General features: G+C 35.4%; 3 protein-coding genes across 12 annotated transcripts; all 3 read left to right on the top strand.

The window, feature by feature from the left end:
• The first annotated feature begins 6,662 nt into the window (after positions 1–6,662).
• rapgef4a (Rap guanine nucleotide exchange factor 4a) lies at positions 6,663–37,221 on the top strand. Of its 7 annotated transcripts, XM_041056446.1 has the most exons (31): positions 6,663–6,745; positions 9,934–10,076; positions 10,209–10,297; positions 10,889–11,035; positions 21,461–21,533; positions 24,103–24,164; positions 25,341–25,391; positions 25,505–25,611; positions 26,234–26,355; positions 26,462–26,645; positions 26,742–26,826; positions 27,359–27,419; positions 27,556–27,632; positions 27,743–27,889; positions 28,767–28,882; positions 30,032–30,117; positions 30,507–30,585; positions 30,701–30,851; positions 32,143–32,231; positions 32,349–32,379; positions 32,488–32,566; positions 33,340–33,486; positions 33,883–33,980; positions 34,398–34,523; positions 34,698–34,876; positions 34,980–35,070; positions 35,153–35,203; positions 35,427–35,514; positions 35,654–35,718; positions 35,827–35,881; positions 36,054–37,221. In XM_041056446.1, the coding sequence occupies exons 1-31, from the start codon at positions 6,678–6,680 to the stop codon at positions 36,179–36,181; spliced, it is 3,075 nt and encodes a 1,024-aa protein (XP_040912380.1). In that variant the 5' UTR covers positions 6,663–6,677; the 3' UTR covers positions 36,182–37,221. The 7 variants fall into 7 exon arrangements, with proteins under 7 accessions (XP_040912380.1, XP_040912381.1, XP_040912383.1 ...); XM_041056452.1 differs by lacking the exons at positions 6,663–6,745; positions 9,934–10,076; positions 10,209–10,297; positions 10,889–11,035 and adding exons at positions 12,320–12,352; positions 23,245–23,343 and having other exon boundaries at positions 36,054–37,220; XM_041056447.1 differs by lacking the exons at positions 6,663–6,745; positions 9,934–10,076; positions 10,209–10,297; positions 10,889–11,035 and adding an exon at positions 12,249–12,352 and having other exon boundaries at positions 36,054–37,220.
• Positions 37,222–37,513: 292 nt separating this feature from the next.
• Positions 37,514–59,177, top strand: zak (sterile alpha motif and leucine zipper containing kinase AZK). Of its 4 annotated transcripts, none has more exons than XM_041056458.1 (20): positions 37,514–37,677; positions 39,331–39,520; positions 40,461–40,548; positions 43,142–43,243; positions 44,384–44,449; positions 44,574–44,602; positions 45,266–45,403; positions 46,913–46,999; positions 47,672–47,746; positions 47,845–47,951; positions 50,462–50,597; positions 54,452–54,496; positions 54,587–54,617; positions 54,738–54,877; positions 55,007–55,069; positions 55,161–55,250; positions 57,187–57,303; positions 57,461–57,535; positions 57,718–57,868; positions 58,026–59,177. In XM_041056458.1, exons 2-20 carry the CDS (start codon positions 39,362–39,364, stop codon positions 58,745–58,747), a joined length of 2,421 nt encoding a protein of 806 aa, XP_040912392.1. In that variant the 5' UTR covers positions 37,514–37,677; positions 39,331–39,361; the 3' UTR covers positions 58,748–59,177. The 4 variants fall into 4 exon arrangements, with proteins under 4 accessions (XP_040912392.1, XP_040912395.1, XP_040912394.1 ...); XM_041056460.1 differs by lacking the exon at positions 37,514–37,677 and adding an exon at positions 41,239–41,270 and having other exon boundaries at positions 39,488–39,520; XM_041056459.1 differs by lacking the exons at positions 37,514–37,677; positions 39,331–39,520 and adding an exon at positions 42,815–43,021.
• Positions 59,178–60,025: 848 nt separating this feature from the next.
• cdca7a (cell division cycle associated 7a) lies at positions 60,026–64,437 on the top strand. Its single transcript, XM_041056496.1, has 10 exons — positions 60,026–60,109; positions 61,070–61,213; positions 61,314–61,436; positions 61,550–61,753; positions 61,877–61,954; positions 62,956–63,147; positions 63,235–63,363; positions 63,459–63,608; positions 63,688–63,824; positions 63,927–64,437. The coding sequence occupies exons 1-10, from the start codon at positions 60,089–60,091 to the stop codon at positions 63,958–63,960; spliced, it is 1,212 nt and encodes a 403-aa protein (XP_040912430.1). The 5' UTR covers positions 60,026–60,088; the 3' UTR covers positions 63,961–64,437.
• The last annotated feature ends 46,476 nt before the right edge of the window (positions 64,438–110,913 follow it).

The following is a 110,913-nucleotide window of genomic DNA, read 5'->3' as shown; positions in this document are numbered from 1 at the left end:
GTGGGAAAGAGCTTCCTGTATATCAGAGCTCACCTAGACGTCTGCAAGGGCAGAAGTCCACACTGAGACTACAAAAACAACTCACCAAAGTTCATTTACAATACGCATGTTTTACAACCACGGCTGTAAAAAGGTTTGTAGTTGACAAGGAAGGGGGCCTTACAACCTTTCCACAAGTCTTTACAGTGTTTTCACTGTGTGATTGCTGTTAAAATATCTTAGAATTAAAAGGACACCACCGATTTTACTCATGAAGTCCAGTTTACTTGTTACAGTCTATTTCTCAGTCTGTAAAAAAAAAAAAAGTTAAAGTTGTATAATGTCTTTGGCCCTGAAGGGAGTCCTGGTGATGTCATCTCAGCTTGGGCTTGAGACTTAAAACAGAAAAGCTAAGTTATAAACTTGGAAGTGCAGGGTTTGAAAGAAACTGGCCTTGAGGAGGCAGAGGGGGTCTAATAAAAGATGCTATTGAGCTGCATCATGGAAATTGTAAGATTCACTGTTTTGTAGCATGTGGTTTTATATCTCAGACTCTGCTGCTTCGATTTTAGCCACTCTTGTTTAAAATCTGTCCCCCCAGCTTAATGGGAGTGCAATACCAAGTATTGTCCTAAAATACCCCTTTAGCCCTTTAGGACTTTTTTAATAGAAGGAGACTTGGCCAAGGCTGAATTACCAGCTGGGCAAAGTGGACAACTGCATTCAGGCCCCCAGATCCCCAGTTTTAAGCCCCAGGTTCACTGCATGCCAGTGGGTTAATTTAATTTATGGGACGTTTTCACTGAGGCATTGTCACAGTAAGGAAAGCACAGGTCTAAGATGATCAATTACTGAGTTCCATTTAGCTGCTTTAGTTTTAGTGTTTAGATAGTGTGCATGTTGGCTCACTGTCACATTATCACGACCTACTGGGACCTGTGTTTTTCAAGTCAAAATGTCTCCTGTGAAAAAAGCCAATTGTTCAGAAGAGGGGAAAGAATACAGCGAATTTCACAAGGCAAATATTTGACTCAATTTGACAAGAAATGACACCGGATTGGCAACCAATGCTTCAGAGCTCAATTCAGTAATAAAGCCTGGAGCAGGGCCGAGTCTATGGGAAGGTCCCATAGTCCCAGGTCTACATCCCTTTGCATCTAACAGGACTCAGAGTTCCTAGAAAACACATGCAGATGCTGGGAAGTAGCAACCAACAGTAAGACACGACAAGACAAGCTAAGTTTGGCTGTAGAGCACATATCATACTCAAAGGCATTTCAGCATTTTTATTAAATAAATAAATAAATAAACAAACACCAGATGGAGCATGAAACACTGCACTTCAAAGAATAATAAAAACATTCTGATGGAAATAAATGTGCAAGTGCAAGGCTGACAACTCTGAGTGCTCACCGCTCGGTCAAAGTGGAGAACATACACTTCAGACTTTAGTAGACTTTGCCTAGTTTCAAATCCAGTTTCATTTTCTCTGGAAGGATTTGCTCCAGCTCCGTGGTGCATAATAACTAAACAAGACAAATTCTTTGCATGATAGGAACACCTCACTAACGTTAATCCAAAATATGACAGGGGATGAGCCTCACTTCTGAAGTCATAGCAGATGTGTCACATGTGTCTTGGCTTTGACTACGGCTCAATATTCCTTCACATAACACACAGCGGGTCAGGTTTGTCTACTAAGAGTATTGTATATATGACCTGAATTAAAATAGGTCACCAGCAGATATTCTATATCCTCCATTTCATTCTCCACACATTTGCTCCTGCTGTGCATAGAGTCTTGGGACATTTTCTCATTTTTAATATTTACTTTATAATATGCTGACATGATATATTAAAGAGATTTCACAGAACAGTGAAAGATTCAGTACAGCACAATAAAAACTCTCTAAATATAATGCTTTTAGTGTTTACCTGCCATTCATATTTAAAACCAGGTCCCCACCACAGATAACAACACTGTGCAATTTCACTCTTCTGTTACAAAGCTGATCTGCTACGTTGCACCCGCTTGTTTGACTCAGAAAACAAAAAAAGAGAAAGAGAGATGCTGTTTTCATTGAGATCAGCCACAAAGATACTGAATGAGAGAGTAGTCAGATTTCCTTGGTGGCTGAGAACCTACATTGCAAAAATATCATCCAATCAAACTGACCTGGGAAACAGAAGCCAGATCAAGCGGGAGAAGATGTTCTTTGAACTCCACTTATATGGATATCAACTGAATATTTTAATATTTTTACAAGATGATGAATTTGCATCCCTTCCAAATTCAAGTTTTAACAACACATTTATCAGGTCATGCTTGGAGAAGACTAGATTTGATTTTTTTTTAAAGATTTTAAAAGTGTATGTTGTTGTTGATCGGCTTTTCATACATTTTGATATATCACATGCAGCTATGTATGCAACTAAATATGAGGAGCATTATGTAACAAAATGCAAAGAGCATAGTAATTATTGATAAATATGAGCCAGACTGCAGCAAGAGGCTTAAGCAGATGGTGATCTATTTATCAGCCTTTTTTTTTTTTTTTTTTTTTTTTGTGAGCATGGCCATTTTTTTTCAGTTGCCTGAAGTATAATCCCATCTACATTTTTAATTGTACAAAACATGAAATATTGAACCTGCAACTCTTCAATTCTTCAAGAGGATATTACTTTTTGCCCTCAATTATCAGAGTCTCTTAAAAGCTTATTGTGAAAACAGTGTTGCGTTCAGGGCTGTCTGAGCCTATTGTATCAAAGCTGTAAATTGGTCTTTTAAAACATTCAGAGAGATGTCTGGAAAAAGACCAGCGCTCAGGCATTTCCTCTGGAGTTATCTGCCCTCACATTCCATCTGAGATGAGGTTATCTGATATGTGAAGCTTTATGTGGCTTCTTATGACCACTCACATGTACATAGTTTATGCAAGCTCTTGTTTGTTTACACTGTGTATTATGGCATTCTATGCATTGTGCCGTATTCATTTGTTTTACGTTAGTCCAGCATTTATTTGGCTGGCGTGAGGTCTCAGACTGGGAGTCAAAAATCTCAGCAATGTCATTTATGGAGCACACTGTTTTAAACATCATTTTCTTTGACTGTGGAATTTAAGCTTTGCTCTTTTGAGTAAGATTCATGTCAACCAAAGCAAATGTTACATCTCAAAATTAAGATCTGACAAGAAGAAACAAATACATTTTAAATGAAGTTTGACCCTGGACATTCAGTATTTTATACGTTTGTGAGTTCAGAAGAGTTCAACATACCAGCATTAACAAATATCTCACCAAATGCTCATCAGCATTTCAACTCATGCTGTGTGTGCACATACGGGTTGCATGTGTCAGTGTGTTTACCATTTCTACCTCGCTGGATCAGCTCCTAGCAACTGTGGGTCTGAAAAGTCATATACACACAGTCAGTGGGCTTTCTCCCAGGAGTAACATGGCACGCTGCAACCAAGCCAGTGGTCCCTATAGCAACCCTTCCAACAACATCGAGTGAACAAGACAAACCAAATGGAAACAGGAGCAGGTGAAGATATCTGGTCCGAGTAGCCAGTGGAACCTTTGAGACAATGTCTCAAACTCAGTCCAGCCAGGCTCAACTCATAGCCTCTACACCTGCAGTTTTCTTTCTTGCTGAAATATGTGTGATGTTTAGATACTGCCGTCCACCAGGTTTTTGCTTTTCAGTGCACATAAATTCCATAGCTTTTTTAGCATACAGGATATTTTGCACATTTACTTATCGTAGATGAAAACATTAATTACACACTTTACACACGGACTACATTAAGATATGTGTGCTTTAATAATATCTGTGAGAGAGCACGAAGTTGCAGTGGTTTGTGACCTGGTAACTAAGTGAAGAGGACTAATAACAAAGTAGTGCAGTGTATGTTGACATCCTCACCAATTGTTATGTGTTGGTCTATTGCTGCTGTGAGTTGGTGGTATGAAGCCTTCCAGGAATGTGTGCTTTGTGTTGTGCAAGCCCCAGCCTGAACTCAGACTTGTATCTCACTCACTATTTACCTTAACCAGTTTGGGAGTTCGGGGGGGGGGGGGGGGGGGGGGGGGGGGCTGACACAGTATAAGATGGGAAAAAGACTTTCATCTCCAAAATGTGAGCCTGTTCATTCGTGACTATGGGAACAGAATGTTTCATATGGTTCACTAATTAAAAAAAATAAAAATCTACTAAGTTCAGTTAAGATATTTGGTTTAAAACCCTCAATATTATTATCAAGTGCAAAAGTACTCATGCAGACAGTAAAAATGCATAAATAGTCTGCAAACAAAAAAGAAGAAACCATACAGTGTTGTGGAATGTTTCAGGCTTTGATTACAGACCCAAACTTTTTTTCATACCCGAAATAGTGTTGAAAGTGTTGAATGGGGAGTTGAATCACATTCTGGCCTGATAGGACTCTTCCCACATTGTACATAGAGAATGCTGCCATCTAATGGCAGATTGAAGTATTGGATTTTAAACATTGGCTCCTAAAATGTGACACTGAGCTCAGTTGATAACTTGCACCCCCATCCTCCAACACCCCAAAATGTTGTAAAACAATAAAACAAAAAGTAAATTACATTAATAAAAAGAATCATTTTATCATTTATTTATGCACTATCCAAAAATGGAAACAGTAAGTTAAGAGCATGAGCTCATAGTTCCCCCACACAGAGTGACATGCCTTTTAATACAGGACTCACAGAGTAACAAAATATAAAGATTGGTTCATATCAATAATGCCTGTAAACACAGGAGAAAATGGGCCAATACTTTCAACTATCACAGATGAGAAAACTGTTGTCATGATGTGTATAATTATGAAAACACTCTTGATAAAAATAAAAAAAAAACACCCAAAAATGTTTGCAGTTTAAAGAGACAGAATTGAAAAAGTAACAAGACAAACATGCAAATAAAAAGCACAGACAGTTTTGTGGTGTTGCACCACTGGGATTCTATACCTCTGGCTTTGTCGCAGTTTGTAGCCATGGTAACTGAGAAAGACCAATGACCCTTTTCATTATGTGGCCTTTTATTACAAAGCATCATTTTCTCAGGGCCATAATAGAAAGTCTCCTACTTTGATAGAGACAAGCCGTCAGTCCCTGTGAGACGTGCTGCAGGAGTCAGTTGCAGACAGTTACACAAGAAGCAGTTTCATTATATGCATGGATTTATGCAGGTAGGTTGTGTTATTTGTTTTAGTCCCTGTGTACATATATGCACTTGTACATTCTTGATGAGGTATCATGTGAATTGCCATTATGATGATGTAGATGCTATTCTGTGGGCAACCTATAAGGTTACCAGCATGCCCTTTGTCTCTCCTTTGCGACAGTATGCTAATATCCTGTAGAGAAATCACTCATTGTGCTGACAGGCCACTTTATTCAGTGCACATGTCCCTTCCTCCTTGTCCTACAAGCAGCTGCCATTGCTTCATGGTCACTGTCTGCAGTCATGCACCAGCACATCTCAGCTTTGATTATTCTTCTTTGATGATTATTTCACAATGTTCTTACATATGACTCACTAATTGATTTCCTTTTTTTTTCATCCCCAGACCACTTTTTTCTTCTCCATTCTGGGTCTTGTTTGACATTTTACCTGATGGTAAAATGTGTCATGTCATGTTTAGTGCCACAGTTACGCCGGTTAATACAATATTTCTGCAACAATCACATTATTGCTCCAATGAGAGAATCATTTAAAAAAAATCTTTAAGTTTTAAAATGCATAACCTCACAGTCATGTTTTCAAGATCAGAGATCTGTGGGAGTGAGAAAGTTTTAGGTGGTGACAGAAGCAGAGTAAAAATATTAGCTGGTAGGAGCTGCTGCAGTATGTGGGCTACACTTCACACATTTGAGATGAATTGTTTTTAAAAAAAAATCAGTGTTATTATTTAAAACGTATGTTGCCTACAAGAGAGACACTTTTACATCAGGGTTTTACATTAAATAACACTTAATGTACATTTACTATAAAACATTTAATCTAACCATTTTCTTGAAACAGTGAGATTTACATTAAGTTGTCTGTTTCTTAGGTAAACATACTACAATCTAATGCCACAGCCCTAAAATGACCACCTCTCTAAAACAGTCACAAATGTAAACTGACCATCAAAACCCTCATGAAGGTAAAGTTTATTGCAGGACTGTTGTGTTAGACTGAATTTCTTCCAGCTAGATGTGCCTAAAAAGTGCCAACTGAGTGTATAGTGTGTGATAAATTGTTTTAACTGTGTAAAAAAAAAAAAAAAATCTGAAAATGACCCCCATGTAGTTGGCACCATACTACATAAAATCCCCTTTGAACAGTCTTTCTAACCTAAATATGTGATGTGATATGAGCTACACATGAACTTGAATAGGTCAGATTTTCTGACTTGTATCATTAGTTTTTACAGGCTTTACATTCATTACAGCTGATTATTATTATGATGATTATCATTATTATTATATCTGAGTGAATCCTACGATGCACGCCCTGTTGTTGCAGGGCAGGTGAGCAGCAGCTGCAGACACGCCTGTCAGCAGCGAGTGAGTGAAGGCAGATGAAGAGCTGCTGCTGCTGCTGGTCCAGCCCTCTCCTTCTCCCTCTTCTTCTCATTCTCCTCGTCCTCCTCTCACCGCCGCCGCCACCGCAGCAGCAGGATCACAAGATGGTAGCAGCGCACACTTCTTCACATTCGTCGGAATCTGCCGAGTGGATCATTTGTCTGGATAAGAGGTAATACATTTATTTATCTCGTCAATATCATCTTCTTAAGACCATGGTGTGAGCGACGATTAACGGGATATGGGCGATTTTCACCAGAGCGTGGGCGTTGAGCCTCCACAGCTGAATGAAAACATTGATGTCGACTCTGTAGTTTTAATTTCCCAACGGAATTGAGACTCACTGCTTCAGATCGTGAATTAGGGCGTTCATGAACGCCCCATGTGCTCAGATTATAGCGTTCATATCAGGACACCAGCATTTGACCGGCATTTTACCTTACTGCTGGCTAAGGGCTTAAAACAATATTAGTTGGCACAACTGTGGCTCTGGGAAAACTAAATGGCCAGAGAAATGTTGGAACAAAGCTTGATCAAGACTACTAACTTTAGACAGGCGTTTGATGTTGAATGTTTTATTCATTTTTTTTTTACACCACTGACTGCATTCATCACTTACAGAGCGTTTGCCTCCTAAATGTACCCTCCAGCTGTTTCAGTTTTTCAATTACTGTGATTATTATTAATATCCAGGACAAATACTGTGGTTGTTTTTACAAACAAAAAAAACAAAAAAACAAAAACAAAAACCTGTTCAGTTCACTAGGCGACATGCACAGTATGGATTAACAAAACAAATAAAATAACAAATAAAAGTTTCAAAAAGAAATGTAGAAAAAAAAATTTCCCTGGATCCTCCCTCCCTGCAATGAGCAGAAAATGATGCTGTGGATTGGATAATGCACTTACCCTAAGTTACCATTTTTATTTGGTACATTATGTGCAGTGTACTACAATTCATCATCAAACAGCCCTGCAGCTTTTGTGGACCCTGTCTGAGAGGTGTTTGTTAAACTCATTCTGGAGGTGGTAAAAAATAAATAGGGTGCATTGCTGTCTGTAGTCAAACAGTATCGTATCATTTCTGTGTTTCAGTGTCCTACAAGACTACTTATGTGACCAAAATTATTGTCAGTAAGCTATTAAAAATATTTTACATGCCAAGTGGATGGCTCATCATCATCGTCATTGTCATCATGAGGTATGCTATTTTGAGGTGTCTTACAACCTTGGCCTGTTCATTCAGGGCTGAGCTTCAGACTAAATTCTGTGACAAATCACTATGGAACACTTGGCCTGATAAAGTAGCTGAAACTATTGTATGCACACCTGCATACAATAGTCTGAAGAGGATAGATACACAGGATGAAGAGGGAGAGAACAAGGGGCGCATCACAAACAAAAGGTCCAAAGTACATCATCTATAAACAGCAAAGTGACGCAGTATGCCAGACATGTTTACACAGTAATATCCTCTGCCTGGTCACAGGTTCCTGGTTTGGCATTTGTGCTTCACCTTGTGATTCTGTTGGTAATTTTGAAATATGATGAAAAATATAATAAACGATGAACATACAAGTAGAAACACTCCATCTGAAAACTTAGTGGACTGTATTTCATTGATTGTCTGAGTTGAGTGTGTCACAAGGAGTGTTGGTGTCATTTGCTTAACTGTGTATATTCTTACAGTTTGATAAAGAGCTTGGCAGATGTGGAAATGTACAAAACCTCTACTGTATATCTCACAATGTAACTGGACTGTAAACTAGAACCTGTTGTCGTATTAGGTTCTTCATTGTTTGTTTTATACATAATGTAAGAAGCTTCCTCAGGATGAGAACACTGTGTCCTCACATGGACTCTATATCAGTACTTTTTGAAAGTTTTTGTTGTTGTTGTTGACTTGGTTGGTTTCCAGATAGACACCTTGGCTTCATATTTGAAACTCAGGCTCCCACACATCCCATCTCTCTCCTACCTCGTTGTCCTCACTTTGCAGTGTGTGTGTGAGATAAAGTACACAGTGCTGAAATAATGAAGAGTAGACTTTCCCCTCTAATTCAGAAATTATTTGGAAGCAGTAACATTACATGTGGTTGCATGGGTGAATATAAAGTCTTATCAGCTTTAACACTTTTATTCCGCTATGACAGAGCAGATGATACAGTACAATAAATTATTGTCAGAGCTACATTAAGCCAGAGGATTGTTGGCAGCGGTGAAGCAAAAGCTTGTTTCCCTTTTTGAATTATTGATACTGTTTGGTTTTTTAAGGATGGATATGGATTCAAAGGTGATGTAAGCTACAGTTCAGACACCCACATGTTACATCAGAGGTTCTGTGTTTAGCATAACGAATGTGGAGCAGTGCAATGAAAGAGACACAGGAGTTAAAAGGATAAAGCCACGCTGACACCTGTGGTGATGTGAATTTAATCAGTATTTTGCCCAAGGTGATAAACAGCAATGAACAGAAACAACTCTGTTTATCCACTTTCATATTAAACTTGAAACAATTCTGTGCTTATCTAAACAAACAAACAAAATCTTTTTGGATGATCCACTTGAAACAAGCAGTTAGGGAATTGTTTGTTGAGCAAAAGCCAACTATGTCAGTCTTCCCAATTTAAACAAAAGAACTAAAGGAACAAATTTATGACAAGGCTCTGTGTGACTTTTGATAGCAAAATATTAACTTTTATCACTGATTTTATCACTGATCCCTTTTTCAGTTAACTCCTAAACACTGAAACAAAGTTTTTAATTCAACCGTCAGTTGAAAAGATGTGTGAGGAGTCTTTAGCAATGGTGGCATGTTCATGCCATATCATAATTGTTAGGAGTTTCAGACTTCTAAATAGCTTAACATTATACAGTAACTTTTACCTAACTGAAAGCTCAGCTGTAGTGACTGACTTGGCACTTAAAATGGACACACGTCAGCCAAAGTCTGCCATTCAATATGATTAACCCAACTTCAATGGATTTGTTATATTTTCAATGCACAGTATTTTAATTCTCACACAACCAACTCTGTAATCATGCAACTGCTCTAATATGTAGCACTCACTTTTGTTGCTTATCTATCCTCATGAGAAGTGCCCCAGACTGTAATTGTGAAGTCTGACCTTCTGTCCAGGTTGCTGCTATTGTGCAAGTGTAAGATCAAGTTATAACATATAGAATAAAACTAAAGGATACTGCTGTGCAAGACTTAATTGGTGTCACATCCCCCCTGCAGAGCTTCAGATGCAGTTATGCTGCTTATGCTGACACAGGCTCTGCAGCACATTTAGGTGGCTAATGTGCATTTATTTTGGCAGTTACCTGTACATTTTCCTTTTCTTCTTGTTTTCCCAGACCAGCAGAGCGCTCTGGGGAAGATGTTGACATAATCCTTGCTCGTCTGAAAAATGTGAAGGCCTTCGAGAGATTCCACCCCAGGTTGCTGCAGCAGATTTGCCTGTGTGGATTCTATGAATGTTTGGAGAAAGGCATCACCTGTAGGTCTAAACACAAACTCTGACACTGTCACATATCTGAGCACAGTTCATTAAAAAGAATCACCAAGGATGCTGCTCTGACTCAGCTGTTTTCCTAAAACTTGTTAATTTTTTTGTGCTATGTCTTCTCAGTGTATCGCCAAGGAGACATTGGCACCAGCTGGTATGCCGTCCTCTCTGGTTCATTGGATGTTAAAGTATCGGAGACATCAAGTTATCAGGTACGACGTATGATTTCACCTGCATGATATGATACCAAAGTGTTAGGTAAAAGATGGTAAAACAAATGGGATTTAGAGGTGGAAATGGCTTTTCTGTTCTGTCTAGCCTACTAGCATATCACTTATCAGCATATCACATCTATTTTTTTTAAAAATAAATAATAGTTTGGTGTGCTAATTCTCTAAATTTGCACCATCTCCTTCCATCTTCCAGTGAAGATTTGTTTTGTGTTATATTGTATTGAGTGTGGGCTATAAAGAGCATTTTACTTGGGGAACATTAATGAATATTTTTTTAATACGGCAGCTTTGTGCACCTCAGTTTGTCTGGGTGCTGATTGGAGTAATTTCTTTGCAGATTAGAGTGCATGGGTCTATCTGCCACAAGTGTTCAGGTGATTGCCTCTAACCTCTGAGAGTGTTCTGATCAGTGCAGAGCACTGCTTTTCGAGTGCAGCGCACAAAAGCATTATTTTTAGAAGAATAAGGACATTACATTAGCATAGCACAGCATCCTTGTCTAGCTGGATGTTTTATTTATTCTAATGAAGGAAAGATCCATGTAGGGCACTATCTCTGTTTCTGCTAAAGGATGCTGTTACTATATGCACACTGGGGACTGGCACAGCGTTTGGAGAGTCCATCCTCGACAACACCCCCCGACATGCCACCATTGTTACACGGGAACTCAGTGAGCTCCTACGCATTGAACAGAGGGAGTTCAGGACTCTGTGGGAGGTGAGTACCTCTGTCTGCTTCAACTGTAGATGTATCAAACTACAAAAAATGTCTGCCTACATCGCAGCTGGTGACACATCTGAGAGATTAACTCAGGCAGCTGCTTAGATCAGGTGACCTGAAAAGGCTAAGAGCCCAACATTCATGTCACTGAAGTCTTTTCTTTAGTCTGTTTTATTTCTTTTTAGTCAGAGGACTGAGATTAGTGACTTTAAATAAAATATACACAGAAAATGCAAAAGATGCCTTTTACTACATTTTTTTTAAATGAACTAGCCTTGCCCCAGACATCTGAGTCTCTGCTGGAGCCTCCTTTTTTAATGATTCAAATTATGAAGAGAAAACAAAATTCTCCCAGAATTGAAATGAGACAGGAATCCTATCTGTAAATACCAGGCAACATTTTTACTATGTTTACATATTTAAAGTAAAAATACGACTCTTTTTCCATTGTTAAGGCATTGATTGCAGATCATTTTACATCTATCCTTCACTTTTCTAATCTACTGAGGAGGCTGTTTTAAACCAGGGAACAGCCACCTGTCTTGGCCTGTTCTTGTTGGAAATGAAATGCTGAATGTGAAAACTGTGACGAATTGAGCTAAGCACAAGCCAAAGCGTAGGTGGTGTATAGTCAAAGTGTCTTCTGGTTTAGTGGAGGTAGGACTGTGAATTTATTGTTTGCCCCCCCTGCAGGAATAATGTGAGCTGCCCACTTATTACACTGTAACCTTCTGCTCCCAAGTTTGTGTGTAAGCGGTCCAAAAATATTGGTTAAATTGGGCTGTAGGAGGTTTACAACTTATGACCACTAGATGGAAGTACAGATCCATTAAGACCGATGCATTATTCTCATAGCACAACATGATACTATGGAGATAGATCTTCCTGTGCCAGGACAAACATGAAATTTTAAATACATAATATTTGTAAGAGTATATATTGATTGTGATGAGATACTAGTGAAGCAGTGTTGTGGATGAACAGATTAAAGCAGGTTGGTCTTCAGTCTCAGTGCACCACTCACCTCACCATCTCCTGCTCCTGATGACTGGTAGGTGTCATGCTGTGTAAAAGCCCCTCTCCTCTCTCAGCTCCCCCTCTGTACTGGGCTGGTTTCCTGAGAGACACAACCCATTTCCTCTGGGACTGAGGGGCACAAGCGGGTTAAATTACAATTTGTGTGTCTGTGTCAGTGCACTGGCTAGCTGCAGTGGGACAGGACACTAACCCCGGGTGGACGTGTGTTGAAGATCACGTGGAAATACTACTAGGCTGCACATTTCACCTCTGCCCCGGGGCAGCCTCTTCAGTAAGGTTTGTTCCAGATGAGATTTTAAAGCTTCTGATTCTGGTACCCAGATTGTTGTGTGTTGTCCTCAGGTCTCTGTGGATTCGGTTATGTAATATAATGACACCCTGTGAAGTGACTGTGTTAAGATGTAGTTTGGTGCATAATGTTCTGCTGTGTAGGTCTGTATGTTGGTTTAGTCTTGTTTTTTTTTTTTAATTTGACGGCAATGGACAGATAATCTATCTATCTAATATCTATCTATTCCATTCATTAATTCACTTTCTACCGCTTAATTCTCCTGTCAGGGTCGCGGGGGAGCTGGAGCCTATCCCAGCTGCCTATGGGCGAGAGGCGGGGTACACCCTGTACTGGTCGCCAGTCAATCGCAGGGCTGACACACAAAGACAGACAACCACACACACGCACACACTCACGGGCAATTTAGAGTAGCCAATTAACCTATCCCAGGCTGTTTTTGGTCTTGTGGGAGGAAGCCGGAGTGCCCGGAGAGAACCCACGCAGGCACAGGGAGAACATGCAAACTCCACACAGAAGGGCCCAGACCGGGGTTCTAACCCTCTTGCTGTGAGGCGACAGTGCTAACCACTGCACCACCGTACCGCCCCTATCTATTCCAGATTTTAATTTTATTAATTTGTTGTTGTTGTTGTTTTATTAATTTTGATAAGGGAGAAGAATAGATTTTATCCGACCATGAAAACAAACCATGTCATACACAAGTTAGTATTCCAAGCAGAACATTTCTTTAAGTCAAGTCCTGAGGGGATCTTTAATGTTTGCTCTTTAAAAAAGTTTGCATCACTTCAGTCACTCATGCAGTTGGAGTTAACTTTCAGGAGATATTCACTCCATTTGCTCTCAGTAGTGTTTGCAGATGTACTTTTGCCAAAGAGCATGACAGCTGTTTACAGCGTTATCATCAATACATGGATCCTCTGTTGTTAGATGTGCTGAGCTGGCTTTGTCTCACAGGTCGGCCAAACCGTGACTGGAGGGCTGTTGAGTCAAAATTCACATTATCAGCGTGTTGACAGACGATCGTTACACTCACTCCCAATATTTCACAATCTGTTGTTCTTACAGCAGTTTTGCCAAATTATTCTGCCTGCCAATGGTGCTTATTTATTCCTCCCAGTTTTACCGCAATGCAGAAAAATTGCTGATGTTTTATCTTGTTACTGGTGGCATCAGACTTCAGACTGTTTGTGCCGGTTCTGATGTACTGGGGTGACAAACAGCATGACTTTCTGGTTGTTTAAATAAATGAAGTTCATCTACTTCACACAGGCTTTATTAAAGCTGAATTACTTTTTGTGATGCGTGAAAACATTAAACTGTGTGAGGTCAGTATTCTCATTGCTCACAACCCTGAAAACCAGAATGAGCTGATGTGGAAACAGATAGTAAAGGAGTGATATTGAGGGAAAGGTACCACTTACCGTGCTTTGCTGTAGAGTCAGCCTGAGGGAACAAACTTACACACCCCTTCCTCCTCCCACACAGAGAAAACTATGCCAGAGTGAGCACAACATTGCCCTAATGAACCGATAGATATTATTTTTTATTCATGGCTGTCCATGTCAATTATTCAGTATATATCTTTCCCCCATTTGTGCTCTTTCTCCTCAAGTAAATTTTAAGATATGGAGAGGTCAGTGTTTTTGTTCTTTACATAGAGCTAATGCATGTTTACACTTTCCTTTTCCTAATTTGTTTCAATATTTCTTTTGTGTGAATGTGGTAAATGATAGGTGCACATGAAAAGACTCTCTGCTTGTATGAGTGGTCCTTGGACATCACTCATGCATGCAACTTTAATATTTATTTTCTTATGCTGCTGACTCCTATAACCACTATGATAGGGGCTTTCATGCAGCTTTGCACATGACAGAAGCTGGACTCTGTCACTGGGACCGAGTGGCTATGTGCTTGTTTGTTTAACACAGCAGACTTGAGCCAAGCTCAGCACACACACATACATATACACAGGCACGCTGACTAAAGCTTAGATGGCCTGATCATCAATTCTCTCTTCACTTTGTTTCCTGCTTCCGATGGCCACTGTGATTGAAACAACACAATTGTAATTTGTGTTTTTAAGGTCATAAGGCGCCTCTGTTACAGTCACGTCAGCGTGCATGTGACCTGGACAGGAAGCTTTGCTATTGTATATCAGTTGTGACGAATTACACATCACAGGAGTGTACTACCTCAGGCATGTGTACTGCACATGCTTTGAGTAACACCACATTACAGATGCTTGTGGTTGTATGTATGTATACTGCTTGTGTGTTTCTTCTTGGAGCATATCCGTTGGGTGCTGAGATGAGAGCGTGGGAGGGGGTTTGGTGTGACAGTATCATCAGTCCATAGAAGCAGCCTGGTGGGCAGCCAGTGGAGAAAGCTGATGAACAGGAAGTGGCAGGGACGCAGCGTGCCCTCTGGTGTCTGAGGATTGGGTGGAGGAGGGGGCGGGGTGGTGGTGGGGAGAGGGGTTGGGAAAAAAATGAGGCCACATGATTTCTCTGGCTGTTCAACATCCAAGTACCACGCCACATCCAGAGCCAGAGTCCCTCCAAGTGTACAGCGGAAATGTGCATGGGAAGAACAGGAAGATTGTTTCAAAAACATTTGTTTTATTCCCCTTATCTCTGTTCACAGAGTTGTTACATCATCAAAAACCTGGGACCTGAATTGCAACCTCTAAAATACAACAGCACTCTGCAGCTGCCACTGCTTACTTATTATTATCAATCCATTTTTAGGTATGCTATGGTGTGGCCCTATGGATGGCAAGGTTGGTCCACCACTGACTTTAATAATCTCAGCAACTACTCAGTTGATTGCCCTGAAATTTTGCATCATGGTCCCCAGAGGATGAATCTCTCTGACCCTGATGATCCAATAACTTTTTCAGCACGAGGTTGACATTAAGGGTTCAGAGTAAAATTTTTCAGCAGGATGATTTACTGTGCCATGATTGCCCTGGGAATTTGATGCTGACATTCACAGTCTTGGTGAACTTTGGGGACTCAAAATTGCTGTCGTCAGATCAGAATTTCAATCTGTCCAGGACTTTTATTTATTTAACATTTTGGTTTTCTTTTAAAGTCAGTTTTTAAACTGCGTTCACTGGATTTATTTAAGGTTTTTGTCTGACTCACAAAAACAGCAACACATTTCTGTGGAGCAGAATAATGTAACTTGATTGAACCTGAATTTTCCAGTTAAGTCACATCATCAGTTTCAAATTTCAAACTAAATTTGTGAGAGATATGGGGAGAACATAAAGAAGATGGAGTATGCTCTCTCTCGAGTGCCTTGAGTTGCTACTGTAACTCATAAATATAAACTAAAACAAGGGTTTGAATAAATGACTTGAAGACCCCTCTATAAGACAAAGTAAGTAATAAAGGAGAAATCAAATTGATTTATATTATACTCTAATGGTGCAAAAATTCCCTAATCAGATAGACATATTATACATTTTAGAAACATTTGATAATGTGGTAAATTTGTGGGAAAATGCTCAGGGAGTTTGATGCAGCTGTCTTGTGTCTTTGATAAGTAACAAGGTCAAAGATAAGACGCCATCTGGTCTCTGTCCTTGAGAGGAAGGAGTTCAGTGATAGGAACAGGACACTGGATGGTACTGTCTGTACATTTTAGGGTTGGGCTGGGTGCAGAAAGGATAAGGGCTTAAGTTTAACTAAATTCTGCTGGTATGTCCACAGAGGAAACCGCCTCCCTGAAGAGTTGTAAGCTGATGAAAGCAGCGGGGAACATTTGTGGAATACATTTTTTACGTTTTACATCTGCTTATCGGTCTTCACATCCTGTGTGACTCTGCTTTGTGACGGTGGTCATACTGAAAATGAGTCACTACTCTAAGAGGGAGAGAGAGAGAGAGAGAGCGACCGAGCATGCTCTCCTGTGCACTGACTGGGGTTGAGTAATCACCTAGCAACTGCTGCACAGAAGAAGTCAGCAGCTGACTGGCACTCTGCTGGTCTGACACAGTGTGCTCGCTCCGCTCCTAGGGTGGTGTGCAGGTTGTGGTGACGGAGCTACGGGATCATGTCGGACCATGCTGCATATGACCCATGACTAGTGTGACACTCTGGGAGTCTTAGAATTGGACTTACATGCTTGGAGTGTTTGTTAACGCCTGGACTAAGAGGGTGTGGAGGATCTTCCAGTTATTAACAACAATAGTAGGCTGCATGGGACGCTGGTAGCATCTTTAGGTAATCTTTCTCAAACTTTTGAAAAGTGCAATGCATTTGATTCATGAGATATACTGTGTTAGATGTGGGACAAGTTGAAAAAAATTGCTGGATTAATATTCCTGCAGAATTGTTTTTGGCGATGTTGCAGAACCAGAGTGTCAGAATTTGCATTCGGAAGAGTAAAATTTAGCTTTTACATTTCAATTACAAACGTAAAAATTTAACTTCATGTTCTAACTGTCTCTGTTTGAGAGGAAATCTAATATTTAAGAAGTACAGTGAAACTCTTGGGAGGGTTTTTCCCAGTCGTTTCCCCAAGTGGCCTGAAGTGTGCCTCGAAGAGTTCAAAATAATCATTAGATGCTTTGAGAACAGTTTGCACTATGTTGCTTATGTAATATGGGGTGAATTATTCAAAATACAAGAGTGCATTCATGCACATTGTTGCTCACAATGCCATAATGTGCTCGAACATGGAAGTCTGAAGAGGAGCTTGAAGTGAAAATGCACTGAAGTGACTTGGTTAATATCTTCGCTGATCTGTTGCTATGACAGATTAAGACTGAACTTATCTATTACACATAAACACAGCAACCGTGTGAATCGCATAGAGACATGCACTCTGTGTTATCAGTTTTTTTCACTCCATGGTCAAAATCTTTACCTTTTTTTGTATAAAATAGAAATTTGTAGAGATAGAGATTTGTAGAAAATAGCACTTTCAATGTATAACTTTCCAGTTCAAAATTATTATGAAAAACATAATTAGTCAATTGTGGATCATGTTACCTGTAATTACAGAGCCTTACATGTGCTATATTTGTAAATATTGGTATTTTGTTTTTGCCAGAAAATGCTCCAGAGTCTGCTGGCCTCTTTAATTTATTTTTTGTAAGGCAGTTTGAGCATTTTTTAGATGGGGGGCATGACATTTTCTGGTTGAATCATCATCACTTAAAATGAGCAGCTGCCCTCTTGATCTGACCGCTTGATAAAAAGTCAAAGATACAAGAAAGGAGAGAAGTCAATCAAGGTTCTGAAGGAGAAAAGGAGGAAACATCCAATCATCAAGCTTAAACCGAAGTTAAGGCTGCAGTGAGAGATTATGCTTTGTAGAATACCCCTAAAGGTCTACTGCATCCATGCTTTACACATCTCATGCAGAAACATTTGCACCACTAATACAACAGTGGATGTTCTGTGCAGAGATGTCTCTTGACTGTCCATTTGTCAGTAAATGCTGATCTGTAGTAACAACTTAACAATCCTAAAAAGCTCCTAAACAAAAAAAATGATGTACTGGCCCGTCTTCCCTCTACAACTGGAGATAACAGATAAGGAAATATCTGTCAGTGTTATGGTTAGAAATGACAAACAATGGGGAAGTAGCTTCACAAATCACCCCCAGTGGCTGTTTTATTGTGACATGAAGTATTGTCATATATATTTAAATTTACATTTCTGGGAAGCCTGGAAAGCACATTTAGTTTTTGATGTCTTTATGAACAAGACTTATAAACTTAAAAAGTCAGGATGTCAACAGTGTCTTTTCATGCGTCACAGTTTGCCATTATTCCAGTATATGTGCTGTTTTATTCCCTCTAACTGACGCGTGAACTGATTTAATGCTCTAATAATTTTGTGGGATTTAACTGATAAAGGCCAATGTGTGAATAATAGGACTGATTCATTTAAAGGGATAGTTTTATATTTTGGGAAATGTGCTTATTTGCTTTCTTTCTTGAGTTGGATGAGAAGATTGATCCCACTCTACTGTCTGACAGTGGGATCAATCTTCTTAGCTAATTCTTTGTTAGTAACCCAGCTGGCATAAGTGTCAACATGCTGAACAGTTTTATAAAGTATTGAACAGTATTATAAAGAGCCCAGCAGTATTTTAATTTCTGGGTTTCAGGTACACATCTTTTCCCAATTCAATATAGATGAAGGTGGTATCCTAAGTGCCTGCTTTAAAACTCCCTGTTGCAACACATCTCCACCAGTCTTAATGTGTGTCTTGATATATCACAAAATTGCAGTGTCACAGAGCAAACTCAAGTAAAGGTTTATTTTATTGCATTTTGCAGGCATGAACTCCTGTAGTAAGAAATAATCATGATATTCCACTTTATTTTTATAGAACATTTCAAAACAACAAATATAAAGTGGCCCCCAAATGAAAACACTCACTAATGTCTTTAGACTGAGTAACTTTGACCAGCAATTATCATTAATCTCTGTTCTTTTTTTGATTAATAGATTGATCATGTGGCTTCATACGTCTTGTTTTGTCCAACCAAATATCTTCAATATACAATGATGTGAAAAAGAAAACTTCAGTGATTTAATCAATTATCAATTACCTGTTGATTTTCTGTCAATGAACTAATCAATTTTTCAGTTTACAGTTTTCAACTCTAGACAAAGATACAACAATAAATAAAAATCACACTTGAAAAGACAGCTGTCTACAATGAGCTGGAGGTTGTAGAACAGTTGCTCATGGAGACAGGTGTATTGTGTGTCTTCAGAGTCAGTGACATCATTACTCACAAAATAGAAACTGAGTGCTTTTTACACACCTGACAATGGTTCTAATCCTCCTCTAGAACAACACCCCCACCCTGTGTGCCGGATTCAACCCCTCAGGGAGCCCGGCTTTATTGGCTCAGAGGGGTTGAGTTCATTTGTCCATGTGCGGCTCAGTTTAAGTGCTCCTCCCTAATCCTAAATCCTTAAATTGTCGACAAATACAGCTTGGCTTGTTGAAGTGACTCTAAAGGGTTCATGTCTGCTGCATTTATCAACTTTGGATAATTAATTAGTCTCATGGTTGCTTGTGTACAAATACTCCCCCACAGTCGACCCATTTTCATAAGCTGAGTATAGTCTTTACATTAATCTAAATCTTTTAACGTCTCAGTAAGCAGGGAGTCAGTTCTCGTAGACACGTGGAAGTGTTTTTAAAAAAACTGAGGTCACCGAGATGTTTCTAAACGGCTTCTTAAACCCCAGAAGGGTTGCTAAAGTGATTAGCTGACTTCAGAGGGTACAATTGAATTTAAAACGTGACCTCTGAGAGTACATTACCATCCAGGAACAAATGGCTCGAGAGTTCTAGCTTTCATTCAGTCTCCTCTGACCAGAAGATAGGAGGGCAGAGAATTGGCTGGTCACTAAGTGGTCCTCTATCAGCTTTTTATTGACCCAGAATGCACAGTGTCTGTGGCACATAATCAGTTTTTGTTTGTCTTTTACCACAACATGATCTTGAACTATTGGCTTATTTGACAAATTGTTTAAAGATTGAGTTTGAAAATCAGGTAGAAAATGCAGTTTTAATAATTAGCTTGTATTAGAGTCAGATGTGGGGTGATGAGGTTTTAAACATGACAGAAAAGAGAGGGGGAAAAAAGAAAAACAAATATCACCCAACACTACACATTTTTTTCCCATCTAAATAGGACTGGCTGAGTTTATTTCCAATTACACAGTATTGCTGTAATCAGATTTACAGTGAAATATTAGGGCAGTGTAATATTTTTCCTACCATGAAACATTTCCCAAAATGTAAAATTTACGAAAATTGTTTATAATTAGCAGATGAAATTTCCTATAAACAGATTTCCATTAAAAAAAGCATCCAGCTGGTACAGAATAAATTGAATAGATTTTAGGTGATGATCATGATGTTGAATTTCCAGCATTAGACATTTTTTTTTCTTTTTCTTTTTTATATGAAGAACAGTTCCACATTGACAGAGGTTTGTACTGTCCCTTTGCGTTCTTCAACTTCCCAGCCTTGCCATGCGGCGCATAAGGCAACATTTCTTTATGGCTCATTGGTTACAGTTGAATTGACCTCCTTGTGCACCAGTGTCATGAACAAAAACATGACATTTATATGAGAGCATGGGCGCAGTATGATGTTCATTACATAACGTATGTGATGCTGCAGGGCACAGTGATGGTATAAGACAGATACAGTTGTACTGTTATGCTCTGTTTGCGCTGTGGCTCTCTGCAGCTCGCACAACATGAGGGAGTAAGTACTGCCTTGACAAATGGAAATATGTAATCTGCATGACAAGGTAAAAAATATAAATATAAAAAATATAAAACATTTTCAAACAAGGATTAAAAACTAAAATTGAGAATTAGAATTGTGGTTATATTTAATGCACACCAAATGTTTGTCCTTAATAACTGAGCTGTTTTACCTTTACATTTTCACAGTCTTCGCAATAAATCAATAACGGCTTGTCTTGTTCCCCCCTCCTTTGTGATTATTTCTCACTGAACCAGACTTAGATTTGCGTGTTAGGACTAATGAGGACGAAATATCAAAGACCCCAAACCCACAATGACTTTCTTCTTGTCCTCACGTCCTCACATCCCATAGGCAAATGATGACAGAAGGGTGTTTTTTTTCTTGTTGGAAGAGACAGAGAGAAATAACACACAAAGACTCCCAGTCAGAAATGAACCGTGGATGTTTCAGTTCCATATTATGTGTCTTTGCATCTTTTAAGGCAGAGATGTCCAAACTGTTCCACAAAGGGCCGTGTGGCTGCAGGTTTTTGTTCCAACCCAGCAGCAGCACACCAGACTTGACTCATTTAATCAACTGATCTCAGTCTTCACACAGTTGATTGGTCCAACTGTGTGCTCTTCATTGGTTGGAACAAAAACCTGCAGCCACACGGCCCTTTGTGGAACAGTTTGGACACCTCTGTTTTAAGGTAACAGACTTATCTGTACTATTATAGTAAACTGCTTATTGGTGGAGTCGATCTAGTACAGTAAGAATATCTAGATATTTTCTTGTCAGCTATTAATCGCTATGTCTGGCTTGTGCTTGTATTTTCTTTATTTTTGTAGAAATATCATCAGTGCATGGCTGGACTCCTCGCCCCACCCTATGGTGTGATGGAAAGTGGTTGCAGTGCTGACAGTAAGTAGTCCTGCACCACTGTTTACATTTCTGAGTGGTTTAGACTTACATTACATTTTAGTCATTGTTACCTGTGTTAAACTCCACATAGGACAGGCTGTGGTAGATTTGAAAAAATTAAAAATGTTTATGAACTTTGAATTATATTTGACTCCAGAATGATTTTCAACAAAATATTTGACTGTAAAATACAGAAGAGTTCCTTAAGTTTAAGTTTAGGCTCCAAGTTAGATTTACGTATTATTTTATATCATTACAACTCAAAAAAAAATTAAAGTTAGTAAGAGTTAAAGTACCTCAAATCTGTATGATGTGCCCATTAGATATTATTGCTTTACAAATAACCTTAGAGACATATTATGAAATTTTAAAATGAGTGAAATTTATTTTAAGGCTTATGTGCAGATACTATTCAGTGTAGTACAACATAGATTCTTCTTTTGTACAATATGTAATAATAGTTTTATCTGCCTAACTCCATCACTGTCTGACCCTTCTTTATCTTCTTGCATTGTGATAAAGGCTGAAACTTTTATTTATGCTTTTCTGTTGCAAGTTAACTCAATATTGACTTAGCTTTGCTTAAACAGAGCACTTAACTTGCTTCAAAGTCATGTACCATAAAAATGATGAACAGCAGTGTGCAGGGAGAGAATCCAGAGCCTGCTGGTTTACTGGCAGTGGGTTTTACAGTATAGTGTTAGCGATAGTGTTTATTTTTAAGGATAGTTCATAAATGATTAACACATTTTCAGAAAAATGTTTCTCTATTTTATGTTGCAAACAAAGTCAGCTTTTACACAAGTCACAGTCTGAATCCCCACTTATTGTAAACTTAGGATTTGATTAACTGATATTTGTGTTTTGGGCTGCTTTTAAAAGTGGATGTGTCTGCTTCAGAATTCATCACTGTCATGTGCTTTGGAGCGGTACAGTAACAGCAGCGCTCTGAGTATTTCTGCAACATACAGTACAGTACTTAGGGGATTTACAGTATGCACTCAATACATGAATACGCCAAAATAGAAGTCACACGAGCATCAAGCAGCTGGTGGCTGATGCACTTTGCTGTATAGTACATGCACAGCAGCTTAGTGGTTTTGTAACTGTAGCAGCTGAGTCAAATGAATTAAACATGTTTTAAATAGTTTTCTTAGTCACAAAAACACTAGGCTTTTACAGCACTTTTGTATTAACAGGTAGATGCTTTTAAAATCTGCATTGTTTCGTTCACTTCAGTCATGCACTCAGTACTACTCTACCTGAACAGCTTTTAAACTACACTTGTTTGTCACAAGTTATCAGCTGCAGTGAAACCACTTATCTTTCAGTTCTTGAAATATTCAGACCAAAAGGACTTTTCTTCACTTTTGATTTTTGTAAGACTAATGTTGGATTCACCTCTCACATTCTTACTGTACGCTACATCCCTACTAATGGCAGAATTGGTGTGACACTTGAATGAGTGGCATGATGTCACATGCAGCAGCATGACAGCTTCACAAATAAAATGATGGACAGCTGTGTTAACTTCTCAGTGCAACAAAAAACAAGCACAAATTCTATACAGATGCATGGCATATAAATAGAAATACATTCTAAGAGTGTGCAAGAAGATGACAATATTCCTTTACAAAAGTGTTCCAGCAGTTACAAATAAATCTTTTCCCCCAGCAAAAAGAATTCATACTATCCTTAGCACCACATATAGGTGCTTCTGTTATATAGGTTGCTTGCCAGTGCTTTTCTCAGAATGATCCGTGTGAGCATTTGCTGATCTGGCGCCCCTATTGGAACAACACAATTATTTGTAAGTGCCTTTGCTTTTAATGTTTTCCCTGAAGGATGTTGTTGGCCTAGTGGTCAGGTGGTCTCAATGCTAACACACATTATGCAACATTAAGTAAACAATAGAAAAATCTTATAGCAAAGAACCTTTGCAAAAATAACCTGGAATTACTCAGAGCATTGTCAACAAAGTTAAAGTGATATAGATTGTGTACTTTTGTTCCTTGATGTATAGCCACAAGTGTAACGTTACATTTCTAGCTGTGTTTAACTTTCTCTGTATTATGTGCATTCTGTATCTCTTTTGTGGTATCAGCATTCGGAGAAGCATGTCTAAGAATAGCTGAGTTTTTTTTTTTTTTTCCTGCAGATACAGTTGTGACTGAGCAGCCATGACTGATTAGGCTATTTGTCCTGGAGGGGAGCAGTACAGTACAAGCTTAAAGCTCCAAACACTGAGAAATAACCCCACCCCTCTAACAAACCCTCTACAGGACTGTCACATACATACATACAGGACACACACATATAAACACTGGTAGTATTTCTTTATTGGTTTCCTTTTTTTTTTATCTCTGTAGAGAAACACCCGTAACCCAGTGCTACAGGACAGCTTATTTGGTGGGATGAATTGCTCAGTACTGAATCTTGAGTTTTAAGACTGAGACTTTTTTTTTTTTAACATGTGGCCCTGCAGGGTTTCTCTCATACATTTTTCTGAGGGTAGATAGAGGAGGTTTACCCAGTATATTGTAACATATCTTCTGTTCTTCCCACCCAGGAATGCCTGACAAAGAGAACATAAGCAACAACTGTCTGTCTGTCTCCAAACATCAGAATAAGGTAAATAACACTGGACAACCTGAAACACATGAATTATTTAGTACAAGACTAACTTTATATCATGTAGCATTACCACTGGTTATGAAAGACGGAGAGGGACTGTGGGGTTGAGACAGTGCTGGTTTGTTGGCCTTGTTCCTGTTTAGCAGAGTGTGCAACTGTACAAAGTAAAAAGTTCGACAATGAGTTGAACCTCAGCTATAACTCATTTTGTCATTGCTTCCATTTTGCATGATGTAACAGTATTCTTTACTGTTACTGGCCTCTCCAGCAGAGGCTGGAAAAAAGTGTGGAATGTGAAGTTTGTTTAAAGTTGGTCTAAATATAAACAAGGTAAATGGAGTTCTTGTCTTCATCCAGAACAGTTCCTGTCCCACCTTTCTCCTGTTGTCGTTTCCTGGCCACTGGGTTGATAACGTGGCACTACAGTGGATTTATGGTGCCCTGTGCTTTGTTCCTACGTAGAGTTTAGTCCACAACATGGATACAAGATTGTTCTGTTTTGTAAAAAACTCTATAGCATTCCCGTTATGTAACAAACAAACACAGCTTTTATTTACTGTAATATATGTCAGTAACATCTATGAAAGCCTGGCTTCTTTGGCTACTGACTGGACTAATTTCCTTGTAAATAAATGATGAGGCTTTAAAGTCTTCACATAAATGCATGAGTTATCGCTGCCCTCAGATGCATGCAGAATGCATTTTAAATGTCACAACCCCACGGCCCACTCCAACCAACAAAACACTTACAGCACAATATCTGTGTGCCATTTAACCAACTGAATGCGTCAGTCAGGACTCCGGGAACACACTATTATTTTAACACAGAAGCAATATAGAAAGCCATAAGCTCAATTAAAATTGCCATCTAATAAACACATAATGTCAACTGTGAGTCACACAGGAGCAGTGAGGAAAAAATCCTGTGGCTCACAGTGAGAGGGAAAACTCCTGTTATTTAACTTGACTTGTCTGACATGTTGTTGTTTCCCTGGTGTCTTTTATTGGCAGTCACTGGACTGTTGTGTCTACAGCAACAAACCATTTACCCACAACTTTACCCAGTTTCTGTGATGTTGAGTTTTCTATCATCAGACGAGCCTCAGTTTCATTGTCATCCATGGTGTCTTTTATTTCAGTTCCACTTATTTTTTGTTTCATTTTATTTTGCAGAAGTCATTCATTGAAAGTCCAGCCAAACCCCACCCCAAATGCATTTCTCAGGTAGTAAACTCAATCACCTTCTGTATGTAGGGGGTCAGTCATTACCTGTTAATGTGGCAGGTGCTCAGTGGGACTCTACTGTGCTGTGATTTGACTTGAATTCTACCGTGCAGGTGCCCTCGGAGAAGATCTTGCATGCTGGGAAGATTCTCCGTAATGCCATCCTCTCCAGGGCGCCTCACATGATCCGAGACAGGAAGTACCATCTGAAAACATATAGGTTGGTTGACATTTTAATACATTTTATTACAAATAGTTTGTTCATTCACATGCATGAGGACAATCTAAAAATACCAACATAAAAAAAGGATGTGTGTGGGGTCCCTGACAATCGTATATGTCAGAGATGTCCAAATTGCTCCACAAAGGGCCGTGTGGCTGCAGGTTTTTGTTCCAACCAAGCAGCAGCACACCAGCCTTGACTCATCTAATGAACTGATCTCAGTCTTCAGACAGTTGACTGGGCAAACTGTGTGCTCTTGATTGGTTGGAACAAAAACCTGCAGCCACACGGCCCTTTGTGGAACAGTTTGGACACCTCGGGTATATGCCTTTGTTATATGATATGAGTTGTGTGCACGTATGTTTTTATAAAAATCAGTACCTTTATTATAAGCAGGCTTCATTGCTTACATTGAAAAGTTCTATTTGTCATTACGAGATCAAAATTGTGGTCAATGACATGATCTTTTAGTTTTTGTCATTATTTTGACTGAAGCAGTATGGTTACATTTTGTTTGTTTTGAGAATGTAAAACCTTAGTATTTATTCATTTTATTTAACTCATATTTATACAAGATTTATACAGAGGTGGCACATATGTGCACTTATGTGTTTCCCAGGCAGTGTTGTGTGGGGACAGAGTTGGTTGACTGGCAAATGCAGCAGAGCTCGTGCGTCCACTCTCGTATTCAGGCTGTGGGCATGTGGCAGGTGCTGCTGGAAGAAGGTGTTCTCAACCACGGTGAGACTCTGTGTGATTCCTGCGTCTGCGCACATGGACACTGCACATGTGAGGCAGTGATTTTAAATTGAGGCCCTGCTGACTGTGTTGTGTTGCTGTGACGCAGTGGACCAGGAGCTGAGCTTCCAGGACAAGTATCTCTTCTACCGTTTCCTGGACGATGAACAGGAAGATGCCCCTTTGCCCAGTGAGGAGGAGAGGCAGGAGAGCCAAGAGGAGCTGCAGGACACTCTGCTCCTCCTCTCGCAGATTGGACCTGACGCCCACATGAGGATGATTCTGAGGAAACAGTAGGGCTTTAAAGACATAATTTCTAAAGCAATATTACATAAAGTGAATCAGCGTGGTGCTGTTATGAGTTTGTTTACATATTTCCTGTTTTCCAGTCCATCTGAACGAACAGCAGATGATTTAGAGATAATTTATGAAGAGCTGCTCCATATAAAGGCCTTATCTCATCTATCCACCACTGTGAGTAGAAATTCTCTGTTTTAAGTGTCACCGTGTGAATACTGAAATTGTCTGTGTCTCCTGTGGTGATAAAAACCATGCTCAGCTCCTCAGATGTCTTTGTCATTTTTAAGAGCAGAGTGGTGACTGTGAAGGAAAAGATGCAAGCATGCAAACACACACTGCTGTCTATATGTAGGTATTTATCTCAGTCTGGATCATCACCTACAGTCCACAGTAAATGTTTGGATACGTGTTCTGTAGGTAAAATCATTGACTTGTGCTACTGCTGGGATTCACTCAAATGGAAAAACAGGTTTTGTTTAGCTGTATACTGCGTACATTTTTTTATGGACAATAACACAAATTCAGTTTCAGGAAAATCTATTTTACACCAGTGGCGTATTGACTAGTTCGAAGGTAAAACTTTGCACCTATATAAACAGTGTGTGTTTGTACTCTTTTTGATTGGTCCCTGTTGTGCCACTAAGTAAAAAGAATGTGTTAAAATTGATCTTTCTGCTTTATAAATCTCTTTACCCCTCTTGCACAGGTAAAGAGAGAACTGGCAGGAGTGCTCATCTTTGAGTCCCATGCAAAGGCAGGAACAGTGTGTAAGTATTTTGATAAAGAAATTGGTGGGATTCATAAATTCATGAATGCATTACAGAGTCAATATTTTTCCAGCAAATTCCAGATTAGGCTTGATTAGACAACTCTTTTTTTGATATGGTTTCTTTTCTCTCCCAGTGTTCAATCAAGGGGAGGAGGGCACATCATGGTACATTATTCTGAAGGGCTCAGTCAACGTTGTCATCTATGGAAAAGTAGGTTTTTCTTCAGATAAAATCACACAAATTGTGAAAACATCAAGATGATTATGTTGCTCTGAGCAGGGCATTGATTCGGTAAGTGATCAGTATGCTGGGCTCCTCAGGGTGTTGTGTGCACGCTTCATGAAGGAGATGACTTTGGGAAGCTGGCTCTTGTTAATGACGCCCCCCGCGCTGCTTCCATTGTCCTGCGAGAGGACAACTGTCATTTCCTCAGAGTAGACAAAGAGGACTTCAACAGGATTTTGAGAGTGAGTTTCTGTTTAACATCTATTGATGTTACTAGAGCAACAGTACAAAAAAAAAAAACAAAAACACGCTATTGCCCTCTGTTGGCTAAAACTCAGCAATGCAGCCATAAATTTACCCTTTGAGAGAGTACACCAGCCCTCTACACTCATTAGCTCAGTCATCCCACTAAATATGAAATATGTTGATAATGGCTTGTGTTACTTCAGGCTAAAGATAAAAGGCAGATCTGAGGTTAATTAGCTGTTGTAATGTGGAGAACTTCCATCTGGGAGCTCTGATGCCATCATTAATTTCTTGCATGAGATGGGATACAGCAGTTGTTTCTGCATTGTTACAGGGTGGGGGACAGAGGGCTCTGTACAGATTGTAAAGGAATCATACATCTGGTGACTGATAATGAATTAATGACTTGATAATGTGTGAGGAACTTTGTTTAAATCTCCTGTGGTTGTGTGCTGATGGTACACTGGACGAACCATCTGTGACCAGAGCCCAGTCTCATGCTACTGTCAGAGCAGTAGGAAAAATTACGGGTAGTTCTAGTTCAGAGAGCAGAGAGTCAAACCTGTGTGCAATTTTGAGATGATTGTGTGATGGTGTAAGCAGTGTGTTCAGTTTATGACATGCCATTTTGACTTAGCTGTGGAAGAGGCATAGTCACTTAACACAGTCAGATAGAACTTATACACAACCTTTCAGTGTCTTGTAAACATTGTCATAGCTGTTTCATTTTGTTTAACTGTCTTGATCAGATTGCATGTCTTCATCAGGGTTCGGGTTAGCAGGTCTGCACAGGTCTCAAATCTTTGCATTAATATACATAATTTGTATGTATTCACCGTGTGCGTGTGTGTGTGTCTGTGTGTGTTTGTGAAGGATGTGGAGGCCAACACGGTGCGTTTGAAGGAGCACGGTCAGGATGTTCTGGTGTTAGAGAAGAGTCTCAGCAGCAGTCGAACCTCCATCCAGGGAGCCTCATCCTCCCATTACAAGTAAATGTACCCACCACTGTACTGCATACATTAGTGTAAATCTGTAATGTCAGATACAGTCCTAGGCAACACTTTAACAACTGTTCAAGTCAGAAAACAAGGTATGATAAACTGCAGGTGAATGTATTAAGCATAATATTTGGAGATATCTTTGCAGTCTGATATAATGTAAAAGTGATATTCCACACACACAGGGTTAGCTTCTCTGTGGCACCCAGCCACAATATCCTATTTCTTCCTACTGAAGACTTCAATCTTTAAAGAAATGGGTCGCAAATATGCAGTGTAGTTTCATTGTTTAAAAAAAAGGGGGCTCAGTAGTTTCCTAAGACAGCTGAGCACTGTAGTTTTTACGTTACTCAGGCAAGATTAAAAATTGCACTTGTTGGATATGATTTTCAGATTGTTGGTTTTAGTCTTTTCCTTGGTTGTTTGTGGACAGTAAGAAAAAAAAACTAGAATCTCACCAGCCTTGTCCTTATAATCACTGGAAGTTCCTGGAGAATATTGAACTCCATCAGTCAGTGTGACCAGCAAATGAAAATGTTTCCTGATCGTACAGGCAGCACAAGCGCAGAGCAATCCTGTGTACTGCAGCCAACGAGTGTTATCTTAATAGAGGCATCTGTCACTGCACCGCAGTCGCTGTAATATAGAGAGACACATTAATGGTAATGATGGCCTAGCTCTTAGGGGAAAAGGAAGGCCTGGCAAGTCACAATTACTAGTTCAGGGTCGCCCTCTAATCAGCTCCGCTCCTCAGACATGAGAGTGTCAAGACTGTGTTCTCCCCCATGAGTGGGGAAGACACAACGTTGCTTGTGTAGCTCCCTCTTCTGATGCCGCTATCGAGTAATGAAAACAACCAAGGCTGGATTGTGTTGATTCTCCTTCAGAGAGAAGATGCCCCTACATTTTTTTTGTGTGTGTGTGTGTTTGGCTTCTCTGACAGCTCTTAGCCCAGACTCCCCTTAATCTTCAGCTGGCCAAGAACTCTGTGATTGTAAATAGGACTGTTGTCAAATGAAGCAATCACAGACACACGTTCAAGTAACACAAATCTGTCGAGGACCCTAGCCGTGTCATTAAGTATTAAGAGCCAGTGTTTCTTGATTAGTGAAGGGTGTGTTCTATTCTGTGCTGCTCCAGATACAAAGTAATGTCGGGGACGCCGGAGAAGATTTTGGAGCACCTCCTTGAAATGATGCGATTGGATTCTCAATTCACAGAGTCAGGTACTGCTCAGCGTAAAACATTCAGTATGGCAGATTAGTGCCATCTAATATAATCTATCAATATGGTGGTCATTTACTATGAAGGGTTTTCTTCCATGCAGTATATTTATTCTCTCCTCTACTCTCTCTGCCTCAGCGTCTCTCTCCTCTGTCCTCCGCCTGCTGCTCTGCACTGACCTGTTTGTTCTCATCTACAATTAGCCACACATCACAGAGCTGATCTAATTACTCTCGCTTGTGTGGATACATATGGTTTTCATTTGCCTGCAGAGGTGACAGAGAGAGGGCCATGTGGATGAAGGCCCGATGGCTCTGGACACTCTTTTATCTGCTCTTACTCTGGCATCACAGGTGTTTGACATGAGTGTCTCTTTCTTTTTTTGTCACAGACTCAGCCTTAGATGACTTTGTGCTCATGCACTGTGTCTTCATTCCAAACAGTCAACTATGTCCGGTGTTGATGGCCCAATATCCTTTCAACTCTGTGTTATGTAATGTTCTTTTCTGGTCCTGTGGAACTGGAAACAAAAGAACGGTCTGCTTTGCTGTAATTACATCGTTTTGCTCTTTAACTCCTGTGAACCTACCATGCCCAGGCCTTGCAGGGCTCTGAACAAGAGAAGCTGGATTACACACTTAACAACAAGCGCAGGGTGATCCGTCTGGTGATGCAGTGGGCAGCTGTACACGGAGATCACCTGCAGGAGGAGGACGTCTCGGTGGCCTTTCTAGAGGTCAGCCTATAGATATGAGTGCTATATAACCACCGTACACAACAATAGCAATAGCAATACAGTTTGATCATCACTTGAAGGTAAATCAGTGTTTCTATTGAAATCTTTTTGTGTTTTAGATTTTCTGTCACATATTGTTGTGTAGCAACGCACAAGGAATGTGCTTTATCTCTGTTATCTCTCTGAATAAAATGTAATAAGAATCAACATACTATCAGTAGCAAGTTAAAAAAAAAAAGCTCATTAGAAGGAACTGAGGAAGGAAGACCCCAATGGACCAATGACTATGCAGAAGTCTTCTTAATGGAAAAACTAACACATATCATGAGGCTACAAGATAAGGATCAAAATGGCGATTCTGGGATGAAACTGTAAATAAATCCATCAACATGCCTGTAAACATGATGAACTGTTACTGCTGTTCTTTAATGTGGAAGAGATTTTGCTAACAAATATTTATAAGCAAAAAGAAAAAACACACAAGTCAGAAGACAAACCCATGTTGAAATTGAAGTTAGTTTAATTTATTTGTTAAAAAAAATAAACAAGTATACTAAAGCATTTGATTTGGAGGTAGAGAACCAGCAAACTCAAAAAGTGTGGTTTGTGTCAATCTGAAGTGAATCTGAATATTCAAATTGACTTGTCCAGACTTGTCTTTTATCTAGAGTTTATTATGACACCATACTTTACAGCAGCGAAGGAACACTTGCGTCAGATGTGTCTTTTTATCTTTTTTAGTCAGTTACTAGAAATAAATGGACACCTGTAAGCCAATCAGAATCAAGAATTCTCCGTAACCGGGGTATAAAACAGATTTATCTCATGAAAATAAAAAGCAGAACCACAGGTGCAGCTATTATAGACGTGGGCTTCTCTGTGCTTTGGTTTGGACACTCAGAATATAATAGAAGACTTGCAATTATTTAATGTTTACATGTTTATTAAATGTTTTACTATTGTAAATCTAGTTTATACTTTTGGGCTCCTGAATGTATATATGGTGCCTGATATATTAATTAGTCATTTATACTGAATATTTTGAAGATGGGTCAGTCAGAGATTTGCTAGACAATAATAAAGGTAATACTGCAATCAACCAGTCTTGACGTTCAGTTACACACTTGAGCAAAGAAGAAAAAAACAAAGATAAATGCTTATATCCATTGTGATCCATGTTAGAGAGACAAAATGTTTCTGTGGAATTTTCCATCAATCCACTGCAGAAAATTAGTGTTACTTTTTGTTCTTTTATTACTTCTTCTGAAACTTCTGTAATTGTGTTTTGCAGGAGTTTCTCATGGCGGTATCTAATGATGCCAAAACGATTCAAGCCCTCAGGGATCAGGTGACAGAGCTGGAGAGAACTGTAAAGCGAATGTAAGTTAGTGGGGGGTGTTTGATCCCTTTGTATCCTGAATTACTGTGACTATTTTCCGTCCACATTATATTGGTAGATAATTTGTACTATGTAACTGTTTACATTTAATGTTGTAGCATTGAAGATGCCAGGGTTTCACAGAAAAAGGTATGACACTGACTTCTCTACTTTGAGACTAAAGATCACGTACAGATTCTAGTTTGTTATGCATGCTTGTGAACCTAAACTCAACTAACAACTGAAACTTTGTCGCAGCACAAAATCCTACTGCGGCAGTTCAGTATGGGAGATGAGAAGCCTCAGAAACGTCAGCCCATTAAGAGCATTGATGAAAGTGAGTAAAGGTCATGTCTCCACGTGGTTCAGTATAAGATACAAGGTGCACACAACAGTAAATGTGATGTTGCTACACAGGGCTATTGTGCGTCACTGTTACATTAGATTCACTATTGGAAATGTTTCTTTCTAACGTTGTCTTTACCTCAGCGTGGGTGGTGTTGTTACTCATGTCAAAGCAGCAGCAGAAAATACCACTGCTATGTAGTGGACAGGATATGTGACTGCGGATATTTTCAGCTCGAACTGTATTCCTTGACTCAGAGACTCAGACGTATGGATTGAGCGTTTTTTGCTTTTCCATTTGTCCTTCTAATCGGCTCCAGATGACAAACTGAATTAATGTGTACTGCTTGACACATTAGTGATTTATATATTTGAAAACTGGTCGCTCAGGCCTTGTGCTGATTACCACGCGAAGGTACAAAGACAGTTCTGTTGGCAGAAAGATTTGATGTGTGTATTCTTTGTGAGTAAGAGGAAATGAGTCATTGTTATTTTTACCTTTTTTTGCTTTCACATCAGACACGTGGTTATTTCTGTTAATGTGTATTGTTTGATTTAGGAAACAATGGGAAGAAACACATTTTATATAAATATGATTTGTTTTTTTTTCTTCTTCCCTGTCTTATGAATCACCCCAGGATCCCTCACATTTATCTTGTGACTCCTAGTTTACAACCCAGTGCATTAGTTCAAACAGTGTCGTTTTACTGCTCCTTCATTCCCCCTTGTCGACAATCCCATATTTTCTCTTCTTTATGTCTTCAGTTCTGTTCAAAGTCTACTGCTGTGACCATACCTACACCACAATCAGGGTCCCTGTTGCCACCTCGGTCAGGGAGGTCATCGGTGCAGTGGCCGACAAGCTGGGGTCAGCGGAGGACCTGCTCCTGGTCAGCCTCAGTTCGGCAGGAGGTGAGAGAAATGGCAGCTACGTGTTAGCCACAACGGAGAGCTAAAGCAGGGTGTTATACTAAATCATCCCTGGCTGATTAAGTGAGAAATGAGCTGCCTTTTGCAGTGACTTTGCTGACTGTGAATGGCTGTGACAGTAGGTGCTGAAGAATGGCTTTTAAAGCGGCTTAAGAAAAACCTGAGCTCAGTTTTTCTTTTAACATTCAGCATGAGGCTGTTGGTGCTGCTGGCTGCTCCTCACTGTAGTGATGTTTCGTTGTCTCTGCCAGAGAGCTCTAATGCAGTTCTTATTTGTCCACACATGACCTGCTCTTGCCTTGTCAGTGTCAACTAAACAAAAGCAGAGCAGAAGCTGCTCTCTTGCTGCTCTCATGATTATATGTTTTAATTTTACAGAGAAAGTGATCTTCAAGCCCAACGACATTTCAGTCTTCTCCACTCTCAGCATAAATGGACGGCTGTTTGCCTGCCGAAGGGACCAGTTGGATTCTTTGGTGTGTTAATGCCTCTCAGAAAACACACACGCTGCACATGACACTCTCATCATAAAGACTCTGATTCACGAGTACATTTACTGAAGCCCCACACCTGTAAATCTATAAATCACTGAAATCTGTTGCTCCTGACACTTTTTTTTCAGATCATATAAATTTGTGAAGTCTTCCAGGCCTTTAGCAACCACCTACCTTTTAAGCAAACCAGTGAAAGTGAACAGTTTTTCAAGTATTTCTGTGAAGTTCAATTGTAATATTTATTCTACATACATAAGCAGACCAGACCAACTGCTTCGGTTTAACATTTGCTATATTTTGGTCCATGAACATTTATGTTTCTGTTGACTTTATCATGTGTTTTGTTCATTCCTGATATGATTATCAGATATAAAATACAGTGTCTTTCCTGTTTTCTAGACCCCTTTACCAGAGCAGGAGGGTCCCTCCACAGGGTCACTGGCCAGCTTTGAGTTGATGAGCTCTAAGGATGTGGCTTACCACATGACCTCCTATGACTGGGAGCTTTTCCACTGTGTTCATGAGGTATAATTGATTCACTGTATGACTCACTGTATGTCTGCCATCCATAAGGTTGACAATTACATGTAACTGTGGACCTGTTTCATGGATAAAAGTTTTATTGGTTTGCTTTCATTCTGGTGATCTACTTTTTAATTCACAAGAAGATCAGTTTTGTTTTTCTTCTGTATCTTTCAGCTTGAACTCATCCACCACACGTTTGGGAGGCAAAATGTCAAGAAAACCACAGTGAACCTGGATCTGTTCCTGAGGAGGTTTAATGAAATTCAGTTTTGGGTGATCTCAGAGATGTGTCTGTGTTCTCAGCTCAGCAAGCGGGTGCAACTTCTTAAGAAGTTCATCAAGATTGCTGCCCAGTGAGTGGGCCTCGTTTCATTCCGTGTCATATTTCATTTTACTCTGAGGGCAGTTTTGTTTATTTGCTACTCTGTCTCACCTTTTTCGTGTTTTCTGTCAAAGCTGTAAGGAGTACAGGAATCTAAACACCTTCTTTGCTATTATTATGGGCCTGAGTAACCCAGCAGTGAGCAGGCTGAGTCAGACCTGGGAGGTGGGTATATGTCTACTGTGCCAGTTCAAAATGACTAATATCTTAATTGCAAGTTAACCTCCTCTGTCATTTGTGTTCACAGAAACTTCCCAGCAAATTCAAGAAGTTTTACAGTGAATTTGAAAACTTGATGGTAAGCAGAAACAACTCATTTTGTACCCTTGGTCATGCTTTTTCATTTCAAAATGTCTATCTTTGAGTAGTTTTGCTTTTAGTACGAGCAAATACTGAGTAGAAAATCATCAGGATTGCTGCCCTGTTAGCTGGTGAGTGTGGGTTTAGCAGCAGCCGGGACAGTGATGGATCCATTTAACACAGTGCCAGTAGATATCAGAACAGTGTGACTGTTTCCACAGGACCCGTCCAGGAACCACCGAGCGTACCGACTGACAGTTTCCAAGCTGGAGCCTCCCATTATTCCCTTCATGCCTCTGCTGATCAAAGGTCAAAGCCATTTATTTTATTTTTAATGTAGCATCATTCCTACCAGCACATTGTAGTTGTGTTGTTGTTGAATTGCTTAACTGATGCCCCCCTTTGTTCTAACTTTATCACTTACGGCACTTCATTATTTTTTTTCCAGACATGACATTCACTCATGAGGGCAACAAGACTTTTATTGACAACTTGGTCAATTTTGAAAAAATGGTGAGGCTCTGAAGATGCACATTGTTCTCTAACAATTGGTGTAAATCTTTAATTTATCAGTTAATGATATCTGATATCTATTGCTGATCATAGCTGTCTGTCTTTCAGCGAATGATAGCTAACACAGTGAAGATAGTGAGATACTGTCGGAGCCAGCCATTCAGTAAGTTCCAAAGGATCGTTTCTTAGTGGTGAAAACAGAAATGAATCATCAGTTGGCAGAAATATTTCATATATATATATATATTTTTTTTTTTTTTGAGAAAAAAGTTGAGCTTTTTTCTCACAATTTGTCATGTTTTCTCCAACACTATCCATATTTTCGCTTTAATCAGGTCCAGATTCACCTCTGGCCAGCAAGAACCACCCAGAAGTCTGGACTTACGTTCGTCAGCTCAATGTGATCGACAACCAAAGGACGCTAACTCAGCTGTCTCATGGACTTGAGCCTCGCAGGTCTTGAAACCACTCAGGGACAGAAATGTTACACTCCTATGCTGCTTCACTACATGACATGTTTTTACACTGGGATGAATTTACTCCAACACAGGCAATCACATGGAGGACCTAATGATGTATCACATAATGAGATATTGTTTCAGACGCCATTGCCTGACTTGTTAAGCCTTTTATTACAGTAATTTGTGATATTTTAACAACAGTAATTGTTGGCGGGTGAAGTACCTCTCATTTCACTGTGCTGCAGATATCACCATCATCTCCAACTCATAAAAAGAGGGACAATTGAAGGAATTAAAGATCTTTAGGGGATCTCATTCATCAGATTATATGGTAACATTTCAGATGTAAACACTATCTGATACAGATGCTTTAAAAACGCAAAGTCTCGACTATATTCGTGCTATTCAGCTGTTTCATAACTTTTGTATCAAACAATATTTATACATATATAAATTTGTGAGATTCTTATGTGCTGTAAATTGTGTACAAATATTTATTTTGACATCAGCATTCAGATTATGATTGTTTGACTTTTTATTCATATAAGCACATTTCTCTTGTCTGAATGTCTAAAAACCTTTTATGTGCTGTGAATATTAAATATTTTAAATGTATTTGTGTGGCACACACACACACACACACACAGCCATCCAGGCAAGTAATAATAATCCTGATAGTAAGATTAACAACCACTGATTTAGTATCTTTATTTAGTATCTTCAGTATCTTTTCAGTCACACCTATGATCTTGCCATGACTGAGTTCCAGGAAAACATGGGATGAAATGTAAAAGGTATACATTTCTGAAAATAAACGGGAACCCCAACTGACCAGTACTCATTTTGAATGAGTAAATGTGTATATTACTAAATTCTATATTGAAATGGAATGAAAAATGAAATTTAATTTTAAAGAGTAACAACGAGCAAATTGCACTCTTTTGGCGGAATGACCCATATAGTTTGGTAAAGCAAGCTTATTTTAACAGGAAGTCAATTTAAACAACTTAACCTATACAAAATGAATTAAATACTTCTAAAAGACAAATAACTGACATTCAATTTAAACTAAAACTTAATAAATAAACGTTGTATAAAAATAAAAACATCTTCCAGTTTCATTTTTAGGCTAAGATGACATTGGGGTCCACGACTGGTCCGCAGACCACATATTGAGCACCACCGTCCCAGGACATTTCGACAAAACAACAGCAGAGCACTACAAAGTGTTGTCCCACTTTTATCCAGCGGGCGGAGCTGTTGTCATCAGTATGGTGAGTGGAGAGCAGTCAGTCAGTCGGTGTTGGTCGCTGCTGTGGGAAGTTGTGCAACCAGTGAAATCTGCAGCGAGTGAGTCGAGAAATCAACAAACGTCACGAGCTTTCCCGGAAACTCACCCTTCTCCGATTTTCTTCCCTGAAAGTTTATCTTCTGCCTGGTGTGATCTGCACCGACCGGCGTTCTGCTCCGGAGCCTGAAACCCTCACACTTAATGTCGGTATGTATGTGTTTTACAATGTCGGAGAGTGAGTGTAAAAGTTAGACACAGTATTCACATGCTGGGAGCTGACAGCATCCGTATCATTCAGACTGCCTGTGCTGTGGATTAAACACTCATACCAGTTGTTTTTAAAATACAGTACACAACAGTGAATAGCTGTGTAGGTGTACTGCTGTTTACAGGCTGATGAGTGTGGTACATATAAAGCAGTGTGTGGGAATGGTTTCTAAGTGGAATTATAGCACGACCTGTCATAGTCATATCATTACATATAGTAATTCACATTACTTTCCACTGTAGTAGTAAACTGCGCCCTGGGCTTTTTCAGGTGTGGTTAAATGTTTGCAGAGCATCATTTCTTTTTGCAGTTTTACCCCAAGAGGCATGACACATATCTATCATGCACTGTAAAATCAATAATGAGTATTTAAGATTGTGTTAGCAACATCTGGATGTCTTTGATTTAATATAACCTTGCTGCTGTGGCTGTTAGGATGGGAAATAGAGGCTGGCAGGTCACCTTACTATCTGCTAGCTTTGTGTGATTTGTTTTTCATTTAGTTTTGATTACAGTAACTACCTGCAGTTTGACATATGGCTATCAGGCCGTTATTGTTGCGGTGCTCAGAGCAGTGTTTGCTATTAAGTGAGAAACTGGCAGGAATGAGTGCGGGAGTGCTACCATATCCCAGTAACCCTGGCTTCTTGAGTGGATGGACAATACTGGGGGGCTGGCCCACTGAGCAGATTGCTGTGAGGCTAAGTATAGCATGAATACAAGTAAATCAGCAGAGAGCAATGGCTCCCCTCTGTGACAATGGAGGCATTTCCCGCTGGAATGGATAGCAATCCCAATGAAGACCCAGGTAACAGCCTTTTAAAAGCTGTAATTGCTCAGCTGTAAATGGGAAACCTATGAACAATAACAGAGCCACAATTTCCTGTAATGAATTATTTCTTTACAAGATGCTTTTATGCTGTTACAGACACACAAAAGGATGTAATAATCAGTCTGCGTGGACTCCAGTTTGGGCGCATTATGCGCCTCCTAACCCTGGCTTACACAGATACTGCATATATGGCCTTTACACAGATAGGAAGAGGATTTTTTAAGTTGAACCGATAAAGAGAATATGAGGGGCTCTCTAGGTTTTTGTCTTGAAAGATTCAGAGACAGATTATTGCTTCAGTTTATTTTTTTAGTTGCTGTCTCTGCCTGTGGCCTTACTTGTACAGAACACAGTAGAGCGTGCTGGAATAGTCTTCTGACTTTGGCTGCTCGATCACAGCATACCAGGCATGCCGTCGTCCTTATACAAACAGAGTCTGGACCCTGAGCTCATTGCTTACTGGTACTGATGATGAGGACCTGTTTGGGAAAAGAGAAGGAGACAGAGGATGTTGAGTAAAATCAGAGCTAAAATCAGGAATATGACACTGACACTACATGCAGAATCAACCAATGGCACAGTGGCCTCTTTTGGGTCATGCTGGAGTCCGATCTAACCTGCAATCACACTCACAATTGGTGGGGTTCAGAGCGAAGCTGTTCTTTGAAGTGTGTTGCACCGGAGGAACAAGCTTGTTTTACCATAGAGGACTTTGTTGAATGAACCAGGCTTCCTTCCCTTCCTGTGATCCTCCCTGCAGAAGCTGAGTTGGTGCTGAGTGTCATTATGAGATGTCGTCTCCAAGTGCCTCCTTCGTGCAAGTCAAGTTCGATGACATTCTTTTCTATGAGAACTGTGGCGGCGGCAGCTTCGGAAGTGTGTACCGAGCCAGGTGGATCTCCCAGGACAAAGAGGTAGCAGTGAAAAAACTGCTCAAGATTGAAAACGAGGTAGGAGTCATAATTGCCTGGGCTTTTCATATACTTTTTAATTGTCAGTGTAGTAATCATTTTAATTGCTACCCCATTTAGCAGGATGTGTGGTGACTTCTGTACCTATCACTCATGGTCATTATACTCCCCCACTCTTGGAAACGTGCTGCAAAAGAAACATTATCGCAAAATGAAAGAATGTATTCGGCCCAATTGCAGAAGAGACTGTTCTTGAAATCACTTTGAAAGCTCGGCCTCATTGTCTTAAAGACAAAAAAAGAATTATCTTTGAAATCTTTTCAGTGAATTCCATTTACAGGCTCGTGATAGGATATTCAGAAAATCATTCATCATTTCTTTTATAAAATTGTAAAAGATCACAGATATCCATTCAACTTAACTCAAGTGTTGGAGAGATGATTGTTCAGTGAAAATAATAACGTAATCCTTTCACATTGAACCAATTGTTCCTTTAATTATAGTGTTTGACTACAATTAAATGAATTGGTTTTGTCAGGTTTCTGTTCATTCTTGGAATGGTGACACATAAGGCTTTCTGGGCCAGTATATTATAATAATATGTCTTTATATACACTCTTCTTTATTTTTTAACCATGATAGCTGCATGGCTCTTCAGTCCATCACTTTGGTCCAGACAGATATATCTCAACAACTATTTCATTGTATACAAACATTCAAGGTCCCCAGAAGAAAGGTCATACTCAGTTTGGTGATCCAATGACTTTTTCTCAGGAACCATTGGGTAGTTCACATTTGTGACATGCTAATTAGTAAATGCTAACACTTTACACTAAGATGGAGAACATGGTGAACATTGTAGCTCCTCCATATGTTAGCGCAAAGGCTGTAGACTCTTAGTCTTGTTTCTTCAGACACTTATATAATGATTTGCGTTCAGTATCCAGTCATATTTTCTCCTTGTCTGTTCATTGCTCAGGCTGAAATCCTCAGCGTCCTCAGCCACCGTAACATCATTCAGTTTTATGGCGCAATTGTTGAGGCTCCCAACTATGGAATCGTCACTGGTAAGTTTTTTTCAAATGATAAATCATTCATACTGACACGACGATGCATATGGTGCAGCAGTGTGTCTCAATAATAAGCGGTATACAACAGTGCTACTGGACTATATCATGTTAGAAAACGCAGCAGCTGAATCTGTTTGCACCAGCTGCACAGTTTACTCAACAGTGAATGCTGCAGAGGTTTCTATGGAAGCATTAGTGAATGCCAGAGGGTTCAGGAAGTGCACACATTGATACAGTAGTTGTGTACCCATGTTTTTCTTTGTCTGATTTAGAGGCTGAGAAGAATAATGCACCCTCTAAAGCTCCTGTAGCCGTGGACTGTCGAAAACAAGGGGCCCTTGATGCCTCTGCACAAACTTTCATCTAGCAGGAATGTAGAAGTTATCCCGTGGAGAGGACATTTAAAGTCCCCCTCAACTCAAAAATGCATTTTGCTTGGATGTTTGAGCTTCACTGTGCAGAATGATGTATGTACAGAGTCTGACACTAGAAGTCTGTCGTCTCATTCGTCTGGGGGGGTGAAAGTTTTTCTGTGCTCACCTTAAATCTGAGTACATGTGAGCAGGATTTTGAGACATCGCAGTCTAGCAGTTAAACAAACAATATCGGCATTCATATATTCTAGATTTCTCAGTGAGGGAGAGGAAATAAGTGTGAATTTTATTTTTATTTTTTGTTCACCACCAGCTGAAAGTCCACGAGGGAGCCCTCAAGCAGCAGTAAGAGCTCAGCCCACATGTAGATAGGAAGTTATAGGCTTCTAACATGTTTACTCACTCTGCATCAAAGGCTGAACTTCTTAGCCTCTTGGTGTGAACTAACAAATACTATTTCTGTGTGACTTTGCCATTATAAAAAGGTCTGTGACATTCAGGGATTGCTGCATGTTTGGGAAACCTAGCGACTGGCCGTGGTTCATATAATTTTAAGGTCTTGTCAATTCTGCCACAAAAATCACTCCCCTGCCAGGAAAACAGTAGAACACTGTGTGAATGAATCCTTCACATGTGACTTTACACAGATGATGAAATTCAAGGGTTTTGCACTACTATATGTTCTCATGCTGCTAATAAGCCAAAACAACTGAAACTGATTCTTTCAGATTCTTTCAGTGTAATTGTTGTGTGAAAAGTTAAGAGTACTCTAATAAAAGAAATGAAAAGGGATTTCTGAAAAGAACCAGAAATCATTCACAGTCAAATGAAAGCATTTGAAGTTTTGATCACTAAATTTATAGTTTTTAGAACAATACTTGCAGAACTGCATCTGAAGAATGGAGAAAAACGCCTGGCTCCTCAGCAGCAGCTGTAGTATTTTGCATCTGAGAAGAGAAAGGTTTTGTTGTCAAGGAGTTGGTTGGTGTCTTTATTTATCAAAGCAAAATCTAATTAGCACAAGATACATGACAAGTGTTTATGGCCATCCTGGCCATGCCATGTCCACATTCATCAGCTCAGTTATAAATTTCCCGTGTTTGTTGACATACAGCGTCAGCAGCCCGGGCACTTCTGACTTTCTAACAGCCAGTATCTATCACCTATATGAGAGGCCTGTTTGTCTCTGTTGACCTGCAGGAGTTTAACGATACCTGCTGTCACTCAGCGCCCTCATAAACTTAATGAATTAAGGTTAGTTATTGTTTTGAATTAAGGGTACATTTGCCTGTTAGATTAAGTGCAAGACTGTTTCAATTAAGCTAATTAAAACTCTTCTGTGGCATGAAACTAATTCACTCTATGGACTAAAATGAAAGTGCAGTTTACAACAGAGCTACAAGTCATATTATCTATGGAATGGGGATGAATGTAGTACAAAGTACAGAAGCAGACAAAGGTAAAGTAAGGTGAACTTCGTTGTTCGTGTTACTGTATTTAAACCACAATTTCCACATCTTCTGTCAGTCAGCCATACAAAATTTAGATTCACAAGAATAGAAATCATTTGGACTCCTGTCTCTGTGCCTGTGCATGTTTACATTACTGTGTTTGGTCATGATATGCACATACAGACGTTTCCTGCTGTTTTAGTTGGCATGATGAAGCTTGATATTCCACAAGATAGCTTATTACTACTGACAGCAAAAATGTTGACCTGCCAGTTCTGCATACATCTCGTTTACAAGAGCTTCATCAAAGCTTTATCACTCATTAGACTCTTGTGAAGAAGGGTTTATCAAAAGGCTACATGTTTGTCAAGGATGTGTCCCACTAGAAGTGTATGAAACCTTTGGAAACAGCAGAAAGATGATTCTTTTGTGTTGTAGAACTGTCCTGCCCTGAGGGAACAGGAGAGTGTTCACTGTGATAAATTGAGATCATCTACAGCGACAGCCCAGTGACAAGAGCAATCTGTAAACAAGACACTGTCAGCTGGCTTCCAGGAGTTGTCTAACAGAGTTTCAACTATCAACTATCTCACATATTGCACTAATATGTGTAATGTAACACCTCAAGAGGACAGTTTTGTCACTGTAAGACATTTTACCAACACTAATTGTCACTCTATACTTTTTCCCCAGCTGTCTTCATCTGCGTTTTGATATCAGTCACCCCAGATGATACAAACTCAACATAATCACATTTATCCACAGAGTATGCCAGTGGTGGATCGCTGTACGATTACCTGTCCAGTGCTGAGAGTGAGGACATGGACATGGGACAGATCATGACATGGGCTGCAGACATTGCCAGAGGTACATGTGACAGTTATTTATCACTTTGATTATATTGGTGAATAATCAAACTAAAGAGTAATCTTTACTTTCTCAGGGGTAAGTCACCAAGAGCAAGTTTGACATGACAACATGTTATTCTTGGTTGGATGATGATAAAGTTTATTACAGGGTAGACTCCAGGTCCCACACACACACACACACACACACACACACACACACACACACACACACACACACACACACACACACACACACACACACACACACAAACACACACTATAATTCTAGTGTATCTGGAAAAACAGCTTATTTAATCACACTATTTTCAGCCCAGTTAAAGAACGTTTTAATTTATGTTGAAAATTTTTATATCAACGCTTTATGAATGAAAAACAGGCTGTGTTACTTGTGTTTATAGCGAATTATTATGATTTTTTTTGGATGAAATGTGCAAATAAACAATGTCACCAATGGCAAGAACCGGAAGAAATTAAGCCTGAAACTGTTTCCTACCTTCTTCAGTGGAACATTTTCTGTTTCTGTTAAAAAAAGCCAACTTAAGTTAAATCTTCCTTTACTTTTCCTTAATGTGACCCTTAAAAGATTTGCTATTTGCTATTTACCCGAAATCCAACTTACATACATGCTCAGTTTTATTCCATTCAAAATAATATAAATAGATTGCCACTCTAGTATAAGATTTTAAGAAACAAAACTTTCCCTGTTTTCTGAATTTTAAACAAGTTTCAGATTGATGAGTGACTTTAGATACAATCAAACTGTGCTGAAAATGATTAAACACGATATGTTGTCCATCATACACATTTGTCCATGATGTAGTGTCATTTGCATACAAGTGGAACTGTGTTTAACTTATAGAACTTATAGAACATTCAGTCTTTATTTTCCCCATTAATATTTAATAGAATACATTTCTACTCAAAGCAGCTCTAGGTGTCCCTCAGCTCATTGCTTCGCTATACATACAGGACCATGAACAACTCAAAGACGCATTACATTCCCCAATTCATTCACAAGTAGTGTGGGGTGAGAAGGATTGGCATACAGACATGTCAGAGGGACATCAGAAGCACAGTGTACGCTGTGTGCGTTTGAAGTGATCTCCCCCTGAAAAACATCTCTTTATTTTCTCTTCAGGGATACACTATTTACATTCAGAGGCCCCAGTAAAGGTGATCCACAGAGACCTGAAGTCCAGGAATGGTAACAGATTTGATTTAACAGCATGATTTTACCATATCAAAAATTTATATTATTTTGTTAATGCTGGATATTCTATGTGACTACTTGCTTTTGCTAACCTTTAAAACCTTGTTTTCCCTTTCAGTTGTTTTAGCTGCAGACAAAGTTCTCAAGGTAGGTTTTTGATATGACTGAGTTTAAGCTGTTATTTACCTACAGTATATGGACACAAGAGGGCAGTGACTAACTTAGCATGTACAAGAAACCACCTACAGCATCAGCTCTGTGCCTTACTGCTAAGAGAAATAAGATTTATCAAAACCTCATGACAGAATAGGGCTCTCAACAGTAGTTTGCCTTTTATTTATTTGATAGAGTTTGTATATTTATGAAAAACTATTAAGTTATTTATGGTATAGTATTTATGGAAAACTATTCAGTTACTCCAAACATATTTTGAGGCCTCTTCAGGAACATTCTACATTTATCTGATGTATTGTAGAGGCACATGCTCTGAAATGAACCAAGACCATAGTGTGCCAGTTTGCGTTTGCCTGTGACACTGCAGTGATGAAAATAGAAAATGACTCCAGGCCTGACTGATGTGATTACAGTACAATAGAAGCCCACATTAGTTGCATTTACTACCACTAGCATCACCACCAGATGCAGACGCTCTTCTCTATCAGTAGAGAAAAGATCTACACTGCTGGTTTGATTGGTGCATGTTAAGTATTAACCACATAAAGTACATCAGTCACAGGAGGCCATGGATAACAAAATAAATATTTTGATTTAGCAGCAAAATTAGTCTCAGTTCTGTTCTTATGTCCTCAGATTTGTGATTTTGGGGCTTCTAAGTTCTTGACCCACACAACACACATGTCCTTGGTTGGCACATTTCCCTGGATGGCCCCAGAAGTGATCCAGAGCCTGCCTGTGTCTGAGACTTGTGACACTTTCTCCTATGGTGTGGTAAGTGACAAGAAGGAAAGGAAGCGGAAAGTTGCACACTCAACTTATTAGTCTGATGCAGTATTTTTATTTTGTATAGCTAATTGTTAATTGTTTAGCACATATTGCCTTATGACAGGATAAAAACCAGGATTCATCAGATGCATTGTGTGTTTGATGATCAAAAACAGTTTTTTGAACATCCCTGCTGTATCTGCAGATTATAACATGATGAATTCATGATATAAACAATGAAATACTCACATTAGACTGATTCTTCCTAATGAAAATATTAACACATGGATATAAACATAGAGCTTGTAAGTGTATGCTTTGGAAACCCCTTGAAAACAAGATGATACAGCTTAAGATGTATATCCTGATATAATAAATTTCAGTATGCAGATTGTGTAAAGCGAAAAGCTTTATTATAATTGCCGGGCACTGACATACTAGAATTCTGACAACTTTGATAGAGCAAAAATGGACAAGAAAAGATAAATAACAAATTTGGCAAATTTTTTATGTACATATTATTGTGTAGTTTGTTCTAGAAAGGAGACAAGTATTTTTTTGTTGTCTGGAGGAGCTTGGAGCTCCACAGATGGCTTACAGTTGTTCTTCGTTAATACATGTACTTTATATATGAATATTATTCCAAGTATTATTTCTGATATTGTCCTTAAAACTGTTATCAGTGAAAATAAATGAAATAGAAACCATCACCAGCTACCTTCAACCAGCTTAAAAACCTTTCATAGAAGAGTAAAGTGAAGAGTAAAATATGCGTTAATGAAAGATTATGTAAAATGCATTAATGAAAGGTTATGTAAAAATTAGGTTTCTTCAGGTCTATGCAAGACCTTACAAGATAAACAGACAATGTTTATGATTGCAATGAGCACTTTATATGCCAGAGTTACTGCAAAATGATTGCAGATTTAAGTATGCAGTTTTCCCCCTCAAACATGTTTACGTCTGACTGATTTCTATAGTGAAATACATACATGTAATGAGAGGCAGCTGGCAAGAGCAGAAATGCAAAAATAAGGTACACATATACAGTGAAATAGCTCTTCTCCACCTTTTCATGATCTAATTTTTTTTGAGATGTCAGTGCAGGTTGTTATTCCTGACGCCGCTGAATACCAACTGAAAAGAACCTAGATTTTTAAGCGAGCACTGTTATTGTACTTCACAAATTGCGGCAGCCTTTAATCAGCGTTGGAAATCTTAAATGAATGTTTTTATGTGTTTTGTATGTTGCATTTGGTCTCCACGAGTGACTAATAAGCGTTTTTACATTATATGAATGCACATGTTATATATTAGCAGATAAATCATACTTACCTGCTCAGCACTATTTATACATCTCAACCTCTGTGCTATGAGATCGTACCATGTGGCAGAGCTAAACAGCAGATCCTTGGCTGTTATGGCAGTGCATATACATACATACATGTATATTTACCACTTTACAATATTGTAAATTTGTTGTTTACTGACCTTAGCTTTTGACTTCTGTGACAGGTGCTTTGGGAAATGCTTACCCGTGAGATACCTTTCAAAGGCCTGGAAGGATTGCAAGTGGCCTGGCTTGTGGTGGAGAAAAATGAGGTACTATAGTGTGTGGTTAAAAGTGACCATCAGAACTGAGGAATCATTATTGTCCTGTTAATTAAACCTTCCATCACACTTCCGTCACGATTTAAGTCTCATCACAGTGTGATGAAATTTATATGTTGAAAAGTTCCTAAATACGTTTTTATATCACTGCATTTTATTCTCTTTTTTGTCCCTGGTGAGGGTTGTAGGTGTGAATATAATAATAATATCTTGTTCATAGCTAAATAAACATTGACTGTACAAATGGACCTGTGGTCAATTTTGTGCGAGTAGCGTAAGGTGACAGTTTGCTTTACTTTCTGTCTGAACACACCTTTAAGCTCACTAAATACCACATTACATGTGTACAAAAACTGAAGCATAAAAACATCAAGTTGAAAATTTAAGGGGGGTTTTGTGTGGTGCCATTTCTTAACTGGAAGTAATTACATCCTATATTCTTGCGGTCACCATGAGGAAACCAGTGGACACTCCTGGACAGAACTAGGCTTGTTTCCGGACAAACTTGAAAGTGGTGTCAATCTTCTCATCTAACTCTCTGCAAGACAGTGATTAAGCACATTTTCCAAAATGTTAAGCTATTCCTTTGAATCAGAACCCCTGCAGTGTAGTACCGTTCGCTAACAAGCAGCTCATTTTGCCAACTCATCGTCTGTGTTTCAGAGGTTAACCATCCCAAGTGGCTGTCCTGTCAGCTTTGCTGAGCTCATGAGGAACTGCTGGGCGACAGAGCCAAAAGTGAGTCATCCACAGAGTTACATTAGCATGTGCATGAGCAACATATGTATGTTTTCATTTGAATCACATACAGAGGAAATTATTTTATGTTCATTTAGGAAAGGCCAGTGTTCAAGCAGATCCTCTCTACTTTGGAGTCCATGTCTAATGACAGCCAACTTCCTCAACAGTGCAACTCTTTCCTTCACAACAAGGCTGAATGGAGGTAATGTGATCATCCATTCTCCAGCCCCTGTAAATGTATTTATAACCCTCTTTTTTTTTCACCAATATACTGCCTCAGCCTAAGGAAATGTGCAACTGTTTTCAAAGAATGATGTGGAAATGTAGCTGATGGGGGCCATGAAATACAAAAAAGGACTTGAGATCGTGCATATAGATCTTTAATAATTACACTGATAGCTACATAAAGGCATGAAAACCTCCAAAGAATCATCCATCTGGATATACTTCCTCTCTTTACCCATAAGGCCCTAAAAATAATCACCATCTTTTTCAAGTAGAAGTGTTTAATTGGCCTGTATGAGCAGCTGGAGGTTTGGTGATGTTCAGCACAGCCTGAGTCTCAGCTGTTACTTTATTCTCTGTCTGCCTCTCTACGGGGCTTGTCTGTGCTCTGAGGTTTTTCCTCAGAAGTTGTGAGAGTGGCATCATGTCCAGGCAGCCATCTGCAGGTGGAGCAGGTTAAAGTAAATCTCAGTGCTGGAAAACAGAAACTGAGAATGTATGACTCAGATAGAAACTCTCCTTTTAGGCCAAGAGGTCTGATACTATAATCTTAACTAGCTGAAAGTGAAAAGTGAGGTTTGTTGTTGATCGGAGCAGGAGGTAGCTCTATCAGAAATGGTAGAGAGATGTTGTGTTGGGAAAGAGGAGAGTTTAAACGTGATTGTTTTGCTCAGGTAGGTGATTGTTACTCAGAAATAGAAAATATATAGTGCAGGAAATAGATGTTGGAACAATGCGTGTTTCTGATTCTTTGTGACTATGTACTACAGCTCATTCGGCTCAAGATGAAAGAATGACAATGAGGTTAAAGTGCTGACTGTGGGTGTTTAGATCCATACTGGGTGCACAGGGAAGGAATCATAGCCTCCTTTACCCTTGGACGGTATGTACCTAATAAACAGAGCTACAAAAACTCTATAAAAGGTATCTGATGGAAAAAGCCAACTAGTTAAAGCTGAGAGTCATCACTTTAACCTCCTAGTTATAATGTCATGTCAGTGTCCTGCTGCTTATATTACAATGTACATTTTACTGTATAGAGGTCAAATGCCAACCAGTAGCTTTGATAATGTACCACTCCAACTGACGCTACAGTTTCAGCATATGTCATGGGTTGTTGTGTGGTAACATCATTGTATTAATATCCTGTTTTATGTGAAATTATTTGGGGATGAAGATAATATCAATAGAGGCACATTTAGTTAAAAATCAAAAATGAAAAACTAAACAGAAGTGTCCTGTTGCACAAGTTTGAACATGCCGATGAAGATTAAGAAGGGAGTTGACATTTCCTTCCTCATTTTGCAATTGTCTGGAGAAATTAACGAAAAGAGAATTGTGTTGTTCATTTCAAGTATAGATGCACTGGAAAGTGCAGTAGAAGGGACATTGTGAAAACAGTGAAGGGCACAGGGTGATGTGAAATGCTGAGAAAGTTTATCAGGAAAGTGGGAACTGAGAGAACTAATATGTGGGATGTCGAGTAACAGTGGAAGTTGTTTGAGGTGGGAAGCGTCAGGGTGGAGGAACCAGAGGACCGCAGGGAGTAAGGATGGGCCTTCCTTCCTGGGAAGTGTGGGATGTGTTTATGAAAAGCGAGTGTGAGAACTACATTTTTGTTGGGCTGAAGCTCTGCATGGATTTCCATAACACACTGTGCAGCCCCACCTACTGGGCAAAACAAACTTACTCAGCATGACATGTGCACAAGACATTGTCCTGTCCTTGGCATTTGAAGCATCAGAAACAGCCTAAGCCTAACAACCTTCTGCCTGCACGGCATCACTGGGTTGCTCTACAGAAGATTTTTATTTTGTTTTGTCTTTATAATGTGTCACTTCTTACTGTCCTAGTACTCCCACTGTGTCATTTATCTGGTGATATTCCATGCTTTTCTTACTGTCAACAAATCCTGTGAAAAGACCAAAACTACAAATGAATTGATCCTAACAAGTACCTTCGGTGCAGCCAAAGCCTGACGTAGCTTATTGCTCTATGCCATAGACCTCCATTGTTGTTCAAAAAGTAAAGTAACCTCTTAAACTCTAGTTACCTGCCAGGGGTTTAGTCAAACATTTTTCAAACCCACATAATGGCATCTGAAGTTCCAATGGAAATCCCAAAGTTTCTTAAGTTTCCAAAAATTCCATTTAATGGAATGATGCAGCCATGAAAAAAATGGTATTGGGTTTGAACATTTGTAATCTGTACTCATTAATGCACTAAATGTGCATTATTCTGTGAATGAAAAAAGTTCTCAACAAATGAACAATTTACTTTAGTTAGAATAACATTGCTAAAACTGTCATCGTCCAGCTGGTTTAGTACGCAAGTTAGTCTTTTTTGGAAAACATATATTTGTGACCCAAAGAGATATACTTCTTTAGGATGTGCTTAGGACTAAGTGCCACAGACAGGAAGCTGGAAAGTATTTAGTGACTGAAATTACATTGTTGGTTTTGATGTTTTTTGTGCTGTATACTGAAGGTCTGAGATTGAAGCTACTCTTGAGAGACTTAAGAAGCTGGAGAGGGACCTGAGCACTAAAGAACAGGAGCTGAAGGAGCGAGAGCGGCGTCTAAAGATGTGGGAGCGCAAACTCATCGAACAGTCCAACAGCCCGGTGAGTTCCTCACTGTCCCCTCTTCACCTTGGTTCACGTTGTCCATTAGGACAGCAGCCATGCACTGTCAAGTGGTCACAGCTGCAGCAGCACCTCACTTTTACATTGCTCTTCACATGTGTATTTCCTAGTTTCCTCACTTGCATTAAGACAAGGACAGAATTTTCCCGATCTTTCTCTGGGGTGAAGTGGAAATGGGACAGCAATGAAATGAAAATAAAAAGCATGGAATGAGAGGGAGGGGGAAGCGCATTATGAGATGGATAGTAGACATCATTGGCAGTACTGCATTTATATGCAGTGTAGTGCATGGCTGCTGAACGAGAATTTGTACCATGATGCACAGAGTGAAAGCTGCATTCCAAGAATTCATATTGGATTGTGAGCATCCAGTCTTTTCACGGTTTTGCTGTTTCCTTTTTGCATGCAATGCAACTTCCCTAACATCACACACACAACACTATATTACATATTATATAAATTATAATATAACCCTTTGAAATATAATGTCAGAAACTAGTAAAAAAGATATACATAAAAATATAAATATTCTAATTTCCCAAAGGCCATTGTGACATTTTCAAATAGTTTTATTTAATCTGACCAACAGTCCAAAACCCCAAAGATATTCTTTTTACTACTGTAAATAACAAAGAAAAGCAAAAGAAAAGCATCAAATCTGCACTTCTGTGAACTTAGAACCAGCAGATATTTGTCAAATACAATCAGTAGATTATCAAAATATTTAGAGATGAATTTTCTATCAGCTGTAATTGGTCCAATTCTCTTTATCCCTCTTTTCACTAGTGTTTCTGTGATACACAGTGGTTTATCTCATCCAGCATGGCACAATGGTGCACAGTGCAGCTATCTTGGAAGATGTCACTCAACCACAAACACAGTTTCTATTGTATGACTTTGAAGTAGTCAACAAAACCTTTGAATCAAGTGCACTGGAATCATTTCCTGTGTTTCTTTTCTTTTTCTATCCTACCTTTACTCCACTCCTCTGCTCTGTTAACGTCCCTTTACCTTCTTGTTTTCTGAATCACATCTTGTTTTTTGGGGTTAAAATTGTCCACTTTCCTTATTTACACTTTACTTTGTGGATTGAAACTGATTACTTCCTTTTCTTTTCTATCCTCTCTTTTTTCTTTTACCCCTCTGTCCCTACTCTTCACCTGTCTCTGCCTCTCAGCTCTTCTTACCTGTGACAAAAAAGATAAGCGCTAAGTCGTTCTATCAGTCAAAGATGGAGGAATCAAACAGTTCACAGATGTCGTGTCAGATCACAAACTCCAGTAACGAGGAGGTGAATCTGCAGTCCGTGATGAAAGGCTTTGAGGACTTGTTTTCCGTGGACTTCAGTCAGCCTGTCCTGCACTCTGGCATGCAGGTCAACATGCAGGCCAAGCAGAACTCCTCCAAGTCCAGCTGTGTCAGAGAAGGACACAAAATCAACATGACTCTGGGGACGGGACCCTTCACTTGGTCTGACGACAGTGAATAAACCTCTCCGATGTTTGGTGTTACCACAGCTACATCTGTGAAATACTGTGACCACACTTAATACATTATTGTTGTTGTGGAAGCACTACTTCAAAACTAATTTCTCACTAAGTCATGTTGATTATTTTGTAATTTCAATAATCATTACTTAAAACGTGTAATGGTGTACTATTTCTTCTGCTTTGTTCAAGTTAGATTCATGATGTAAATTCAGTAATAGCTCGATGTAGCACAGAAACATATTATAGAATATATTTGAATCCCTCCACCTATGGATATTATGGATGTCATTTACTGTATGCCTAATGTACTGGATGTATAGTGCCATGCTGTGAAGAAAGAGCCACATGAGCCAGTTGCTTAGAGAAGGCCAGGCTTTTATGATGAAGTGACATTTTGCTGACATTAAGATTGGCCAATTTGTTCTGGATGTGGTAGAGTGCAGTTGTTGAGACGCAGTCTCTTACCAAGATGAGAAAGTACATGTTTTTTCCTCTGACTGACCCAGGTTCAAAACAGCAGGAGAGGGATGGTGTTGTGCAACTGACAGTTTCATTCTCTCATTTTATGTTTTAACTTTCAAGACAGACTTGGTCCTAAGGCCAAAAAGACTTTAAAAATATAAAATTATTTACCATACTAACATTTCTGCACTAGTGGCTCAATCAGAAGTCACTGTTTTTACCAAAAAGTAATATTAATTTTACTAGCATAATCACATATTTTACATACAGGATTGCCCTATATAGTCTAACCGAATATTAGCCTCAAGACCTGCACTTTACAGTAGAGAAAATCGTATTAGCATTAGTGTGCAGTTAGGTATTATGCTTCATCTGGGGGAAGGACATGCTTCCTGGAGCATAGCCCATTAAATTGTCCTCTTCGCTTGTTATCATCAGTCAGTCTCATGAGGATGTAATCCTCTGTATTCCTGTGTTGTTGCTTGTTAGCTCCCTGCCATGAGCTAATATTCCTATTCAAACATTGCCCATGCTCTTGTGCCATCAGGCCCTAGAGATATTAGACTAGATGTAACAATTAACACAGACCTTCACCAATATTTACATTTCCCTGTGTGAAATCGGGTCACTTTGGGCATCCTGAAACATTCAGCCTCCACTCTTGAGCTTCCACTAAAATCATACAGCTTGCAGCTTTTTGATGTGATTTATTTTCCTGCATCCTTCATTGTTTTGTCAATAAATCAGTTGTTTCCAACTCTTTCTGCTTACCTGTCAGTCTTAGATTAATTGTAGTACTTTACATTTTTTAACATATGGTTATGTAAGGACAAATGTATCACGAGAATTGTTGTATTACCACAATTATTACCAAACTGTTTATAACACAGAACAGAGCATGTCTGAAGCTATTTCAAGAAGTTTGTAATATATTTTTTTTCTCTAGGCATTTTTGTTGAGCTTTTTCTTGTGAGACTAACTTCATACCATGTGACTCCCAGTATGCATGGCCTTGTTACCCATCATCCATTAGTCCACATGGGGGCAGAATTGTGTGAACTAAACCCAATTCTAAATCTTTTTTTCCTGCAGATTCTACACATATCATAAACACAAAAAGTGTGCCTCCATTATAAATTTTGAGATGTAGGTACCTTTTCTCAACAGCATGCAAAGGATCTTTATGAAAGAATCATGGCAACACATCTGTGAAACACAATACGCTGCTTGAAAAGTGATTTAAAGTCACTCCAGTGAGACTTTGGCAGTGGCAGAGTGTTTCTGAATCTGTTTACTTCCGAACTGCAGCACTGGAGGAGGCGGAAAATGCTGCAGGGCTGAGTGGCTTTATGAGGCAGCAGGCTGCACCGAAATGTATGGCAGCGGCTGTCTGTTGAGTCTGGCTTTCAGTTCATAATCCAAGCTGTTTTCAGATGTCGTGGGAAGAAGACAGTGAATGGGGATCACTCGTTCATTTAGTCGTCTTTCCAGTGCAATTTTCCATTGCATTATTTCTGTCATTACACACCAGTCTCATGATCACAATGATGAAATCTTTATTTTGGCTGGCAAGTTTCTGCCTGATTACATTTAATGAGCAATAAATGATTTATCATTCAAATAGATCACATTAGATCAGTCAGATGGACATTTCGGTTTGGTATAGACCATTAGAGGCAAGTCTTATTAATCACACAGCACAATAACCGGAAACGTAATGGCTCTGAAGACATGGAAAACACGGCTATTTTCCATTTTAATAACATTTACTTAAGTCTTGTGATTTTTACTTTAAGATCTGTGTGTCATAAATACACACAATGTCTGTATCCATCCATATTCTGCTGCTGTTACATCTATTTGTCTTGTGTTTCTGTGTAGTTGCTGCCCACCCTTGACATCTATGCCTGGACTGAGGAGCACGTGGTAAGTATCAGTGTATTTACTGTACCTACAAACTTATGTATGAATAAGATTGCAATTAAAAACTAATCTGTAACTATTTTATTTCTTCAGTATTTCTGGATGCAGCAAATATTCAGTGCAGGTTTGTTCGTTTACTTTCTAGAGTTTTACACTGTAAGATAATCTATATGACTTTGACACCTTCAGACACTTTATTTGTTCATTGTTGTTTAAAAACTGGTTGATTCATTTTCTGCCTCAGGGGAAGGTACATATGATATTCAGCTGTACGCTGACCTGTTCAAAGAAAATCACATCACTGGACAGAGATTGCTATTGCTCACAGAAGCCGACATGCGGGACATGGGGGTCAAGTCCAAAGGTCATGTCATGCATCTTAAGGCAAGGCACAGTTAACCATTAACCACAACTATCCACTTTTTTTTTTTTACCCACATATAATTTACACAGTGAAGTCTGTGCTCATTGATTTTTGGAATTATAGTGAATTTTACATTTCCTCTTTTGCAGTGTGAAATTGAAAAGCTAACTAATGATTACCTTGGGTTCGTCCACTTCCCACCACTACTGAAGGTATGGAGTTTCTTCTTCATCATCAGGAAGTAGTTTATGGTTTTCAGTGCATGTGTCAGCCTGTACTGTACTGTACACCTTTTCCTCTCAGGATGAGCTGGAAAGAGAGGTGGGAAGGAGTAAAACTGTAAATCTGGAGCTGGTCTTTGGGTACCACTGGAAACCAGGAACAGGGAAATCTGTAAGTTTGCAGACACACACACACACACACACACACACTGACTGCATCAACATAGTCTGCAGCTGTGAGCATCTGATGAAGCTAATCGGCTTCATCAGATGTCCCTGATCTTCTAGGGCAACTAGAAGATCAAGGACAGTCACAAATAAATGTTCTATCTACTTTGATCATGGCTGTTATTAAACGTTAATATTTTCAATAAAGTTTAGTAATAATCATTACCTTGTAAATAGATGTACAGAATCATGTTTTTGCCATGATTGAATCAGTCTCCTTGTAGTGAAGCTGTACTGACCACTGAAGGAATCACTAGACATGAATAAAACCAGAAAAATAAACATTTCATTCTCAGCCATGTACCACATCCACCTCAACTTGCTCACAGCCCTTTGTTAGGGTCTCAAACTGTGGAGAAAGGGTGGCTCTTCACTTGCTGTTTGAATTTAATCAAAAATAGCCCATTTAGCCAGAAGTCATTTTCTTTTTAAAAGGCAAACGTTATTTAATCTTTCAGCTGTTCATTGTCCCATCATAAATAGTCCTCTTTCAGTGTGTTCGGCAGGGCTGAAACGAGCCTGCTAATTGCCTCCCATTTCTTCTGACATGTGGTGGTTTAGTGGGTAGAAAACACAGCAGGGAGAAGGAAACAGGAGGCTGAGAAAATGAGAGCTAATTATTTTCCCCTGCCTGGTGTCAGGTTCCGTGTCAGCCTTGTTTTTACAAACTGGAAGGTTTTTTGCACTAAATAAAACAAACCCGCACTGCATTTTTTTCTTCGCCCCTCTTTGCTGGCGATGTCATGGAAGCAGCTGCACTTCTCAAAGACAAAATGAGGGCCTGCGATTGTGCGGCCACCATCTGACAGCCACTGAGGGTCCCCTACTAATGAGGATATCACCGTGCAGCCAAGTGAAAGGTGCTGAATTATGTATGAGTTGTCATTAGACGCACTCGGGTCCTAGGCATCATTACCAGACATTGTTTCTGCTGGAGTGATTAGACTAGCATGGACCTGGGAGCCCCGGTGCGACCGTCCAGGGCCGACACCAGGCCAGCGCGGGGCCACTGGTGTGTTTCTGAGCCAGAGGCTTGCTGAAGCTTCCCCTTTGAGCCATTTCCAGTCCCTGGGGACGATGCAGGAGAGGGCGAAAGCTCCTCAGACGAGTGTGTTAGTGCCACTCCTCTGATGTCTTTCTCTGTGATCACAACACAATGGATTGGCCTGTGCTGTGAACCCTGTGTGGTTAAGCAGTGACCTGTGGCTTCGTGGCCGGCTTTTGGGGATTGGCAGAATCATTACTGCTTCGTCAGCGTTGGATATGCAGGAGAAGAGGGATGGGGAATTGTTCAGATTTGTGCCTCCTAGTGAGGATTTGATGTGTGCCGCATGCAGCAACTCACAAAAAAAAAAAAAAAGATTTTCACCCTTATCACCAGCCGCTTGTACCAAAAAATGAATCATCAACACCACTGAGATTAATAAATAAAGAAACATCAAATGTTTGACAAGGAATATTAGAAAGTCTGTGTAAAATGAATTGAATAATGATTTTATAAATATTACAATTCTCACTAAAATGGATATGGGGATAGTGGACAAATGTTTTCCATTAAAATATGTTTTCTGAATAAAGTGTTACCCAGTACAAATATTGCATACAAATTGGATTTGATATAATTACTCTTTCTTTACTTTAGTAATTTATTTTGTCATATTTTCATGTTATAATTTCTTTCCTCCCCCCTACAGTATGTGGCTCTGAGGCCAGTATCTTACCACTGCCATTGAACTACCTCTAGGCTGTGCTGTTGGTTTATGTACAAGAGCAACCAAGTTCCCCACGCAGAGTAGAGCAGTTATTATAACTTTTCTATAAAATCAGGTGTTGCCTCTGAGTGTATCACAGAATCTACATTATGCCTCTTTTCTTTCAAGGACTGCAAATGGAAAATGTACATGGAACTTGATGGAGATGACGTTGCAGTAACTTACATCAAAGATGTAATCTTTAATGTCAACCAACAGAATGTGGAAGTCCTGCGGATGACTAAGGTATCGTCAGAAATACATTTCTTCATCAAGTTATGAAACACATTGCCACTCAGGTTTTAATCAGTGCTCAATGTTGTCTTATCTAAGTTGTTGCATTTTACCCACAAGATTGTGATAGTGTGGTTTCAGTCAACAATCTAATGTTATTACAATGCAGCCACCTTTTGTGATGGATAAATGGATCGTTGGAATACAACAGAATCAGAGAGTGGACTACATAGTCAGCTATGAGGTGGGTCAATTCAGCAGCAGTGGGAGACACCTCACAAAACAATTCAAATCTACATATCCAGCCCGTTAAAATCTTATGCTTCTATGAAAATGCCTCTGAGGCAATCACAAACACCTGTGCAACACGTATTAACATTTTTGACACTGAATATCCTCAAATTCCCTTTTGACTTGAAACTTCAGGATGATGTCAAGTCACCAAAGACTACGAGACACAGCTGCCCAATGATGTGGAGTGTCAGTGGTAGACAAGACGAAATCAAGACTGTGGAGCTGGTCATTGAAACAGCATCGGTTAACATTGACTGTAACACCTGGGACAGGTCTAGCTCTGGTAATTGTTTAAAGTTTTGCTGTCTTTGTTGAGTTCCAACGCAGCAGTTTTCACTGCTGCTCTTGAATTCTCTAGAAATTTAATATAAGGTCTATATTTATCAGTGTAAAACACAAAACGTGCTCTATTTTTTATCAAGACTTATCTTCTGTTTCAGATATTGATCCCATATGGATGCACAACGTAAGGTTGAGGCAGATGATGACTCAGAAATCCCAGCAGCCGACTGCTGCTCGGACTACCTTCACTAGCTCGGATGCCCGCACTCTGCCTCAGTTCCTGTCTGCACATGAAAGCCAGGAGTTCTCTTATGCTGCAGCTGTGCGTCGCCCTTCAAACCGCCTCCATGTATCTCCCTGGAATGACTCACGCAGCTCCTCGCCAACTGCTAGCCTGTCGGCCAAACTCTCAACGCTCCATCTGGGGTCAAAGGGCAGCAGTCCTTCCAGCACCACGTCAGAGAGCACCTCAGAGAGGGAACGAGAGCGTCCACTCAGTGCTGGAGCACTGCATGATCACCGCAGAAACAACTACTTTGGCAACACATTAAATGTGGGAAGGGGGCAGGGTAGGGGGCATGCATGGACCAATACTAGAGGTAGCTATATTCATAATAAACCCATCAAAACCTCACGACCGCCAGGGAGGCCACGGTCCAATAGTTACAGTGTCACAGCACAGAACCGCCCACCCATGATACCAGGTATATTGTCTGTGACAGAAAACCCCAGTGAGGAAAAAGAAGGGGCCAAAGCCAGTGATGGAGGCTGGATCAAAGTGGAGCGACAGAAAAGATTACCACGTCAGGACAATAAACAAGTCAGAGGTCGACAGAGGAGAGGCGGCAGGGGAGGGCGTGGCACTGGTGGAAGAACTTAACATGGGCCACACATGAACTGACAGCTTCTCGTATGCTGAACATGTCACGCACTGAAAAGATTTTTGCATATGAATTGTGTTTACGTACATGCTCAAAAATGAACTGCTTATTTTAAAAGAGTCACACTGATGCTTATAATGTATATGCATGACTAAATAAGGTTTTATTTTTAAAAACTGGCTCTTGTCTGGTTAATATAAATGAGCCTATGCTCAGCATGTATAACTTATTATTAGAAAAATTGACAATTCGTTCTCTGTTATTTTATTTTCTTTCCTCCATTAAATGGCAGATGGCATCCAGTAATAATGTTGCATAAAAAAAATATATGACTCTATTTATCAGCGCAGTTTCTCACAAGTAACCAAATAAACTGTTATAATGCCATGACCCAAGGTTAAATAAAAATTTCAGACTCATTTCATCCAATCCACTCTCTCTGAGTTGCCTCTTTAGTGTGTCTCTTTTTGTAGAGTATTTTTGGCACTGATATATCACAGGATCGACTGATTCAGCTGTTTGGCAATGGTCACATAAACTAAACGTTATTTGCTCTGTTGTGCCCCACCCTGGCCTTGTTATTATGTTCTCCTTGGTACTTCAAACGAAACCACTTCCTGGTATTAACAAAAACATGTGGCCCCGTTTTTGTCTCATTTGAATTTTCTTGCCAGATTTCAGTGATATCATTCAGTTATTCATCTGTATCAACTGAATTTTTCCCATCTTCCTGTTTCAGTGCCTTTTTTTGCCAATGAAACTCCTTTTTATTTTTCTTCCTATTTAATGTCTTTATCAAAAGTAACCCACACAAAGTGTTAAACCTGAGAAAAGCTTCACGTGTCCTGTCTACTTAAACGTGCAAGTGACTGCTGAACTTGAATCTGAACACAAAGTTCAGTTTCAGCCTTTTTACCTGCTTAATAGTACTCAAGTTGGAAAGGAGTCAACATTTTGCCCGCCTTGTATGCAAATTGACGAATAAAAAATTCGCGCCACGGTAAAGTACGTGGAAGACACTCTGCTTTCGTGTCACAAATGACCCTTAACTTAATTCGTTTGTAAAGTTTGATAATTAGAAAAAAACTCGGAACATATTTTAGAATATTGATAACGACTTTTGGTGATTAATTTTACCTTCCCTTTCTTAGAGAAAGTACGTTATCTTGTAAAACTACGTGATTTATTTTATCCATCTTCCAGGACTTTCCGGTGGCGCGGGAAATGAACAGCGTGTGGGTTACATGCAGCTGCAGGACCTGCATTGTTCGCTGCAGAGCTGTTGCGCTGTGGATCTGTGGGTTTGTGTCTCTGTGCAGGAAGATTTGCAAAAGAAAAAGATGCCCTTCACTCGCTCCATGGTAAGAAAACGTTTTATTTAGGTAAAAAGAATAAGTTTATCCATTAACAGCAACTTTGTGTTTATCTTGTTGATAAAAAAAAAAAAGTTCATGTCATGACCACGTTGTACCAGTTAGGTTACCATTTAAATCCTACTTTTCCACTAATGCTGAGCAAAAGTAAACTCAACATTTAAGAGTTTGCTGGCTCGAAACATGAATATGTTTAGGGACTAAACTTGCAAAACTGAGCAGAGGAAGCCATAACTTTGTATATGACTAAATTAATGATGAGCTTGTATTTATCAGTTTTAATGTTATACCAGCCCTCCTGCTGCAACTTAGAAAAGTTAACAAAGAAGTCATAGTTATATTGAAATATTACAATAATTAAATCAAAATATGCATGACCCAGTTACCTACATTTGGCTTGTTTTGCAACAGGGGTGTGTCCCCTAAGGCAAAACTGAGACACTGGTCAGTCAATCGATTAAGTTAATCCACAGACTAAGAGAGAACTAAAGTTAAGTGGCAAATGCTTATTTTAATTAAAGTAATTCTTGAAATTTAACCTAAAACTATCTTATTCCAGTTTTTACACATTAATATTTTCTGGATTTGAGCTTCTATGATAGTGATGTTAAACTTAAAACTTTTTTTTTGCTTCATGCATTTTCTCAGTTTCTGTCATTTTATTGACAATATGATTAATTTAGAAATTGTTATTATAATTGTTGTTACAATTGTTATTATATAAATTATATAATCCATACTTTCAGCCCGACTTCAAACCATTTAAAGCCCAAAAAAATGAAGTAAGATCCTCTGATGCCATGTAACCATGTAGTTCGATTAAACCTCCTTCCATGTTCAAGGGTTATTGAGTAAAGACACAGAAATCTGCCTGACTTTACGGAGTACACTTTTGTTGGTGGTTAAAAAAGAGTCATATTTTCTAAACTTGCTTGTTATCTTTTGCAGAGACTGGCCGTCCATCCACCTCCATCCACCAGGATGAGTTTGAGGAGCTTTCGCAGCGTTCCTCTGGTTCCCATGGAGACTTCCTCTTCTTCCTCTGATGACAGCTGCGATAGCTTTGGCTCCGATGGAGGCTTTACAAATACGGTAACGATAAAATACAAAGTCTCACCATAAACATAACCCCATCAAATGGTGGTGAACGTGGAGCACCATCTGCAACTAATGCCTCTGTCTCTGTGTTTAGAGGAGCAGCTCAAGACAGATGAGGAAGATGATAGAGAAACCAAAGGTGTTTGAGGCCACATCAGAAGAGGATACATGCAGCGGGTTTGAGGAGGATGTGATCAACAGGCAGATGAAATCCATGGCAAGTTTTTTTTTTTTTTTTTTTAAAGGAAAAATACAATTGGGGAAAAAAAATAATTTCTTCATTTTGACACCACAAGCAAAAGTTTAACTGTAAATTGTATTTTCCTTCAGATCGTAGACTCCGAACCTCCGAGACGTGGCCGCAGGTCCACCGTCCTAAAGGTTGCTATGACTTTCCCCAACAAGGGGAAGCAGGGCAAGAAGAGGCCTGCATCTGAACCACTTCCTCAACCTAAAGTACTGGACCCTGACTCTGACTCTGAGGAGAACTTCATGGACAAGAGAGCCCTGAATATTAAGGAGAACAAAGAAATGGTACAATTTGTTGTATTTCTTTTTTTCATATTTAATTATTTCTGAACTTTGGGCAGAACTGCTGAAATTTCCTTTTTTCTGCATCTATCCTCTCATTCATTCATTTATTCATTGTACTTTTAGCTTGCAAAACTCATGGCAGAGCTGAACAAAGTACCTGGGCTCTTCCCAAGACGGATGGCAATGTCAGCTTCCTCAACGGTAATTTCTCTTAAACTGTGGATTCGCTGTTTCCAGTGGTGGAGGAAGTACTGAAGCTTAGTACTTAAGTAAAAGTACAAATATACTGCAAAACATTTACTCAAGTGAAATTGGAAGTACCACATCAAGAATCTTATTTAAGTAAAAGTACAAAGTACTCATACAATGGGTTGTCTCAGTGTCGGGCTGTGCCATTTTTTTTTTTTTTAATTACTCTATTGATCCCCCCTGGGGAAATTACTCTGCATTGTACCCACACAAAGTGAACGCAACACACACAAGCATGCACATGCACTAGAGACGCTGGGGCAGGGGGCTGCCTAGTGAGGCGCCCGGGGAGCTGGGGTGAATCGGTGCCTTGCTCAGGGGCACCACAGCCATGGTCGCAGAGGCAGGGGAGGGGCGTCTCCTTCACCACCACCGTTTATGCCTCTGCCTATGCCACTGCTCACAAGCAACTATACAATACCTGCTTAAATACGGCCAAAGATGGCTGTCTAATTCTGAGCTGGAGGGCTCAGGCTCACGCTCAGCCGACGTTGGCTCTGGGTTCATGTTGATGTTGCATGTCGTTTCTTCTTGCCGGAATCAGGCCAGTCCACCAGCTCGTGCTGCTACCAAACGTGTGCTCTGCCATCATTGGAGGTAATAGACCCACCTGATTGGTTGGCAATGGCAAACAACGCCTCAACGCTATCAGTCTATTTTTTTTATGTAAGATTTTGAGGAAATTATGTTCATAACATGTAACGAGTAACGGCATAAATTGTAGAAATGTAGTGGAGTCGAAAGTACAGATAACTGCTGCAAAATGTAATGGACTAAAATCAAAAGTATGCATTATTATTTTTACTTAAGTAAAGTACAGATACATAAAAAAATACTTAAGTACAGTAACAAAGTACAAATACTTTGTTACATTCCACCACTGGCTGTTTCACACACACCACTAAAGCAGGTAGTGGGCACTGTATTTACTGATGACATCTGAACCTCTTCAGCCCCGACAGGCACCTCGGCGGTCCATGGGAACCCCAGGAACTTGCAGGAGAAACCCAGAACGTTTGTCTCGACCCCACACACGATCCCGCACGCTGGTGGACGGACCCCCCAGCCCGCCTCCAGAGGAGGAGCTTGAGGATAAGTTCAGCCTGGTTCGCAAAAGCCGCCACTATGAGGAAGATGATGAGCCAGTAGGTTCTGCTTTTACATTGCAGTAAATTCTGCAGATATACAGGGAATAATCACATTCTAATTAACTGCATTTATTTCTTGTACAGTCCCGTCGACGTTCCTACAATGGTACCAAGGCCATCCCTCATGTGGTGCGGCCCGTGGAGGACATCACAGAGGCAGAGCTGCAGCTCATCTGCCAGAACGTGCGGGAGAAAGTTTACAACAGTTCCACTGTAGGTCCCACATTCACTGTGGAGATTTGAGCAGCTGCACATAGTTGTAAAGTTCTGTGGCTGAAAATAGTAAAACTTTTTTTTCTTTCCCTCAGGGATCCACTTGCCACCAGTGCCGCCAGAAAACAACAGACACCAAAACTAACTGCCGTAATCCAGAGTGTGTGGGCGTGAGAGGTCAGTTCTGTGGCCCCTGTCTCCGTAACCGCTACGGAGAGGAGGTCCGAGACGCTCTGCTGAATCCGGTGAGTTGACAAGAATTGTATTCAAAGTTGAACATGTATCTGTTGGGCAAGTCTGACTGATGTCATTGTTCCTGGGCAGGAGTGGCAGTGCCCGCCATGCAGAGGGATCTGTAACTGCAGCTTCTGTCGTGCCCGAGAAGGTCGCTGTGCTACGGGAGTGTTGGTTTACCTGGCTAAATACCATGGCTTTGATAATGTGCATGCCTACTTGAAAAGGTGACTGGAGCATTTGTAAATGATGTAAAATGTGTATACATTTTTTTGCATTAGGTTTAAGCTTGCTAACACGCAGATTTTCTTTTCCTCTCCCCTCTGCAGCTTGAAAAAGGAGCTGGAAGACGGTAGCAAGTAAAGTGTGGAGGAAAAAGCTGCTCCTGGACCTGACTGAAATGCCGCGTATCCATTTTGACATTCACAGTTCAAATCTTGTTCATAGTTTTTCAAACATTGATTGTGAAAGTTAAAATACCTTTTGAGCATTGACTGACATCTGGAGGAGGCACACACACACACACACACACACACACAGCCAGTTGTCTCCAGCTTAAAGCTGTCATTGTTTTTTCTTCTGTTGTACATATTTTCCTGGCTGTTCTCAAGAGCTGAGACGGTCACTGTTTGTTTGTAAACAAAGGTGGAACAAAACAAATTTTTAGGAAAATCTCTCAACCTTAAATTGTCCGAACAGCCCTCTGTTGTCCTAAATATTTTAAGATGATTGCATTGTTCTGTCATGTACATATCCCCTATTCCACCAATATGTCAAAAAAAAAGAAGAAAAAAAATCCCTTTTTATAGCTGAATCATCCTACCTGCCGCAAAAACACTTCAGACTTGTTGTTATGATCTACTATGTTTTACATTGTTTTAAATGTATAAATTTTACACAGCCCAAATGGACTTGAATTAGCCTCGAAGGGATCCATCTTTGTGCCTTTTTGCAAAATTATGCTTGTGTTCTTACAAGTTGCTTCAGACTTTTGTAAAGTTTAAACGTACAGGAAAAAAAACAACAAAATGTTAGCTTTGCTTGGTGTCTCCTGTAGAAATGGCCCAATGATCAGTGTGCTACTGAGGTGGTGCAGGTGGAAAGGGCACAGACTGGGGTCCACTGCCTCTTATTTCTAAACCGCAAGGGTGATATACTACAGCGCCTGGTTAAATATCCTTCATTAGATAACTGTCACTAATGGTGTGGAAACAATTAGCACACTCTAATGGGAATCTCATACCTGTAAATCATTTTATCCTGTTAAAGCACATTCTCGCTCTGCTTCAGTCTCTTTGGCTCATTTTCTGCCTTACGCTGTTAAGTGGGAATGGTTGAAGGTGCCACTGAAGTGGCAATAGAGTTATGGCCTGCATTTTCTGTTCAGAAGTGCGATACTCTACACAAAATGACATGGAATTAACCTTTGTGTCATTCGTCTTTGAAATGTTCTTCATTCAGCCCTGCAGGAGGACATACTCTGATTGTATGATACGGTTTGGAAATAATCAGCGGTTGAGATTCTTCTTTACTGTAATAACAGGTGGAGGTTGTCTTACTGTTGCTTGTGTTTATGAGGCGCTGCAACCCTAACAGGAAGAGTGATGTTGAACTGTTGATGGGAACATCTGTTATGGTGATGCTTGCTTTGTGCTTACTGGGTTAACTGTACATTTTCATTAAAGCGTTAATCACTGCACAATCATGTTATCAGTTTTCTTTGAAATTGACCATCACTCTATCCAGAACAGTGGCAGCTGTAATTACTGTTATTGAAACATGGAGGAGAAATCCTGAATGCTGGTGGTGATTGAAGATCTTAAGGACTGTGGAGGATGGAGGTTTATTAACGTTTCTATTGCTGTTAGACAGCAACAGTCTGTTTATAGAGAGTTCGCATTCCTTCAGAGAGTAAAACTTTGTTGTTACCTGGTTAAAAAGTTTACCCTCTCCTTTTACAAGGCACACACAACCATTGCACTCTGAGAAGGTATGGGTTGTCCCTGAACTGCCTGTACAAGAATGAATGGGTGAGATAATCACCATATACAACTGCCCCAAGCTGAATTAAAGGTACTATATATGTATGCTATTTTTTTTCAAGCAGTTTCAATTAATAGTAGTTTATGCAATATCAAAATATTGAAAAATGGACATTACAGTTTGCCAGAGCCCAAGGTAACATCTGATGTACAATTCAAAACCCAAAGGAATTAAATTAAAAATGCTCTAAACTAGAAAAAGCATAAATTCTCAATTTCAAAGTTGTTGTTCCTCTCAATTTGAATTATCATTTGATTTAAGTACTTTACTGTTTAAGCACTTAAATCAGGGATAAATATCAAATCGGTACCCATAAGGCTTGACACCAGGTTTTGCTCATGTTCGGATGTAAACACATGGCTGTGCAGCAGACATAGCCATCTGTGAAGGTAGCTACTGATCTTCTAATCCAGGGTATCCACTGCTGACAGGGCTATACCAGCAGAGGCCAGAAGACTCGAAATAAGACCGACATGTTCATGGCAAGACCGAAGAGAATAGCTGAGGTGGTGCACCCAGCTATAATCCCCCTATCAAGCTGCCAGTGCTTGATTTCACTGGGTATATGTCGGCCCAGGGTAGTTTTGACTAGCTTGTGGCTTGATCTCGCTGTATGCTCTGGTAAAGCAATTAGGTCTTCCTTCCTTTCATGCATGTCCCAGATCAGCTGGGTGACAACTATGTTCTAAGCACCCTGGAACTCCATGGATACCACATTTTGTACTAAGATGTCAAAAGCCATCTTTAGCCATCTTAGTGGCTGGTGCACTAAGAGCTGCTTCGTGAATCCAAATGGATCAGCTATGAATGCAGTCCACTTCCTGGCTCTCTATCCTCCATCTCCTGTTCCATTCTGCTGTGTGCAGGGTTGTGAGCTTCTTTCTGATGATGTCACGGATCTCAGCCAGTGGTGGATGCTGCCCTTAATGGAATTTGTTCGCCCTTTCGGTTCATGGTGTAGTTTGGTCTGGTGTTCTTACACTCTTCAACACTAAACCTCTCTGCCGCAAAACTGATAATGATGGTAGTCATCGCCTGAAGCTGTTGGTCTTCATCTCCCTTTGCTTCTGATTTAATGACTCTGATTGCATCCCCATCAAACTGGCACCACTCTGTCCTGGCCACTTGATCAGATGCTGCTGAACTACTGTGCAAGGAACCAGAGAGCTCAAAGCTTGGAGGTTCTGGTTTCTGTGGGGTGTCTGTGCACTGCGCTGCTTACTCCTGCACCAGTCATTTAATTGTTAGCAAGCTACTCAGGCCAGATTTGAGTCTTTCATGCATTAGCATTACGTTAAAGTCATGTAACATATCACTTTCAAAAAAATAGGTGTCTACCTCTGCAGACTCAATTGTAATTAAAGCTGCAAGCAGCGATAGGGGGGCATTTGCACCCCTTGCGAGCCACGGGAGTCGCAACCACCGCAGCCACGCACGAGAGTCCTCCTATGTGCTCTCCTCTCTCCTGCTCTTCTCCCAAGAGAAGCACAGCAGTATACAGCAACAGAAAAGACATGGCCCCCTCCCAGCAGGGGGCACTATGAAAGTATCATCATATGAGCATATAAATGAGTTGAGAGTGTGATGGTCATCCTGTCATCAGAGCAAACATTTAATTTGGTTTAATGGACAGTGTGTTATTTGTAAATTACTTTAGTGTTGTTTAGAGTTTGTGTAGACATTTCAATGGTGTTCAGCCACATATGTTAAGAATACCAGGATGTCCTTGGTTAAATATATCCTGGTATCTGTGGATATATATATGAAAAAGTTAACTTTAATGGACATTTGTACTTGTGAGTTGTGTTTATGTGTTACATGTATAATGTGGTTACAAGAAAGTTGCACGTTAAGAAAAAGTATCATGAAGTTTGTCAGAGGATAACTCACACAGTGTTCAGTTTGAGAGATGTTGATGAAGCAGGTTAATGGAGTCTGTTGTTGAAAGTTAGACATTGTTTTTCCAAGCAATGTATAATTTGTATTTTAACCATACACATTTCATGATTAAATGTAGAGAGACTAGTTGTTTGGTTCAGTGGTGTCTTATGATTAATGTCTGCGGCCACACCCCCTTTTGTTATGGGACTTATGCCAACGTGTGAATAAAACAACAAGGTGAATTTAGGTAGACATTTTTGCCATGTGGATGATTTGGTAATAGTTAAAGCTTTGTATAATTTGTATAGTGTGTTGGTTTTTGGTTAGATGGGGTTTAGTTTGGCAGTACAAATGTTGATCTGCATTGTAAGATGAATTATCTGTGCAGATAAAACATGTAATTTGGGTTGATGGACAGTGTGTTATTTGTAAATCACCTTAGTGTTGGTTAGAGTTTGTGGATGGAGGTTGAGAATGTTTTAGTGATTAAAAGCAATTTTACAATGGTTGTGGCTTGTTGATGTCATGTCATCATCTGCCACTTATCTGGGTCCAGGCCCAGGGGGCAGCCCGCCCAATTCACAATGCACCGAAGGCCTATGGCACCTCCATGGGGGGTGAACCCATGGGAGGTGGTGCCACCCAGAGTGGGATTCCAACCCACGACTCTGAGAGGTTGAGTCTTATGCTCTACCAACTGAGCTAACCAGGCGGCGGCTTGTTGATGTACGCAGGTGTTATTAAAACACATTTAAACAGTTCTAACTTTGGTGTAGTTGAGATATGATGCAGAACAGAGATATGTTGCAGTCTTTTTTACCTGTTTTTATATTTTTATATGTATTGTGATTTATTGCTGGCGCACAACAGAGTTCTGGTGCATTTTCTACATTTCTACTGTGTTTGTTTGCTCTTTACATGTCCAAATCCTTTGCTTTCTCTACTTTCTCAACAATTAAGAACTATTTCAAATCATATACAATCATGTACATCATCACTTACCCACAGATGTAATGCAAAAATACACAACACATTGTAGATTATATGTCATAAATCCATGCTTTGATTCTATAGCAGAAATACCTACATATATGTCATATATATTATTCAAAGTAAGGTTTTCTTTCCTACATTATAACACATTTCCATGAATGCCATATCTCATTCTAACTAGATATGTTGATAGCACAATATTTAAGAAATGCTGTTGAAATATAGGTTTTGCATTACCTTTACATTACTTCAAAAAGCAAAAGGCACTGGTTATGGTACAGTGGGGTTCAGTTCCCTGCAGTGCCCTGCTAATAGATTGATGACGTGAGATCCACACAAAATTATAGTACTTTAGAACAGCCTCAAAATATGCCAAAAAACGTCATAGTACAGTAGGTTTCAAAATCAACCGAGAAAGTCATACTTTAGTATGGTCTCAAAATGAGCCAAAAAACGTCATAGTATATTAAGGCTTCAAAATAGGACAAAAAAAGTCATACTTTAGAAAGGCCTCAAACTGTCATAAAAATGGTCATAGTATAATATAGTAAGGCTTCAAAATTGGCCAAAAAAAGTCATACTTTTGTATGGCCCAAAAATATGCCAAAAAACATAATAGTGTAGTAAGGCTTAGAAAACAACCAAAAAGTCATACTTTGGTATGGCCTCAAAATAAGGCAAAAACCGTCATAGTATAGGAAGGCTTCAAAATACGCCAAAAAAAGTCATACTTTAGAAAGGCCTCAAAATATGCGAAAAAACATCATAGTATAGTAAGGTGTCAAAATATGCACAAAAAAGTCATGTTTTAGTAAGACCTCAAAATGTCATAAAAAATGTCATAGTATAGTAAGGCATCAAAATATGCCAAAAAAAATTCATATTTTAGTAAAACCTCAAAATGTTATAAAAAAAAAACATCATACGGGGATAAGGTGTCAAAATATGCCAAAAAAACTCATATTTTAGTAAGACCTCAAAATGTCATAAAAAACGTCATACTATAGTAAGGCGTCAAAAAATGCCAAAAAAAGTCAGATTTTTGTAAGAGCTCAAAATGTCATAAAAAATGTCATATGGCCGTAAGGCGTCAAAAAAAGGCCAAAAAAGTCAAATTTTTGTAAGACCTCAAAATGTCACAAAAAACGTCACACGGCCATAAGTCATAAAAAAATGCCAAAATACGTCAAATTTTTATAAGACCTCAAAATGTCATAAAAATGGTCATAGTATAGTAAGGCGTCAAAATCGGAAAAAAAGTCAAAAAATTTTTTGACCTCAAAATGTCATAAAAATGGTCACAGTAAAGTAAGGCGTCAAAATAAGCCGGAAAAAGTCAAAAAAAATTTTGACCTCACAATGTCATAAAAAAGTCATAGTATAGTAAGTCGTAAAAAAATGCCAAAAAAAGTCAAATTTTTGTAAGACCTCAAAATGTCATAAAAAACGTCAAAGTATAGTAAGGCGTCAAAATCGACCAAAAAAAGTCAAAAAATTTTTTGACCTCAAAATGTCATAAAAACGGCATAGTGTAGTAAGGCGTCAAAATCAGCCAAAAAAAGTCAAAATTTTTTTTGACCTCAAAATATCAAAAAATGTCATAGTATAGTAAGGCATCAAAATCGGCCAAAAAAAGTCAAAATTTTTTTTGACCTCAAAATGTCATAAAAAACGGCATAGTATAGTAAGGCGTCAAAATCGGCCAAAAAAAATAAAAAAAAAGTCAAAAATTTTTTTGACCTCAAAATGTCATAAAAACGGCATAGTGTAGTAAGGCGTCAAAATCAGCCAAAAAAAGTCAAAATTTTTTTTGACCTCAAAATATCAAAAAACGTCATAGTATAGTAAGGCATCAAAATCGGCCAAAAAAAGTCAAAATTTTTTTTGACCTCAAAATGTCATAAAAAACGTCATAGTATAGTAAGGCGTCAAAATCGGCCAAAAAAAGTCAAAAAATTTTTTGACCTCAAAATGTCATAAAAAACGTCATAGTATAGTAAGGCGTTTTTTTCGGCCAAAAAAAGTCAAAATTTTTTCTGACCTCAAAATGTCAAAAAACGTCATAGTATAGTAAGACATCAAAATCGACCAAAAAAAGTCAAAAAATTTTTTGACCTCAAAATGTCATAAAAACGTCATAGTATAGTAAGGCCTCAAAAAATGTCAAAGAAAGTCAAAAATTTTTTTGACCTCAAAATGTCATCAAAAACGTCTTAGTATAGTAAAGCGTTTTTTTTGGCCAAAAAAAGTCAAAATTTTTTTGACCTCAAAATGTCATAAAAAACGTCATAGTATAGTAAGGCGTAAAAAAATGTCAAAAAAAGTCAAAATTTTTTTTGACCTCAAAATGTCATAAAAAACGTCATAGTATAGTAAGGCATCAAAAAATGTCAAAAAAAGTCAAAAATTTTTTTGACCTCAAAATGTCATAAAAACGGCATAGTATAGTAAGGCGTCAAAAAATGTCAAAAAATGTCAAAAATTTTTTTGACCTCAAAATGTCATAAAAAACGTCATAGTATAGTAAGGCGTCAAAAAATGCCAAAAAAAGTCAAACTTTTTTTTGACCTCAAAATGTCATAAAAAACGTCATAGTATAGTAAGGCGTCAAAAAATGCCAAAAAAAGTCAAACTTTTTTTTGACCTCAAAATGTCATAAAAAACGTCATAGTATAGTAAGGCGTTTTTTTCGGCCAAAAAAAGTCAAAATTTTTTTTGACCTCAAAATGTCATAAAAAACGTCATAGTATAGTAAGGCGTCAAAATCGGCCAAAAAAAGTCAAAATTTTTTTTGACCTCAAAATGTCATAAAAAACGTCATAGTATAGTAAGGCGTCAAAAAATAACAAAAAAAGTCAAAATTTTTTTTGACCTCAAAATGTCATAAAAAGCGTCATAGTATAGTAAGGCGTCAAAAAATGTCAAAAAAAGTCAAAATTTTTTTTGACCTCAAAATTTTATAAAAAATGTCATAGTATAGTAAGGCGTTTTTTTCGGCCAAAAAAAGTCAAAATTTTTTTTGACCTCAAAATGTCATAAAAAACGTCATAGTATAGTAAGGCGTTTTTTTCGGCCAAAAAAAGTCAAAATTTTTTTTGACCTCAAAATGTCATAAAAAACGGCATAGTATAGTAAGGCGTCAAAATCGGCCAAAAAAAGTCAAAAAAATTTTTGACCTCAAAATGTCGTAAAAAACGTCATAGTATAGTAAGGCGTTTTTTCGGCCAAAAAAAGTCAAATTTTTTTTTGACCTCAAAATGTCATAAAAAATGTCATAGTATAGTAAGGCGTCAAAAAATGCCAAAAAAAGTCAAACTTTTTTTTGACCTCAAAATGTCATAAAAAACTTCATAGTATAGTAAGGCGTTTTTTTCGGCCAAAAAAAGTCAAAATTTTTTTGACCTCAAAATGTCATAAAAAACGTCATAGTATAGTAAGGCGTCAAAAAATGTCAAAAAAAGTCAAAATTTTTTTTGACCTCAAAATGTCATAAAAAACGGCATAGTATAGTAAGGCGTCAAAAAATGTCAAAAAAAGTCAAAATTTTTTTTGACCTCAAAATGTCATAAAAAACGTCATAGTATAGTAAGGCGTTTTTTTCGGCCAAAAAAAGTCAAAAATTTTTTTGACCTCAAAATTTCATTAAAAACGTCATAGTATAGTAAGGCGTTTTTTTCGGCCAAAAAAAGTCAAAATTTTTTTTGACCTCAAAATGTCATAAAAAACGTCATAGTATAGTAAGGCGTCAAAAAATGTCAAAAAAAGTCAAAAATTTTTTTGACCTCAAAATGTCATAAAAAACGTCATAGTATAGTAAGGCGTCAAAAAATGTCAAAAAAAGTCAAAATTTTTTTTGACCTCAAAATGTCATAAAAAACGGCATAGTATAGTAAGGCGTCAAAAAATGTCAAAAAAAGTCAACATTTTTTTTGACCTCAAAATGTCATAAAAAACGTCATAGTATAGTAAGGCGTCAAAAAATGTCAAAAAAAGTCAAACTTTTTTTGACCTCAAAATGTCATAAAAAACGTCATAGTATAGTAAGGCGTCAAAATCGGCCAAAAAAAGTCAAAACTTTTTTTGACCTCAAAATGTCATAAAAAACGGCATAGTATAGTAAGGCGTCAAAATCGGCCAAAAAAAGTCAAAGATTTTTTTGACCTCAAAATGTCATAAAAAACGTCATAGTATAGTAAGGCGTTTTTTTCGGCCAAAAAAAGTCAAAATTTTTTTGACCTCAAAATGTCATAAAAAACGTCAATGTATAGTAAGGCATCAAAAAATGTCAAAAAAAGTCAAAAATTTTTTTGACCTCAAAATGTCATAAAAAACGTCATAGTATAGTAAGGCGTTTTTTTCGGCCAAAAAAAGTCAAAATTTTTTTTGACCTCAAAATGTCATAAAAAATGTCATAGTATAGTAAGGCGTTTTTTTCGGCCAAAAAAAGTCAAAATTTTTTTTGACCTCAAAATGTCATAAAAAACGTCATAGTATAGTAAGGCGTCAAAATCGGCCAAAAAAAGACAAAATTTTTTTGACCTCAAAATGTCATAAAAAACGTCATAGTATAGTAAGGCGTCAAAAAATGCCAAAAAAAGTCAAAATTTTTTTTGACCTCAAAATGTCATAAAAAACGTCATAGTATAGTAAGGCGTCAAAAAATGTCAAAAAAAGTCAAAATTTTTTTTGACCTCAAAATGTCATAAAAAACGGCATAGTATAGTAAGGCGTCAAAAAATGTCAAAAAAAGTCAACATTTTTTTTGACCTCAAAATGTCATAAAAAACGTCATAGTATAGTAAGGCGTCAAAAAATGTCAAAAAAAGTCAAACTTTTTTTGACCTCAAAATGTCATAAAAAACGTCATAGTATAGTAAGGCGTCAAAATCGGCCAAAAAAAGTCAAAACTTTTTTTGACCTCAAAATGTCATAAAAAACGGCATAGTATAGTAAGGCGTCAAAATCGGCCAAAAAAAGTCAAAGATTTTTTTGACCTCAAAATGTCATAAAAAACGTCATAGTATAGTAAGGCGTCAAAAAATGTCAAAAAAAGTCAAAATTTTTTTTGACCTCAAAATGTCATAGAAAACGTCATAGTATAGTAAGGCGTCAAAAAATGTCAAAAAAAGTCAAAATTTTTTTTGACCTCAAAATGTCATAAACAACGGCATAGTATAGTAAGGCGTCAAAATCGGCCAAAAAAAGTCAAAGATTTTTTTGACCTCAAAATGTCATAAAAAACGTCATAGTATAGTAAGGCGTCAAAAAATGTCAAAAAAAGTCAAAATTTTTTTTGACCTCAAAATTTTATAAAAAATGTCATAGTATAGTAAGGCGTTTTTTTCGGCCAAAAAAAGTCAAAATTTTTTTTGACCTCAAAATGTCATAGAAAACGTCATAGTATAGTAAGGCATCAAAAAATGCCAAAAAAAGTCAACATTTTTTTTGACCTCAAAATGTAATAAAAAACGTCATAGTATAGTAAGGCGTCAAAAAATGTCAAAAAAAGTCAAAAATTTTTTTGACCTCAAAATGTCATAAAAAACGTCATAGTATAGTAAGGCGTCAAAAAATGCCAAAAAAAGTCAAAAATTTTTTTGACCTCAAAATGTCATAAAAAACGTCATAGTATAGTAAGGCGTCAAAATCGGACAAAAAAATCAAAATTTCTTTTGACCTCAAAATGTCATAAAAAACGTCATAGTATAGTAAGGCGTCAAAAAATGTCAAAAAAAGTCAAAATTTTTTTTGACCTCAAAATGTCATAGAAAACGTCATAGTATAGTAAGGCGTCAAAAAATGTCAAAAAAAGTCAAAATTTTTTTTGACCTCAAAATGTCATAAACAACGGCATAGTATAGTAAGGCGTCAAAATCGGCCAAAAAAAGTCAAAGATTTTTTTGACCTCAAAATGTCATAAAAAACGTCATAGTATAGTAAGGCGTCAAAAAATGTCAAAAAAAGTCAAAATTTTTTTTGACCTCAAAATTTTATAAAAAATGTCATAGTATAGTAAGGCGTTTTTTTCGGCCAAAAAAAGTCAACATTTTTTTTTACCTCAAAATGTCATAGAAAACGTCATAGTATAGTAAGGCGTCAAAAAATGTCAAAAAAAGTCAAAATTTTTTTTGACCTCAAAATGTCAAAAAAACGTCATAGTATAGTAAGGCGTTTTTTTCGGCCAAAAAAAGTCAACATTTTTTTTAACCTCAAAATGTCATAGAAAACGTCATAGTATAGTAAGGCGTCAAAAAAAGTCAAAATTTTTTTTGACCTCAAAATGTCATAAAAAACGTCATAGTATAGTAAGGCGTCAAAAAATGTCAAAAAAAGTCAAAAATTTTTTTGACCTCAAAATGTCATAAAAAACGTCATAGTATAGTAAGGCGTCAAAAAATGTCAAAAAAAGTCAACATTTTTTTTGACCTCAAAATGTCATAAAAAACGGCATAGTATAGTAAGGCGTCAAAAAATGTCAAAAAAAGTCAACATTTTTTTTGACCTCAAAATGTCATAAAAAACGTCATAGTATAGTAAGGCGTCAAAAAATGTCAAAAAAAGTCAAACTTTTTTTGACCTCAAAATGTCATAAAAAACGTCATAGTATAGTAAGGCGTTTTTTTCGGCCAAAAAAAGTCAAAATTTTTTTGACCTCAAAATGTCATAAAAAACGTCAATGTATAGTAAGGCATCAAAAAATGTCAAAAAAAGTCAAAAAATTTTTTGACCTCAAAATGTCATAAAAAACGTCATAGTATAGTAAGGCGTTTTTTTCGGCCAAAAAAAGTCAAAATTTTTTTTGACCTCAAAATGTCATAAAAAATGTCATAGTATAGTAAGGCGTTTTTTTCGGCCAAAAAAAGTCAAAATTTTTTTTGACCTCAAAATGTCATAAAAAACGTCATAGTATAGTAAGGCGTCAAAATCGGCCAAAAAAAGACAAAATTTTTTTGACCTCAAAATGTCATAAAAAACGTCATAGTATAGTAAGGCGTCAAAAAATGCCAAAAAAAGTCAAAATTTTTTTTGACCTCAAAATGTCATAAAAAACGTCATAGTATAGTAAGGCGTCAAAAAATGTCAAAAAAAGTCAAAATTTTTTTTGACCTCAAAATGTCATAAAAAACGGCATAGTATAGTAAGGCGTCAAAAAATGTCAAAAAAAGTCAACATTTTTTTTGACCTCAAAATGTCATAAAAAACGTCATAGTATAGTAAGGCGTCAAAAAATGTCAAAAAAAGTCAAACTTTTTTTGACCTCAAAATGTCATAAAAAACGTCATAGTATAGTAAGGCGTCAAAATCGGCCAAAAAAAGTCAAAACTTTTTTTGACCTCAAAATGTCATAAAAAGCGGCATAGTATAGTAAGGCGTCAAAATCGGCCAAAAAAAGTCAAAGATTTTTTTGACCTCAAAATGTCATAAAAAACGTCATAGTATAGTAAGGCGTCAAAAAATGTCAAAAAAAGTCAAAAATTTTTTTGACCTCATAATGTCATAAAAAACGTCATAGTATAGTAAGGCGTCAAAATCGGCCAAAAAAAGACAAAATTTTTTTGACCTCAAAATGTCATAAAAAACGTCATAGTATAGTAAGGCGTCAAAAAATGTCAAAAAAAGTCAAAATTTTTTTTGACCTCAAAATGTCATAGAAAACGTCATAGTATAGTAAGGCGTCAAAAAATGTCAAAAAAAGTCAAAATTTTTTTTGACCTCAAAATGTCATAAACAACGGCATAGTATAGTAAGGCGTCAAAATCGGCCAAAAAAAGTCAAAGATTTTTTTGACCTCAAAATGTCATAAAAAACGTCATAGTATAGTAAGGCGTCAAAAAATGTCAAAAAAAGTCAAAATTTTTTTTGACCTCAAAATTTTATAAAAAATGTCATAGTATAGTAAGGCGTTTTTTTTCGGCCAAAAAAAGTCAAAATTTTTTTTGACCTCAAAATGTCATAGAAAACGTCATAGTATAGTAAGGCATCAAAAAATGCCAAAAAAAGTCAACATTTTTTTTGACCTCAAAATGTAATAAAAAACGTCATAGTATAGTAAGGCGTCAAAAAATGTCAAAAAAAGTCAAAAATTTTTTTGACCTCAAAATGTCATAAAAAACGTCATAGTATAGTAAGGCGTCAAAAAATGCCAAAAAAAGTCAAAAATTTTTTTGACCTCAAAATGTCATAAAAAACGTCATAGTATAGTAAGGCGTCAAAATCGGACAAAAAAATCAAAATTTCTTTTGACCTCAAAATGTCATAAAAAACGTCATAGTATAGTAAGGCGTCAAAAAATGTCAAAAAAAGTCAAAATTTTTTTTGACCTCAAAATGTCATAGAAAACGTCATAGTATAGTAAGGCGTCAAAAAATGTCAAAAAAAGTCAAAATTTTTTTTGACCTCAAAATGTCATAAACAACGGCATAGTATAGTAAGGCGTCAAAATCGGCCAAAAAAAGTCAAAGATTTTTTTGACCTCAAAATGTCATAAAAAACGTCATAGTATAGTAAGGCGTCAAAAAATGTCAAAAAAAGTCAAAATTTTTTTTGACCTCAAAATTTTATAAAAAATGTCATAGTATAGTAAGGCGTTTTTTTCGGCCAAAAAAAGTCAACATTTTTTTTTACCTCAAAATGTCATAGAAAACGTCATAGTATAGTAAGGCGTCAAAAAATGTCAAAAAAAGTCAAAATTTTTTTTGACCTCAAAATGTCAAAAAAACGTCATAGTATAGTAAGGCGTTTTTTTCGGCCAAAAAAAGTCAACATTTTTTTTGACCTCAAAATGTCATAGAAAACGTCATAGTATAGTAAGGCGTCAAAAAATGTCAAAAAAAGTCAAAAATTTTTTTGACCTCAAAATGTCATAAAAAAAGTCATAGTATAGTAAGGCGTCAAAAAATGTCAAAAAAAGTCAAAAATTTTTTTGACCTCAAAATGTCATAAAAAACGTCATAGTATAGTAAGGCGTTTTTTTCGGCCAAAAAAAGTCAACATTTTTTTTGACCTCAAAATGTCATAGAAAACGTCATAGTATAGTAAGGCGTCAAAAAATGTCAAAAAAAGTCAAAAATTTTTTTGACCTCAAAATGTCATAAAAAACGGCATAGTATAGTAAGGCGTCAAAAAAAGTCAAAATTTTTTTTGACCTCAAAATGTCATAAAAAACGTCATAGTATAGTAAGGCGTCAAAAAATGTCAAAAAAAGTCAAAAATTTTTTTGACCTCAAAATGTCATAAAAAACGTCATAGTATAGTAAGGCGTTTTTTTCGGCCAAAAAAAGTCAAAATTTTTTTTGACCTCAAAATGTCATAAAAAATGTCATAGTATAGTAAGGCGTTTTTTTCGGCCAAAAAAAGTCAAAAATTTTTTTGACCTCATAATGTCATAAAAAACGTCATAGTATAGTAAGGCGTCAAAATCGGCCAAAAAAAGACAAAATTTTTTTGACCTCAAAATGTCATAAAAAACGTCATAGTATAGTAAGGCGTCAAAAAATGTCAAAAAAAGTCAAAATTTTTTTTGACCTCAAAATGTCATAGAAAACGTCATAGTATAGTAAGGCGTCAAAAAATGTCAAAAAAAGTCAAAATTTTTTTTGACCTCAAAATGTCATAAACAACGGCATAGTATAGTAAGGCGTCAAAATCGGCCAAAAAAAGTCAAAGATTTTTTTGACCTCAAAATGTCATAAAAAACGTCATAGTATAGTAAGGCGTCAAAAAATGTCAAAAAAAGTCAAAAATTTTTTTGACCTCAAAATTTTATAAAAAATGTCATAGTATAGTAAGGCGTTTTTTTCGGCCAAAAAAAGTCAACATTTTTTTTTACCTCAAAATGTCATAGAAAACGTCATAGTATAGTAAGGCGTCAAAAAATGTCAAAAAAAGTCAAAATTTTTTTTGACCTCAAAATGTCAAAAAAACGTCATAGTATAGTAAGGCGTTTTTTTCGGCCAAAAAAAGTCAACATTTTTTTTGACCTCAAAATGTCATAGAAAACGTCATAGTATAGTAAGGCGTCAAAAAATGTCAAAAAAAGTCAAAAATTTTTTTGACCTCAAAATGTCATAAAAAAAGTCATAGTATAGTAAGGCGTCAAAAAATGTCAAAAAAAGTCAAAAATTTTTTTGACCTCAAAATGTCATAGAAAACGTCATAGTATAGTAAGGCGTCAAAAAATGTCAAAAAAAGTCAAAATTTTTTTTGACCTCAAAATGTCATAAACAACGGCATAGTATAGTAAGGCGTCAAAATCGGCCAAAAAAAGTCAAAGATTTTTTTGACCTCAAAATGTCATAAAAAACGTCATAGTATAGTAAGGCGTCAAAAAATGTCAAAAAAAGTCAAAATTTTTTTTGACCTCAAAATTTTATAAAAAACGTCATAGTATAGTAAGGCGTTTTTTTCGGCCAAAAAAAGTCAACATTTTTTTTTACCTCAAAATGTCATAGAAAACGTCATAGTATAGTAAGGCGTCAAAAAATGTCAAAAAAAGTCAAAAATTTTTTTGACCTCAAAATGTCATAAAAAACGTCATAGTATAGTAAGGCGTTTTTTTCGGCCAAAAAAAGTCAACATTTTTTTTTACCTCAAAATGTCATAGAAAACGTCATAGTATAGTAAGGCGTCAAAAAATGTCAAAAAAAGTCAAAATTTTTTTGACCTCAAAATGTCATAAAAAACGGCATAGTATAGTAAGGCGTCAAAAAATGTCAAAAAAAGTCAAAATTTTTTTTGACCTCAAAATGTCATAAAAAACGTCATAGTATAGTAAGGCGTCAAAAAATGTCAAAAAAAGTCAAAAATTTTTTTGACCTCAAAATGTCATAAAAAACGTCATAGTATAGTAAGGCGTTTTTTTCGGCCAAAAAAAGTCAAAATTTTTTTGACCTCAAAATGTCATAAAAAACGTCATAGTATAGTAAGGCGTCAAAAAATGTCAAAAAAAGTCAAAAATTTTTTTGACCTCAAAATTTTATAAAAAATGTCATAGTATAGTAAGGCGTTTTTTTCGGCCAAAAAAAGTCAACATTTTTTTTTACCTCAAAATGTCATAGAAAACGTCATAGTATAGTAAGGCGTCAAAAAATGTCAAAAAAAGTCAAAATTTTTTTTGACCTCAAAATGTCAAAAAAACGTCATAGTATAGTAAGGCGTTTTTTTCGGCCAAAAAAAGTCAAAGATTTTTTTGACCTCAAAATGTCATAAAAAACGTCATAGTATAGTAAGGCGTCAAAAAATGTCAAAAAAAGTCAAAAATTTTTTTGACCTCAAAATGTCATAAAAAAAGTCATAGTATAGTAAGGCGTCAAAAAATGTCAAAAAAAGTCAAAAAATTTTTTGACCTCAAAATGTCATAGAAAACGTCATAGTATAGTAAGGCGTCAAAAAATGTCAAAAAAAGTCAAAATTTTTTTTGACCTCAAAATGTCATAAACAACGGCATAGTATAGTAAGGCGTCAAAATCGGCCAAAAAAAGTCAAAGATTTTTTTGACCTCAAAATGTCATAAAAAACGTCATAGTATAGTAAGGCGTCAAAAAATGTCAAAAAAAGTCAAAATTTTTTTTGACCTCAAAATTTTATAAAAAATGTCATAGTATAGTAAGGCGTTTTTTTCGGCCAAAAAAAGTCAACATTTTTTTTTACCTCAAAATGTCATAGAAAACGTCATAGTATAGTAAGGCGTCAAAAAATGTCAAAAAAAGTCAAAATTTTTTTTGACCTCAAAATGTCAAAAAAACGTCATAGTATAGTAAGGCGTTTTTTTCGGCCAAAAAAAGTCAACATTTTTTTTGACCTCAAAATGTCATAGAAAACGTCATAGTATAGTAAGGCGTCAAAAAATGTCAAAAAAAGTCAAAATTTTTTTGACCTCAAAATGTCATAAAAAACGGCATAGTATAGTAAGGCGTCAAAAAATGTCAAAAAAAGTCAAAATTTTTTTTGACCTCAAAATGTCATAAAAAACGTCATAGTATAGTAAGGCGTCAAAAAATGTCAAAAAAAGTCAAAAATTTTTTTGACCTCAAAATGTCATAAAAAACGTCCTAGTATAGTAAGGCGTCAAAAAATGTCAAAAAAAGTCAAAAATTTTTTTGACCTCAAAATGTCATAAAAAACGTCATAGTATAGTAAGGCGTTTTTTTCGGCCAAAAAAAGTCAAAATTTTTTTGACCTCAAAATGTCATAAAAAATGTCATAGTATAGTAAGGCGTTTTTTTCGGCCAAAAAAAGTCAAAATTTTTTTTGACCTCATAATGTCATAGAAAACGTCATAGTATAGTAAGGCGTCAAAAAATGTCAAAAAAAGTCAAAATTTTTTTTGACCTCAAAATGTCATAAACAACGGCATAGTATAGTAAGGCGTCAAAATCGGCCAAAAAAAGTCAAAGATTTTTTTGACCTCAAAATGTCATAAAAAACGTCATAGTATAGTAAGGCGTCAAAAAATGTCAAAAAAAGTCAAAATTTTTTTTGACCTCAAAATTTTATAAAAAATGTCATAGTATAGTAAGGCGTTTTTTTCGGCCAAAAAAAGTCAACATTTTTTTTTACCTCAAAATGTCATAGAAAACGTCATAGTATAGTAAGGCGTTTTTTTCGGCCAAAAAAAGTCAACATTTTTTTTGACCTCAAAATGTCATAGAAAACGTCATAGTATAGTAAGGCGTCAAAAAATGTCAAAAAAAGTCAAAAAATTTTTTGACCTCAAAATGTCATAAAAAAAGTCATAGTATAGTAAGGCGTCAAAAAATGTCAAAAAAAGTCAAAAATTTTTTTGACCTCAAAATGTCATAAAAAACGTCATAGTATAGTAAGGCGTTTTTTTCGGCCAAAAAAAGTCAAAATTTTTTTTGACCTCAAAATGTCATAAAAAATGTCATAGTATAGTAAGGCGTTTTTTTCGGCCAAAAAAAGTCAAAATTTTTTTTGACCTCAAAATGTCATAAAAAACGTCATAGTATAGTAAGGCGTCAAAATCGGCCAAAAAAAGACAAAATTTTTTTGACCTCAAAATGTCATAAAAAACGTCATAGTATAGTAAGGCGTCAAAAAATGCCAAAAAAAGTCAAAATTTTTTTTGACCTCAAAATGTCATAAAAAACGTCATAGTATAGTAAGGCGTCAAAAAATGTCAAAAAAAGTCAAAATTTTTTTTGACCTCAAAATGTCATAAAAAACGGCATAGTATAGTAAGGCGTCAAAAAATGTCAAAAAAAGTCAACATTTTTTTTGACCTCAAAATGTCATAAAAAACGTCATAGTATAGTAAGGCGTCAAAAAATGTCAAAAAAAGTCAAACTTTTTTTGACCTCAAAATGTCATAAAAAACGTCATAGTATAGTAAGGCGTCAAAATCGGCCAAAAAAAGTCAAAACTTTTTTTGACCTCAAAATGTCATAAAAAACGGCATAGTATAGTAAGGCGTCAAAATCGGCCAAAAAAAGTCAAAGATTTTTTTGACCTCAAAATGTCATAAAAAACGTCATAGTATAGTAAGGCGTCAAAAAATGTCAAAAAAAGTCAAAATTTTTTTTGACCTCAAAATGTCATAGAAAACGTCATAGTATAGTAAGGCGTCAAAAAATGTCAAAAAAAGTCAAAATTTTTTTTGACCTCAAAATGTCATAAACAACGGCATAGTATAGTAAGGCGTCAAAATCGGCCAAAAAAAGTCAAAGATTTTTTTGACCTCAAAATGTCATAAAAAACGTCATAGTATAGTAAGGCGTCAAAAAATGTCAAAAAAAGTCAAAATTTTTTTTGACCTCAAAATTTTATAAAAAATGTCATAGTATAGTAAGGCGTCAAAAAATGTCAAAAAAAGTCAAAAATTTTTTTGACCTCAAAATGTCATAAAAAACGTCATAGTATAGTAAGGCGTCAAAAAATGCCAAAAAAAGTCAAAAATTTTTTTGACCTCAAAATGTCATAAAAAACGTCATAGTATAGTAAGGCGTCAAAATCGGACAAAAAAATCAAAATTTCTTTTGACCTCAAAATGTCATAAAAAACGTCATAGTATAGTAAGGCGTCAAAAAATGTCAAAAAAAGTCAAAATTTTTTTTGACCTCAAAATGTCATAGAAAACGTCATAGTATAGTAAGGCGTCAAAAAATGTCAAAAAAAGTCAAAATTTTTTTTGACCTCAAAATGTCATAAACAACGGCATAGTATAGTAAGGCGTCAAAATCGGCCAAAAAAAGTCAAAGATTTTTTTGACCTCAAAATGTCATAAAAAACGTCATAGTATAGTAAGGCGTCAAAAAATGTCAAAAAAAGTCAAAATTTTTTTTGACCTCAAAATTTTATAAAAAATGTCATAGTATAGTAAGGCGTTTTTTTCGGCCAAAAAAAGTCAACATTTTTTTTTACCTCAAAATGTCATAGAAAACGTCATAGTATAGTAAGGCGTCAAAAAATGTCAAAAAAAGTCAAAATTTTTTTTGACCTCAAAATGTCAAAAAAACGTCATAGTATAGTAAGGCGTTTTTTTCGGCCAAAAAAAGTCAACATTTTTTTTTACCTCAAAATGTCATAGAAAACGTCATAGTATAGTAAGGCGTCAAAAAAAGTCAAAATTTTTTTTGACCTCAAAATGTCATAAAAAACGTCATAGTATAGTAAGGCGTCAAAAAATGTCAAAAAAAGTCAAAAATTTTTTTGACCTCAAAATGTCATAAAAAACGTCATAGTATAGTAAGGCGTCAAAAAATGTCAAAAAAAGTCAACATTTTTTTTGACCTCAAAATGTCATAAAAAACGGCATAGTATAGTAAGGCGTCAAAAAATGTCAAAAAAAGTCAACATTTTTTTTGACCTCAAAATGTCATAAAAAACGTCATAGTATAGTAAGGCGTCAAAAAATGTCAAAAAAAGTCAAACTTTTTTTGACCTCAAAATGTCATAAAAAACGTCATAGTATAGTAAGGCGTTTTTTTCGGCCAAAAAAAGTCAAAATTTTTTTGACCTCAAAATGTCATAAAAAACGTCAATGTATAGTAAGGCATCAAAAAATGTCAAAAAAAGTCAAAAAATTTTTTGACCTCAAAATGTCATAAAAAACGTCATAGTATAGTAAGGCGTTTTTTTCGGCCAAAAAAAGTCAAAATTTTTTTTGACCTCAAAATGTCATAAAAAATGTCATAGTATAGTAAGGCGTTTTTTTCGGCCAAAAAAAGTCAAAATTTTTTTTGACCTCAAAATGTCATAAAAAACGTCATAGTATAGTAAGGCGTCAAAATCGGCCAAAAAAAGACAAAATTTTTTTGACCTCAAAATGTCATAAAAAACGTCATAGTATAGTAAGGCGTCAAAAAATGCCAAAAAAAGTCAAAATTTTTTTTGACCTCAAAATGTCATAAAAAACGTCATAGTATAGTAAGGCGTCAAAAAATGTCAAAAAAAGTCAAAAATTTTTTTGACCTCAAAATGTCATAAAAAACGGCATAGTATAGTAAGGCGTCAAAAAATGTCAAAAAAAGTCAACATTTTTTTTGACCTCAAAATGTCATAAAAAACGTCATAGTATAGTAAGGCGTCAAAAAATGTCAAAAAAAGTCAAACTTTTTTTGACCTCAAAATGTCATAAAAAACGTCATAGTATAGTAAGGCGTCAAAATCGGCCAAAAAAAGTCAAAACTTTTTTTGACCTCAAAATGTCATAAAAAGCGGCATAGTATAGTAAGGCGTCAAAATCGGCCAAAAAAAGTCAAAGATTTTTTTGACCTCAAAATGTCATAAAAAACGTCATAGTATAGTAAGGCGTCAAAAAATGTCAAAAAAAGTCAAAAATTTTTTTGACCTCATAATGTCATAAAAAACGTCATAGTATAGTAAGGCGTCAAAATCGGCCAAAAAAAGACAAAATTTTTTTGACCTCAAAATGTCATAAAAAACGTCATAGTATAGTAAGGCGTCAAAAAATGTCAAAAAAAGTCAAAATTTTTTTTGACCTCAAAATGTCATAGAAAACGTCATAGTATAGTAAGGCGTCAAAAAATGTCAAAAAAAGTCAAAATTTTTTTTGACCTCAAAATGTCATAAACAACGGCATAGTATAGTAAGGCGTCAAAATCGGCCAAAAAAAGTCAAAGATTTTTTTGACCTCAAAATGTCATAAAAAACGTCATAGTATAGTAAGGCGTCAAAAAATGTCAAAAAAAGTCAAAATTTTTTTTGACCTCAAAATTTTATAAAAAATGTCATAGTATAGTAAGGCGTTTTTTTCGGCCAAAAAAAGTCAAAAATTTTTTTGACCTCAAAATGTCATAGAAAACGTCATAGTATAGTAAGGCATCAAAAAATGCCAAAAAAAGTCAACATTTTTTTTGACCTCAAAATGTAATAAAAAACGTCATAGTATAGTAAGGCGTCAAAAAATGTCAAAAAAAGTCAAAAATTTTTTTGACCTCAAAATGTCATAAAAAACGTCATAGTATAGTAAGGCGTCAAAAAATGCCAAAAAAAGTCAAAAATTTTTTTGACCTCAAAATGTCATAAAAAACGTCATAGTATAGTAAGGCGTCAAAATCGGACAAAAAAATCAAAATTTCTTTTGACCTCAAAATGTCATAAAAAACGTCATAGTATAGTAAGGCGTCAAAAAATGTCAAAAAAAGTCAAAATTTTTTTTGACCTCAAAATGTCATAGAAAACGTCATAGTATAGTAAGGCGTCAAAAAATGTCAAAAAAAGTCAAAATTTTTTTTGACCTCAAAATGTCATAAACAACGGCATAGTATAGTAAGGCGTCAAAATCGGCCAAAAAAAGTCAAAGATTTTTTTGACCTCAAAATGTCATAAAAAACGTCATAGTATAGTAAGGCGTCAAAAAATGTCAAAAAAAGTCAAAATTTTTTTTGACCTCAAAATTTTATAAAAAATGTCATAGTATAGTAAGGCGTTTTTTTCGGCCAAAAAAAGTCAACATTTTTTTTTACCTCAAAATGTCATAGAAAACGTCATAGTATAGTAAGGCGTCAAAAAATGTCAAAAAAAGTCAAAATTTTTTTTGACCTCAAAATGTCAAAAAAACGTCATAGTATAGTAAGGCGTTTTTTTCGGCCAAAAAAAGTCAACATTTTTTTTGACCTCAAAATGTCATAGAAAACGTCATAGTATAGTAAGGCGTCAAAAAATGTCAAAAAAAGTCAAAAATTTTTTTGACCTCAAAATGTCATAAAAAAAGTCATAGTATAGTAAGGCGTCAAAAAATGTCAAAAAAAGTCAAAAATTTTTTTGACCTCAAAATGTCATAAAAAACGTCATAGTATAGTAAGGCGTTTTTTTCGGCCAAAAAAAGTCAACATTTTTTTTGACCTCAAAATGTCATAGAAAACGTCATAGTATAGTAAGGCGTCAAAAAATGTCAAAAAAAGTCAAAAATTTTTTTGACCTCAAAATGTCATAAAAAACGGCATAGTATAGTAAGGCGTCAAAAAAAGTCAAAAATTTTTTTGACCTCAAAATGTCATAAAAAACGTCATAGTATAGTAAGGCGTCAAAAAATGTCAAAAAAAGTCAAAAATTTTTTTGACCTCAAAATGTCATAAAAAACGTCATAGTATAGTAAGGCGTTTTTTTCGGCCAAAAAAAGTCAAAATTTTTTTTGACCTCAAAATGTCATAAAAAATGTCATAGTATAGTAAGGCGTTTTTTTCGGCCAAAAAAAGTCAAAAATTTTTTTGACCTCATAATGTCATAAAAAACGTCATAGTATAGTAAGGCGTCAAAATCGGCCAAAAAAAGACAAAATTTTTTTGACCTCAAAATGTCATAAAAAACGTCATAGTATAGTAAGGCGTCAAAAAATGTCAAAAAAAGTCAAAATTTTTTTTGACCTCAAAATGTCATAGAAAACGTCATAGTATAGTAAGGCGTCAAAAAATGTCAAAAAAAGTCAAAATTTTTTTTGACCTCAAAATGTCATAAACAACGGCATAGTATAGTAAGGCGTCAAAATCGGCCAAAAAAAGTCAAAGATTTTTTTGACCTCAAAATGTCATAAAAAACGTCATAGTATAGTAAGGCGTCAAAAAATGTCAAAAAAAGTCAAAAATTTTTTTGACCTCAAAATTTTATAAAAAATGTCATAGTATAGTAAGGCGTTTTTTTCGGCCAAAAAAAGTCAACATTTTTTTTTACCTCAAAATGTCATAGAAAACGTCATAGTATAGTAAGGCGTCAAAAAATGTCAAAAAAGTCAAAAATTTTTTTGACCTCAAAATGTCAAAAAAACGTCATAGTATAGTAAGGCGTTTTTTTCGGCCAAAAAAAGTCAACATTTTTTTTGACCTCAAAATGTCATAGAAAACGTCATAGTATAGTAAGGCGTCAAAAAATGTCAAAAAAAGTCAAAAATTTTTTTGACCTCAAAATGTCATAAAAAAAGTCATAGTATAGTAAGGCGTCAAAAAATGTCAAAAAAAGTCAAAAATTTTTTTGACCTCAAAATGTCATAGAAAACGTCATAGTATAGTAAGGCGTCAAAAAATGTCAAAAAAAGTCAAAATTTTTTTTGACCTCAAAATGTCATAAACAACGGCATAGTATAGTAAGGCGTCAAAATCGGCCAAAAAAAGTCAAAGATTTTTTTGACCTCAAAATGTCATAAAAAACGTCATAGTATAGTAAGGCGTCAAAAAATGTCAAAAAAAGTCAAAATTTTTTTTGACCTCAAAATTTTATAAAAAATGTCATAGTATAGTAAGGCGTTTTTTTCGGCCAAAAAAAGTCAACATTTTTTTTTACCTCAAAATGTCATAGAAAACGTCATAGTATAGTAAGGCGTCAAAAAATGTCAAAAAAAGTCAAAAATTTTTTTGACCTCAAAATGTCATAAAAAACGTCATAGTATAGTAAGGCGTTTTTTTCGGCCAAAAAAAGTCAACATTTTTTTTTACCTCAAAATGTCATAGAAAACGTCATAGTATAGTAAGGCGTCAAAAAATGTCAAAAAAAGTCAAAATTTTTTTGACCTCAAAATGTCATAAAAAACGGCATAGTATAGTAAGGCGTCAAAAAATGTCAAAAAAAGTCAAAATTTTTTTTGACCTCAAAATGTCATAAAAAACGTCATAGTATAGTAAGGCGTCAAAAAATGTCAAAAAAAGTCAAAAATTTTTTTGACCTCAAAATGTCATAAAAAACGTCCTAGTATAGTAAGGCGTCAAAAAATGTCAAAAAAAGTCAAAAATTTTTTTGACCTCAAAATGTCATAAAAAACGTCATAGTATAGTAAGGCGTTTTTTTCGGCCAAAAAAAGTCAAAATTTTTTTGACCTCAAAATGTCATAAAAAACGTCATAGTATAGTAAGGCGTCAAAAAATGTCAAAAAAAGTCAAAAATTTTTTTGACCTCAAAATTTTATAAAAAATGTCATAGTATAGTAAGGCGTTTTTTTCGGCCAAAAAAAGTCAACATTTTTTTTTACCTCAAAATGTCATAGAAAACGTCATAGTATAGTAAGGCGTCAAAAAATGTCAAAAAAAGTCAAAATTTTTTTTGACCTCAAAATGTCAAAAAAACGTCATAGTATAGTAAGGCGTTTTTTTCGGCCAAAAAAAGTCAAAGATTTTTTTGACCTCAAAATGTCATAAAAAACGTCATAGTATAGTAAGGCGTCAAAAAATGTCAAAAAAAGTCAAAAATTTTTTTGACCTCAAAATGTCATAAAAAAAGTCATAGTATAGTAAGGCGTCAAAAAATGTCAAAAAAAGTCAAAAAATTTTTTGACCTCAAAATGTCATAGAAAACGTCATAGTATAGTAAGGCGTCAAAAAATGTCAAAAAAAGTCAAAATTTTTTTTGACCTCAAAATGTCATAAACAACGGCATAGTATAGTAAGGCGTCAAAATCGGCCAAAAAAAGTCAAAGATTTTTTTGACCTCAAAATGTCATAAAAAACGTCATAGTATAGTAAGGCGTCAAAAAATGTCAAAAAAAGTCAAAATTTTTTTTGACCTCAAAATTTTATAAAAAATGTCATAGTATAGTAAGGCGTTTTTTTCGGCCAAAAAAAGTCAACATTTTTTTTTACCTCAAAATGTCATAGAAAACGTCATAGTATAGTAAGGCGTCAAAAAATGTCAAAAAAAGTCAAAATTTTTTTTGACCTCAAAATGTCAAAAAAACGTCATAGTATAGTAAGGCGTTTTTTTCGGCCAAAAAAAGTCAACATTTTTTTTGACCTCAAAATGTCATAGAAAACGTCATAGTATAGTAAGGCGTCAAAAAATGTCAAAAAAAGTCAAAATTTTTTTGACCTCAAAATGTCATAAAAAACGGCATAGTATAGTAAGGCGTCAAAAAATGTCAAAAAAAGTCAAAATTTTTTTTGACCTCAAAATGTCATAAAAAACGTCATAGTATAGTAAGGCGTCAAAAAATGTCAAAAAAAGTCAAAAATTTTTTTGACCTCAAAATGTCATAAAAAACGTCCTAGTATAGTAAGGCGTCAAAAAATGTCAAAAAAAGTCAAAAATTTTTTTGACCTCAAAATGTCATAAAAAACGTCATAGTATAGTAAGGCGTTTTTTTCGGCCAAAAAAAGTCAAAATTTTTTTGACCTCAAAATGTCATAAAAAATGTCATAGTATAGTAAGGCGTTTTTTTCGGCCAAAAAAAGTCAAAATTTTTTTTGACCTCATAATGTCATAGAAAACGTCATAGTATAGTAAGGCGTCAAAAAATGTCAAAAAAAGTCAAAATTTTTTTTGACCTCAAAATGTCATAAACAACGGCATAGTATAGTAAGGCGTCAAAATCGGCCAAAAAAAGTCAAAGATTTTTTTGACCTCAAAATGTCATAAAAAACGTCATAGTATAGTAAGGCGTCAAAAAATGTCAAAAAAAGTCAAAATTTTTTTTGACCTCAAAATTTTATAAAAAATGTCATAGTATAGTAAGGCGTTTTTTTCGGCCAAAAAAAGTCAACATTTTTTTTTACCTCAAAATGTCATAGAAAACGTCATAGTATAGTAAGGCGTTTTTTTCGGCCAAAAAAAGTCAACATTTTTTTTGACCTCAAAATGTCATAGAAAACGTCATAGTATAGTAAGGCGTCAAAAAATGTCAAAAAAAGTCAAAAAATTTTTTGACCTCAAAATGTCATAAAAAAAGTCATAGTATAGTAAGGCGTCAAAAAATGTCAAAAAAAGTCAAAAATTTTTTTGACCTCAAAATGTCATAAAAAACGTCATAGTATAGTAAGGCGTTTTTTTCGGCCAAAAAAAGTCAACATTTTTTTTGACCTCAAAATGTCATAGAAAACGTCATAGTATAGTAAGGCGTCAAAAAATGTCAAAAAAAGTCAAAAATTTTTTTGACCTCAAAATGTCATAAAAAACGGCATAGTATAGTAAGGCGTCAAAAAATGTCAAAAAAAGTCAAAATTTTTTTTGACCTCAAAATGTCATAAAAAACGTCATAGTATAGTAAGGCGTCAAAAAATGTCAAAAAAAGTCAAAAATTTTTTTGACCTCAAAATGTCATAAAAAACGTCATAGTATAGTAAGGCGTCAAAAAATGTCAAAAAAAGTCAAAATTTTTTTTGACCTCAAAATTTTATAAAAAATGTCATAGTATAGTAAGGCGTTTTTTTCGGCCAAAAAAAGTCAACATTTTTTTTTACCTCAAAATGTCATAGAAAACGTCATAGTATAGTAAGGCGTCAAAAAATGTCAAAAAAAAGTCAAAATTTTTTTTGACCTCAAAATGTCAAAAAAACGTCATAGTATAGTAAGGCGTTTTTTTCGGCCAAAAAAAGTCAACATTTTTTTTGACCTCAAAATGTCATAGAAAACGTCATAGTATAGTAAGGCGTCAAAAAATGTCAAAAAAAGTCAAAATTTTTTTGACCTCAAAATGTCATAAAAAACGGCATAGTATAGTAAGGCGTCAAAAAATGTCAAAAAAAGTCAAAATTTTTTTTGACCTCAAAATGTCATAAAAAACGTCATAGTATAGTAAGGCGTCAAAAAATGTCAAAAAAAGTCAAAAATTTTTTTGACCTCAAAATGTCATAAAAAACGTCCTAGTATAGTAAGGCGTCAAAAAATGTCAAAAAAAGTCAAAAATTTTTTTGACCTCAAAATGTCATAAAAAACGTCATAGTATAGTAAGGCGTTTTTTTCGGCCAAAAAAAGTCAAAATTTTTTTGACCTCAAAATGTCATAAAAAATGTCATAGTATAGTAAGGCGTTTTTTTCGGCCAAAAAAAGTCAAAATTTTTTTTGACCTCATAATGTCATAGAAAACGTCATAGTATAGTAAGGCGTCAAAAAATGTCAAAAAAAGTCAAAATTTTTTTTGACCTCAAAATGTCATAAACAACGGCATAGTATAGTAAGGCGTCAAAATCGGCCAAAAAAAGTCAAAGATTTTTTTGACCTCAAAATGTCATAAAAAACGTCATAGTATAGTAAGGCGTCAAAAAATGTCAAAAAAAGTCAAAATTTTTTTTGACCTCAAAATTTTATAAAAAATGTCATAGTATAGTAAGGCGTTTTTTTCGGCCAAAAAAAGTCAACATTTTTTTTTACCTCAAAATGTCATAGAAAACGTCATAGTATAGTAAGGCGTTTTTTTCGGCCAAAAAAAGTCAACATTTTTTTTGACCTCAAAATGTCATAGAAAACGTCATAGTATAGTAAGGCGTCAAAAAATGTCAAAAAAAGTCAAAAAATTTTTTGACCTCAAAATGTCATAAAAAAAGTCATAGTATAGTAAGGCGTCAAAAAATGTCAAAAAAAGTCAAAAATTTTTTTGACCTCAAAATGTCATAAAAAACGTCATAGTATAGTAAGGCGTTTTTTTCGGCCAAAAAAAGTCAACATTTTTTTTGACCTCAAAATGTCATAGAAAACGTCATAGTATAGTAAGGCGTCAAAAAATGTCAAAAAAAGTCAAAAATTTTTTTGACCTCAAAATGTCATAAAAAACGGCATAGTATAGTAAGGCGTCAAAAAATGTCAAAAAAAGTCAAAATTTTTTTTGACCTCAAAATGTCATAAAAAACGTCATAGTATAGTAAGGCGTCAAAAAATGTCAAAAAAAGTCAAAAAATTTTTTGACCTCAAAATGTCATAAAAAACGTCATAGTATAGTAAGGCGTCAAAAAATGTCAAAAAAAGTCAAAATTTTTTTTGACCTCAAAATGTCATAAAAACGTCATAGTATAGTAAGGCGTTTTTTTCGGCCAAAAAAAGTCAAAATTTTTTTTGACCTCAAAATGTCATAAAAAATGTCATAGTATAGTAAGGCGTTTTTTTCGGCCAAAAAAAGTCAAAATTTTTTTTGACCTCATAATGTCATAAAAAACGTCATAGTATAGTAAGGCGTCAAAATCGGCCAAAAAAAGACAAAATTTTTTTGACCTCAAAATGTCATAAAAACGTCATAGTATAGTAAGGCGTCAAAAAATGCCAAAAAAAGTCAAAATTTTTTTTGACCTCAAAATGTCATAAAAAACGTCATAGTATAGTAAGGCGTCAAAATCGGACAAAAAAATCAAAATTTCTTTTGACCTCAAAATGTCATAAAAAACGTCATAGTATAGTAAGGCGTCAAAAAATGTCAAAAAAAGTCAAAAATTTTTTTGACCTCAAAATGTCATAGAAAACGTCATAGTATAGTAAGGCGTCAAAAAATGTCAAAAAAAGTCAACATTTTTTTTGACCTCAAAATGTCATAAACAACGGCATAGTATAGTAAGGCGTCAAAATCGGCCAAAAAAAGTCAAAGATTTTTTTGACCTCAAAATGTCATAAAAAACGTCATAGTATAGTAAGGCGTCAAAAAATGTCAAAAAAAGTCAAAATTTTTTTTGACCTCAAAATTTTATAAAAAATGTCATAGTATAGTAAGGCGTTTTTTTCGGCCAAAAAAAGTCAACATTTTTTTTTACCTCAAAATGTCATAGAAAACGTCATAGTATAGTAAGGCGTTTTTTTCGGCCAAAAAAAGTCAACATTTTTTTTGACCTCAAAATGTCATAAAAAACGTCATAGTATAGTAAGGCGTCAAAATCGGCCAAAAAAAGTCAAAATTTTTTTTGACCTCAAAATGTCATAAAAACGTCATAGTATAGTAAGGCGTTTTTTTCGGCCAAAAAAAGTCAAAAAATTTTTTGACCTCAAAATGTCATAAAAAACGTCATAGTATAGTAAGGCGTCAAAAAATGTCAAAAAAAGTCAAAATTTTTTTTGACCTCAAAATGTCATAAAAAATGTCATAGTATAGTAAGGCGTTTTTTTCGGCCAAAAAAAGTCAAAATTTTTTTTGACCTCATAATGTCATAAAAAACGTCATAGTATAGTAAGGCGTCAAAATCGGCCAAAAAAAGACAAAATTTTTTTGACCTCAAAATGTCATAAAAAACGTCATAGTATAGTAAGGCGTCAAAAAATGCCAAAAAAAGTCAAAATTTTTTTTGACCTCAAAATGTCATAAAAAACGTCATAGTATAGTAAGGCGTCAAAATCGCACAAAAAAATCAAAATTTCTTTTGACCTCAAAATGTCATAAAAAACGTCATAGTATAGTAAGGCGTCAAAAAATGTCAAAAAAAGTCAAATTTTTTTTTGACCTCAAAATTTTATAAAAAATGTCATAGTATAGTAAGGCGTTTTTTTCGGCCAAAAAAAGTCAACATTTTTTTTTACCTCAAAATGTCATAGAAAACGTCATAGTATAGTAAGGCGTTTTTTTCGGCCAAAAAAAGTCAACATTTTTTTTGACCTCAAAATGTCATAAAAAACGTCATAGTATAGTAAGGTGTCAAAATCGGCCAAAAAAAGTCAAAATTTTTTTTGACCTCAAAATGTCATAAAAACGTCATAGTATAGTAAGGCGTTTTTTTCGGCCAAAAAAAGTCAAAAATTTTTTTGACCTCAAAATGTCATAAAAAACGTCATAGTATAGTAAGGCCTCAAAAAATGTCAAAGAAAGTCAAAAATTTTTTTGACCTCAAAATGTCATCAAAAACGTCATAGTATAGTAAGGCGTTTTTTTCGGCCAAAAAAAGTCAACATTTTTTTTGACCTCAAAATGTCATAGAAAACGTCATAGTATAGTAAGGCGTCAAAAAATGTCAAAAAAAGTCAAAAAATTTTTTGACCTCAAAATGTCATAAAAAGCGTCATAGTATAGTAAGGCGTCAAAAAATGTCAAAAAAAGTCAAAAATTTTTTTGACCTCAAAATGTCATAAAAAACGTCATAGTATAGTAAGGCGTCAAAAAATGTCAAAAAAAGTCAAAATTTTTTTTGACCTCAAAATGTCATAAAAAACGTCATAGTATAGTAAGGCGTATTTTTCGGCCAAAAAAAGTCAACATTTTTTTTGACCTCAAAATGTCATAGAAAACGTCATAGTATAGTAAGGCGTCAAAAAATGTCAAAAAAAGTCAAAAATTTTTTTGACCTCAAAATGTCATAAAAAGCATCATAGTATAGTAAGGCGTCAAAAAATGTCAAAAAAAGTCAAAAATTTTTTTGACCTCAAAATGTCATAAAAAACGTCATAGTATAGTAAGGCGTCAAAAAATGTCAAAAAAAGTCAAAATTTTTTTTGACCTCAAAATGTCATAAAAAACGTCATAGTATAGTAAGGCGTATTTTTCGGCCAAAAAAAGTCAACATTTTTTTTTACCTCAAAATGTCATAGAAAACGTCATAGTATAGTAAGGCGTCAAAAAATGTCAAAAAAAGTCAACATTTTTTTTGACCTCAAAATGTCAAAAAAACGTCATAGTATAGTAAGGCGTTTTTTTCGGCCAAAAAAAGTCAACATTTTTTTTGACCTCAAAATGTCATAGAAAACGTCATAGTATAGTAAGGCGTCAAAAAATGTCAAAAAAAGTCAAAAATTTTTTTGACCTCAAAATGTCATAAAAAAAGTCATAGTATAGTAAGGCGTCAAAAAATGTCAAAAAAAGTCAAAAATTTTTTTGACCTCAAAATGTCATAAAAAACGTCATAGTATAGTAAGGCGTTTTTTTCGGCCAAAAAAAGTCAACATTTTTTTTGACCTCAAAATGTCATAGAAAACGTCATAGTATAGTAAGGCGTCAAAAAATGTCAAAAAAAGTCAAAAATTTTTTTGACCTCAAAATGTCATAAAAAACGGCATAGTATAGTAAGGCGTCAAAAAATGTCAAAAAATGTCAAAAATTTTTTTGACCTCAAAATGTCATAAAAAACGTCATAGTATAGTAAGGCGTCAAAAAATGTCAAAAAAAGTCAAAAATTTTTTTGACCTCAAAATGTCATAAAAAACGTCATAGTATAGTAAGGCGTCAAAAAATGTCAAAAAAAGTCAAAAATTTTTTTGACCTCAAAATGTCATAAAAAACGTCATAGTATAGTAAGGCGTTTTTTTCGGCCAAAAAAAGTCAAAATTTTTTTTGACCTCAAAATGTCATAAAAAATGTCATAGTATAGTAAGGCGTTTTTTTCGGCCAAAAAAAGTCAAAATTTTTTTTGACCTCATAATGTCATAAAAAACGTCATAGTATAGTAAGGCGTCAAAATCGGCCAAAAAAAGACAAAATTTTTTTGACCTCAAAATGTCATAAAAAACGTCATAGTATAGTAAGGCGTCAAAAAATGCCAAAAAAAGTCAAAATTTTTTTTGACCTCAAAATGTCATAAAAAACGTCATAGTATAGTAAGGCGTCAAAATCGGACAAAAAAATCAAAATTTCTTTTGACCTCAAAATGTCATAAAAAACGTCATAGTATAGTAAGGCGTCAAAAAATGTCAAAAAAAGTCAAAATTTTTTTTGACCTCAAAATGTCATAGAAAACGTCATAGTATAGTAAGGCGTCAAAAAATGTCAAAAAAAGTCAAAATTTTTTTTGACCTCAAAATGTCATAAACAACGGCATAGTATAGTAAGGCGTCAAAATCGGCCAAAAAAAGTCAAAGATTTTTTTGACCTCAAAATGTCATAAAAAACGTCATAGTATAGTAAGGCGTCAAAAAATGTCAAAAAAAGTCAACATTTTTTTTGACCTCAAAATTTTATAAAAAATGTCATAGTATAGTAAGGCGTTTTTTTCGGCCAAAAAAAGTCAACATTTTTTTTTACCTCAAAATGTCATAGAAAACGTCATAGTATAGTAAGGCGTTTTTTTCGGCCAAAAAAAGTCAACATTTTTTTTGACCTCAAAATGTCATAAAAAACGTCATAGTATAGTAAGGCGTCAAAATCGGCCAAAAAAAGTCAAAATTTTTTTTGACCTCAAAATGTCATAAAAACGTCATAGTATAGTAAGGCGTTTTTTTCGGCCAAAAAAAGTCAAAAATTTTTTTGACCTCAAAATGTCATAAAAAACGTCATAGTATAGTAAGGCCTCAAAAAATGTCAAAGAAAGTCAAAAATTTTTTTGACCTCAAAATGTCATCAAAAACGTCATAGTATAGTAAGGCGTTTTTTTCGGCCAAAAAAAGTCAACATTTTTTTTGACCTCAAAATGTCATAGAAAACGTCATAGTATAGTAAGGCGTCAAAAAATGTCAAAAAAAGTCAAAAAATTTTTTGACCTCAAAATGTCATAAAAAGCGTCATAGTATAGTAAGGCGTCAAAAAATGTCAAAAAAAGTCAAAAATTTTTTTGACCTCAAAATGTCATAAAAAACGTCATAGTATAGTAAGGCGTCAAAAAATGTCAAAAAAAGTCAAAATTTTTTTTGACCTCAAAATGTCATAAAAAACGTCATAGTATAGTAAGGCGTATTTTTCGGCCAAAAAAAGTCAACATTTTTTTTGACCTCAAAATGTCATAAAAAGCGTCATAGTATAGTAAGGCGTCAAAAAATGTCAAAAAAAGTCAAAAAATTTTTTGACCTCAAAATGTCATAAAAAGCGTCATAGTATAGTAAGGCGTCAAAAAATGTCAAAAAAAGTCAAAAATTTTTTTGACCTCAAAATGTCATAAAAAACGTCATAGTATAGTAAGGCGTTTTTTTTCGGCCAAAAAAAGTCAAAATTTTTTTTGACCTCAAAATGTCATAAAAAATGTCATAGTATAGTAAGGCGTTTTTTTCGGCCAAAAAAAGTCAAAATTTTTTTTGACCTCATAATGTCATAAAAAACGTCATAGTATAGTAAGGCGTCAAAATCGGCCAAAAAAAGTCAAATTTTTTTTGACCTCAAAATGTCATAAAAAACGTCATAGTATAGTAAGGCGTCAAAAAATGTCAAAAAAAGTCAAAATTTTTTTTGACCTCAAAATGTCATAGAAAACGTCATAGTATAGTAAGGCGTCAAAAAATGTCAAAAAAAGTCAAAATTTTTTTTGACCTCAAAATGTCATAAACAACGGCATAGTATAGTAAGGCGTCAAAATCGGCCAAAAAAAGTCAAAGATTTTTTTGACCTCAAAATGTCATAAAAAACGTCATAGTATAGTAAGGCGTCAAAAAATGTCAAAAAAAGTCAAAATTTTTTTTGACCTCAAAATTTTATAAAAAACGTCATAGTATAGTAAGGCGTTTTTTTCGGCCAAAAAAAGTCAACATTTTTTTTTACCTCAAAATGTCATAGAAAACGTCATAGTATAGTAAGGCGTTTTTTTCGGCCAAAAAAAGTCAACATTTTTTTTTACCTCAAAATGTCATAAAAAACGTCATAGTATAGTAAGGCGTCAAAATCGGCCAAAAAAAGTCAAAATTTTTTTTGACCTCAAAATGTCATAAAAACGTCATAGTATAGTAAGGCGTTTTTTTCGGCCAAAAAAAGTCAAACATTTTTTTGACCTCAAAATGTCATAAAAAACGTCATAGTATAGTAAGGCCTCAAAAAATGTCAAAGAAAGTCAAAAATTTTTTTGACCTCAAAATGTCATCAAAAACGTCATAGTATAGTAAGGCGTTTTTTTCGGCCAAAAAAAGTCAACATTTTTTTTGACCTCAAAATGTCATAGAAAACGTCATAGTATAGTAAGGCGTCAAAAAATGTCAAAAAAAGTCAAAAATTTTTTTGACCTCAAAATGTCATAAAAAAAGTCATAGTATAGTAAGGCGTCAAAAAATGTCAAAAAAAGTCAAAAATTTTTTTGACCTCAAAATGTCATAAAAAACGTCATAGTATAGTAAGGCGTTTTTTTTCGGCCAAAAAAAGTCAACATTTTTTTTGACCTCAAAATGTCATAGAAAACGTCATAGTATAGTAAGGCGTCAAAAAATGTCAAAAAAAGTCAAAAATTTTTTTGACCTCAAAATGTCATAAAAAACGGCATAGTATAGTAAGGCGTCAAAAAATGTCAAAAAATGTCAAAAATTTTTTTGACCTCAAAATGTCATAAAAAACGTCATAGTATAGTAAGGCGTCAAAAAATGTCAAAAAAAGTCAAAAATTTTTTTGACCTCAAAATGTCATAAAAAACGTCATAGTATAGTAAGGCGTCAAAAAATGTCAAAAAAAGTCAAAATTTTTTTTGACCTCAAAATGTCATAAAAAACGTCATAGTATAGTAAGGCGTTTTTTTCGGCCAAAAAAAGTCAAAATTTTTTTTGACCTCAAAATGTCATAAAAAATGTCATAGTATAGTAAGGCGTTTTTTTCGGCCAAAAAAAGTCAAAATTTTTTTTGACCTCATAATGTCATAAAAAACGTCATAGTATAGTAAGGCGTCAAAATCGGCCAAAAAAAGACAAAATTTTTTTGACCTCAAAATGTCATAAAAAACGTCATAGTATAGTAAGGCGTCAAAAAATGCCAAAAAAAGTCAAAATTTTTTTTGACCTCAAAATGTCATAAAAAACGTCATAGTATAGTAAGGCGTCAAAATCGGACAAAAAAATCAAAATTTCTTTTGACCTCAAAATGTCATAAAAAACGTCATAGTATAGTAAGGCGTCAAAAAATGTCAAAAAAAGTCAACATTTTTTTTGACCTCAAAATTTTATAAAAAATGTCATAGTATAGTAAGGCGTTTTTTTCGGCCAAAAAAAGTCAACATTTTTTTTTACCTCAAAATGTCATAGAAAACGTCATAGTATAGTAAGGCGTTTTTTTCGGCCAAAAAAAGTCAACATTTTTTTTGACCTCAAAATGTCATAAAAAACGTCATAGTATAGTAAGGCGTCAAAATCGGCCAAAAAAAGTCAAAATTTTTTTTGACCTCAAAATGTCATAAAAACGTCATAGTATAGTAAGGCGTTTTTTTCGGCCAAAAAAAGTCAAAAATTTTTTTGACCTCAAAATGTCATAAAAAACGTCATAGTATAGTAAGGCCTCAAAAAATGTCAAAGAAAGTCAAAAATTTTTTTGACCTCAAAATGTCATCAAAAACGTCATAGTATAGTAAGGCGTTTTTTTCGGCCAAAAAAAGTCAACATTTTTTTTGACCTCAAAATGTCATAGAAAACGTCATAGTATAGTAAGGCGTCAAAAAATGTCAAAAAAAGTCAAAAAATTTTTTGACCTCAAAATGTCATAAAAAGCGTCATAGTATAGTAAGGCGTCAAAAAATGTCAAAAAAAGTCAAAAATTTTTTTGACCTCAAAATGTCATAAAAAACGTCATAGTATAGTAAGGCGTCAAAAAATGTCAAAAAAAGTCAAAATTTTTTTTGACCTCAAAATGTCATAAAAAACGTCATAGTATAGTAAGGCGTATTTTTCGGCCAAAAAAAGTCAACATTTTTTTTGACCTCAAAATGTCATAAAAAGCGTCATAGTATAGTAAGGCGTCAAAAAATGTCAAAAAAAGTCAAAAAATTTTTTGACCTCAAAATGTCATAAAAAGCGTCATAGTATAGTAAGGCGTCAAAAAATGTCAAAAAAAGTCAAAAATTTTTTTGACCTCAAAATGTCATAAAAAACGTCATAGTATAGTAAGGCGTTTTTTTTCGGCCAAAAAAAGTCAAAATTTTTTTTGACCTCAAAATGTCATAAAAAATGTCATAGTATAGTAAGGCGTTTTTTTCGGCCAAAAAAAGTCAAAATTTTTTTTGACCTCATAATGTCATAAAAAACGTCATAGTATAGTAAGGCGTCAAAATCGGCCAAAAAAAGTCAAATTTTTTTTGACCTCAAAATGTCATAAAAAACGGCATAGTATAGTAAGGCGTCAAAAAATGTCAAAAAATGTCAAAAATTTTTTTGACCTCAAAATGTCATAAAAAACGTCATAGTATAGTAAGGCGTCAAAAAATGTCAAAAAAAGTCAAAAATTTTTTTGACCTCAAAATGTCATAAAAAACGTCATAGTATAGTAAGGCGTCAAAAAATGTCAAAAAAAGTCAAAATTTTTTTTGACCTCAAAATGTCATAAAAAACGTCATAGTATAGTAAGGCGTTTTTTTCGGCCAAAAAAAGTCAAAATTTTTTTTGACCTCAAAATGTCATAAAAAATGTCATAGTATAGTAAGGCGTTTTTTTCGGCCAAAAAAAGTCAAAATTTTTTTTGACCTCATAATGTCATAAAAAACGTCATAGTATAGTAAGGCGTCAAAATCGGCCAAAAAAAGACAAAATTTTTTTGACCTCAAAATGTCATAAAAAACGTCATAGTATAGTAAGGCGTCAAAAAATGCCAAAAAAAGTCAAAATTTTTTTTGACCTCAAAATGTCATAAAAAACGTCATAGTATAGTAAGGCGTCAAAATCGGACAAAAAAATCAAAATTTCTTTTGACCTCAAAATGTCATAAAAAACGTCATAGTATAGTAAGGCGTCAAAAAATGTCAAAAAAAGTCAACATTTTTTTTGACCTCAAAATTTTATAAAAAATGTCATAGTATAGTAAGGCGTTTTTTTCGGCCAAAAAAAGTCAACATTTTTTTTTACCTCAAAATGTCATAGAAAACGTCATAGTATAGTAAGGCGTTTTTTTCGGCCAAAAAAAGTCAACATTTTTTTTGACCTCAAAATGTCATAAAAAACGTCATAGTATAGTAAGGCGTCAAAATCGGCCAAAAAAAGTCAAAATTTTTTTTGACCTCAAAATGTCATAAAAACGTCATAGTATAGTAAGGCGTTTTTTTCGGCCAAAAAAAGTCAAAAATTTTTTTGACCTCAAAATGTCATAAAAAACGTCATAGTATAGTAAGGCCTCAAAAAATGTCAAAGAAAGTCAAAAATTTTTTTGACCTCAAAATGTCATCAAAAACGTCATAGTATAGTAAGGCGTTTTTTTCGGCCAAAAAAAGTCAACATTTTTTTTGACCTCAAAATGTCATAGAAAACGTCATAGTATAGTAAGGCGTCAAAAAATGTCAAAAAAAGTCAAAAAATTTTTTGACCTCAAAATGTCATAAAAAGCGTCATAGTATAGTAAGGCGTCAAAAAATGTCAAAAAAAGTCAAAAATTTTTTTGACCTCAAAATGTCATAAAAAACGTCATAGTATAGTAAGGCGTCAAAAAATGTCATAAAAAACGTCATAGTATAGTAAGGCGTATTTTTCGGCCAAAAAAAGTCAACATTTTTTTTGACCTCAAAATGTCATAAAAAGCGTCATAGTATAGTAAGGCGTCAAAAAATGTCAAAAAAAGTCAAAAAATTTTTTGACCTCAAAATGTCATAAAAAGCGTCATAGTATAGTAAGGCGTCAAAAAATGTCAAAAAAAGTCAAAAATTTTTTTGACCTCAAAATGTCATAAAAAACGTCATAGTATAGTAAGGCGTTTTTTTTCGGCCAAAAAAAGTCAAAATTTTTTTTGACCTCAAAATGTCATAAAAAATGTCATAGTATAGTAAGGCGTTTTTTTCGGCCAAAAAAAGTCAAAATTTTTTTTGACCTCATAATGTCATAAAAAACGTCATAGTATAGTAAGGCGTCAAAATCGGCCAAAAAAAGTCAAATTTTTTTTGACCTCAAAATGTCATAAAAAACGTCATAGTATAGTAAGGCGTCAAAAAATGTCAAAAAAAGTCAAAATTTTTTTTGACCTCAAAATGTCATAGAAAACGTCATAGTATAGTAAGGCGTCAAAAAATGTCAAAAAAAGTCAAAATTTTTTTTGACCTCAAAATGTCATAAACAACGGCATAGTATAGTAAGGCGTCAAAATCGGCCAAAAAAAGTCAAAGATTTTTTTGACCTCAAAATGTCATAAAAAACGTCATAGTATAGTAAGGCGTCAAAAAATGTCAAAAAAAGTCAAAATTTTTTTTGACCTCAAAATTTTATAAAAAACGTCATAGTATAGTAAGGCGTTTTTTTCGGCCAAAAAAAGTCAACATTTTTTTTTACCTCAAAATGTCATAGAAAACGTCATAGTATAGTAAGGCGTTTTTTTCGGCCAAAAAAAGTCAACATTTTTTTTTACCTCAAAATGTCATAAAAAACGTCATAGTATAGTAAGGCGTCAAAATCGGCCAAAAAAAGTCAAAATTTTTTTTGACCTCAAAATGTCATAAAAACGTCATAGTATAGTAAGGCGTTTTTTTCGGCCAAAAAAAGTCAAACATTTTTTTGACCTCAAAATGTCATAAAAAACGTCATAGTATAGTAAGGCCTCAAAAAATGTCAAAGAAAGTCAAAAATTTTTTTGACCTCAAAATGTCATCAAAAACGTCATAGTATAGTAAGGCGTTTTTTTCGGCCAAAAAAAGTCAACATTTTTTTTGACCTCAAAATGTCATAGAAAACGTCATAGTATAGTAAGGCGTCAAAAAATGTCAAAAAAAGTCAAAAATTTTTTTGACCTCAAAATGTCATAAAAAAAGTCATAGTATAGTAAGGCGTCAAAAAATGTCAAAAAAAGTCAAAAATTTTTTTGACCTCAAAATGTCATAAAAAACGTCATAGTATAGTAAGGCGTTTTTTTCGGCCAAAAAAAGTCAACATTTTTTTTGACCTCAAAATGTCATAGAAAACGTCATAGTATAGTAAGGCGTCAAAAAATGTCAAAAAAAGTCAAAAATTTTTTTGACCTCAAAATGTCATAAAAAACGGCATAGTATAGTAAGGCGTCAAAAAATGTCAAAAAATGTCAAAAATTTTTTTGACCTCAAAATGTCATAAAAAACGTCATAGTATAGTAAGGCGTCAAAAAATGTCAAAAAAAGTCAAAAATTTTTTTGACCTCAAAATGTCATAAAAAACGTCATAGTATAGTAAGGCGTCAAAAAATGTCAAAAAAAGTCAAAATTTTTTTTGACCTCAAAATGTCATAAAAAACGTCATAGTATAGTAAGGCGTTTTTTTCGGCCAAAAAAAGTCAAAATTTTTTTTGACCTCAAAATGTCATAAAAAATGTCATAGTATAGTAAGGCGTTTTTTTCGGCCAAAAAAAGTCAAAATTTTTTTTGACCTCATAATGTCATAAAAAACGTCATAGTATAGTAAGGCGTCAAAATCGGCCAAAAAAAGACAAAATTTTTTTGACCTCAAAATGTCATAAAAAACGTCATAGTATAGTAAGGCGTCAAAAAATGCCAAAAAAAGTCAAAATTTTTTTTGACCTCAAAATGTCATAAAAAACGTCATAGTATAGTAAGGCGTCAAAATCGGACAAAAAAAATCAAAATTTCTTTTGACCTCAAAATGTCATAAAAAACGTCATAGTATAGTAAGGCGTCAAAAAATGTCAAAAAAAGTCAAAATTTTTTTTGACCTCAAAATGTCATAGAAAACGTCATAGTATAGTAAGGCGTCAAAAAATGTCAAAAAAAGTCAAAATTTTTTTTGACCTCAAAATGTCATAAACAACGGCATAGTATAGTAAGGCGTCAAAATCGGCCAAAAAAAGTCAAAGATTTTTTTGACCTCAAAATGTCATAAAAAACGTCATAGTATAGTAAGGCGTCAAAAAATGTCAAAAAAAGTCAACATTTTTTTTTACCTCAAAATTTTATAAAAAATGTCATAGTATAGTAAGGCGTTTTTTTCGGCCAAAAAAAGTCAACATTTTTTTTTACCTCAAAATGTCATAGAAAACGTCATAGTATAGTAAGGCGTTTTTTTCGGCCAAAAAAAGTCAACATTTTTTTTTACCTCAAAATGTCATAGAAAACGTCATAGTATAGTAAGGCGTTTTTTTCGGCCAAAAAAAGTCAACATTTTTTTTGACCTCAAAATGTCATAAAAAACGTCATAGTATAGTAAGGCGTCAAAATCGGCCAAAAAAAGTCAAAATTTTTTTTGACCTCAAAATGTCATAAAAACGTCATAGTATAGTAAGGCGTTTTTTTCGGCCAAAAAAAGTCAAAAATTTTTTTGACCTCAAAATGTCATAAAAAACGTCATAGTATAGTAAGGCCTCAAAAAATGTCAAAGAAAGTCAAAAAATTTTTTGACCTCAAAATGTCATCAAAAACGTCATAGTATAGTAAGGCGTTTTTTTCGGCCAAAAAAAGTCAACATTTTTTTTGACCTCAAAATGTCATAGAAAACGTCATAGTATAGTAAGGCGTCAAAAAATGTCAAAAAAAGTCAAAAAATTTTTTGACCTCAAAATGTCATAAAAAGCGTCATAGTATAGTAAGGCGTCAAAAAATGTCAAAAAAAGTCAAAAATTTTTTTGACCTCAAAATGTCATAAAAAACGTCATAGTATAGTAAGGCGTCAAAAAATGTCAAAAAAAGTCCAAATTTTTTTTGACCTCAAAATGTCATAAAAAACGTCATAGTATAGTAAGGCGTATTTTTCGGCCAAAAAAAGTCAACATTTTTTTTGACCTCAAAATGTCATAAAAAGCGTCATAGTATAGTAAGGCGTCAAAAAATGTCAAAAAAAGTCAAAAAATTTTTTGACCTCAAAATGTCATAAAAAGCGTCATAGTATAGTAAGGCGTCAAAAAATGTCAAAAAAAGTCAAAAATTTTTTTGACCTCAAAATGTCATAAAAAACGTCATAGTATAGTAAGGCGTTTTTTTTTTCGGCCAAAAAAAGTCAAAATTTTTTTTGACCTCAAAATGTCATAAAAAATGTCATAGTATAGTAAGGCGTTTTTTTCGGCCAAAAAAAGTCAAAATTTTTTTTGACCTCATAATGTCATAAAAAACGTCATAGTATAGTAAGGCGTCAAAATCGGCCAAAAAAAGTCAAATTTTTTTTGACCTCAAAATGTCATAAAAAACGTCATAGTATAGTAAGGCGTCAAAAAATGTCAAAAAAAGTCAAAATTTTTTTTGACCTCAAAATGTCATAGAAAACGTCATAGTATAGTAAGGCGTCAAAAAATGTCAAAAAAAGTCAAAATTTTTTTTGACCTCAAAATGTCATAAACAACGGCATAGTATAGTAAGGCGTCAAAATCGGCCAAAAAAAGTCAAAGATTTTTTTGACCTCAAAATGTCATAAAAAACGTCATAGTATAGTAAGGCGTCAAAAAATGTCAAAAAAAGTCAAAATTTTTTTTGACCTCAAAATTTTATAAAAAACGTCATAGTATAGTAAGGCGTTTTTTTCGGCCAAAAAAAGTCAACATTTTTTTTTACCTCAAAATGTCATAGAAAACGTCATAGTATAGTAAGGCGTTTTTTTCGGCCAAAAAAAGTCAACATTTTTTTTTACCTCAAAATGTCATAAAAAACGTCATAGTATAGTAAGGCGTCAAAATCGGCCAAAAAAAGTCAAAATTTTTTTTGACCTCAAAATGTCATAAAAACGTCATAGTATAGTAAGGCGTTTTTTTCGGCCAAAAAAAGTCAAACATTTTTTTGACCTCAAAATGTCATAAAAAACGTCATAGTATAGTAAGGCCTCAAAAAATGTCAAAGAAAGTCAAAAATTTTTTTGACCTCAAAATGTCATCAAAAACGTCATAGTATAGTAAGGCGTTTTTTTCGGCCAAAAAAAGTCAACATTTTTTTTTACCTCAAAATGTCATAGAAAACGTCATAGTATAGTAAGGCGTCAAAAAATGTCAAAAAAAGTCAAAAAATTTTTTGACCTCAAAATGTCATAAAAAGCGTCATAGTATAGTAAGGCGTCAAAAAATGTCAAAAAAAGTCAAAAATTTTTTTGACCTCAAAATGTCATAAAAAACGTCATAGTATAGTAAGGCGTCAAAAAATGTCAAAAAAAGTCAAAATTTTTTTTGACCTCAAAATGTCATAAAAAACGTCATAGTATAGTAAGGCGTATTTTTCGGCCAAAAAAAGTCAACATTTTTTTTGACCTCAAAATGTCATAGAAAACGTCATAGTATAGTAAGGCGTCAAAAAATGTCAAAAAAAGTCAAAAATTTTTTTGACCTCAAAATGTCATAAAAAGCATCATAGTATAGTAAGGCGTCAAAAAATGTCAAAAAAAGTCAAAAATTTTTTTGACCTCAAAATGTCATAAAAAACGTCATAGTATAGTAAGGCGTCAAAAAATGTCAAAAAAAGTCAAAATTTTTTTTGACCTCAAAATGTCATAAAAAACGTCATAGTATAGTAAGGCGTATTTTTCGGCCAAAAAAAGTCAACATTTTTTTTGACCTCAAAATGTCATAGAAAACGTCATAGTATAGTAAGGCGTCAAAAAATGTGAAAAAAAGTCAACATTTTTTTTGACCTCAAAATGTCAAAAAAACGTCATAGTATAGTAAGGCGTTTTTTTCGGCCAAAAAAAGTCAACATTTTTTTTGACCTCAAAATGTCATAGAAAACGTCATAGTATAGTAAGGCGTCAAAAAATGTCAAAAAAAGTCAAAAATTTTTTTGACCTCAAAATGTCATAAAAAAAGTCATAGTATAGTAAGGCGTCAAAAAATGTCAAAAAAAGTCAAAAATTTTTTTGACCTCAAAATGTCATAAAAAACGTCATAGTATAGTAAGGCGTTTTTTTCGGCCAAAAAAAGTCAACATTTTTTTTGACCTCAAAATGTCATAGAAAACGTCATAGTATAGTAAGGCGTCAAAAAATGTCAAAAAAAGTCAAAAATTTTTTTGACCTCAAAATGTCATAAAAAACGGCATAGTATAGTAAGGCGTCAAAAAATGTCAAAAAATGTCAAAAATTTTTTTGACCTCAAAATGTCATAAAAAACGTCATAGTATAGTAAGGCGTCAAAAAATGTCAAAAAAAGTCAAAAATTTTTTTGACCTCAAAATGTCATAAAAAACGTCATAGTATAGTAAGGCGTCAAAAAATGTCAAAAAAAGTCAAAATTTTTTTTGACCTCAAAATGTCATAAAAAACGTCATAGTATAGTAAGGCGTTTTTTTCGGCCAAAAAAAGTCAAAATTTTTTTTGACCTCAAAATGTCATAAAAAATGTCATAGTATAGTAAGGCGTTTTTTTCGGCCAAAAAAAGTCAAAATTTTTTTTGACCTCATAATGTCATAAAAAACGTCATAGTATAGTAAGGCGTCAAAATCGGCCAAAAAAAGACAAAATTTTTTTGACCTCAAAATGTCATAAAAAACGTCATAGTATAGTAAGGCGTCAAAAAATGCCAAAAAAAGTCAAAATTTTTTTTGACCTCAAAATGTCATAAAAAACGTCATAGTATAGTAAGGCGTCAAAATCGGACAAAAAAATCAAAATTTCTTTTGACCTCAAAATGTCATAAAAAACGTCATAGTATAGTAAGGCGTCAAAAAATGTCAAAAAAAGTCAAAATTTTTTTTGACCTCAAAATGTCATAGAAAACGTCATAGTATAGTAAGGCGTCAAAAAATGTCAAAAAAAGTCAAAATTTTTTTTGACCTCAAAATGTCATAAACAACGGCATAGTATAGTAAGGCGTCAAAATCGGCCAAAAAAAGTCAAAGATTTTTTTGACCTCAAAATGTCATAAAAAACGTCATAGTATAGTAAGGCGTCAAAAAATGTCAAAAAAAGTCAACATTTTTTTTGACCTCAAAATTTTATAAAAAATGTCATAGTATAGTAAGGCGTTTTTTTCGGCCAAAAAAAGTCAACATTTTTTTTTACCTCAAAATGTCATAGAAAACGTCATAGTATAGTAAGGCGTTTTTTTCGGCCAAAAAAAGTCAACATTTTTTTTGACCTCAAAATGTCATAAAAAACGTCATAGTATAGTAAGGCGTCAAAATCGGCCAAAAAAAGTCAAAATTTTTTTTGACCTCAAAATGTCATAAAAACGTCATAGTATAGTAAGGCGTTTTTTTCGGCCAAAAAAAGTCAAAAATTTTTTTGACCTCAAAATGTCATAAAAAACGTCATAGTATAGTAAGGCCTCAAAAAATGTCAAAGAAAGTCAAAAATTTTTTTGACCTCAAAATGTCATCAAAAACGTCATAGTATAGTAAGGCGTTTTTTTCGGCCAAAAAAAGTCAACATTTTTTTTGACCTCAAAATGTCATAGAAAACGTCATAGTATAGTAAGGCGTCAAAAAATGTCAAAAAAAGTCAAAAAATTTTTTGACCTCAAAATGTCATAAAAAGCGTCATAGTATAGTAAGGCGTCAAAAAATGTCAAAAAAAGTCAAAAATTTTTTTGACCTCAAAATGTCATAAAAAACGTCATAGTATAGTAAGGCGTCAAAAAATGTCAAAAAAAGTCAAAATTTTTTTTGACCTCAAAATGTCATAAAAAACGTCATAGTATAGTAAGGCGTATTTTTCGGCCAAAAAAAGTCAACATTTTTTTTGACCTCAAAATGTCATAAAAAGCGTCATAGTATAGTAAGGCGTCAAAAAATGTCAAAAAAAGTCAAAAAATTTTTTGACCTCAAAATGTCATAAAAAGCGTCATAGTATAGTAAGGCGTCAAAAAATGTCAAAAAAAGTCAAAAATTTTTTTGACCTCAAAATGTCATAAAAAACGTCATAGTATAGTAAGGCGTTTTTTTTCGGCCAAAAAAAGTCAAAATTTTTTTTGACCTCAAAATGTCATAAAAAATGTCATAGTATAGTAAGGCGTTTTTTTCGGCCAAAAAAAGTCAAAATTTTTTTTGACCTCATAATGTCATAAAAAACGTCATAGTATAGTAAGGCGTCAAAATCGGCCAAAAAAAGTCAAATTTTTTTTGACCTCAAAATGTCATAAAAAACGTCATAGTATAGTAAGGCGTCAAAAAATGTCAAAAAAAGTCAAAATTTTTTTTGACCTCAAAATGTCATAGAAAACGTCATAGTATAGTAAGGCGTCAAAAAATGTCAAAAAAAGTCAAAATTTTTTTTGACCTCAAAATGTCATAAACAACGGCATAGTATAGTAAGGCGTCAAAATCGGCCAAAAAAAGTCAAAGATTTTTTTGACCTCAAAATGTCATAAAAAACGTCATAGTATAGTAAGGCCTCAAAAAATGTCAAAGAAAGTCAAAAATTTTTTTGACCTCAAAATGTCATCAAAAACGTCATAGTATAGTAAGGCGTTTTTTTCGGCCAAAAAAAGTCAACATTTTTTTTTACCTCAAAATGTCATAGAAAACGTCATAGTATAGTAAGGCGTCAAAAAATGTCAAAAAAAGTCAAAAAATTTTTTGACCTCAAAATGTCATAAAAAGCGTCATAGTATAGTAAGGCGTCAAAAAATGTCAAAAAAAGTCAAAAATTTTTTTGACCTCAAAATGTCATAAAAAACGTCATAGTATAGTAAGGCGTCAAAAAATGTCAAAAAAAGTCAAAATTTTTTTTGACCTCAAAATGTCATAAAAAATGTCATAGTATAGTAAGGCGTATTTTTCGGCCAAAAAAAGTCAACATTTTTTTTGACCTCAAAATGTCATAGAAAACGTCATAGTATAGTAAGGCGTCAAAAAATGTCAAAAAAAGTCAAAAATTTTTTTGACCTCAAAATGTCATAAACAGCGTCATAGTATAGTAAGGCGTCAAAAAATGTCAAAAAAAGTCAAAAATTTTTTTGACCTCAAAATGTCATAAAAAACGTCATAGTATAGTAAGGCGTCAAAAAATGTCAAAAAAAGTCAAAAATTTTTTTGACCTCAAAATGTCATAAAAAACGTCATAGTATAGTAAGGCGTATTTTTCGGCCAAAAAAAGTCAACATTTTTTTTGACCTCAAAATGTCATAGAAAACGTCATAGTATAGTAAGGCGTCAAAAAATGTCAAAAAAAGTCAAAATTTTTTTTGACCTCAAAATGTCATAAAAAACGGCATAGTATAGTAAGGCGTCAAAAAATGTCAAAAAAAAGTCAAAATTTTTTTTGACCTCAAAATGTCATAAAAAACGGCATAGTATAGTAAGGCGTCAAAAAATGTCAAAATAAGTCAAAATTTTTTTTGACCTCAAAATGTCATAAAAAACGTCATAGTATAGTAAGGCGTTTTTTTCGGCCAAAAAAAGTCAAATTTTTTTGACCTCAAAATGTCATAAAAAACGTCAATGTATAGTAAGGCGTCAAAAAATGTCAAAAAAAGTCAAAATTTTTTTTGACCTCAAAATGTCATAAAAAACGTCATAGTATAGTAAGGCGTCAAAAAATGTCAAAAAAAGTCAAAAATTTTTTTGACCTCAAAATGTCATAAAAAATGTCATTGTATAGTAAGGCGTTTTTTTTCGGCCAAAAAAAGTCAAAAAATTTTTTGACCTCAAAATGTCATAAAAAACATCATAGTATAGTAAGGCCTCAAAAAATGTCAAAGAAAGTCAAAAATTTTTTTGACCTCAAAATGTCATAAAAAACATCATAGTATAGTAAGGCGTCAAAAAATGTCAAAATAAGTCAAAATTTTTTTTGACCTCAAAATGTCATAAACAACGGCATAGTATAGTAAGGCGTCAAAATCGGCCAAAAAAAGTCAAAGATTTTTTTGACCTCAAAATGTCATAAAAAACGTCATAGTATAGTAAGGCCTCAAAAAATGTCAAAAAAAGTCAAAAATTTTTTTGACCTCAAAATGTCATAAAAAACGTCATAGTATAGTAAGGCGTCAAAAAATGTCAAAAAAAGTCAAAAATTTTTTTGACCTCAAAATGTCATAAAAAACGTCATAGTATAGTAAGGCGTTTTTTTCGGCCAAAAAAAGTCAAAATTTTTTTTGACCTCAAAATGTCATAAAAAATGTCATAGTATAGTAAGGCGTTTTTTTCGGCCAAAAAAAGTCAAAATTTTTTTTGACCTCAAAATGTCATAAAAAACGTCATAGTATAGTAAGGCGTTTTTTTCGGCCAAAAAAAGTCAAAATTTTTTTGTCCTCAAAATGTCATAAAAAACGTCATAGTATAGTAAGGCGTCAAAAAATGTCAAAAAAAGTCAAAAATTTTTTTGACCTCAAAATGTCATAAAAAACGTCATAGTATAGTAAGGCGTTTTTTTCGGCCAAAAAAAGTCAAAAATTTTTTTGACCTCAAAATGTCATAAAAAACGTCATAGTATAGTAAGGCGTTTTTTTCGGCCAAAAAGAGTCAAAAATTTTTTTGACCTCAAAATGTCATAAAAAACGTCATAGTATAGTAAGGCGTCAAAAAATGTCAAAAAAAGTCAAAAATTTTTTTGACCTCAAAATGTCATAAAAAACGTCATAGTATAGTAAGGCGTCAAAAAATGTCAAAAAAAGTCAACATTTTTTTTGAC

The sequence above is a fragment of the Toxotes jaculatrix genome, chromosome 15, assembly GCF_017976425.1.
Source record: "Toxotes jaculatrix isolate fToxJac2 chromosome 15, fToxJac2.pri, whole genome shotgun sequence".
NCBI classification, from domain to species: domain Eukaryota; kingdom Metazoa; phylum Chordata; class Actinopteri; family Toxotidae; genus Toxotes; species Toxotes jaculatrix.
This window is presented reverse-complemented; position numbering and strand designations above follow the sequence as displayed.

Coding starts and splice junctions, on each gene's coding strand:
- rapgef4a (XM_041056446.1), top strand. CDS start 6,678: ATGGTAGCAGCGCACACTTCTTCACATTCGTCGGAATCTGCCGAGTGG. Junction 26,356..26,461: donor AGAAGGTGTTCTCAACCACG/GTGAGACTCTGT, acceptor GCTGTGACGCAG/TGGACCAGGAGCTGAGCTTC. Junction 27,633..27,742: donor ACGTTGTCATCTATGGAAAA/GTAGGTTTTTCT, acceptor TGGGCTCCTCAG/GGTGTTGTGTGCACGCTTCA.
- zak (XM_041056458.1), top strand. CDS start 39,362: ATGTCGTCTCCAAGTGCCTCCTTCGTGCAAGTCAAGTTCGATGACATT. Junction 40,549..43,141: donor CAACTATGGAATCGTCACTG/GTAAGTTTTTTT, acceptor ATTTATCCACAG/AGTATGCCAGTGGTGGATCG. Junction 57,869..58,025: donor CTGGGACAGGTCTAGCTCTG/GTAATTGTTTAA, acceptor CTTCTGTTTCAG/ATATTGATCCCATATGGATG.
- cdca7a (XM_041056496.1), top strand. CDS start 60,089: ATGCCCTTCACTCGCTCCATG. Junction 63,148..63,234: donor ATGAGGAAGATGATGAGCCA/GTAGGTTCTGCT, acceptor TTTCTTGTACAG/TCCCGTCGACGTTCCTACAA. Junction 63,364..63,458: donor AAGTTTACAACAGTTCCACT/GTAGGTCCCACA, acceptor TCTTTCCCTCAG/GGATCCACTTGCCACCAGTG.